The sequence below is a fragment of the Larus michahellis genome, chromosome 4, assembly GCF_964199755.1.
Source record: "Larus michahellis chromosome 4, bLarMic1.1, whole genome shotgun sequence".
Lineage (NCBI taxonomy): Eukaryota > Metazoa > Chordata > Aves > Charadriiformes > Laridae > Larus > Larus michahellis.
In genome coordinates, this window is record NC_133899.1 from 7,534,752 (window position 1) to 7,678,930 (window position 144,179).

Here is a 144,179-nt window from a genome sequence, read left to right on the forward strand (position 1 = left end):
GTAAAAATTAATAAAGATTTTCATTACTCCTTTTCCCCTAATCCTTCTCCCACCAACTTTTTGTCTCTTCAGCAAAAGGTCAGTCTTTTAAAGCAAGATTTAAAATGTGCACCTGTAAAAAGAGAAGAGCAAAACCACACAGATCCTGGGTCTTAAAAATATACTCATCTGTAAACTGTCCATTCCTCTTGGATGAAATACATACTCTCTTGCTGAGGTCTTGTTATCTTGTACTGTTTTGTGAGATACCTTTGGATGGAAAAATCTGATATAAATGACACCTCACGTGAGCAAATGAAGGAACTGAGATCCTGATCATGTTCTTCTACAAGACAACTAATGAGATGGAGCCTTAATGAAGATCCTTAGAAAGAGGGATATACTTAAAGAGTATGGCTTAGGAGGAGTCAGGTTGATTATCTCCAGATTCTCATGGATCTGCTAGAGGAGATCAACATGCTTTGCTGTTGCTTCCCTGATAGCACAGAATAACTGAGGCCTCATGCAATATTCTCCTGCCACTCTCAAAACTCCACTTTTAAGCCATCCCACAGTCTGGTGTCATTCTGAAGAAAAGTCCTTTTAGGCCATAGTAGCATCTTACGGTGACCTATGGAAGCTCAGACCTGCAGCAGACTTGCCACAAGGCACAGGTTAGACAATTTGTACACTGTGAACATTAAATAATAACAAAACCGAATGCATGTAAAATGCAGGAATTTCACTCCTCACAGAATGGCGCATTGCTTGAGGCTTAGTAATACCAAACCCCTGGATGTGGTTGTGGTGACTAATGTATTTAATGCTCAGCAGTTCACCTCTGGAACAGCTTGAAAATGGAAGTACGTTAAGGAAGGGTGTTACACTGCTTTCTTTCACCGTCTTCCTCTGTATGAACATTCCCTTATCCTGAAAGCCCTGAGTGATCTGTAAGATAAAACAGCTGGCAAATATGTGTGGAAAAGCAACACGCCGCTACTGAAGCTTCTGCAAACACTGGAGATGTGGGAAGTAACACCTCCTTCCCCCCCCACCCCCCCGCACCTCTGTCTGCGTGGGCAGGAGATCAGTAAAGACAAAGTTATTGCTTGCAGGCAAGCTGTGTTGCAATGAACCAACCTGTGTGCTTTGTACTAAGATTCATTAGGTTTACTGACATTGTGTAATATTCTTAGTGTGGCAGTAAAACACTTCAGTTTTCCAACTTAGCATCTACTGAGGCTCTTAAAAATCTTGTGAATTTATCTCTAGTCATTTGCAGGGACATTTTAATGGAGAAAGAGACATCATTATAGATTTCTTTACCTCAGACAACAGGGAACCAGAGTACCCACTGGCAAAAAACAAAGCCAGAAACAAGAAAAAATCTCTAGGGGACCAGGAAAATACAGTTCTGCCTAGCGATAATATTTTTTATTTAAAGCTTTTATTGTCTAGATTTTCCAACTGAGGCTTCTGCTGTGTGAGAATGGGCTGCGTATTGTGTATGTTTGGGTTTTTGCTGTTGTTTTCCCAGGGATGTTTGGCGTCCTGAAGGAATATGCAAACTACAGATGGTGCCCAAAATGAGGAAATGTGGAATGTAGCTTGGAGTGTGACAAAAACAGAGCTCCTGAAAGCCTCCTTGTCTGCTCGTGCAGACCAGGGGAGCAATGCAGAGTAGAAAGATTCTTTGCTCCTATTATGTTATATCAAACTGTTTGCTGAAAGACTGTTCACTTTCCTTTTCTTTCTCTCCGTCGCCCACCCAAAAAATCTAAACATTTAAAAGCCCAGTTTGAATAGTGGAATGTGTAGTACATTCTTTTCTTGCCTGATGGGACAATGTCTGTGCCATGGGGGGTTGCTGAGGTAATTCTTTATTGACCCTGAGTAGTTCCAGGAACTTATTGTATAAAATTCCAATGAACTGTATTGTGTCAAAACTATACTTAATTTAATATCTAATTTAATTAACTTTTGGATTCCCTGTGCTGAAGAACGCTAATGTGGAAAGACATCTCCCAGGTTATAGCCAATGCATTTCATGGGTTACTCTTTCTCTCCAGTGGCTTAAGCTGTTTTTAAATTATTATTTTGGGTTTGGATTTAAGAGCATTTACATACAATTGGAGTTCACCTTGATGCAGCAAAAGCAAATAAAAAAAAATAGTGGTTTCTCATATTGTTAAGAAAATTAAGAGTTACTGTATCATCTTCGGGATTTGTTTAGGTTTTACTTTTGCTTTCTTTTGTCAAAAATAAAAGTGTATTGTGTAAATGAAGGCATCATAATTCTAGTAAAGGGGGACTATTTCTTGCTGTCTGCAGTCCCATACTGAGGTGTCTGCCATCTCTGCTGTGCTAAATTCATTTACGCCATGACTGTGACAAAGCAAACACACACAGCTGACTGGAACATCAATGCCTTATCTTGTAAAAATATTGAGCTTGTGTAGAAAAGAAACACTTTGGATCAAGATGGAAGCATAGGCTGGTAATTATTTTGAAGAAACTAAATTCTGAAAAAAACACTGCGTTTTCTCCAAAAGTTGTTTCAAACTGTTAAACAAAATCAAATCTTTCTAAGGTGAGGCATATCCAAATGGATACTTTCCAATCCAATCAGACACTTTCAAACTCAGTTGTTTCTATTTCATTAAATAATTTGTTGAAAAGGACAAAATAGTCACGTAGATATAATCACAAACCCTCTTCCAGGGTCCTATGTCCTAAAACCATATAGCCTATACCGTTATGCAAAATGCCAGCTTATTTCTTCATCAGCTGCAGGGGCAGTAGGTCATGGCTAAAAAAGGTTAAACAGGGCATGTGATGTGATCTAAGCATAAATATTTTAAAAAATTTTTATATTCAACTTTAGAAAAGGTTGAAGCTGTATAACATTGCTTGTGTATGATTTAACACCTCTGTGATAGCAATGCAATGAAAGAGGAACCGAGTGATTTAAATGCAGTCAGAACATGAGGTTGCTGATGTAGCAATGTCATTCGCATATCTTGAAGATGTACAACTTCTGGAATACAAGTAATCAAATTTGCTAGATAATTTAATTCAGATGTTTTGTGGTTACTGGAAAACAAACAAAGACCACAAACCGAGAGAGAGGACTAAATATCCTCTAATGATTTATTAGGAAAACTTTCAACCTACGTAAGTGGTCCTGTAAAATTGACTTAATAACTGAGATACAGAACACAGTAAAACCAGACATTTTTGTCTTACAGTTCAGTGTAACCATATCCTACAGCAACATTCTGAAAACTCAAGCAGATGTTATTTAAATAAATTGTTTCATGAAACATGCAACTCTCCTTTTTTGAGAGGAAATGTCCCTTTGGTTTGGGCTGTATTGGAGATACTTTACTGACTTCAATGGACGGCAGAAAGAAAACTATAACCATATTGATTAAAGCAGACATTTTTAGTTCAAAAGCAATAATAATAATAGAACTGAAGACCTTAGTGACATGAAAATTTATTTCTTGGTAAAACTCCATAGCTGTAACTGCAAGAACAGTAAAATGTTTGTTCTTTCTTTGGGGCGATGCAATGTGCTGATCCCCACCCACGGTCAGCAGGCCATGCCACCCAGCTGCAGGGTGAGACAGAACAACGCTAGAGTGCCTGGTCTGAGTCCTCCTCCCACTGCTAACACGGAGTGGCTTCTCTGACAGGTAGTTCAGCAGGCTTGGCTTGGAAAGAGGGAGACTCGATTCTCTGGATATTATCAGGGTACTGCGTTACAGCAAGGGATTATGTACAAGCCTAATCTAACAAACATGTGAGTGAACGGAAAAGACCCCTACTGATTTCAGTGGCCTCTGGTAATTTAGTAAGGGATCAATGCCCTTTAAAACAGAGTAAAAGCAACAGAAGGCTGTAGCCTCGGTGAAGGGAATGATGTAATATTGACAACAGTTCCCTTAGTCAGGGAGCTTTTCTTTCCATGCCGGTTAAGGACAACCCTATTTTACAGTAAGGACTTCACAAATAGACTGTTAAAATATTTTGTATGCTTGTAGGTTGCAACAATAGATCCACTCAGCACCATTCCTTGCCTCCAGTGTTTTTTGAAAATCCTTTGTGGGCAGGTGGATTTCAGGCTGTGTCAGACAGCTGCGTAGGAAGTCGGTTTTCAAAAGCCTTTTTTTCTTTTTTTACTCAAAAAGTGAAATTTTCAAAACCTTGTATGCAAAACCTAAAGCTGCAAGTAGCCTGGGCAAAGCTCTTGGAGTTTAATGGGGATTTTGATTTAAGAAATTAATCAGCTGTTTAGATCCTTAAAGATTGTAGTGTGCTGAGATGAACAACTAATTACTTAAGAAATCAAGTCTCTCTCAACTGATCTGTTTGCTATCCTAATCTTGAAAAGGACTCTTCTGTGACATGTCCTTTGGGAATGGACTGTCTTCTGGATCCTGCAGGATGCACATGGGGGTATTGTGATCATACACTGGAATAGATGGCAACATTAATCAGATTAGTAAAGCATCCTCTGCTAGGCTGGAAATATGGGGCATACTCAATTTACTCTGCAAAAGGTGACATTCACAATTACTAGTAAGCAGACCATAAATAGGAATAATTCTGTGTCAGGTTCTCTGTAAAACAGAGTTGATATTTATCACCAAGCAAACTCATTGTGTTGATGTAGGTAAGAAAGTGAGAGAGCTATGTTATCAGAAATGTATTTTCCCTGTACAATAACAATAATCAGTACTTCAAACATACATATCTCATTTTTCAGTATATGCTACTGTTTATATATATATATATGCACGTGCCCCCCAATACACCTCTATATCCTCTTCCTGTATTAGTCCTTTGAGTTGACTGACAGTTCTTGATAAAAATTTCTTTTGACATTGGGACTGTTTTGTCTGTAAGTGTGCAAATTTCCATTTGATTTTGGTTATTAAAAAAAGCACAAAGATGGCTTAGAGCTCCGACCTATTTTATATAGAGGCTGAAATCAAATAAAGCAATAGAAAAACATTTTACACCCTTCTCTGGTTGAAACACAGCAGCTACAGTTACAGAGCAGCAGCCACAGCATGTTGAAATTATTTTCTCTGACCTTTGCTATTACCAGTTTTGAAAACAGGTGAAGTCCACTCTGGTGCAGGAGGCAATGAAACTCATGTTTCTCTACATGAACTGATTCTGTGTGGAAAGCACCAGTGTAACAGCTTTACAAGAGGGTCAGTGTATTATTTTGGCCCAGCAGAGAAAAGGTATTCATGGCACCAGCAATCAGCATTGTGGTTGGACTGGAGAGGAGACCACACATAGGGTGTGTGAACACACAGATTAATTGGCCTTAAAATATTGTGTATGGGGCACAAGGAGGCTGTGGTTAAAATTCCCAGTGTGTTGGTTCACATAATGTCTCTGAGTGGGAACATGTGGCCGTAGTGTTCAAGAAGTTTTGCCTGCACATTCCGTTTATTATTCCGACGTACAGTCTCCAGTTTGCTTGTGCTTGATATGATTTCCCTCGGTATCTGTCCTTGGTGTGAATAAGCTAAACCCCTTTTCCATTTAGCGAAATAACAGTGATTTATATTGTCTTCATTATTTATTGACATTCATTTTTGCCTCAGGGGTATTTTATATTCGGTAACTGATAGATTTAGTTTTCAGCTCTAGGAAACCTGTTCAGTGATGCCTCTGAGCCACAGGTCTGTAGGATGTAGGAGCGCAAACATGGCATGAATATGAATATAGTGAGTTTCTCTGGAAACAACAGTTATTGTAGGTGTAAAATGATGTAAGTAAATTGTGCACCAGGCACCAAGGCTGCCCCTGGCAAGCTGCTGGAAATACGCATCTATCAAACTCTGAATTCTTATAATGAAGGTGCTTCATAAAAGTATTGGTATTTGCTTTTTACTTGAGAGATGAATAGAAATTACTTGCTTGAGTTCATCAGGAATGCATGTTATAAATGATGTACCAAACACCTGCATCTGTGCTCATTTTTGTAGTCATATGTATTTTAGTGGAGCTATTCATAAATGGGGCCTTTTCTAGAAGAAAAAAATTCCAGAGACCTTTTTTATTAAAGTAGATGCAGAAATTCAACTGAAGAGAATTTCAAAGACGCCCCCAATTCTTGTATGCAATATGATTGATAAATGGTAAATTTGTATTTGATCTTTTGAAAACAACTTATGAGAAAAAGTTCAGAAAGCTCAAAAGCCCCTAAAATTCTTTCCTCTAGAAACAATTCAGACTGTTTGGGAGAGTTGTTTGTTTAATCATCATCTTCAGACATCTCTTTTATGTGTTTGGCAAATTGTTGCCCTTTTTTTTTTTTCATTTTGATTTGATTAATTAGACCACAATGAAGACATTGGAATAAAATGGACTGGTTACTTCTTCCTTTGTTTGAAAAATAAACATTTGGTTTGAGATCATATTTTTCCACTTGAGTGCATGAGAATATACTTTCATGGGGCTTGATTTTTGAAGATTTATTTGCAAAATGTCAAACATGTTTCTGTTTAGCTTGCTTTATTTGCAGTTATGATTTCTTTTTTATTAATCTGTGTTAGTTGAACCATGTTCATATTCATTGGAATATACTGTTTTACAGCTTTCAACTATTGAGCCCCTCTGTTAATACCACGATGAGAAACTTGTCAAATTCTTGGGGAAAAAAGAAAGAAGAAACATACCAATTTATTTTCCGCAATTTTAAATCTTTCCCCCTCGTGACACAGAACTTGTACAATCATTAAAGAGTTCTGTGACATAACCATGTGAAATTATGAAAATATATGGGGTGAGAGTATTACAGAGCGATGACAGCTGATTCTTAATTTCGTCATTCATTTTATTTCTTGTCTTTATGAACAGCTTGAGATAAGCTGATTTTTGTGGTTGGTATATTCATAGTTAACATGTTGCTATATTTCTTGAGACATATGTACTCTGCAAAGTATTTTAACCAGTGGAAGTGCCTGTCTGAACTAAATAAAATAAGGATAATTTAGGACATGCTGAACCCGTGTAGAAACTCCCCTTCCCCCCCTTCTGCATCTGCATAAGGAATGAGCCATGAGTCAACCCTGGAAAACAAGTTTGACAATGCTCCATTTGCAGGCCCACTGAATAAAATGAAGATGGAGTGAAATAGGGAAAAAACTCAGCTACAAACAAAAGTTTAGGTTGTTTACCTGTGTTGTCTGGTCTTTGACTCAGGCTAATTTAACATTGTAATTTAAAAAGCCAGAGAGGAAGAAAAGGAGGAGCCTAACTAGTGTCCTTTGACACGACATTTGCACTCCACATTAAAGTAACAACTTTAGTATTTGTTGGTAACCAAAATAAGGGGCAGTTCTCCATAGCCTCATTTCAAAATGCTGTCTGCTTACTAGATTGCACCTTATTATTGAATTATAACCTGTGATCAAATACTGAAATAACAGTTGAGAATGGGCCTGAGGTCAGTTCTCCATTTTTAGCATGTTCTTATATTTAAAGATTTTTTATGTATTTTATGGTATGTAGCAAGTGTTTCCACATTAACATTTAAATACCTAACTTTCTATCTCTGTAGTTTAATCTTATTCTTATATCCTTCGGCCTTTCATGACATTACAGTTATCTGATAAATGCATAGTTCTCTGTTTTCTTTGAAGTAGTGAATTATTACACAGTATGGACTAGAGTATCCATAGATTATCTTCCATGCAACACAAATCATGAGATTCTTGAGAGCCTGATCAAACACTTTACATCAAGCTGCAAGGTCTGGTTTAGTACTTGCTCCAAGATTATGGAAGTGAATTTTCCTTGGCCGGTTTTAAGAAGTATCTCTAGCCACAGGCACCTGAAGACAGCACATGAGCTAGAATCTTCACAACAAGCAGCATTTAATTTGTTTTCTCTGAAGAGTGATTTCATCATCTAAAAGCAAAAATTGTCCCTGCTGTAAGAGTAGTCAGTCAGTACCAAAAGGAAGTTCCAAATTCCAAAATTTTGCTTTTAAGGCCCAAGATTTGGTGCTTGGTATCAACTTAAGTGCTGGTATTTAAGGAGGAGGTAATGTCCCAAGTTCCATGAAATCCACATGAAATCACATGGTCATTTAAGGACATTACCTTTCATCTAAAAAAAGAAGTTTCCATCTTGTAGTTGTAAAAGAAAGCAAATAACCTGTGCAGAACTGACTTCTGGCACATAAACCCTTGTGAAAACATGAGTACATAATGATTTAATGACTTGTACTTTTCTCTCATGATTTTTAAGACATCTCTCGTACATCTGATTTGATGTGAAATGCTAGAGTTAGGACTGGAATGGTGCCTTGGCCGTCTCTGCATTCTGGTAACATGGACAGCTGGATAGTGAGAGGTGGTCTAAATCTGTTCATAAGTAGCCCCAGGATTACATACAAGTGAAAGATAACATCTCAAAAAAAAAATATTCTAAAATAAAGGAGCAAAAAAAACCAAAAAAGAAGATATTTTATCAGCCAGAAGTTTAAATGGAGAGAGGTGTTGTCTGAAGATTTATGAACCCTGTAATTCTGCGTGTGGCTCCTGTTACTTGTTTCCTCATAGGGAATCATCAAACTCTGTGATATTCACAGGAGTTGCAGTGAAAATAGTTTTGAAGCAAATAAATAGCAATACCTCCACTGCACTTTTCAATCTCCTGTTTGGGGAAAATATTCTCTCTGCATTGTGCATAATTGTTCAGGTTTCCTTAATGGGGCTGCCTCCAGCGGACTGATCTGCTATTCTGGAGCTGGACAGTTGTTTAGAAGCTTATGGTCCATGCCCAGTTCCTAATAACTTTTTCCACTCCACAGAGAGTTGGATGGTGCCCTTAGGAAATGTGTGATTCAGTCATTCCAATTCTCTTTTAATTATTAATTTCTACTGTGCATTTATATTTCATTGAACTGCAGAAAATCTCCAGTCATCACAGTGCCACTTCCATCTCTTAACAGCCTGAAATATTTATTAAACTCATTAAGCTCCAGTCTCAGTAGCTAATTACAACAAACGTATGTTTATGGAAACAAATCTAGCCATGAAGATTAAATTTAAATGAGTGCTAAAAACTCCTTGCCTTCGGAGATTTTTGTTTTTTCCTCTTTTTAATTTGTCATGCTGATTTGTAAAGCTTCCTAGTTATTCTGGTAACATTAGCACTGTTGATAATAACAGACACTGTTTGTCTTGGAGAAGTGCCAGCATTCTAAGTACATATCTAATTTGTCCAGACAGTTTTAAAGTCTCTTGAATTTAAATTATAAGTTTAACCTGAAGAGTTACAACAGCTAATTACAGATTAAAATTTGGAATGAGAATTTTTTAAACAAAATGAACTACCAGTATTCTTTGAAGTTAAGGGCACTACACAACTTCTACCCCTTTTGTATAATGAATGTCACCAACCCATGCATTGAACGTGTGGACTTGATGCTATTTAAAGGTTTCAATAGACCTTGTGTAGCTGATTTTGAGGCCACTGCTAGACCTAAACCTGTGTGTGTATATTTACTACTGGGGTACAAAACCACTTTGCCATTGCTGGAGGCTCTTCTGGAACACTGTCCAAGTTAGACCTCCTCTGAAGCATTCTCTGGACGACCATCTTCCTTTCCAGGAACTATAGATAGGCTGATAGGATGAGCTCTTTAGGCTGTGATAGGTGGCATTCTAGAGTAGTCTTCAATCTTATGGGGCATTTTTGAGTAGTCTTCCACAAAAAAGTCCTCAGTAAACTATTTTTTCAGCAAAGTCTTCCCATGAAGATAGAAAAGTGCGTTTAGGCTGCCATAGCAAAAGTGTTAGCTACTTGGATACTAACTCTTACTCACTAAGAGTAACTGCCTTCATTTCTAGTTAGGAGCCTTTCCGGAAGCTGTCCCCAAAAGTATCGATGTACCTGCACAGTGATTCCCCAGGAACCATTGGAATAATTCTGTATACGTAGGCTGTACAAAGCTTTCTGTGAGAGCCCTCTCCCCTCTCCTTCAACAGAAAGGGAGCAAGCTCTTTCCCTCAAGAAACTCTGGCTGGAGGATTTACTGGGTATTACAGTTTCTTTATGGGTATAGACAATATGAGACATCCAGATTGGATTAAAAAGCCTCTTGGTTTATTCCCTAGAAAAAAATTGCTATCGATGCACATTGCTCCAGTTCTGTTGATTTGTTACACTCTGATCTGGCCTGAAATTCTGTCTAGCAATAGGTTTCAGCAAAACATGACTTCAGTTGAGCTATACCAGTTCACACCAGCAAGGAGCCTGTCTGTGAAGTCTCACTGATGCTTTTAAGTAAACTGATAGTCAGCTTTACTACAAATACGTTTGCTGAGAAGCGGTGTGAAATTCAGAGCACTGTGTAAGAGTTGTCAATTATGTGGATTAACAGAACATGAGTCAGGAAGATTCTCTTCTGAATGAGAAAGGTACTGCAGGAATTTTTTATAATTTACAAACTGTCACTTAGGTTTCAACAGAGTGAAGGATCTGGAGCATGTACAAAACTGAGCGCATCATGACTTGGTAATGATGGGCCTATAATGCCACACGTCAGTGATGTAACACTTGGTATTACAGAATTTCCACATTTCAGAGTTATATAGCAGCATGAAAAATCTTAAAAGCTTAGCTATAAAAGATACCATCAGATCTAAGAAAACAAGGCCTAAAGAAATTGAAGTTATATGCTGAAACAGTAGTTTTAAGTAACATCATTCAGCTTGAGAGTCAAAAGGTGGAAGCCAGAGACTCTTAAAAAGACAAAAGGCCACCCACATAATCACCGCTGCAATGGAAATATTGATTGATTTTTTTTAAATACATCTGTTTCCTTCTTGATTGTCGATGAATCTCGATGAATTTGTCTTCTACTTTTTGTATAAATCGAATTCAGTAAATGCCCTGGGAGGAACTACAGAAGAGTGTGTAACCTGAAGACGGTGTGCAAGGCTCGCTGCTGACATCTGCTGGGTGGAATTTCAGGTTTACTGGCAAAAGGAATTTGTCTTGACTTGCTTCTTGGCTGCAGTGGAGCCAGGATATAAAATGTTACGGTGGTGTAGAACAGAATTCTTTGTGCGCATATTGGGTCTAGCATATCCTTCTGATGTGTTTAGCGCGTTCCACCATTTCCACGCTGACTGCTTTTCAGGCTAGAGCGTGCAGAGGGACTGGATGCAAAAGTCAGCAAATAAGTGCTTCTGGTTTTGTGATTGCCTGAATCCTACCCTTTGAATTTAGAAAAATTGCTTAGCATTATTTTCATACTGTTTTCAAAAATATTTGTGGGTATGCTTTGAGTTAGGTTACTTAGGCAGATAAGCTTGGAGTTGAACATGGAGTGTCCCTCTGGCATTGTGTGCTGTAATGAGACAGACTTTATGAAAAAGTAGCTCTGTTTTGGTTTTTGTTATCCAAAGAAATAGGAGTCAGATATCATAGCTTGATAACCATCAATGTACATTGCCAAATAAGGTCATATTTTGTCTTAAAGTGTTCCTGTAAATGCCAGTCAATAAGTATGTGCAGAACTTGGGTCATGGTACAATGACATTAGACAGGGCTCAGCGAAGTAGGCATACAGACAGTGTAGCTTTTTGACGTGCACTCGTTCAGCCACACTAGAGTAGCATGTTGCACTAACCATTCCAAATCCAGGTATTTCCTGTAGTGTACTAATATATTAATGGCACATTGCTGAGGATAAAATTCCTTCATCATTTGACTTTCCAGTTTTATAGTCCAGGCAGGGAATGCGTGGATGTACAGTAAGTGTACATTCCGGAGTTCTAAACATTTCAGTCACTCTGAATATGGAGGACTGTCTTTCCCATCTGAGGACTGCAGAGCCTGTTCAAACTACAAATACATTGAAGTGCATTTCCGAAAGTGCTTAAAATCCTTAAAATCTACAGTTAAGGTCAAGATTTTTAATGCATATGAATCAAACACATCTATTAGGCTGGAAAAAAATGGCTTATTGGATTTTTAAAGTTTCAAGGAGTATCTCTCTGTCTTGAACACCAGCACTCATTTCTGTACCTCTGTAGACAAGAGTGGACAATGACATATTTTTCTAATCTCTCTCCACTGAGCACTCAGGACAATAAAGTGGAATTCTCCATTTCAAGTATCTATTTGGTTCCTTTTTTTTTTTTACCTGATATGAATGATATCTTCAGCTGTTTTTATAATGATATCATTAAGCATACCAAATGAAATTTGTACTTACGCAGTTTACCTAGGACTGCATCTGACTTTTTCCGGGTATGTCCTCTTTTTCTACCTAGATATTTTGTCCAGGAAAAATTAAGGTAATGTGATGCCTGTTTAGGACTCTGATGAGCTGATCGAGGCATTTGGAGACATAACTATTGCATATGGTCAGATCTACTCTACAATATATGAACAAAGGATCCCATGCATTCGGGATGCTTGGGATCTAATGTGTGTGCACTGAATAGGTGATCTGTGTAAGCACAGTAAATCCAATTCACTCTGAACTTACTGTATGTGTATAAATCAAGGACGCATCCCAGACACATTAGTCTCACTGCATTTCATTTCGTCTGGGAAAACCTGGACAGAAATATGGTAGCCCTAAGCTTCCCACATTCCACACTCCACACACACATGTAATAGGTTCATGTCTTGAACCCTTAGTCTCTCTTGGGCTTTCCATTATTGTTGATACAACACATAAATCTCAGGTTAAGTGTTCTCCTGACTTTGCAGTTGTTTGCGATTTTCCTATAGGCCCAACAGTCTTTAAATCCTTCTGAGTCTCTTATTAGACTTTTAGGTGGGAAATAACAGATGCCCCTTGATTTAGCTCTGAGGGTGATTCGGTAGAAATCTCTTCTCTGTGTAATGCCCTGGTATCTGACAAACCACTCCCAGTGATTTTTGCAGCCATGAGCATTGTTCTCTTTGTTTAATGTTCTCTGCTGTTTTCTTAGCCAAGTTGCTTTGGTATTTATTAATTGAGAGTTGTAAGTAATTCAGTTAATCTAACACTTGATCAGCAATTTCAAATCAACATTTGAGAGGGAACATGCCCTAAGGCAGTTGTTATTTATTCTGGTCAGGTAATTCCTTTCTGGGCTGTTTAAATAGCAACATGTTTTCTGTAACAGCGGGGCTACCCAACTTCGGAAAGTTTGCTGAAGTCTGCCTTTCTGTTTCTTTAAAAGTTTAGCTAAGTAGACTGCTTAGTGCGATAATGATAATCAAGTATTAAGATGGGCAGATAGCAGCATAATTAAGAAAACACAACACTGCAATATAAAGTCCAGGCATCTGGTAAGGATTAGATTTGCTGGTTATACAAAATCATGAAGATACAAACCATTTTGACAGATCTGATAGGGAGAAGAAAGATGAATACATCACCATTTAAGCTGCTCGTGTAGCACTGAGAAATTCTGTAGTGTTTTCCACTTACAATATTTCAACATCAAAAGCTAAACATTTGGCTCTCAGAGAAAAGTTCTCATATTCACATGCATCACCCATTGCTAAATTCTCCCTTAAGTGTTTTTAAGTATTTTGTTCCTCTGTGGAGGAGATATTGACTATACTGCTCACATTTGGATGTTAGATTTCATTTCTCCATTCAGAGTTTTGGAGTATGCGTAAGTCTGACTTGATATTCCAAAAAAGTCCAGTAGTCATGAAGCTCCATGGTAAAGTTGCTTCTGGGCAGCTCATAAGGAAGAAGTTAGAATAATCTCGCTGAAATACGAAAGACTGAGCTATAATAAAAGCACCATGATAATTCAAGGCTAGCATATACAAGCCGCATTTGTAGTTACTAAACAACCAAGCTTTAATCACTGCAAGTAGATTGCTCCCTTTACACCTATAAAAAAGTGCTTTCAAAGTTAAGCGGCACAGGCATTTAGTGAGAAGTCTGACATTACAAAAGTTATACCTCCTCATGTTTATCAACAAGGTAAAGCCATAGCACAAGCCTCCCTTCTCCCTTTTCTTCCTCTTCCCAAGAACAACAACCTGCACGCTACCAAAGCGTTAAGCTCTATTTAGTGAATTGTTAGAGCAGGTTTTTCCTGGACCTAATAAGGCAAGTGTCTGCAGCTCCAGAATAAAGTGGGAAACTGAAGAAAGCTTTGAATTTCAAACATCTTTCAGTGAGGAATTAGTTTTAAAAGACATACAACAATAAGCCATGAAATAAGTCCAGACACCATAATTCAGGGATAGAATATGCTATGAAACTGGCAGGCATCCAGGCCAGAGCCAGGTGCCTGTTTTGGATTAGATTCAAGTGGCCTTAGGCCACCTACAGAGCTTTCAGGTAAAATCTGGAAGCCGCTCACCTCAATATGCCCTACCTTACTTCTATTTCAGGTACTTGTGAAGGATTCCCAGATGGCTGGCCCTCGTCCAAAACAATATGCTTTCAGATTGCATTGTCTCCATACTGTGATGAGGCAGGTTTCAGAAAAAATGTATCTGGAAAACAGAGACTTAATGAACTGCTTATTTTCCTCAGTTAGCAATGAGAAAATTTCACTCAAGAGAACAGCATTTATGTCTTGTTACTCTTGACACCCTTAGTGTGTGACTGCAAATGAGCAAGACACAAGTGTATATATATAATCAAAGGGACACAAAAGGTAGAGCCTGAAAAAAAATACAGTCTTGCAGCTTAGACTATTATAGGTTGTAAAAAACAAAAGTACTTTGTCAATCTAATTCATATTTTACCTGTCACATTTTTTTGTTTACTATTAATTCCATTTTATTCTGGATCATGAAAATAGGCCAAGGTAACTCAAGTTGCAGACTTCAGTGTGTAGACTTTTGACTGCAAATACTTTTTGCTTGACCGTGGCTAAGGCCTAGACGTGCAATGCCTTCCGTAGTCCTCTGAAAGATCCTGTGCATATCCCAGTACACATCAGGCAGTGTGCAACTCCAGTTTCATACCACGAGGGCAGCAGGCACTGCTAGCTGGCCTGGCAGAGCTGGAGTCAGCACATTTCTTCCTGATAGATGCAACTCAGTAAAATTATCCTGCAAGCATGGGTAAAAAATAATCAGGTTACTCTTAAATAGACTAATCAGTTTCAGTTTCTGGTTATGAAGCTCTAGCACAATGTTGCAGTGTCTGCGTTGCCAAGAAGGTTTAAGTCTCATTTAAATTCAAGCTAAAAAAACCCTGCTCTCATTAAAAGGAAAATGATTGAAAAGGCCATGAAATCACTTTTATTAATGTTACACTCGTAAAGAGTTCGTCGATGGAGCAAAACAATAGCACTTTCACAGTATTTGTCTCTTATTCCTCTCTTAAAGGAGAGGAAGGGAAGGATTTTGATTATAAGGCACTTTCAAGCAACCATGAACATACCTAGTGTTAGACTTGTGCATAAGGGTTTGCTGAGTAAAGCTTCAACATGTGTGATTCTGATTTTCATGACTATACTATTCTACATTTCTCTATTGTAATATGCCTAAAAATCACTTCTTCTTTAACTCTCCCAGCTACCTTTACATTCTTGCCCCACTGGGGCGCTTGTCTTAATATGTAAGTTCAGAATTGCCACCATAAAGGTCCAACTCTACCCTTATTGAATTAGCTGAAGAGGAGCCTGTAATTTCAATGTTATAGGCGTACAGCCTAAAATGATTTCATTCCTTTTTCTTCCCAACATCCAGCTCTATTGAAAATAGACAAAAATCAAACACTTTCCACTCAGTACACACACAGAGTAAGATATTATTAAATGTTGTCACAGCAACCAGTGCAACACTGAGTTTGTAAAACAACTGTTTGACTCCTCAACATGCTGAAATCACTTTGGAAATCAACACCACAGTGAGGGAATAGTTTTGTTTGCAAATTAGGAATGCAAAGAAGGCTGTGGTAAATTAAAAACTGTAAGCTGAGCTCTTGGGATGGGGACCAATTTTCTGTTCTGCGTGTGTTCAGCACCTAGCTCAAGGGGTCCTGTACAACTACTGCTACCATATTCTTCCATTGTTATCGTCATCTTTTGTCTAGAAAAATACTGGTAAAATATCCTCCTTTGCAGAAAATGAAAGGTAAGTCATGAAGGTCTTGTTTTTCCTGGTGAATGAGTATAAAGCAAGTTAAATATTTAGAGTTCATACCCTTATACAAAGCTGTGAAGTAATTGCTCGCTGCCATTGTGTTGCAAAATAGCCTACAAGAAATGAGAATCTGGTCCTCAAAAAACAGAGCTTTCCAATGTCTAACACAAACCCCCATTCTTGTTATGGTACAAGAGTTTGAAATCTTGTAGTAAACAGCAAATAGAATATCTATGCAGATTTATTAGACAACGCCTTCTTTGTATAGTATTGCATGGTGCTGTAAGCCCTTTCTTATAGAAGCAAATATGGAACAGTTCCATAATTCTGTGGGAGACACTTTCCTGTCTGATTTACCAGGCTGTAGTTCAAATTCCCATCAAGAGGTCCATTTTGAGTAAGAAAGGGATGAAGGTGGTGGGTCTGGGCAGACAACTACAAAGGGAAGATGAACGCATACTGAACCAGAAGTAAAAGCACCTAATTTTCATAGGAAATGGGCTCATACTTAATTGAAAATGGTAAAACAAAGTATTTGTGGGTACACTGCAACTGTTACACAGAAGCGACTGAAAAGGCTCCTGAACTTCTTTGCAATCTATGTTCCCAGCAAGAAGGCTGAAGTAACAAAGGCTCATTGATGTGAAAAGGGGGGGAAGTTTTTAATAGAGGAATCCCAGGAGCCAGCCAAAGAAGCATTATCTTGTATTAAAAAAATCTGCAAATAATGAAATTCAGAGGAGAGAGAAGCCAATTTTCTTCTTTGCTTGGCCCATGAAATTAGTAGCAAATAAAAGAAGAAACACATGTAAAAATGACTGGAGACTAAATCTTCCCAGCAACATTCTTCTCAGGGTATATTTTTCAAAAGAGTACAGGGGTTCACATTCAGAAGTGCTGAGCAGGTTCAGTTTCTCTCCATCTCAGCTGGAGCTGTGAATTCTTGGTACTTTGGAAAAATAAGTCCCCAGAGCGCACTTGAAATTTTCATCCCAGAACTCAGACTTCCACCCTGAAACTAACTGGATGCAAGCAGGAAAATTGTCATCAGAGATCTTATCTCACAAAGCAACATTAACTGACACTAGTGCTTGTGGGAACAAGTCACATCAGCAGAAGTTACCTTTCCAGTCCAGAAATAAAATGAAAAAGCGAGATAATATGTCACGTTGGGTGAGATGAAGCAACGCTACCAGAAGCAGGGGAGAAAAAAACAACTTTTAGTGTCTATTGGATGAAACAAGTATGTTTTGTTTTCAGAGCTGAAAAGAAGAACCAATCAGAAATGTACGAGGTACCATTTCATCCCAATGCCATTTGTTTTGGGGGGTGGAGTAACCTCATACATTCCTATCATGGAAGACAGAGGTTGAAACTTCCATATGGATTTTCTTTTCTGGCCTGGTTTATCCTTTTCTGGGGTGCAGATGCTGGCTAACTGTAACAGAGACTGGGCTTTCCTTCCTGCAAGTGATGCCAAGTATGTCTGAAACCGATACTAGTGTCTTAGAAGTAATTTGCAGGGGTTTTAAATATATCTTTGTGACTCCATAGGCTGCACAGCCTTCCGGGTATAGTGCAAATCAGTATTTATAAAAAGCATTTTCAAAGTGGATCTTTGAACCTGCTGGACTGCATGGTTTCTCCCATGCCATTTTTGATCCATTGTATAAATACAAATTCTGGCACATGCACAACATTATAAACTGCATAATTGTTTTTATTAGAGTTCTGTGAGTTTGGAGGTACCTGTGCTTTAATTACACTTGGCAAGTTTCCAGGAAAACTCTTCTAAAATGTAGTGCTTGCAAAGCCTTAGTCGGGCCACCCACAATGACAGCTTTTATTTTTCTTCTATTAGTGATGGACATTTTCATTTAATTTTGGTCTGGGTGTGTGACAGAGCCCCCATGTACTGAGCTGTAGCCTCCCCCTGTTCACTTTTCAGCCACAGAGTGTGTCGGGACACTGTGGCAGCAACTTGTGACATTTGGATACGGGCCAAATGAATGCTATTTGCGGAGTTTTTAGGTTGTCTTTCTTGCTTCCTTGGTCTCCCCTCCCCCTTTTAAAAATTGCTGGTGACACTAGAATTGCAAGTTAATCTCTGCTAAAATCTAAGCATTAGCCTACAGCGCTGGCTGCAAGAGAAATGCAGAACATTGCTCTGTGAAGTTTCTGTGTGTCAGCCGTAAGCACCCAGCATGGAGGTGGATTTAGTTCCGCTCCTGAGCCCAAATCTCTTGTGTAGCAGGACAGAGCAAGTACAATGGTAACAAGTCAGCAGGATAGCTGGAACTTCATACTCCATGCCAGAAAGTAGGATGTCCAGCTAGCACAAATAAATGTGTAGAACTAATCAAATTAGGATGGACATGCTGTGCAATACAGAGAAATGCATGTAAGCAGAAAATTGTGTTTAATATTTATAATCAAAAGCATTTATTTGGGACTATAACAGCCCAGTGCTATGTGCAAATTGGTTGAGGAAAAAATGTAAACATTGTTTCTTTGATTTTGTTGGGAGTTAGGGTACAGCAGGAATGCTGGATCAAGCTCCTTTTCCAGTGGCTGTGATTAAAAAGCTATGTGAAATGAATGTAGGGGCTTATTGACAGAAAATATTACTGTAAATGGTGGTGAAAACCTATTCCACAGATAGTGCTCTTTATTACATGGTGTTTGCCAGAATTTATAGGACGCAATCTGAAAACTGTGGGTTTAGAGACCATTTGAGGAAATAACTTCAGTCCTAACACCACGTTTTGAGGCTTCTGCAGAAAGCAAAATTTAATACAGAAACTGGTGAGACAGTGGAATTTTATTCTGTGAACTCTCAGGCCCTTAAGGAACGGGAATTAATGGAGGAACCACACTAAGTCAACCAGTAGATGTTTTTGTTACTTATACAGTTTCCATGTCAGCTGAAATATAGTTACCCATAAACAGAAAAAGCAGTGACATGGCGTAGCCCATGCCATGTGTCACTGAAGAATGCAATTAGCCATCGTGCAAAAGCAACTTTATTACAGTAGCTCATATTATAAACTGAACACTGGTTAGAAATGCAGAAATATGCTTTTGGGAACGCGCTAGACTAGCATTTTCCATTCCTGAGAATACTGCAGTCAGCTTCAGATTTCACGGAAGTAAACAAAGAAGTCCCCATAATTTCTTTTTATGAGAATAGCCTTTTAAAATTTGGGGAGGGGGGAAAGGATAGGGTGTAGGAGTGGATCTGCTGTTAGCAGGCAGTACAATATTGTCTAGTACTTTATAATCCGTGGAATTAAGAGCAAGTGCTAATGCCATTCCAGCTGGAGGGGAAGCTGACCAGCGTCCTCAGACCATCCATCCATTAGAATGTGTCATGTTCCAGCTGTGCCCCCGTTCCATACATGAGGTGCTCCCAATGGCAGGGAGTTAGGCCACGAATTCTCGTTGTTTACAATGTCCTTTTTGCACAAGGCATCCTTCTGGCAGGAGGGACACAGTAAACTACCTTCTTAGGTTCTGTAACTCAGCCAGATAGAGGAGCTGTGATCATTTATGCCAGCTGAAAGGATTTGGCCTCTTCCTAAACTGTATGGTATTGAGTGGGTTTAGATAACATACAGATAGCCGCGCAAATGTAATTTTATACCAGATGACTACATCCCTGCAACTACACTTAATCTATATGAACCCTTCTACAAGTTCTCTTTTGAGTTGCTCGTATTTTATTCAGCTAGAAGTTTTGTCCTGCTATAACCGAGTAACAGTTGCTGAAGTTTTTAGACAAATTATATAAATGCACAAAATGCCTTGAGATCATTGAAGGAGTAATATAATGGGAAAGAAAAGCCCCCTTAGCAGTTGCAGTATGCATGGAGCAAACCAACTTTGGAGTATAACTTGGAGCCTCTTCAACTCGGGACAAAGATGAACTTGATGGGTTTTGAAAACTACCAGCTCATATTAAAGAGGGTCATTTTCATTTGTAAAGGGGTTTCCATGAAGACTTCTCCGCAAGGAGTTTCACCCAGCATGTGGTTAATCACCACTGACTATAAATGAAGGCAAAGGGCTTCTGTGCTTCGAACAAGTGAAACATCTTCATGAGGATAAACACAAAGAGAGCATAAAGACTGAGCAGGAAGAATCCTGCGGGGTGCTTACACATACCCTGAATAACCCAACAAGTATGTTGTTTGGTAAGAAATAGTCACAGAAATGGTCAAGTAGGAATGGACAGTTGCAGAAACTGAATGTTGAGTTAGCAAAATACGTATCTGCTCCATTTGTACTATGCATATTCACTCAATATGGTGTGACTGCCTGATTGAAACAAGCCCTCGCTGCACCATTTTCCCATTGGAAGTACTCTGCTTCTAGTCATCCCATCATGTATGATTTAAATATGGTATAACTTATTCATATTAATTTCTAATACAAATATATCTGGAAAAACAATCTAGGTTGATAGAGGAAGAGGTGACAGCTACAAGACAGCAGACTTCTGTGAACCATTCACTCATCTCAGTGGTCACAACTGTCTCACATGATAAAGAATTTGCTCTAACAATGACAGCAAAACAAACACGGTGGCATTTTTATTCAGGGCATATTTCTTCTGCGTGCCTGTCAGTCATGTTACCGATGTGAGTTCTGTGTGGGGCTAGACTCCATGGCCATGACAGCATAGTTCTTGGGGAAAAAAAGTCTAGAAAAATTCATGAGAAAAGAGGGATTCAGAATTAGAAAGAATAGAGTTATTAAAAATATCAGTCCATTTTCTCTGGTAAGCTAGCAAGCGGAAACAAGAACATCCAGCTTCTTTGCCTCTAGACATCAGGACAATATGGCCACGTGGTGAGGAAAGTGAAGCAGTAACTCTCTGCTGGTAGAGAGCAGCAAACTCCCTACTTTCTCTTGCAGATACAAGAGAAATCCTGACTTCCTGAGTCACGGCACAGAGATGATCTCTTTACACTGGAGCTCCCTCCCCCAAAAGGGCATTATTATCTGCAGTGCAATGCTGCTTAAGGGCGATAAGCTTCTACTGGGTCTCCACGCTTTCTGTGGACAGGTAACAGAGGAGTTTCTCATGTAGGTGGAACACAGTTACAACAGGTGGATACAAACAAGGGAGGGAAGAAAAAGACTGGGTGAAAACATGACAAAACTGGTCAGCATAAAAAAGTAATAGCATCCCACCTGACAGCGTAGGGAGAATAGATTCCAGTAACAGAGTGTAGTATGGTAAGGATTGTCTCTGACGGTATATATGCTTGCTGGTCATCTGAGGTGGGAATTGCCAGGGAGTGGGGACAGGAAAAACCCCATCTGACCGCATTGTTTACTACACTGCTGACTGTGGAGCTTTATTTCTCTAATGTTTTGCATGATAACGATGTTTGCACATGGTAACGAGCTGCCTGCAGGATTCTCTGATGTTTATGACCATCACTGCTGGGATCTTGATTGACTTGGGGAGCAAAGCATGATGCTGTCTGAGCACGTTAACTGGTCAATGTTGCTGCCTACAGGCCAAGAAAGGCTGGAGTCCCCTGCCTAATGCCAACTCAAATTTGGACACGTCATTTATAGTCACGCAAAGCAATGTCACGTTTTTTTTCTTCTTCTTTGATCATACTCAGAAACTATAAATCCCCAGGGTGAAATCTTAACTCCACAGAAATCGAGAGCAAAACTCCCTTCAGTGGTGCTAAGTTTATGCTGAAAATTGGCTTTTTCTTTCTTAAACAATTCTTGTAATTGCTATAGAACTGTATTTATTTCCTTCCCCTCCCAGCAAATAAAATGTTGGTCTTCACAGTCAGGTAGTGTACTGAAAACAGTCAAGTCTGTCTGTTCAGGGTGTTGAGGTCTGATAATAAAATTACAGCCCAATAATTTTATATTTTTCTCATATTATCTGCCATGCACAGCACGTTTTATGTGTTCTGCTCCACTGGGACCATCGTAAACCTGTAGCCAGCTATTTTGTTTGAATATACTCAGTGGGAGGTGACAGGTGCACTAGTACAAAAAGATCTTGAAACTTTATTATAATATATTCAGCAAGGTGATAATGTAAAACCCACTGGGAAATAGAGAGAGGAGAAGGAGAAATTCCACACCTGGGAACTTATTTATTGTTTAAAGACAGGAAATGCTTTAGAAAGGAAAATATCTCTGATCTGTCTAATCCACTGCCCCAAACTGGTTACCACAACCCCCCTGGTAAAGGAGGTAGATAGAGGAGATGACCTCCAGCTCACCTCGGCTTCCATTGTGCTCTCCAGCTTGTGTGACAACTGGGGCAGCCAGGCACCTTAAATTGACACAGCTACCGTTCATTTTCATGGTGTGACCCTGGGACAAGGGAGATTTTGAGTCAGATTGGACTGAGACTCATAGTGTAAAACTCCCTAGCACAAAAGGGAGATCATCAGGTGAGGGACATTTCTCCAAGTGCAGCTGAAACCATCAGAAACAAGTTCTGCATTGATTTCCAGCCTGGACTAGTCCCATTCACTTCAATACTTCAATTTCCTTTCAGGTTATTTAGGTCTTTGGTCCTTTACTGAAGTTTTCTGTAGAAGGGAAAGTGTAACCCAAATAGCATGGACTAGATTAGTCCAGACCAGAACCTGGTGCTGCATTTGGCTCAATGCATGTAAGCCATGGTGTGAACGTCAGCTCCTTTATGGACATCAGTGTAACTGGTCTTGGCTATCAAAGCTGTATCTTCTTCCCAGGCAACATAATCTTTGTTTGATTCTTTTGTTTGTTTGTTTGTTTTCCCATGAAGCTACCTTTAAAAATAATAGAAAATAACAACATATTCTGTCCAAGTGAATGGTCCTTTGGAAGCTGAATGGCTGATACCTGACTCCGCTTCTCCCGGCATCATCATGAGAGCTCTGGTCCTTTTGATGAAGCCCCATGTGTCGGCCCCCCATCTCGGCCCCCCTTCTGCCCCACTGGAGCCCCCCCATCTCTGCAGATGGCCACAGGTGTGCCGGGTGCCCCGGCGCTGCCGCTTCCTCGCTTCCCCCGAGCTCCGGGGGGGGCCGCACGCCACCCCCTTTCCCAGGTGCCTCCCCGCCAGCCCCGGCCCCAGCCCGGCCCGGCCCCGCCGCCGCCTCCCCATTGGTCCCGCCCGCTCCGCTCCGCGTCGCCCCCCGGGCGGCGGCCGCGCCGAGACGCGGCGCCGGAGGCAGCGCTGCCCCGCGGCGGCGGCGGCGGCTTAAAGCGTGCGCGGCGGCGGCGAGGGCGCGCTCACCTGGGCGCCGCTCCATGGGCTCCGCCGCCGCGCAGGGCGGGGGCGCGGTGTTGCGGGCAGGCCGGCGCGGCCGCTGCTGCGGGGCAGAGCCCAGGTGACCATGCGGGGGATCCGGGCTCGGCCGCCGCACGCTCCGGGGAGCAGGTAGCACGGCCAGGTGCGCGGCGGAACATGGACTGTCTCCTGCTTGTCGTCTGGACTGTACCTGTTGCGATTCTCGGCGGCAGCTCCATGCAATTCCCGGCTCTCCCGTGGCTTGGAAGCACTGTAAAGGCAGGTCGAGAGCACTTTCTTTTGCAGTCGCCTAGTGTGCTTTCATACCAGGTTACTGCAGTTTCTGGTGCCTTGTCTTTCTGCCTCCCCTTGTCAAGTAAATCTCGCCCAATAGTCCTTTTCTCTCTCTCTTTTTTTTTTTTTTTTTTTTTTTTTTTTTGTTCTCTTGCAGACCCTTCAGCTGTGCTGCCTCTGTTGCATGTCTCATGCAGCAGCTTTAACCAGCGACAGCATCAGTGAATTGAATCATGGTTTGTATAGCTCTTTCTGTGTCTGTGTATATGAGCATTTGCATGGATGCTTTTTTTTTTTTCTTGGTGGACTGAGCATTTAAAGGGAAGAAGCCACAGTGTTCGGGGAACATAAAGTGAAAGCGAGTTGGCTGCTGTGAGATAGCTAACCATGGGCAGAGATTAATTTGTTAAGCCCTGTGTGCAAAAGCTAAAAGGAACAACATGTAACGGCGAAGCAAATGAATGAGATGGTAAATACATCCACATTTACATGTGCAATTAGAAAGATGAATGTGTACGTAGCCACAACAACAAAACCTCCGGTGTCTGTTATGGAAGCAATGAGACAAAAGTAATGAAAAGATTTGGGTGGGAGAGTGGAAGAAGCTGTGCAATGCAGGATAAGGGAAAACAAACTTGGAAAGAAAGGACTTGGTGAGTGAGAGCTCAGGAGCTTTTTGTTCCCAGGTTGCAGAGACTAACACTTAGATGCTGATGACTTTGGGAAGTTTGAAGTGCAGTATATGCTTTTTATTGGGTGTGAGTGGGAACAAAGTACAATAGAGAACCACACCAGGGTGCGGAAAGGAAAGCCCTCTTGCACCCTATCCTCTGATCACTGGGGGATTCCCTCTTCCAGCAGCTGCATGCATTTTTTGGCTACCAGCCTGCTTAGTGTCCTCAACTTCTGCCGTTGATTAACACCACTCGAGGAAAGTGAAAGTTCTTGATGTATTGTTTCCACTGTCTAAGGAAAAACAACCTAATGGTGGTTATGTTTTCAGCTTAATGTGTGTCCAATAAAGTCTATTCAGGCAAAGAGACTGATAGTTTTTGCAACATCTGTTACAACACAAGCAGGAGCGTGTTTTCTACTTTTTAATGGTGTTATTTCAATTTAGGAAGAGAAGCGGCTTGTTTTACTGTCAAGTGCATGGACATTTTAAAGTATTCACAGAGAAATACAGCTCAAAAATGCAAGGGGATTGGGAAGCAATCTATTCAGCATAATTACTCATATAACCAGGAATAGCTACAGAGGTCCTAGTTCAGCAAACTAAAATTCAGACCCAGCTTCCAGGATACACGTGATCCCTGTTTGGCTACATCAACAGCAATGGTGATGTACTTCAAGCTGGTCACCTGCCTAGGCAGCTAGCTGAATCTTGGCCTCTATTTTTTCACTTCTTAGGTGGCTGTGAGTAGATCCTAGTTGTCTCCTCACAAATGGTTTCGTAATTTTTCACATATTTTATCTAAAACAGTAAACTTCTTTGACATGCAATTAGCAATGGCTGACTAAAGGTTATTAGGTAGGATGTAATCTCTTTCTGCTGAAGGTCAGTTACAATTTGAAACCCAGTCTAATCAAGTCACTACAAAGAGATGAGGTCTCACTCAGTTAAGGCATTAATAAATTAATCCTTTAATCCATTTGAACAAGTGGTACAGTTCTACAAAGTCTCAGTCATGGTTGCCCCTACAGTGATATAATATTTGCTGCATTCTTAGGGAAGGAAAAAACCTCTCAAACCAGAGCGGCCTTCACATTTGACAGCAATTAATACAGGGGGAGGGGAAAGTCTACAGATCTGCTGGTGATGACAAATGTCTTCAGAAGAGTGATTGTGGGAATGTTCACAGCTATGCTAGTTACTCTGTACCTCTCAGTGGGGCAGAAAGGAAACAAACACTGTTTGAGAGCCTGTGTGATTTACAGGGGACAGTTTATGCAGTCAAGCCTATACACACATAGCCTGCAGAGCTTTCGGGCCGTTCCCTGAATGGGGGAATGCTTCGTGCCATAGGGAAAGCCTGATGCTTACCGTGTTAGAATGACACTTACCCTATTTGTTGGATACAAAAGCTGATGGCTAACTTTCTATTGTTACAGATTATGTATTTGTGACACCTGTCAAAGTGGATTCCAGTGGATCGTACATTTCACATGATGTTTTGCACAGTACTAGGAGAAAGAGATCAACTCAGAGTTCAAAGAGTTCCTTGCACTACAAATTTTCAGCATTTGGACAGGAACTTCACTTAGAACTTAAACCCTCGACCATTTTAAGCAACAGTTTCATTGTCCAGGTACTTGGGAAAGATGGAGTCTCAAATTCTCAGGAACATGACATTGAGCAGTGCTTCTACCAGGGATTTATAAGGAATGATAGCACCTCTTCGGTAGCCATATCTACATGTGTAGGCTTGGTAAGTGTTTATTTAAAACAAATCAGCATTAAAAGTATTGTCATATGTGGAATAGTAGCTAAAGATATGTAATTCATATAATATTCAGGATACCATACACCATTTGGTGATTTTCCTAATACCACTAGTTGCTATTGCATTTAACGGAAGAAGTTTAGCTATGGCCAATGCACTGCATCAGACCCTTTGTATTTTTTGATCACAGTCTTTCAGGAAAAAAAACCAGAAGCCTGGCTGGTAGTCGTAGTAATTATCCCGTAGCACTTTTCATTTTTTGTAGTTTGTGATAGTTTGTACATTTTTGCTTGATCTTAAGTAAATACTCTTCCTGCCTTTGTGAACTACTATAAGTAAAACCCAAAATCAATCCATAAGCTTGTGAGAAAAAAAATATTATACCTAGGTTTGTCAATTGCTTTAAGGAAGGGTGAATTTCCTAGCTCAGCAGGAGTTATGAACCAATTTCCCTTTGTTTCCTTTGACATTTCCAGCCTTATTCGCATTTATAAGTCTTGATTAGTTTATCTCTTATGAATGTGTTAAATATTATCATTGCATATTTTCCATTTATGGCTGTCCTCCAAGATAATGAAAAATTATTACTCGTAAATGATTTTTTTCCAAATAAGTTTGACAGTGCACATTGCCTGCAGAGAAGTCTTTACTGATGCAATTCAGAAGAATAATCTACAGAATTAATAGTTATTTATGTTTTTTTAGGTTTAAGCCCTTGCACTTGCAAAGCAATCTCCTATGGATGCAGATTAAAGCAGTGACATTTAATAGTGTTAGGTATATGAAGCTTTCTGTATGCTTTGTGGTCGACTGAGGTCCAGAGGATATGTTGGGTCACCCTCTAGAAATCTGTTTTGCAAAGGTACTTGTCCATAAGGGCTGTTAAACTCTGTGATGGGACTAAAAAAGGAGCACTTGAGACACCCAGTGTTTCCTTTGAAACAGTAATCAGTGATTTAAGAAGACTGTTCATTAGGAAGGGCTGATGAATACTGATAACTGATTGAAGTAGTCTGGATTATATTTTGAATGCCCTACTTTTTTTCTCAGCAAATTAGAGGAATTAGTATCTTATAGTTCATTTGAACAGTTGCAAATGCGACTTTGGAGCAGGTGCCAGGAACTGGAATGAAGTTTTCCTTTGTGTTTTAAGTTGTGTTTGGAGTGCTGAATGTGCTTAGTTTTTTCTGTGGAAGCTCCGTTTTCACAACTGCTAGCTTTTACCATATTTATTCAGAAAAAAAGCCCTGTTTTCACTTATTGCAGTTTGTTGTTTCCTCTAAGAGAAATGCTCTACCTACACACAACAGTTACACTTTGGGTGATCACCCCTGTTTGGTCACGTTTTGTTTTTTAACATGCTTTATGAGCTAAGTGAAGCTGGGCTTGTCAAGTCTTGTCTGGAGAAGGAAGGTTCAAGTCTGCCTTAGGTCACAGAGAAACAGAATGTGGTGATCTTAACTGAGACTGAAATGGATCTTTTACCACTGTCTCGACATAGAGATTGTTATGACTGGTAAGCTTCACTTAGACAAGATCCAGAAACTGATCAAAAGAGAATAAATATTGTGGCATGAACAAATTTATTATGGCAGAACCTTTTTCAGTACCGAGATTATCACCAATTAGAATCTCTCTCTTTCCTTAATCAGTTCCAAGGTTCAATAGATTTCACCTTAAATTGTTACTTTAAACTGGTAAATGAAGTAGATCTTTACGAATAATAATCTCCTGCAGAGTAGCTATCACAAATAAAGTATAGTTGTTCCTTTCTATCCATTTATTAATTTCAGCGCACCTAATGTGTCCCAGGCAAATTATCAACAGGATTCTTAGTCTCTCAGTCTGCCTTCTTCAAAATGTGTCGTCAGCTGTCTGTAATGACAACCACGTCATTTTTACTGTGATCCAAATTCAGTAATCATATGTTAAGTCTGGACGCTGTGCCCTGATCAAGAGAACCTTGTGAATAGCTTCTATATCCTCTTTGCGCCAACTACTTTTGTCACTTGGTTGCCCTTCTTTCCTATTTGCTTTGTTCACTGCAATTAAACCGAAAGTGTTGTTTCTTCTATATGGTTGGTAGCACTAATCTTTCCATTGTTCCTTTCATTAGCAATAGCTTCTCTACAATAAAACTGCAGTGACCCATTCTTTCAAGCCTGGAACACCACAATGTGATTTGGAAGCAATTGCATTTCAATAGACTACGGGGACTCTTTGATCTAATTTTTTGGATGACCTAGAGTATTCAGTCATTCAGCTGTCTGTTATCTGCCGTTGCCTGCAGAGTAGACTTTTGAGAGGGTCTATATGAAATGGTTTGTTAGGCAGGATGACCTTAACTTAACACTGGAAAGGAGCAAGAGTTTGTTGCTTTGGTATAGATCTATTAAGGGATGTGTGTATCTTAGTCAAGTTTTAATAGCTTAGTTAACAGTAAGGCCCCACTTCTTTATGCTGATTTGTTGTTTTGAGACCAAGCGTTTCCATCAGTCAACACAATTTTCTTGATGTGTTGCAAGGCAAAACTGGATCTATGATCTTTTTATGATCCTGGCATTTTAGGAGAATGTGTGCAGGTTTACTCTCAGTACTGTTTCTTGCCTTTTCACCACCAAAGTGTTTAGGTGCTTTGATTTTTAACAGGAAACTTGTTTTCTTCTCTCTTCTGCCCTTTCCTGCTTCAGTCGGCATCCTTTACTTGCTGGAGCATCTGTTATGCAGCAAGAAAGCTATGATTTTTATTTTTTTTTTAAATTAAATTAACGTGTATGCAAGAAATCTCGTTTAGATCTTCCTAACTGTCTATTTCACCACCAGGCATTGAGTACCAGCATCATACTTACTTAACGATAAAAGAGTATGACAGATTTATTAAAATTCAGGCTTACATCACATGGATTTGCTCAGTCATTTTATCACAAGTGTTCAAAAGGTGGATGTACTTTGTTTATGTTCAGAAAAATGTGTTCTGGACTATCTGTGGAGAATATGATACATTCCCTCCAAAGAAGTTGTGATCATTTTTTTTTTTTCATTTTCATGTATTTTGTTAACACATTCTCACTCTCAGAGGTATTTTTTTAAACTCTTACAACTTTGGGTCAATGAGTTCATTAATGTTAGCAAATACAAAGCTAGTTTCTCTCTTTGACATCATCTTCATGTGGCCCAAATAGAAATGAATGCAAAATTTTGAACTCCTTTCTCCTCTGATATTCATTATTACTTCTAATAAAACTCTTCTGTTATTCCAGCATGACTTCTTGGAGTTTCCTTCAATCCCTTGTGCTCTCCCAATTGATATATCCAGGCCATTGGTTTGTCTTGCTGCTTCATCCTCTGTTTATGTTCTCCAATTCAAGCTGTTCATTCTTCCCAAATTAAATTTTTTTCTAAACTATGTTTTTATTACTATTATTATTTAGTAATATTTTATTACTTATAATTGCCTTTGGCTATTGAATTGGAGGCAGACTATGCCAAATCCACAGAATGCAGGGGCTTTCAGTTTTTCTGAAGGAGATGGTGCTGGCTACTGTTAGAATAAGAAACTGTTTTTTAGGACTGTGGCTGTATCTGTATTCCTACCTCATTCCTCTTGCCTCATCCACATGTTTTGCTATCTCATCTGCATTAAAAAACATATCTCTTGTAGGGTCACAATCTTTAACTCCCCTTTCATGATGATATTGTCTCTAAAAGCCTTACTACTGTATACCTAGTCGATGTGTAAACTGGGTGTTGTTTGTCTCTCTTTATATGCTAGGTTTTGTCTCCTTTCTGTCTCCTTATGGGCTGTTTATGTTAGGACTGTGTATACATAATCTCTTGTATAAAGTGAGTTGTTTGCAGTCACACAGTAAATCAGGGCAGGATACAAGAGAACCCCAGAGTTGTCAGTAGTCCAGTTGTGTTCTACAGAACTGGACAGAAGTCACGTTTCCCTTGTGAACACGAACTCTCTCTTACAAAGTCAAACAAGTTTACGCTACAGTCCAATACACAACATAGAAAATAATGAATGTAATGAATAAGTAGTTTATTATATGGCATTTGCTGCTATTTGGTGGAGGAGACAAGTGAGAGTATATAGCGAGTACAAAACATGCACCCAGAGGAAAGAAACATACGTACAACATACAGGAACTCTCCTACCGTTACATCGCAGAGGAAACATGCGTGTGTATTTTGGGTCAGGGAGAAAATCAGTGCAATTCAGTGGAACAGATCAGGTCCTTTAAAACTGTATGATATGCAGTTTTACTGTTTGGGCCAAATTCAGCCCTAAGCAGATGCACTAGCATGGAGGCCTAGGATGCTGCACCTGCTTACACTAGAGGTGAATGTGGGCCATTCTCTCCCTTCTATTTATGTACCTCAATTAGAAGAGTGGAGTCAGCTTCATGCACTAGCTAGTGCCCTCCTTTGTTTTTGGTAAGACGTGATTGAATCTTTCATTATAAGGGGCCTCTTTCGCTTGTCTCAAGTTCTGCTATGTTTGTTAGTGTCTAGTCAAGGGAAGAGAAAGAGGAGGGGAGGATGAATCATGTTACACTCACCGAGCTGTCAGAGGAGTCTACGACTGGAGAAAGGGTTAGATGTAGCACTGAGAGATAAACAGGAGGTGTATTAATTCAATGGAAGTTGTGTGTGCATGTCTGAGGGCAGGACTTTGCTCAAAGTATCAAAGAAGCCACAAAATTAAAGCTGCTTAATGCAGTCTGGCCACCTAAGAGGCAGGCAGGCAAGGCAACTCATGTACCCATTCTTTGTAGTCGTTTAATTGCACCCTGTATTAGCATTATTTAAGTTCATGCTAACAACAGCCTCTTATTCCTAGAGCTCACACTTTAAGTCCAATTAAATATGTTGAGACAAATCCCAAGGTTCTTATGCAGACAAACTCCCATCAAAATCAGTGAGCCAGACTGCTGGTAAAAGTACAAAATAATTGCTGTTCGCAATGAGGTTCCTTTAGAAACCTACAGCTGTAAAAATAGGACAAAATTTGTCCCAGTGGGACCTTGAAGAGAAACTAAGTACAGAATCAACGATTTGACTCATTCTCAAAACTATTTTTAGTCGATCCACAAGTCAATATACAAATCCTATATTTTCTGCCATTATACCAGCACAACATGATCAGCATCTGGCATACAAGTTGTTTGACTTTCATTATATTCACACACTGTTACATCTCCATCCTTTATAAAATGCAAACCGTGTTTTACAGGATCATCATTTAGTCCACCATTTTGACGGACGCTTTGCCATTATTCAGTCCATGATAAGGTAAAGATAAAAATAAGAAAAACCTTTACAGAAAAATGAGGTGACAACAAGAAGAAGCCATACTCTTGAAGACATTTTAAATTATGCTAGAGAGATACAATACACTGTTTCTGGTCTCAGCCTTGAATTGACTGCTGATGGGGAATGAATTGTGTGATTAGATTATTGATTGCCCTTCTCCATATCTGTCTGATAAGCTTTCTGTTTAACTCTGGCTTTATCTCTGCAAGACAAAACCAGTATTATTCCAGGCATTTTTACCCAACTGATTCCTGATGCTTAAGAAATGGAATTAAAGAGGATTAATGATAGAGAAATAATCTGCTTCCGCTGGACTGGAAAAGTAAGAGAGGTTGCATTTCTTCCAGGTTTTATATTAAAAACTATATTTTAAAAGTATTGTTTGTCAGTGTATTTCAGATCAAACTTCAGGCTGTTACAAGCACCACTGCTTGCACCCTTAAAGCAGTTCCAGAAACAGGGAGCCAACCATTTGTACATAGATACTTCATCCTGGCCTTTCCTGTTGAGCAGCAGTCTTATCATAATTTCTAAAGGAATTAGTAGACTCTGTCTATACTTGAAACATCAGCATTTTTCTTGCTGCAGCAAAGTCTTTCCAAAAAGCTTAGTTCCCACAGTTTCCCTAGTCCATTAGAGAGAAGCTTATAGTCAAATGCCCTCATGCGGGTCAGGAAAGGATGACCTGTCTGCACAGACTTGACCTCTTCATAACAGGATGTCTTTGATGTAAATGAGGATTTTTATTTTAAGCGCCACTATTTTCATTTAGACCATGCCATCTCTGCTGCTGAAATGCAACATATTCTCTTCTGCACAGCTGTGAACTGCTGAACATCTAAAATGTTTCTCTTTTTAGAGGCAGATTCAAATAGCTAATAGCAGCTTTCTGTCACTAATAATTAACCTAAACAAGGTTTTATTTCTGTCTTTTCCCCCTTCTTCCTGCACTTCAGAAGTGTTTGAGGAAGATACCAGGTTTGCAGACCTGGACTGTAAAGGCTTTTGTTTACCCAAAACACAATGACAGTCTGTGAAGCTGTAGTTCCAGCCCAACTCAAGCAGCCCACTCCTAGAGCTGTGTACTTGACACGCAGCAGTAGAGTGAGTGGAAAGCATAGGAGTACCTTGGTTGTGCCCTGGCCCTGCTGCAGAGACCACTTAATTTGAGCAAACAATGGTATCAAAACTGGTTTTTAAACAGTTTTTTCCCAAGCTTACTCCCTACCCAGCCTCTTGGCAAAACGAGTGCCCTGATTATGATGACAGCTTTGTGATTTGCACGCTTGGACTCAGTTGGGAACTTGACTTTGATTCAATGTAGGCTGCCCAGTCATAACCAGTCTGGATGGTCACTGGGAGTTTGTTACCAACTCTATTAGTCCCTCAGTCATTTTGGCACCTATGGGGTTTTTTTGTCATGTTTAAGTCTACAAGGTATTTAAGATAATGTTTTCTAATTTGCAACTTTTTATGGCAGGGTTTGTGTTTCTGATGTAGAGCACGTCCTGTACTATTTGAAAGAGATGGTAGATTGCTCACTGGGACTGCTGTCCAGTACTGCAAACAGCGAGAGAAGGATGGAGGTCTAAAGACTGTTTTCAATGTCTGTGGTTTTGAAATTTGCTGTCCATGGAGCGGGGCAAGCTAAAAGCAGGGGCCATGCTAGACAAAGGCATCCAAAGCTGTGATGCCCAATAAAGTATTGTTTGATTCTTTAAGACAATTTCAGAGCTGTTTGCATCTGATTTCATTCTCTCCCGAACACAAGTAATGTTGTTGTCTTACAGATATATAGCTCTCTAGGGATTTTCTAGAAAATACCTGCTTTCTCCTTTTGGAAGTTGCAGTGTCCAGTAATAACCTGACAGCAGCCCCATTAAAGTCAGCAGCCTTTTTAGTCATCAGAAGCGTTCCCTTTGACTTGACTCCTGATGACATAGAGAAGCTGTTAGCTCCGGGTGCTTCACTGTGTAATGGTCTTCTCTCGGTGAGCTGGCAGGAGAGGGGTTAAACTTAGTTATCTCTGCAGTGAGAGCTGGCAGTGAACCTACAGTGAGTTTTATCAGCTGAAACTCAGACTTCAGTATCTTTTTTCTAAAAACCACTCATTTTGGGTTAGGAAGGCTCCGACTAGCTCTTAAATGGTATCTGAATTGAACTTTAATGGATAATTACATTACAAACAAGGCTTTCCTCTGTCTTTTTGATCATGTCACTGGGAGCAGAAATGTTGGTTTTTTCTTGCCTTTTCTTATCCTGTTTTAATCCCAATTCTGTTGCTGCAGGTCTACCATAAATTACAGTATGCTAAAGGAATTTGCTATTGATTTGCTCTGACAGTGATTTGACCAGCTATGTGAATAGCTGATGGAAGCAGAATTTATCTTTGGTTGAGACAGTAGAGCATAGACTAAAGCTTCGAGGTAAACATTTACAGAAGAAACCTGAAATCATAATGCCTTGCAACTCAGCACATTTACAAGCATGTATTAATTAAGCTTCAGTACTGGCTTTACTGTGTGTTAGAGGAGAACAGCATCCTCGCTCATAATAGGTTGACATCAGTAACCTTTTGTTGTTTATCATGCTCGGAAGTCACTAAGAATGAGGGTGAAGAAATGTCAAATAATCAGGTCATATGCAAGTGAATGAGTCTTGATGGTCGAAGCTCAGTACCGTGGGAACCATTATTGTCCAGAGTAATTTCTGGAACATGCAAGTTAATTTCTTTTTTACAACGTTAGTTCATAAGCTAGGGAAATCTACAAACAAGTTGTATAGTCAGATGAAAATCCTTTGCCTAAATCTCATATGTGGCTGCCCAGCTAGTTCCTGCCAAAAAATAGGAAAAGAAAAAAGCTTGATGGCAAAGATAATAGGTCTTGAAGTTATTCTTACTGGAATAACAAGGCCCAGCTCAAACCGACTTAATAGAAGAGGAAGCTGAGGCAATAAAGTGATATTTACTTGCATAGACAATGGGGCGTTGCCTTTTCACTCTTCTGTGGCATTAGCATTTCTAGGTGCCCCACTATGTACACAGCACACTCACGGCTTTATTCTTTGAGGACTGGATTCTTGCTGTTCACAGTGGGATCACTTGAATGCTTGTGCCTGCCTGCCTAATATATGTTAATTGAAGGACTTTTGTGTCTCAACATCTTTATTAATATTAATGGAATGAGATTTTTAATGGACCTATACAAAATATGGTTGACCTAGCTTGAGCCCTCACTTTTGTTTTTATACTCTGCAGCACAGTGTGGCTTCCAACTAATTTAAGAACGTAATATTATATTCTGTGGCAGAATACACAAACTAATGAAACATGGATTACTCTTCAGATCTGCAGTTTCTTTGCCATGAGATATAAAATTTATGTAACACCAGAATATAATTAGTTTATTTTAAATCATGAAATTAAAAACAGATTTGCTTTTTCTTCATGCAAATTATTGCACTTCAGCAGAGAGAGTGAACATTTAAAAATAATTGTACCTTGAGCAGGCTTGTCTTATGCCACACACTCATTCTTTTTTTAGGAAGAAGTCATCAAAACAGTATGTCTTAAAATTAGGCTACACTAAACCTCAAGAAATATTTCAAGTCAATATTGTAATTAAAGTATAAGCTGGTCATGGTAAGGGACAGGTATAAATGCTGTAACACAGTGTTGGAGAAGAAAGTTTCAACTTTTCTAAAAATGTGGCTACCCACTTTCATTTCTTGTTAACACTTGATGGAAAGTTATGCCATTTGTTTTGTTAGATGCAAGTATAAATTAAAGGTTAAAATACTGATCTTGGGCTAGGTCCAAGATGAATTTTTGGCAGCCTACTATGGATGATTACAGGATGGACAAGAAAAACGTTTCTGTCACTTTTGCACTTTTTTGCTACTTTTTCGCTACTTTTTCTGACAAAGTATCATTCCCTATAGTCCGCTCTACCTTATGTTTTATGCAATGGATGTCTGTGAAATCACTGTAGAGACCAGCCTACCACACCAGTGTTCCCAGCCCCCAGGTTTTTTTCCTCTGTGTGCTGGCTTCTCTTCATGCTGGAAGCCACGCTGAAGGCCATATGGATATTTTTTACACACCCAACATCATATACTGATGATCAGATTGTTATCCTGCTTCTAGCAGTAAAAGCTTAAGCAAGGGTGCAGAGAAAGGACAGTTTCCAGGCTGAGACATAAGTGAGCAGCTGATGTCTGCTGATTCCTGCAGCACAAGATCTTCCACTCTTATTGACAGGTATTTGCTGGTTTATGGGCATCATCTAAAGCTTATAGCAAGTAAAAAGTTTTATGCTGAGTGCTTTGGATCAGAACCTGGCTTCAGGAGAGTTTTCTTCCTACCTACATCACCTGGGCCCTTGAGTCAAGAGGGCACACCGTTTCTGTGGGAAACATTACTACAATTACTACCTGGTTTAGAAAGATGTTTTGCAAATGGAAAATGACCACTGACTCATCAAGAAAGTGAAGCATGTCCATTTCTTCTGGCAGACCCCAAAACATATCTTGTAAATAATCCAAGGTGGTGCTGTATAATCAGATTTCACTGAATCAGAAGTGAGAGGGAGGAAAACGGCCTATTTGAAGGGCAAAGAAACCCATCTGCAGACTGACCCTACGCGGTTCTCATGGACCAGTCGGACTGGTAACAGCCAGGAGTGAAATGAGGCAGGAGTTCAGGCAGTTTCCCAGAGAACCAGCTGCTGCTACTCCTGCTAGAAAATACACTGAAGTGCTTCACATCTGGTGCCTGCAGCTGCCAGCTATGTTTCAGTGTACTAATTGTTTTCATTCTGCTATGCTGCCAGAGTATTATGACAATGAAGGAGTAAAAGAAGCACAAAGCCACCAAAAAATATGCAGTCAAGAGTAAATATAAAGAGGTTATGTGGTCTAATCCCGATCAAGTCCTGATAAAGTCAAATCTGGCATTGGGAGTAAGAAAGTAGCTTTTGAGGCTTGTTTCCCTTATTAGACAGGAGATGGACTTCATAGTTTTTGTTCTACCAAAATGTGCAATGATATTGTCACTTGTCATCGTGGGAGCACCTGTAGGAGGCAAGACCTGATTCACCTTCTTCTCTTGGTAGGAGAGATAAGTAATTTCACAGAGGAGAACACATAGTCTGTTACAAAAATACGAAATTGTTAATTGATTCCTCTGGTTCCTGTGATTCCTCCACCTACCAGAGAGACCTGGGTGGTCATTTTAACTGCCTGAGGCACAGAGAGTCCTGCAGGTCTCGCCTAATGAAGATCATGTGTGAACCCAAATACAGAGTGGGAGCCATGACAGAACAGCATACAGTTGGTGCCATGTGTCATTGAACATCAGACTAATGGTATGGTGACAACGGCTCCATCAGCCTGTGTGACAGATGAAATACCAACAAAAGGACAATTTGGAATCAGAATCAGAAGCAGAGGCTGGTAGATTACCATAGACAGTTGAAGCTGGGGTCAAAAATATGCCAGCCTTTGGTCTTGGCCTATCAATATTGCACCGGTTCTACTTACAGGTTCTCAGCTTTTGGGTTATAGTGCCATGAGAAGTTTATTTTTGTTGTAATTTTTGAAGCATTTCTTGAAAACTAGCTTTCTGGTGCGCAGAGTAGCACCACAACACTAAATTAGTTGGAAATAGCTTGAGGGCTGAGGGAATAGTATATTTTTTTTGTTGTGGCTCTTCACATGATTTATTTAATCATTTTAAAGATTACGGTTTGGGAAAGTCAGGAACACGCTCTAATGTGAGAAACAAAACAGAAGGAAAATGTTGTTCACCCAGAATGAAGGTCTGTCTTCTGCAAACTAGCATCTGTGCCTCCACACCCGTACTTCTGTGTTAGGTTTAACAGAAGAAGATGTGGAGCGCTTCCCCATGAGTCTGTGTTTCCTGCTCACCATCCGCCTGCTCTGAATGGTGCCCACGTGCTCCAAAATACCTCCACAGGCATGCCACGTGCCCTTAAGGACAGCTCAGCCTCTCTGGACCTGACTTTTTGCATTTTACTTGCCAATGAAAAGGAAGATTAATTTTTGTATACATACGTATCTATACCAATGCCTTGAATTGGTGCCAGTTCTTTAATCTTGCTTTTACAAAGAGCAGTGCAGTTCAGTGTCCATTGTCTGTGAAAGATTAATATATTTGTATTTCCATAAAGTTGCACAAGGCAATGCTTTTTACAGCTGTTGTCTCTTCTGCCGTTCAATAACTATATTATGTGCTAGCAAAATAGTCATTACCATTTAAATCCACACCTTCATGTTACTTCCAGGAAGGGACTTAGATTTTAAAGAGAAGGTTGATGTGATTTGTCTCTGATTTTTGCAGTAAGTGGACAGAGGTAGGGTTATTGCAAAAAATGATAATGTAGAAGATGTATATCAGTCTTGCATGACTTCTATCGTTATATATTAATATATATGTTAAAGGAATAAGTCACTGTAAGTATATAAATTATAGGATTTATTTACTTTTGAAAAAAACATCAAATTTATTTCAGACTGCTGAAATATGTGAGAATTGGTCATAGTACAAATTATTTGAAAAAATATGAAAGTTTAGTGCCCTATTCTAGTTCTTTCAGGGAGTTCAGTGGAGGTTTGTAAAGAGAAGCCCTGGACAGGGGTGATGAAATGTGGAATCTTGGGCTGAAACTATTCCAACAGGATGGGGAGCGTAGTTGAAACCCTCTCTATTTTATCAGTGTTCTTGTGCCTGTTAGCTCTCCCCAGCAAATTGTTTGATTGATTCATAGCAACTGATGGGCAGTTTAAAATCACAAAGCTTTCAATTTCCTTGTTCCTGACAGATAAAGAGGGTGGGCATTTCCTGATTATATGGTATACATTCAAAATATTTAAGTTCCCTATGGTGCTATTTGTGACTAATTTACTTCCATAGCACATTAACACTGCTGGGTTTATGCTGTGGGAGGAGTGTATAGTGTAACATGCTGTGAAGAGAGGAAATGTTTCACAACAAGAGGTCCTTCTGGCTTTTCCTCTGTTTACATTACCACCTGGAAAGAAGAAAAGGTGGAGTAAATGACTGGTGATCCAGATGGATTGCATGAGCAGTCACGTCTTTAGTCATGACACATTAAGCTGGGCAAATTCTCACTGAGAAGCGGCAGGATTGCACTTTAACTCCTGGAAGCACCATATAATCTTATGTAAGAAAATATGTAGGCACAAATAGGGCTTGACTACCTTCATGCCAGTAGTCTTTTGGCGGGCAATGCTCCTTTAGTTGCACTGAGCAGCCAGATTATTTTGGGGGGAAGTCAGGGATACACTAATGTGAGGGACAAGGTCTAGCAGAGCAGTTAAAATCTGAGAATGATAAATCAGTGTCTGTGAAAGTGACGTGGAGCTTCGGAAAGACTCAGAATAGGAGGACCATATTTTTCACTTTTCATGTTCAATTTTCTAATTCTTGCCAATGAAAATAAACAAATTATCTCTTGTTTGTGGGAGTTGGTGTGCTTTGACACACTACTTATTTGACTCATGCAGCACTTCTCAGCCCATCAAGTGTATCCTGATTTGTAAGTAAAGGCTGAAGATACAACAGCAGCTAAGCTGTGCAGCACTTCTCTCAAGTAATGCCTGAAGTCCCCAGAGAGCAGCCACTGGCTGCGGTGTGGCATGGTGTGAACTCAGGTCATGTCTTCCGTGGTGTCAGGACAGAGCAGAGAGCACAGTCGGGTCCTGGGACTAGGGACTACATAGGAGACTGAAGTGTCTGTAACTCTCACACACTTCCCTGGTGTCCCAGAGCCTCTGTGACCCTGACAGCACATTCCTCTTCTTGGAGCTTTTTTCTTAACCTGTGCTTAACCTGACCTTTGCTTAACCTACTGTTCAGTAGATTCATTGCAGAAAGAAGGTCAGGCTGCTTAGGAAATTTTGCCTCCTAAATCTTCTGATGATTTTTTTTTTCTTACCATCCTTTTATAACTTTGCAGCATGTTGAGCTGGCAACAAATTCCATGTAATTGTATCTCCCATGACTTTAATGCAATTTTATTTCAATAAGAAGGCCTGTAGTGTTTAACGTAGTGGCAATATCCATGGCAATAGATTTCTAGATTTCTTGGACCAATTTAATATAAAGAATATCTCATAGAAGAAAAAGTTGCTTTCAGACACAACCCTCCCTTTGTCACTTTATCTTTTCTATGTCCTGAGATCTCAGAGATCATCACAGAGTTACACAGGTCTTTACACAGGTTACATAGGCTACATATCTACATACGTGCTCCACAGACTATATTTTGAGAGCCTAATATGTAAGGTAGTGCTGAAAACACCCTACTGTCCAAATGCTTTCATGAGGAAATGCTGTTCACTTGCTTGAAAATCATATGGTGCTTATTGACATAGGAATCAAAGGTTTCCCTTCTCAGATCAGTTTCTGTGAGACTCTAGAAATGGGGACTTTTGGGTCCTCTCCTCAGCTGCTTCTTTGTCCTCTGTTCTCAGTTCTGATTCTCAGAGGTGCATAATAGAACAGATTTCTTCAATGAAAAGACATAAGTAAATGCTGCCACACCATCTTTCATACTTAAGACTCATCCCTGCTAAACAGTTACATAAATCACAGGCTTATACTGCTTATGGTAAAATCAGTGTAACCTTTCACGACCAGTTTAGTTCTGCAGGTCTATTCGGTAAGTACAAGTCAAACACGGATCTGAATAACTGGAAACTGTTGTGTTAACACTCTGAATACTGGTTTAGACTTGTACATTGTACTCTGACCCTGTCAGTAGACAAGATGTCAGGAGAGATAAACTGATGGATTGGGTTGAAGAATGGGTTTACCTCATTTTATGCTGAAATTCTGGACAAATATTAAGGTAGCATTACTGTTTCTATTTTAAGAAGACAGTTATGGCATGATGTTTTATTTCATACCAAACCAGGACCTCTTTGTGGTAGTTTTCGCGTGTGATCACAGTTATTTCTACTAGAGAACAGAGATTTCTGTAGTTCGAAAATTATAATGAAAAATGTTTCTCATCAAACTTTCATTTATAATAGTATATAAAATTTTTCTAGTTTGGGACAAATCCACCCAGGTTTTCTGCTTTTAATTTCAATACAGTTACACCAGCAGAGCAGTTAAAGCATGCTCACCTCTGTGCATCGTTCTCTTAAAATGGAAACATAGGCTAATTTGTGGGAGAGAGGAGTGGGAATGAGCGTGCACGGTTCTGAAGCGGGACAGGAATTAGTGCGGTATGTCTGAGCACTGCTGATTGGTAGCATTTGGCTACAGGTAGGCAAACAAAGAATCTTTGGACCCATGGTATACTTGGCAATATAACATTGTGATGGCAGGTTCTGTTGCTGTAAATGGTGCCTACAAATATGAGGCTTTTTCATGACTTGGAATATAGGTGTAAGTTACTACATTTATCTCAGCAAATAACTCACTTCCTATTCAAATGCCCACTGTAAACTAAGATCTGGATGCTAAGGGTGTTTGTGTGGTTTTTATGGTTATCTAAAGTTACACGGAGTTGCCATCGTACATGTTTCTTAGTGTTGTGAAAAACTGAGAAAATGGTATGATCTTATTTTAAATTGGTGCACGTTTGGGGTGATGCTGCCCTGTATTTCAGGTTTAATAGTATGAACTGCACTCAAGGCTTTACCGACCTATAGGAATGTGTAAAGCAGGAAGCATAGCAAGGGAGTGCCTAGTTAGGAGCAAACCTATCAGCCTTCTCAGACTCCAGTGAATGTGACTGCATATTTCTGGGCCACTTACCATGTAGCATTGTTCTTCCTTGAGTGGGGTCATGTGGCAGAAGCCCATGCAGGGATGTGATGAGGGACAGATCATGGGCAGAGCCATGTTTGAGGAATGTGTCTTTGAACAGGGTGCTCACCAGCATGGAAACCTGCTAGGTGGCACATACCTAGTGCTGTGACCCCCTGTGCTTAGTGCAACTGGTCACTGGAGTTCAAGGAGTCACATCCTGAAGACTGGGCCTGCACCTCAAAGTGAGGAAGATGAAGGCATTTTAATAGGACAAACCAACTGGGGTCAAATGTGAGCCCTCACAAGTGTCTCTTGCGCATTTACTGGCTTGATTACAAAACCCTGCCTTCAAAACTGAGAAATGAGGAACAGAGAAGCTGAGTTGCTGAAGAACTGGGAGTTTAATCCAGATAACCCAGGCGCCAGCCTGACATTCTCACTCTTGGACCATCTTTGCTTCTTGTTTTCCATCCCCTTAATGGCCTAAGCTCTTTTGTTCCCCTCCCTTTCTCCTTCCCACAAAGATATTTCAGCATATGTATATGTCTGTGTATGTGGAATATCAGCAAAGCTGATACTTTGCTCCCTACAGAGTTCCTTGTGACCACTCTCTCATGTAACTAATCCATAGCAATGTATACTCCAACAAGGAAAATTAAAAGGTTGGGAACCACTGACCTAACTTCTTAGTAAGCAATACAGCTGGCAATCAGATGTAACCCGAGCTCCTCGTTATTGGAGCTGCCTGAGCTATTCATAGCAAAGTAAAATTGCTGTGGGAATTGAGCTGGATTTATTTTGTTTGAATGCAAATTATCCCAGGTCAGACAGACTCAGATCTTCTGCCCCCTCGAATTCATTTGCATCAGCTCTGCCAGGCTGAAGCTTTTATCTGGAGGATCTTCGCTGGGGAAAAGTGGCTATGGGCAGTGAACCGCCAACGTCTAGAGCATTTGCCTTGGTGCTTTGATGACGTCAGTGTAAGTCACTCTGAAGCCAAGACCTCTGGACATAGTGAAGGGTCTACCATTAGCTAGCCCTAAGTGGTGTCCAAGTGCATTGGGTGTCTTTATTGGCTGCAACTTCAACAGGGTGTCTTGTAAGGGAGAGGGAGTCTTTAGGCCTGTCTGCCACCCTCACTCATGATATGAAATGTTCTTCGGAAGGATCCAGCTGGCAAAGTCTCATCATCACAGGGAAAGCTCTATTTTCACTGGAAAAAACCCACCCAAGTTTTATTCTAGTACACATGATCACAAAGGGTAAAAAATGTCTTGAAAACTCAATTTAAAATGGTTACAAGAAATTAGAAAGAAAATAAAACACTAAAGCCCTTCAGCATTATTTTAAAAAATCTCATAATTTATGGTGGTGTTTTCTGCAAGGTCTGATTAATGACTTTTAATGTTTGGAGTTGCATGTTTGATAGGGAGGAATGTTCCTGATTGGAAACACTCAAGCAAGGATCTGTTAATGCTAAGTACCTACGGAAAAGAATTTTATAAGTACTGATTTTAGTTATCTGTCATTAGTACTTTTTTTTAAGCTGTTTATTTTCTGTGTCACCATGCCCTACTCTTATTGTTTCTGCCTTTGTCACAACTACAGGAGCATAAGATTCATTAAGAAGGCATGCACTTTCTGTAGAATACTAGTACATTTGAATTCCATCCACATAACATCGATTAGCTGTACACAAAGGAGGAGGAGAATCTTGCCAGGACATTTTCATTGCACCTAATCCTTCGAGTAATTCATAGCAAACCATCCTTAGGGTGAAATTCTGCCCTGTCCAAAGGTCTGTTAAAGATCTAGGCACCTTGAAGTCACATTTCAGAGATTTAAGAGGAACATACATGGTGCTTTTTTTGGTGCGATTACTCAGAATGAGAGGACAGGGAGGGCTGCATTTTCTACACTTTAAAATTTGGAAAAGGTACACCTCTTCTCATGCTTTAAGGATTCTCTTAAACTGTGCTCTCAGTTACATGGGATGCTAGATTAGGGGACTAAACCATCTTCTGAAGTCAGTTCTGTTATTCTTGATGTAAGTAACTAATCAACTGTAAGACAGTACATGACAAATAGTGGGCTGCCTCTTTTTAGGAAAAGTGAAGCATAAATGCATTCATAAAGCGATTCTGCCGCTTCCTGTTTGCTTTGTGATGGATTTCAGAACTGTCATAACTAATAAAATATCTAGATTTTATCTTACAGTTGCAGGGATTTGCTTAAACAGGCCATACCCAAGTGCTTGTACAGCTACCAGGCCTGAATTTGAGCTGTTGGGTTTAGCTAATTGCTTTCCAGAACCATTATAGCAAGCCAGAGAGCCACACTGATGGAATCATTAATGAAGTGATCTTGAGTGCAACTTGGTAAACCTTTGGCACTTAAATATTATTAGTGTATAGTTAGTGTCATAATGCTGTAGTTTACATTATCATTTATCATGCCTATTTCTGTTTTTCAAAAAAAAAAAAACCCAAAACATGAGAAACGAGGGAGGTCACATACTGACAAGCAAGTATTTAATCTGTGGCAAAGCAATCAAGTTTGTGTTAGTTCTAGAATATCTCATTACCCTGCAATAAATACCAATTTAATACATTTAAATACCAATGTGACTGGTTAAATTACCTTAAGTGGAGGAACAAATAAGAATATTTCCTTATTTGCCATATGTTGACAGGGGGTTGCATAAAGATGTTTTAAACAAGTTCAGTCAACTGCAGAAATACAAAGGCACTATTCAGAGATAACACTGTCTTTGTTCATATAGGAATAATTAAAGACATGCAATTTTGTTACCTTGTTTTAATAATTGCTGAATGTTCTGCATAGCACTTCTTTTGAGCAACCAAACAGAGTAGTCTTTCATGACTTACTCAGACGGGCAATTTAAACATCGTACTCTCCTTCTGTCAGATCCTCAGATAATAAAATGCTATATTGTTAACAACGCTTAATGTTTTACATTTGCAAGAAATCTGTATTATGTTAGAAAACAGAATAAATTGAGTTAGTTTTGTGAGTCACCTAGATTCTAAAGAATCATGTGATCTGCTGTACAATCCTCAAGTCAGAATAGGCAACCAGTGATTGTAGTGCTTCTTTCACGATAAAAATATTTTAGTGTGTATAAAGGCCGTTAAATTAACCTAAACATTTGCTGTGGTACAGAGCCAGATATTCCAATCTGGTGAAAAATCAGTAAAAGTCTGCTGAGGTTATTCTCATCAGCCAAGGAGCCAGTGCAATAAAACATTACATTTGTACTTCCCTAACTCTGGCGTAGTCGTCAGTAACTGCCCATGGACAGACTTGATACTTTTCTGAAGGATGGCTGAATTTGTTTGGCAAACATAAAAGCTAGGGAAAAGTTTCGTTAACTTAAATTCTCTCTTTCATTTAATGTGTTCACATGCCTTTGTGCTGCCTGGTTTGGGATAGGATCAAAAATGAACATGCCCTGAGTTTTACTCATGGGATTCTGACTTCAATAATACATGTGTATTATTGGAAACCTCATGAGAGTCCATTCTCACTGTTTTCCCAGAACATTTTATTTCCCAAATTGGTATAAATGTGCTCTGGAAATGCTTGCAGAGACAATGTTCAGCTTAATGGGAGCTCCTGGATGCTTAACACTCTTTAAAAGTCTGTGATTTATTTAACAACCTGTCCATGGATTTAGGGTCCAGACCTTTCACTTTTTGTTGGAGAATCATGGATCATGTCTCTGTCGCTATGTCTCAGAAACTTGTTTAATTTACCCAGTGCTTCAGTGACGTGGGCGCATCTGTGTGAAGTGCCCTTCCGAGGGGGCAGAAACAGCATAGCAAGGCAAAATACGCCTCAGCTCTGTTAGTTGCTGCTGTCCCCCTTGCAGTTACCACCCAGAAAAGGGGCTGTAGGTCATAGCAGAGAGGGAATGAACTTCTTTAATTACCATGATTTACTGCCATTGGTTTGGCTGTTTGCTCATGATGCTTCCCAAGGGTAAAGATATCTTTCACCTCAGCAAGTCTTTCTGCAATTCGGCTCCTTCTTTCTGCTTTGCCAGTTATGTTACTTGTCAGTTTTTCTACCTAATTTCACATCTTAATTTGCTCATTTTGATTATATTTTCCAGAGCGTTGACATTTTGACCCTAACCTGAGAGTTGCTCAATAACCCATCTCTCAAAAAGTCAGTTAGTGATATCGGGTATCTACAATTCCAGGTCAGGCTGCACTATACTGCTGGCTATAATTCTTGGAGTAGTTTTGCTTATGAGTGTAGTAAGGTTACAGTCTAGCATGTTTTTCAGACTACCAACTTAACTCATCCCTAGAGGTGAGTCTACTTCATTGCACATTCTCTAAAGAAACAATAATTTATTTAAATTGCTGATGATGCAGGACTGCTTTGAACAGCCTTGTACTAATAATGATTGAATATCCTTGCTTTGGAGGAGAGAGGACTCCGTAAGATTAATGTTGGCGAACTTGACAGGACTTTAGTCTTCCTGGGATTCCTTGGCATGTGTGAGAAAACTGTATCTTTACCCCATTTTCAGGCTTGACCCAAAACCCATTCTAAACAGCCAGCACTTTTCCTGCTGTCTTGACAGGATTTTGTGTCAAGCTGTTGGTATATGCCCAGGTGACTGCCGTTTCCACAATGGCAATGGAATTCCTTGGTGGTAGAGACAGGTCTTTTTTGTTTCCTTTGTAATGCCAAAGTGCCAGAGACTTAGCAGAGCATCAGGGCAGAAAATAAGAGTTTGACTTTGATTAAAATGAACTGTAGCTAAGATAATTTCATGAGATTTCACTGCAAAGTGAATGAGAAAAGACTTGAATATGCTGTGACATGAGATGATCCCAATAATATTGTGATGTGAGTACTAGATATATAGGCATCTTTGACCTCAGATAATTTTAAATAACCAGCAACTATAGTTCTTAGGTCATCTGTTCTTCTTGTTCTTTATATTTCAAGGAAGTTCTTAATTTATGTCTTTATTTGTTTTAAGTAGAACTAACAACTGTACTTTATGTCTCTGTACTTTACGTGCTGTAACCCTCGTTAAGATGTGTTTGAATCAATGATTTGTTTTTTTTAGGAGCTGGACAGTTGGGAAATAACACAACAGAAGTCTTGGATCAATGTCCACTGAAATCTGTGGGAAGCTTTATGCCAATTTCAGTTGGCCTTTTGTCAAGTCTTTTAAAACTTTGCATGAATATTTGGAACTATTTTAATGGGTGTGAAACTACATTTAACTCTTCCTTTTGAGAGATTTTTCATTGATTTCTGTGGCCATGGTTTTAGCTGCTAAAAGTTAAGACAGTGGTTTTTTAACACCTAATTTTATGTATATACTTGTAACACTGAATAAAGCATTCTGGACATAAGTAGTATTCCTTAGACAACACATGCAAACTTTGCAGCCCTTTATTTAGTTGAGATACTCCTGTCTTCGTATAAACTGTAATTTAACTTTGCGTCAGTCAGTATTAAGTAGTTATGTTTAGCAGAGACATTGCAGTTCATTTATTCATATGTTGTAATTCTCAGTTTCATTTCATTATGCTTCTTACCTCCTTATTTGCATCTGGTTTGTGAAACTCCTGTAACTTTAATATGAATATGGCCAAGCTGTTGCCTTTACTTTAATTAGCATGAAAATGCCTTGTATGCAACAGGGAACCCACACCCCTGAGGCTCTTCTAGTTTAGAGCAAGGGTTTGTCTACTGTCTCAGAACTTAGCTTTGTTAAATTATAGGCAAGAAATGTAAGTTCTGAAAATCCTTCACTCGCTGTCACTGCTGTGTTTCTTATGGAGGGTCTGTCTGTTGGAGATGCTGAAACCTCAAAATGAATTAGGTTTACAGGCTGGTAAGCTGCCAAAGGCTTCACTCAGAGCCTAAGGACACAGGGGGAGATAAATGGGAGCAGCCTTTGTGGTCATCCAGTAAGAGGCCAATGAGACCTGTATGAAAACCATTCCATGTGGGTCTAAAATCAGTGGAAAATTTACCTGGTTTTGTAGAGATAAGATGAACTTTCAGTGGTTTAAACATTTCTTCTTATTTTTCAGTTTATAATTTAATTTCAATTTAAAAAAATAATGAAGCAGATATTTTATTATCATTTCCCTTGTCCAAATTTCATTTTGAGATTCTTCCCCCTTTTGGAGCACACCAAGAAAACAGAACAAGTGCCTTACCTTGGTGATAACCCCCTGATACTGAGGAATTTCACAAAGACGTATTGGATCTGAAAATTCCTTTAGCCCAGAGCTAAGCAAACATTTCATAAGAAATAACAAGTGGGAGGAATGTTGCTTTCTCATCTCTTTTCAACTTTACTGCAAACAAACTGCAAGTTCTTCCAATTTACTGATTCGGAATTATTTGCTACCCACACAGATCAACTTATGTCTTTCCGTTTACATGGAATATCCCTTACAGAAAGACAGCAAATCTGTGTTGTGAGGGAAGAACAAGAGAACAGCAAATTCCAACTGAGCAATCTCTTGGGTTTTCCTTCCCACCATATTCTCACAAGTACTGCTATTATTAGTGATAGCCACAGTGGGAGAGAGAGGGAAAAGAGAGGAGTCCCTGGTCTTTTTCATGCTGTGTTGTCTAGACTTAGTAAAAATGTTAGATTTTGTCGTTCTCCTTCCTCTCATGGTGTTCTAATTGCAGAGAATCTGAAATTAAAATGGAGTTTTGACCTATCTGACCCTCTCCTTGTTGGGTCCCAAACCCATCAAAGTTAATGGAAAGATACCATTGAGTTCAGATTCAAGGAAAATCACATGTATACTTAAAGCTATGCTGGCAAAAGGAAATCTAATGCGTAAATTTCCGTGACAGTTTTCACAGTATTTGTTCATCTACTGAAGTATTTGAGCTGGATAAACATACTGCATCTAACTTACAGTTAGAGACATGTTTCATGTATTTGTAGAAAAAAATTCCCAGAAGCACTTTTTCTTTTAACACTTACACTGCCCAGGAGTACAAACTAGCCAAAATCAGGCCTTCAAGAAACTAGAATTCCTTGGCAGTGTAAAGATAGAAAAGATGATTCTGTGCTAGTATCCTGCCTCTGTGCTCTGGTGTTTCTCAGCTGGCATACTTTACAGCCAACATGACCATAGCCACAGGCCACTTTGCTTTATCTAGGGCTAAAATTCAAGAACCTGCAAGAAAAGCGTCTGGCAGTCATTGCCAATTGCCCCCTTTGCAGCCATCCAGAGGATTGCATCTCTGTCAGAAGCCAGGTCGGCATTCTCAGCATTACTTTGGAATTACCAAAGAGGTTATTTTCATGTGAATCCTTGAAACCATCCCATACCTGGGAGAAATAGAAAATGCTCTGTGATTGAATGAGTGTCCAGACTGCTCTGTGGCTACTTCCCCTTTCTTCTTGACAACTTCATAAAACTAGATGTTATCAAAAAAGAAGGTATCTTTCGTTCACACAACATTTTTCAATTTGCAGGATGTGTCTGATGTAAAACCCAAAGGAAAGAAATCTTACTGGAGATTTAGGGTCGTTTATGCTGGAAAAAAGGTGACTACATTTGTAAGGCACTCAGTCAGCTCCAGCTGCTGCAAAGGTGCAGCAGTGTATGTGCCGTACAGGGCCCAGAATTCAATTCGCTTCTTCCCCCCCCTCCCAGAATTCTCAATCCACCATTATAATGTTAAATATAGAAATTACATTTGGGGCTGAAACTTTGTGTACATCAGGGACAGTTTCTTACAGGAAAAAGTAGGAACCCCTTTGTTCCATATGGTTTGAATCATTTACAAAATGAATCCTACAGGAATAATTTCAGATGTGGAAACTTTTAAAATGGGGAAATAAAAACCAGATTCACTACATTTCTATTTTCCAGCTGAAAAAAAATTGTTTAGCAATGCCCAGTTATCAGTGAACTCCTAGTAGATAAAGATTGCCTCTCAAAACCACTTTTAAATTGTGTGATGACACATATCATAACGATTAAAATATTAGTCTTCCCTACAGGAAAGTACTTTGTCATGACCAAATGTGATCTGACATTTGAAATATGCCAATTCATTGCGGTGAGCAGGCAACTTAAATTCTTGTCAATTATTTAAAGCCTGTTTCTTACTGACAGAGGCAATTTTAACATTCATTTAGAATGTTAGGTAGATATAGGACGAGATATGTAATTATGAATTCATGTTGAAGAAATGAGAGGGGGCAGATTGTTAATCCAAATATCATCTGTGTTTGTTTTCATATTATTTTTCAGGAGGCAATTAGACCCTCACAGTTCATAATATGGAATCTCTTCTATTGTCAAAATTAAGATCACAGTATGACTTTATGAGTGCTATTTATTAGACCCCTGTGAAAGATGTTTATAGTGGGGAGTACTGTGAAGATACCTTTGATTTGGAAGATGGAAGTGAATTTCCGTGAAAAGGGCATAATGTATGACTATAGACTGTTGAGAACCTGTATATCTCTAATAAATCTTTTCAGCTGGAATAGACTTAAAGTCAATTTTAGCATTAGCTTCGTAAATAGTTAAAGCTGTGAAGATTTCATATGTAAGTTTCTATTTTTACTTGCTTTTCATTTTCTGATGAGTTTTCCTCATGGGAAACAGTTCTGAAAGTGCAGAAAATTCCACAAATCCTTAAGAAATACAATGCTTACACTCGGCATTCAGACTGCTCTCCTCCCTTGGCATTCTGGTCCTAGGGAGTTAGGTTAAAGAAAGGCATCCATTTCATAAGGAAATAGGTGGTACATGTCTAATATGTGCATTTTCAAAGAATACTTTTTGAGGAAGGAGATGGAATCATGTCAGGGAGGACTTAAGATGTCAGGCAAGATGGTTTGCAATTGACATTTGTTTGTCTGCACATATTTTTCTGAAGCATAAGAGATATGTAGTCCTCGTGGGATGTCAATTTTGGCAGGAAGGTGTTGGCACATGGTGAAGCCTCGCTGATCCAAAACAAAAATCTGTATCTACTATTATGTATATAATGTAATAGAATTACCTGATGAAACTTCTTCTTGGTTTTTGACTTGGTAAAGAAGAGTGTTTATTACAACATGTTTCACAAAACCAAGAAATAAAATAAAATCATAACTGATTAATGAGCTGCATGGAAATACTTCCTCAGTGCCACCCACATTTCCCTGGCCCTGATCCTGGAAACACTTCATCACATGTGCAGTTTTATGCACAGATACTATGTGAAAAATACAGTGTAGTTTTCCCATACTTACTTCTGTCTTTCAGGGATCCAAGAAGGAAAACAATCAGATACTTGCTTTCACTGATCAGTTTGCTCTTGTAGGAGGGCATAAATCTTAAACTGCCTTTATGAGGATTAAATTGCAGGGAGTTGATTACTGAATGATACTACTAAAACGTTCAAAGGCTGCAACTTGGTGCTGCTGTATCATAATGTGCTTACGTTTCTACTTAGAGTAACTTTAAGTCCGGGATTCACACCTGGTAATACCTTGTCCTGAAAAAAACCTGACTCTTAATTCATATGTTTTGTTTTACTAATGTATGCATTTATTAGAAGTTGCATTTTCCAAAAACATTTTTCTTATGTGAGACTGTATATCCTGTACACAAACACACATACAAAAAATCTATACTGTGAAGAACAGATTAGTACTGCATAAGAAATTAGTCATGGTACTGTGTGAAGGTGCTATGCTGCCAGTCCCACAACATTCTTGTTTTGTGTGTTACCAAATGTGAGATCTGGTCATCTCCAAAGTGCAACAATGCATACTTTAATTGGGAAGACTGTCTAGATTATATCTTGAGTAAAATATAATCTTACTCTGGGTTTCGAAGGGAGATCACTGTAAGTGCTAGCATGTTCCAGCTGTGAACCTTGACAGTTTTTTCTCTAATTTCTGGTGGTGTTTCTTTTTTTAGTCAGGTTTGATAAGGACGCGGAAAATCGAGTTCCTTATATCTCCATTACCTCAGCAGCTAGCGCAGGAGCACAACTACACATCACCTGCTGGACACCATCCTCATGTATTATATAAACGAACTGCAGAAGAGAAGGTGCACCGGTACACAGTAGAGTCCAATCCCAAATACTTTTCTTTTGGTCATCACAGAATTCACACTTCCCACAAGTATCATGCTCAAGCGAATGGTTACCATCATGGAAGGTTTCAAAAGCAACATTTTTGTGGACGTCGCAAGAAATGTATGTAAGGAAACTTTCTCTCCTTGTTTGAGATAGTGGCTCTTAGAGACTGTATGGTGATTCTGAGGTGTGGTTCATAGTCACCTTTTTAAATTATACATTTCTAATGTATATGAGAAACTTGATTATTCCTTTAAATTGATGTCATCATCTGTTTTATTAAGCCATCGGAATCACTGTTTAGTTTTCTTATTCTCTACCTAGATTAAAAGATCCCTTGCCTGATTTTTTTGACATTGACATAGTTTTCAGTAAGCAATTCTGGTTTAGATTCCGCTTTTACACAGTGGTGGATGCCAAGTCCCTGAACCGCCCTCTGTTAGTTTGGGGATATATAACTAATCAGGCTTGAAGATGAAGAAAAAGTCTTCCAAATCATTTTTTTCTGAGAGGACAGAGAGTAAATCTTTCAGAACTCACCATTTGATAATGAAATTTTCAGCAACTGAGGTCTTCAAAAGCAACCTCCCATGTAAATTGTTTAAATAAGATTTTGGAGTCACCTCTTAAAAAACATACTGGAGTACGTTATCCTGCCAAGGTCTATTCCGAGTCCTTCATTAGGCCTTCAAATTGCAGAACATTTTAGAGCCCCCTTGGACCCTTATCTGTACTTACAGCATTCAGTTGATTCTTTTTGAAAGCTGAGCTGCTTCTGAGCTGAGTTTCTTAATGAGGGTCTCCAGGACTGCGCACAGTATTAAAACAGTCTCAGTCCAGTTATATTCTTCCAACTTCCTACTGGAGTTCTGAGAAAATGAGCAGGTTCCTTTTCCAAAAGTCATGTAGGGAAGAAAGTGAAAAACAAATAGAAGGGAAGGAATGAGAAAGGAGGTAGTGGAAAAGATGGCTGTCTGAGACTGAGGCCTATTTGAGGCCTGAAAATGGCTTATTAAAAATTGACTGCTCTTCAAAAATCCTTCTCCTTAGATTTGAAAGCTAGACCTCAAATGCCAGATGCACAAGCCTATGATTCAACCTGTAAACGTTTGCATTCTGATGCAGTTCAAAACTACTTCATTACATAGTCCCTTTCCCTCCTGTCTGGTTTTCCTGCTGCAGAGCAGAGGGTAATGGTGCTCAGTTAGCTCATCAGCTCTGCAGTGGTTTATTTTATTTGCATTGTCCACTGTGGTCTTGCACCTTATTTACTGTGCCCCCTGTGACTGCTTGTCCAAAATCAGAATTATTCATGTCCTCTTGAGCTTTTACACATTGCTTATCCCTATAATAAATGAGTGCATTTTGAACAGTGTATTTTCATAACCTTCTGGGATGTGAGAAGATATTACCATTATTCTGTCTTATAAATGGGACTCACAGCAACAGGAGAGGTCAAAAATAACCATTGCTTCTGGGTACCAAATCAATAAACTGAGTTTTTCTTTAAAATACTGAACAGAATATATGTTCCTGTAATTGTATATGTGTATCTATATATTCAATAATTTCACTTACAACTATGAGTTCTTAGCTGCATATTCAAGCTGGGTTTCTGTTACATGAAGAACATGCAATTAGCACCCAACTGTGATGAGTTTAGTGTAAGTGATTTACCCATCATTGCTTAGGAACTCAGCGTCAGACACATTGTTAGAATCCAATTAAGCAAGATTGCATTTAATTACTTTAACCATGAAACTGCAGTCTTTCACTTCATGTCGTAAATACCTGTAACCTTTTGAGAGAAAGGAAGGAGGCCTGTTTCCCTACCCAGCCCTGGTTAATCTATAGAACAAGACAATCTCATGTTTACTGAATGAATGCAGTCCTGCAAATAAAATCATGTGTCATCGCTTAATTGACTAGAGACAAATATAGGTTGTGGAAGAAAAACATATCGCTCCGGTAAAGAAAACACCCCTTCTATGAATAAAATCCAGTCTGGTCACCTGGAATAGAAAATTTCAGCTTGAATGAACAAAGGCATGGAGAATGCAGTCTTAGGAAGGCAGTTCTTTGCTATTAACACTGCCTAGTCCAGGCTCATTTATCCTAACCTAACTTGCTGAGAAGTAAGAGGGAAGAGCATGCTGCCACTTTCAGTGTCATAAAAGTAGCTTGTCCCACTCACCATCTTCTAAAATTTCATATGCTGGCACTAGAGAAGCCAGTTAATCATCTTTCAGACTCTTCTTCACAATCTAGATGTTTTTAGATCATGAGAACTGACTGGACTGTAGTTAGTAAATCATGCTTGAAACATTGCTGCTGCTTAGGTTTTATCAGTAGCAATGAAGTTAATTCAAGAGCAAAACTCCACTGCTCATGGATTTATGAGTCAAATGCCTTGAAGTTGTCTTGCCTTCAAAATAGTACATGGAAACTGATGTGCCTTGAATTGAACACTTCACTCTTGGGTGAGGCATGTCTTCGTGTTTTGACGTGCTTCCAGAAGAGAAAAGTTCTTTGAGGTTGTAAAGGACAATTGTTTATAATGAGTGATATACTTAAAAATCTACTAGCACAATCACTTGTAATGTTAAATATAGTTCAGAGTGACTTAGTTCTCGAAAGCAGACCACTGTTGTGCATTCTACAGTATTCTCGATTTCCCACTTTGGCATGGAAGGAAGTAGCGTCTGTTTTAGCTCTGCTGTTGGAATAACTTTCCGATGAGGCACAGGGAGGATTTTTTAATTACCTGAGGCTCCCTCACTTGTGTCATGTTACATCCTGTGTCAAAAAAAAAATAAAATCCCATTGTTATCCAAATAGTATGTTAAAGTGGTCTTTGAGTTAATTCTTGATGCAAAGGCAGCGTAGGTTCCTGCAAAAGAAGTTATGAATAACAGCAGCATTACAGGATGTAGGACATAGATTTCTTTTCCCATTTTCTGTCTCTCTAAAGAGATAGAGACCATTCTCTAACCATGCCGTTGACCATGCTACACAAGCACAGAACGAAAAAGTGCACCCTGACATTGGGGTGTGCAGGCTGAATGCATGTATCCTGTTGTCAAGCCATCCTTGCTGTTGCCTGACATTTCCCCATTTTATATATATATTATATATATATATATAAATGTGTTCCCAGCAGGAATAATCTCAGTGGCAAATTTGCATAGAAAGCTAATGTCAGTCACAATAGCAGGCTGGCAGGAATTTTAACTTGTGGTGTGTGTCTGCTTTCTGTACTGACGGTGGACATCTGTTGTGGAAAGGAGTTTTTTACCAACTGCTATGTAAGTAGTACATGCCAAACACCTCAGGAAGTTATCAAAAGGAAGGAAAAATGTAGATATTCTGTTAAAAATTCTGTGTGTATTTTTTGCAACAGATGCTACCATTTTATTAGATTAATTCCTTATTTTAAACTGCTTATTGCATATGAATGTGGTTCTCCCATTTCCTTCTCTCCCTGTAGCCATCCTTCCCTCAGGAATGAATCAGGTCTTTTTTAATAAATATACAAGAACTTAGCCATAAGTATTAAATCACATGCTATAAAAATAATCTAAGGCTCTAAACCTCTGATACTTCATTTTCTGATGAAACTGTTCATGGGTGATCTGAACCCTTTCCAAAACTGAGTTATATTTCCTTTTAGATGCACCTAAGCCACCCACAGAAGAGACATACATTCGCTCAGATGAATATGGGGCTTCTGCAAGGTTCAAAAGATCATCTGCTAAAATTCAGAAAAATGGAAGTCTAAATGTTGAAACTCTTGTTGTGGCAGATAAAAAAATGTTGGAGAAACATGGCAAGGAAAATGTAACAACATACATCTTAACAGTTATGAATATGGTAAGACATGGTGTAACTGAAGTATGTTTTCCCTGTGGAATATTGTTATGTCAGAGTAGGGATCTTTCATTAGACAAACAGTGATATCAAAAAGAGCAGGGGCACTTCACGCAAGGCTTTCTTCAAGCCTCATGTAATGTATTACTTACATCAAAAAGTTCTTTGAAAATATATCCCTAGATTATCAAAGCTCTGGCAACAGTAATGTATGGTAAAAAAAATAAAATTGTAAAATATTTAAAATGTTAAATTTTAAAATCCTTGTGTAGTACAAAAAAGGCTGGTACTCTGAAATGGAAACTTTCATTTCATTTATTATCATGAAGCTTAGCCTGTTTTGTCTGATGTCTCTCCTTGAAGCAAAATTTTATTTGAGAAAGCACAAATTTATTTTGAGAAAAATAATATAATTTAACTGGAAATATGCTTTCCTTTGTGGCTTTGCTCTTTAGTTTTGTACTACAAAACTTGAACTTTGAACTTGATTACATTTGATCCAGGAGACCAAGGACAGAACAAAGCCCATTGGAATCAATAGAAGGTTTCCAAGTTTTTTGAATTAGTGTAGTGGTTCGGGGCATAATTCTTCTGGCTTAAGCTCTTTTGGATTAATCCTACAAAGTATATAACTCCATTAATTTGCATTGAAAATTGAAGCCAAATGCAATAACTCGATACAGATATTTAGTCTCTTTAAAAAAATAATTATTATACATGTAGATGATATTTGCTCTTCAATAATTATTGCAGGTCTCTAGTCTGTTTAAAGATGGAACGATTGGAAGTGATATAAACATTATTGTTGTGAGCCTTCTTCTTTTGGAACAGGAGCCTGTAAGTTTGTGAGAGCTTTTGTGTGGTGTACTTCATTTGTTACACTTCACAGGGAGCGTTGGGTGTGCCCATGTTACGTACGTGAACTTTCATTAGAGGTTTCTTAAGACATAAAGCATGAGAACAAGATTAAAATCCACCCCCCACCCCAAAATCACATTTTCTGCATTTCAACGCTTCTCGATTTTTGATACTAAAATCTTCATTTCATATAAATGTTCTTTAGAAACATTGAAATGATTCCAGTAAGATAAAACTTAAGAATTTCCATCATTTGCTTGAAGAATAATGGCTGGAATAAGAAATCTACTTAAGAAGTATTTAAATAAATAAAAAGATTTTGAACTGGGCTTTTCAGGATGTGATGATCAGAAGGGGGGAGTCAAAAGTCCCAAACTGAAAATAGCATATAACAAAAGCTGGGAGCGGAGCCAGTTCTTTTGTCAAGGGGCTGAGACAAAAGAAGACAAAATCTCTTTTGATGAAATGAAATTCGTGATAGGTCGATCTACTTGGATAATGGTTTTCCTCCACAGAAATCTCAAAATATTTTAATCACAAGATTGAAAATGGTTTAGTGTTCAGCTTTATCAGGAATCAAATATATTTGTACACTGTAATTCCAGCCACTGACTTTGAAAACATCTGTGTGCCTAGGGAGAGGTGCAGTTTTATTTTACAATTGTAATAGATTCACTTATCAACTGAATCAGTCATCACAGAGAGTTAACATGGGAACACATAAGTTTATGTAGAAAAAATCTGAAAAAGTAATTCCCTTTTCCCTAACCAACTCTCGTTCTTTCAATCACCTTTCTCAAGTACTGATGGAAACACCTAATTTCTCTGTCTCTGAAATATCTACAGGGTGGATTACAGATTAACCACCATGCGGACCAGTCACTGAACAGCTTTTGTCAATGGCAATCTGCCCTCGTTGGGAAGAATGGGAAGCGCCATGACCATGCCATCTTGCTTACGGGTTTTGATATCTGCTCTTGGAAAAATGAGCCCTGTGATACTTTAGGTATGATTTGAAAACACATTCTGAGAAACTCGTGGGAGTCAAAAGCAGCATCTTGATAGACATCTGAAATGTTTTAAAATAAAAAAGTCCATTTTTGCATATAATGTTAGCCTTCTTGAAGAGGAAAGAACGGTATTATTTTTACATATTTGCCTTTGAGGTACTTAGAAGAAAAAGAGTATTATTGGTATCATTGCCCCAGAAAAAGTGGGAAAATAAGATATCTGAAGGCATCCTTTTGAATTGTCACCTCTTCAAGGAATATTTTTGACTTTGATAATACTTCTGAGACACTCTATTTATTTTTTTTTCTTTTTACGACTACTTGCCCTTTTAGAATGGGATTCCTCCCTAATTTGGGAGCATTAAAGGCATAAAGGGGGAAAGAATAATCTTAACAAGTAAAGTGTATTTTGGGAGGGTAGGTTTGAAATATACTTCTTATACAGGAGTCCCTTTATTGTCAAATAAAAGTCTGCTGTGATTCTTTCATTATAAACCTGATGCAGTAGACAACCATCTTCATGCACCACAATAGACTGGCTCGTTAGGATCATGATATATGTATTTGGAATTTTGTAGAGGAACAAGCTATTCTACTGCTTCCTTCCTGCAGGATTTGCACCTATCAGTGGCATGTGCAGCAAATACCGTAGTTGCACCATTAATGAAGATACAGGCCTTGGACTGGCATTTACAATTGCTCATGAATCTGGACACAAGTAAGTTTCATGAGTCTTACGTGCTCCTTCTATAAATAAACCCACAACAATATGTAAGTGAATGGAAACATAGCAGCAGTTAATATAAATAGGTTAAATAGGGATCATTTATAGAGAGCTATATATGATTACAATATAAAGCATCCAGTTAATATATCTGCCTTATTAAATATCATCTCTTCAACAATTGTAAAAATAACCACAGTGGGATTTTGATCGATTTTGCTGCCATAGGCAGAGGGGACCTTGTTCTGATACAGGTACTTCACAACTGTTTCTAATTTGACCATGGGGAAACTATAGGCAATTTAAGGCCAAAGAGAGTCAAGACTCTTCACTCAGATGTGTGTCCTTTAGCATGAAATGGTGAATCAGCTGCCCAGGGTGCTTTCCTTTTATTTTTATTTTTTTGACACTTTATATGTTCCATGTGATAACCAGAACAAACAGTAAAAGCTGACAACAATAATCTACAAGTTTCACACGCTGCTGACATGTTCTGGTAGACAAATTGGTTTTAGTATCACTGTGGTTGCTCCGAAAAGAGGAAGAACACTGCCGTTTACAGGATGGAGAACTGATCTCTCTCAGTCTCTTACAGGTCTGTTTCCCAGAAGACTTGGTGTTTCATAGGATCTGGGAGCCATTCATTGCATTCAACCTGTCCTTCTTTGTTCTATTATTTAATGTGTGATTTGGCTAAAAGCAACCTTTGTGGTGGTTTCTGCCTTTCTGTATCTATATCCATTGGATTTCCATTTGATTTCTCTGGTAATGGGACTGTAATTTTCCTAAGAATCTGCCATCTTTCAAACAAAATAAGTAATAATCTTCCATAGAGCTTCAGCTATTCTCTGAATTGTTGAATTAAATCTAAAGATGATTTGGTTTTGCTATCCTGTTGTTTTCCCAAATAACTTTTCACAACTTTTTGCATGGTTTTGCTTTTCAGTTTTAACATAGGCTGGAGTCTGTCTAACCACTGGCAGTATAAAAGCACAGTTCCTCTATGTGGTACAAACCTGAAATGGAAGGTCAGATAAAACATGGGCATAGGATCTTTATTTTATGCAGCAACATTACTGCACAGAATATCTTTGAAAAGCAGTGGTACTGTACTCTGCTGTTTGGTCAAGGCATGAATCCTTCTGATTCTGCATGACTGAATCAGGACTATTTAGTTTTCATTGTGTAAATATGCTCTACAGTATATACTATGACCTAATGTCTACATGAGTGACCCTCTCAGAGGTTTCTGTACATCTGAAGGGAAACAAGGAATTAAAGAATAATCCAGCTACTAGTGAAGCCCGTGGGAATTGTGCCAACGTTTTGAATGGGACCAAATATGTAAAACATATATTGTTTGATCCTCCTGCCACCCCAATACAGTTTCACTGACCTCCGTACATTTTTGATGCCCTTTGATTGGTATTAGGAGAGAATCAGGACCACAGCTTTTTTTTTTTTTAATTATCCCCTTTAGTCTCTTAATGTCCTTCCTTCCTGTTTATTTTATTTGCTTTGTGAGATTATGCTTGGAAATTTTTTAGTGTTGGGGTTTTTTTTCTTTTCCACCACTGCCGTTGATTCTCATATTATTCATCCTTTCTTTGGTGTACTTCCATACTCCTGTCTAATAAAAATACATCTTACCTCCTGGAAAAAATGTGCGCCAGATACAAAATGTCTTTATTATCATTTGTTCATGTTCCTGAGACTACCTCGTATGTGATGTAAGACAACAGAATGCGGTCTCTGTGTTACAGAGATTGCTGGAATAAGAAAAACCTGTGAGAGCCTTGGAGGTGCTAAGGATTAACCTAAGGATTTGATAGGAGGAGAATACTTTATGCTGTATAGATCACTCTCTGTGATCTGCTGAGTAGCTTCATTTGTTATACCTTTTTATGGTTTTCTCTTGTTTTCTCCTGAAAGCTTAACAGTTCCTTTGGGAGTTCAGAGCCCATTGTGTCAGTGGGTATATATAATGTGGATTCTTTGGCTGCAATGCATGTGAACAAAGTTAGTATTTTATAAAGGATTCTAAAATACTAGTTCAGTTGGGACTTTCTTTGTCCATTTATAGAAAGGGCCATATATTTTAGCACGTTTGGAGCCTCAGCTGGTGGCAACATATGCAGTAATTCTGATGATCCTGTGATGATTTATAACAGTAGAGGATCGAGTTTAGTAGATCAGATATTCCCTGCACGTGCACAGATTACATTCATAAAGTCACCAATGTACTACAATGTTGAAGTAACAGATTGTGAAATTTCTATTCAAAACACATTGATATTCACAGATGTCCTCTACAATGAGTAAATATAAAACAGTGAAAGGAAAAAATCTGAAAATTAGCTTTAATATAACCATAAGCTCCATATAACTTATCTTTTTTAATGTGGCTTTTATTATTGCTTGTTATTCCTTATATTATCCTAACACCACTCCTAGTGAAAGCAGGGCCTCGTGATGCTGCAGACTGAGCAGAGCACCCAAAAAAGGCAGTATTTCTGCTTAAAGAGGTTACAGTCTAGACAAAATAAGTGACTGTGTATAACAAAGGTGAGGAAAAGAACGTGATTTGCCTGAGATAATATAGCAAGTTAGTGGCCAAAATTAGGAAAAGAATCATGTTTTTATATTCATACTTTGTATTGTAGTCATTCAATGCCACTTCTTTTGCTACAGATTGAATGCAGCTATGTTGTTCTTCCCTCCTATTAGGAGAACAGTTATGTCATATTCTTACAGCTGTGTAACACTGATATTTCCCTGGATTCTGATCTCCACACCATTCATCTTAACAGGCATTATCACTAGGCAAAGAAAGGCTCATACTGCATGTGTGTTTTAAGCTGATAGAATTATAGGCAGGTACAAGTAAATAAATGATCTGAGGGCTGGAGCACCTCTCCTGTGAGGACAGGCTGAGAGAGTTGGGGTTGTTCAGCCTGGAGAAGAGAAGGCTCTGGGGAGACCTTGTTGTGGCCTTTCAGTACTTAAAGGGGGCCTATAGGAAAGATGGGGAGGGACTTTTGAGCAGGGCCTCTTGCGACAGGACAAAGGGTAATGGCTTTAAATTAAAAGAGAGTAGATTTAGACCAGATATAAGGAAGAATTTTTTTACAGTGAGGGTGGTGAAACACTGGCCCAGGTTTCCCAGAGAGGTGGTAGATGCCCCATCCCTGGAAACATTCCAGGTCAGACTGGATGGGGCTCTGAGCAACCTGATCTAGTTGAAGATGTCCCTGCCCATTGCAGGGGAGGTTGGACTAGATGACCTTTAAAGGTGCCTTCCAACCCAAACTATTCTATGATTCTACCGTACATATTCTATGAATGTAAGGTCCACTACTTCCATCCATCTCACCACAAAACATGTAAGGAAAGAGAAATTATTAACTGTAAAACTTCTGACACAGACTGCAGCTCTGGTACTTATGTGCCAGTGTCTTGCCATTATCTCACATTGCAGAGCTCCTGTGCATCACCAGTATGGGTCTTCCTTGAAACCTGGCTATCTTCTTCTCATCACACAAGGGTATGATGACAATAAAATTTGAATGCTGTTATTTGGAGCTTGTTTCATACTAATAGTCATTTGTACGGTGCATATGTTTTCATCCCTTTCGAATGAAAGGGATGAATTCCACATCCCCTGTGGACTTCAAGCATAGAGCTGTTACCCAGAAAGTGTTTCTTCTGCCCCAAATTGTCTTTTGCTTCTGATTAACCTAGATTTTCACTCTCACACCTGGTTCTCTTTTCAGCTTTGGTATGATTCATGATGGAGAAGGAAATCCTTGTAGAAAAGCTGAGGGTAATATTATGTCTCCCACACTCACAGGAAACAATGGAGTGTTTTCTTGGTCAGTATGCAGCAGGCAGTATCTCAACAAATTTCTCAGGTAGGTCAGATGTAAATCTGGGCCGGTGCCAGGGAATGTATCTTTAGTAACTGGACTTGAACTCTTGAACAGACATAAAAATCACTTATGTGTGAAATTCACCTCTTTTAAAATGAACTCAAACTCATGTACTATTTGAGCCCACACACTTGGACTTATGAAGCGTATAGGTTGTATGGCACAGAAGTGGTTTTACCCTGCCTCATTTCAAAAGAAGGAATTTCACCCTCCATGAATATCCTGCAGTAATGACTGGCATATCATTCTTTCCCAGACATTCCTGTCAGCAGCCAAGTTTATTAGAGAATTAGTAGGAAGTGAACACAAAAGAGGGCAGACACAGTGGTACCAAAGTCATTACAAAATGTAAATTAACATTGGTGGCCTTTCTCACTGGATTTTCTCTCTTAATCTAGCTCTTGTCACGAGTAAGGACATTTTAAATTTGTCATATACTGTTTCTGGGGGGAAAAAAAAGGAAAAAGAGAAAGATGTCCAGCATGTTGGCGTTACTCAGTGATGCATTTAAATGAAATGGGGTTTTTTTTGTCTGTGTTTAATGTCATCAGAATTGCAATGCTGTACAACTTTCCTTTTATTTTTTTTTTTGTCATACATGGGTAGGATACACATCATTACTAAAAACATGTGTAAGTAGTACTAAGAACCCAGATCCAAAACAGCCATTTTACATGGTAATTCTTTAGAGTGAGAGTCAAGTACCTAGATAGTTCTGTGTATCTGATCCTTGAATTCCAAGTTAGTATCTTTAGAGTAGCTTCCAGGAGAGGTGACAGAATTGTGGTGACATTTTTCCTGCTGCAGTGATGCAACACAGTGTGAGTACTCAAGCAAAATGCAAACTCGAAGGTGACATAGGCCCTCCAGCACGCAATGTGGTCCAAGAGACTTACATTTGGATGATAAATCCAGTGTAGAGCAACCTTCTGTATACATGGGTTCTGAAACATATAAAAAGGGAAAAAAGTAGACTGTAGGGTACCTTGGGTCTGAAGCTGGACACAGCCAACCCAGAGGAGCCTTCTGGTTGCCAGTCCACACAAAGCGAATGCTGAAATGAGGCGGTACGCCTGTTGATTCCTGATTTTGGGGATCCATTTAAGGGAAAAAAGAAGCAGACTAGACCACCTTGCTCTTGGTTACACAGGAATAGTGGGAGGAAAAGAATTTGACATCATTCTTTCTTGTTGTCACAACAGTCCTAAAGCCTGGAAATTCCTGCTTCCTTAAAACTTGGCAGGTCAGGCTACCAACAAGATGTCAAGATCTTTTGCCTCCTGCAGGCAGATACTCTCATTTCAGTGCATACCTCTAAAGCTAGTTAAAGGTACTGTATACCATACTATGTGTTTTTGCTGGTCTGTTGCAAATTAAAATATTTTGATATAAAGATCATAGTCATGATTAATATACATTCTCATTATAGTACAGCTCAAGCTGCGTGCCTGATTGATGAACCTAAGCAAACAGGACAGTATAAATACCCTGACAAACTGCCAGGGCAGATCTATGATGCTGATACCCAGTGCAAATGGCAATTTGGAATGAAAGCAAAACTGTGCAACCTCAGCTTTGTAAAGGTACCTATTGATATACTTTTGAAAACTTAAAATTACATTAAAGAACTGCAGTACACTAAATAAGTACAAGTAATACAGTGTTCTTCAGAGGCCTGGGCTATTTCTTTACCTTATCTTGCTTGGCAATTTGCTTTGAAGGTACTGGCCTGTTTTGAGAAATATCAAAATCCCAGGGGAGTTTCAGAAAGAAATGTGCTCTTTCCAGGAGTCATAAGGAGTGCAGTTGAATGCGTAAGACCCATGAGCCCTTGCCTACTGTGCTAAGGGAAATTAGCAGCCAGTAGAGTTTTGATCAAAACTTGCATGGGGTGTGGGGTAAGAAGGCCAAAGTTTCTTGTGTTTAGTTTTACTCATGCATTGACAGCAAAGTCTGGAAAAGATCTATAGGGTTATTTTAGAACAATAAAAATGTAACTTAGACTCTTGACTTTGTGACGGAGGATTAATTTAGGTTAACTCATTATTTTAGTGACTGCTACGCTCCTTGCCGATCTCTTCAGGGAAGACAGTTTATTAAATAATCTGGAGTGCTCATTCTGAAAAGAAGTATTGTCATTTCTTTTACTCCTCTTATTATCCTGGAGTATTTTGATTTGATTTTATACTGACCACATTGATCAGGTTACGGCAGCTGTGTTTCTTCTACAGCTAATAAACAAAGAAGAGAGAGTGAACAGCACTGTGAAGAGACTGTTTCCAGATATCTCCTGTGTTTTAGACAACCCAGTCTCTTCACATTATTATAGTCACTGTAAACTCAATGAAATTTTAGTCTTGAACTTTTTAACACAGTTTTTGTTCTATTATAGTCTCACACTCAGAATGTTTTTTAAAAATATATAGGGAAATGGTGCATAAACAACCAGGCAATATACAGGATATGGCTGTGCTATGAATCTTAAAACCTGGGTTTTCTAAATTCAGAAAAGTTTTTATTTATATGGCTTTTAAGGTAGCAAAGGCATGTATCATTTGTTACTCTTTCTAAACACCAGGAAATAATGGCAATTATGAGTACTATAGTGAGTACTTTTTTCTTTTCAGGATATATGCAAATCTCTCTGGTGTCACAAAGTGGGTCATAGGTGTGAGACAAAGTTCATGCCAGCAGCAGAAGGAACAGCTTGTGGGATAAGTATGGTAAGTTGTCTTATAAATAGGACAATGCCATTCTAACTTGTTTTTAGACTATACTGGGTCAAATACCAGCTCCTGTCAAAACCAGTTTTATCCACATCCCTCCAGGTTTGCTATCATGGACTTCCGGATTGCTCTGTAAAAGACTGCATTGCGATACATAGTCAGGACTGGTCCTCACAGCGGCACCTGTCTGATGGGAGGGAGTGATGTCTCTCCCAACGAGCTATAGAATAACATATATCTGGCAAATCTAAATCACTAAGAAAATCCATTAACTATAACAGAAGTAGATCAAGGCCTCAAATTCCGCTCATCTAAACATCCCTTAAGGCGTAATATTTGCTAGACAGACTCAGGCCACCATGCATGTTATCATCAGTGATCACTACGGAAAGAGCATGGTTATTTGTTTTAGGTGAACCTTCTAATTTACACTCATCTATAGTTACCCAAAATATTTTCTTTTGCTGTAATGTTTCTTACAGTATAATATTGTTTTGATTTTCAAGTTACTAACAAACGTTCTATTTTGCTTTTTCTCTTTGTGCAGCATTTCATAATTGAATGATAAAAGGGAGAAATTTTAGCAGAATTTTAGCAGGCTATTTTTGAATTACATTAGAAGTTTTGAGATTCTGACAGCATAGGACCATAAATTAACATGGATATTTTGGGAAGAGTAAGCCAAAAAGATACTCTCCAAAGAACAGTTTTGAAAATTTGTACCCCAGAGATCTTCAACTCAGAACTTGGACAAATTTTAGGACATAATTATCTATACCATTGTGTGGATCAATGTCCTACTTCAGAGTCATTGTCCTGTGAACTATCTCCGTGAGTTCAGTGGGTAACCTCATGTTTATTAGGGTTAAGCGCTGGAGCTTTTAAATGTGGATTTTTTCTTTTTTGCATCTACTAGGTACCGCTAACTCTGATGGGATATTTTTTGGCATTCTTTTGGCAGTGGTGTCGAAGAGGTCAGTGTGTCAAATACGGTGATCATGGACCCAAGCCTGTAAATGGCCAATGGTCTGCCTGGTCCGAGTGGTCAGAGTGTACTCGCACTTGTGGAGGTGGGGTCACATATCAAGAAAGACACTGCAATAATCCAAAGTAAGACATAGATGTGAAAAGGTATTAATTTTATACTAACTATTTATGTTATTAGAACCAAAAAAATGAGTCCATTTCTGTAGGGAAATAGTACTTACGAAAATGTTTCTGAGATCTTTCTTTCATGTCCAATATGACCAGTCAGTAGCTGAAAGACAGAAATATGTCCCGATACTAGAAAGTAGTGGCTGTCTGAAGACTGCTAGAGTACGAGAACATCTACACAGCCCAACTTTATCAATTTATTTCGTTTCACTGCGGTTTATCAAATACCTGCAGAAGTAACGAAACACCACACAGACATATTCACCCCTAATAATCCAAGAGCAAGGGAAAAGGGTCTTAAAAGCTATTAAGACTTCCGATGAGATCATATTATCCAGGATAATAAACCAAAAATGTTTAAAGTCGATATCAAAATGGTTGTAGACAGATGTCTTTGTATGTCTGTCATATTCTTTGCATTATTCACATTTCGCAGATCAGAATAAAGTTGCTCAACCCTAGGATTGTATGCTAACTCATGAAGCATTTCTGGTATTTTCCTCTAGTGAATGTCTTATCACTGTAAATACTACTGTTCCTTACAATACTATTTCAAGGTAGAGGTAAAATGTTATCTGATCAGCATCTTTCCCAAGTACTCAATTCACTTTAACTTACAAGAAAAAAGGATTTCACTGTTTTATTTCATACACAACTTCAGCAGGCATAAACACATGTATTCTTCACTGCAGACAATAAAAACAGCATTTAAACTGCAGTAATAAAAAACAGAGAAAATATGACACAGTTTATATGAGGCTGTAAAGAAGCCTCACACCTACTATACAGTGCTGCAGTAATAATATCCACGCTTCATATACTACGTTATAGGAAAATGTGAGTTAGTTAAAATAGTCTTTATTACCCTCACGCAGTCAAGCCAATTTTTGCAGATCCATAGCAGAGCTTTTTCTCAGCCTTTTCTGTTGTTTCCCTGTGTATTTTGATAAATAAAATTACTTGGATCGTTTATTAAACTATTTAGCTAGAGAATGCAGGGTCTCAATTCCACATCATACATATATTTTAGTCTTCCTACTCTGATCCCTGTTTTGCCTAATAAATTTGCATGCATGCAGATTGTTCTTTGCGTTTAGTCATCAGCCTTCCCTTGCTCTCCCTGTGTGACAGAAGAATCTCCAGTAGTTGAAATGTTTCGGTTTGGTGCACTGTTAGAGCTGATAATGATTTCCAGTGGTCTTCAAACAGCATCTCTTTAACATGGCGGGTGTTACTGTAGCACTATGTATTTAAAACTTGCTTTCAGAGTGATCTGTCTGTTCTAATTAAAGTAAGACTTGATGCAAGACTTGGTGAAACCAAGTAAGACTTGCCACTAGAACTGGATCATGTTTATACTAAATTTAATTTTATTATATTAGTGACAGTTCAGTTAAAGCAAAGAGAAGATACTATAAAACGCTCTCAGAGTTAGAGTGGTGAAATGACAGGACTATAAATAAGCCATCCACACAACGGTGTACGAATATCCAGGTACCTGTGTTTCCCATCGCAGCACTTTTGTATAAATGTGGAATCATTAGAAAAATGATACTATCCATTTTTAGTCTTACACCACATGGAACGATTTATAACCTAGTCACTGTTCATTATTCACCTCTGTAACTACGCATAAACAAAGAATAATGATTCCTTTCTTTTTCAGCTTCTGAAATATATTTCAGATGTTAATAGAGTTCAGTATATATACGTATATTATTTCATATGCAATATATTTATTTCACTTTTCCTAATCAAGATTTGTGTAGGAGCTAATGTTTATTTTGTTCAAAAGCTTGACAGATGATTTTGTATAGCAAAATTTTAAGAATGACGAAGAATAAAATGTATTTCTGTAAGAGATTAGGACACAGGGTGTGGATCTCTGAAGAACTGACTGGAATCTAAAATGAGGTTTTTAAATAAGTAGTCTATTTTTCAAACCATCAAGGGAGACTCCTAGGTTTCCAGTGATTTTAAGAGTGACGCATCTTACTAGAAGCTTAAAGACAGGTGAGGAACACAAATTCAGGCTGCTGCTTATGAAAATCTTGTTACCTCTGTTTGTATGTGAAATTCTCCTCTTGCAAATAATATCCAACCAATTCAGTTCCCCCTCTCTTGACAATTTTAAGACAGACCTTGTGGCCACACCCAAACAGCTCTAGCTATGGCTTCTGAATTACCATGGAGTTATGTACCAATTCATACTAACAAACACCTATGGAGGTCATCTGTAGAACACAGAACTATGCAGATTTGCTAAAATCATTATGTTTCTGTAAATTGTCACAGTGTAATTTCATGGATCTGGTTTTCATACATGACAACATTTACAATTGAGGTACTTTTCCAAGATCGAAATAGATTACTTAATTTAATAGTTTAGCTGGGAAAGAACCTGAAGAGTGCCCGAGAGATTTAAATTAATTCCTAAATCATATCTGTGGGACTGCATCCTACCCACTGCACAACAGTGCATTGTTCACGCAGAGCAGAATGGAGTTTTAGGCATGTATGCAATCAAAAGACTCAATCAAAATTGCTTGAACACGCCTTTTTAATTTTTTGTGTACAATATCTATAACAGTGATTACGGACAATGCAGCTGTAAACTGATGCACAGTAATGATGCCATTTAAAATACTAATTAAAAATGAAGACTGTGAAAGACCTTGTAGACCTTTCAAATTCATACAGAATAAAATAGTCTAGCTTTGTGACACTATCACAATATGGTCATAATATGTGTAGAGATGTTCTCACTTGAATGTAAATGATTAGAAAACATGAAAAACTAGGGATCCAGAATTTCAGAGTCTAATTCCCTTTGTAATGCATAAAATACTTTCCTTGATCAGATTAATTCCAGGATTTCTCACTCTCTGTGTTGCCTTGCGGTGAATATCCATTTTACTTTTCATATAGTCCATTCTAGTTCATGAAGTCTGTTCTTAAAAGGGTACTGCAGAATTAATCTAAGCTACTTTTGCAGCATTTTAATATTGGAGTCTTACATGAAGTGGAGTATTTACATCTTTGCACTTTTACACTCCTTTTACAAATTACTCTCTAGATGTTTTTTTGTCGGCCTTTCTTACCAAATGTCGCCCTTCTCCAATTATCCTCAGCAAGGCCTCAGCTCTAACAGCACCTATTCCTGCAGGTATCTTTGCCTATACATGCCAGCACTGGGGGGGTGCACAGACGGAGGAAAAATGTAGGTTCTATCTATATTAGGAAGAGTGTAAACTACACAAATATTGGGAGACTCTCTGAGCAAAGCATTCCATTGTAAGTGCAGTTGTACTAACAGAGCTTCTGCAGGCACTCAACCCAAAACCTACTGGTGGTATAAACGTCACCAATAAAAGTGTGATTTTTTCAGTGTAGGTAATAGTCTTTTTTCATAAATTTGGTTTTGTACATATAGTTTCCTGTGTATTACTTAACTCTTACTGACATCTTGTTGGTAAAAAACAAAGGAGGAGAAGTTTCCGTAATTCTCTGGCCAACAGTTTCAGTAATGGGAGTGTACTGTAATATTAAAATGCTGTAACAGAGCTGGGAAGCAGAGTGCCTCCTTCAGTGCTCCCTTAGTTTGGTGGAATTTTATACCATCCTCAAATGCAAGACTGTGGCTAGAAATCACGATCTACCCATAAATAATTCTATTATATGGCTTGTTTGGTGGCATTTACTTGGAAGGAGGTTGCTTCTTTTCCTTACACTAAAGCAGATTTGTTCTCTGGGGCTGAAGGAGGTCAAAAATCATACATGTGCTGAAGCTGTAAAGAAAGTCTGCAGAGAATTGAGTAAGGACCCAACGGTTTGGCTGCCTTAAAGCAAACTCTCACCAATGCACAAAATCAACACAAATACTCCCTGACTTCACTGATGTTATATACCCTCCCTGCCCTTCACAGACTGAATTGCCCCCAACTAGGACAGAAAATGTGACTTTAAGACCTTCGCGGTTACACCCGGTGTCAATGTAGCTAGCAGGAGACCTCAAGAAATGTCACAGGAAATCATATTCCCTTTCCACAGCACATTTTTCAGGTGTTTTATCCCAGTTTAAAGTAGAGCAGCAGGTGGGTTTCCACCTCTTCCTCTGAAAGACTGTTTTGTAGCCCAGAATTCTGGAAAGGCCAGATATTGTGTACACTCAAAGCTGATTCAAAACACAAAAACCAAGCCCCAGCTTGGTTGGAGGGTTAGACAAGGGTTAAAATTTATAATAAAGCAAACAGGAAAAGCACCTGGACTTTCTCATCCATGTTGCACCAAGCTGTCTCCGTATTATTCCAGTCAGATGCACGTAAAGAGGAGCTGCATGGGATACTTGCTATGGGGAAGAGTTATAACATAGTGCTTAGGGATTTAAACAAACAACTCCAATTATACTTGTTGCGACTATCTTATTATTATTGCTAGTTAATATATTATTATTCTTCTATATCTTTTATATTATTCTGATTTTTTTCCTTAATGTGTGTGTTATAGGGGCAAGCTGTTCATGGCTTGTCTTCCCAGGATGTACGTTCCCTATTTTTTAAAAATCATTATATGAATGTATGCAAGTGCAGCATTGTTACATTTCCTTTCACTTGATGCAAGAAATGGTATAATACAACAAGCAGTTCTTAGAATTTGGTGTTTTGAAGGCTTGGCTCAGTACTTGCAGATGTGTATCTGAGCATTGTGAAACTGCAAAAATAACATCAGTGAATTCCTGTGCAGATCCATAAGGAATACAAAAGCGAGTGAACACATTTCTCAGCAGCTCGTGAGACCTCTCAGTCACTTTAAAAAGAGCAAGTCTTACATTTTACATTGTTTTACAATCATCTGCACAGACCAAATAGTTAGAAAGTATTACTCTGGGAACGTAAGATACTAGCAAAGTAATAGAATAGGCTCTATTCATTCCGTCCAAAATTATGGGAAATGCCCAGGTAAGGTTTGCTGAAGTGGATGTGACATGTTTAAAGTTATCCATGATTTTCCAGCGTTCTCCTGAAGCAGGACAACTATGCATGGTCCTCATTCCCTTTAGCTGTTTAAAAGCACATTTTTTCAAAACAATTTACAAAACAAATGAACAACCACATGTAATTATTCATTCTGTTTATGTTTGATCAGTATTATGTTATCCTTTATTAACTCTTATTGTGATAGGTAATTCTTTGCACATGTTCATTCCTGGGTTACAGCAGAGTCAAAATAGCTATGTAACAAGATTGAAACCAGCCAATACAAAATAGCCCTATAAATTTAAATTAGTGAAAACATGACTCACCTCTAGATGGTTGCATCTTTGCTGAGTTTGCAGTGATCCAAGTAGATAAATCACAGCAATTGCTTTGCTTGGTTTTAGGAACCATGAAAATCAATGGCCCGTATAAGAAATACTGATCTCCTAAGACAATACATCCTCTCCTTTTCTCCGTTAATACAAATGTAACATGCCAATCACACAAAAGCAGCTTTTGCAAAATTTTTTTTCTTTTTTTTTTTAGGCCACAGTATGGCGGCAAATTCTGCCAAGGCTCCAGTCGTATTTATCAACTTTGTAATAATCAGCCATGTCCAGCAAATAGCTTGGACTTCCGAGCCCAGCAGTGTGCAGAATACAACAGCAAACCCTTCCGGGGATGGTACTACAAATGGAAGCCATATACTAAAGTGGAAGGTAATTATACCACAGCTCTGATGGACAGAGGCAATTGCAGGAAGCAGGCTATAAGATGTAATTCATCCATATTCTTTGGGCAAATATCACCTTGATGTAAGCAAACAGAAATTCAGTTGGCTTATTTAAGAAGTGTTTGCTTTCTAGCATAGTTGAATCCGGTCTCCCATGCACTACTGCCTGCATGAACATGCAGAATTGATTTGGGTTGTGAATTCAAATCTTTGTCCTTAGCATGACTCCCTGGCCGTTGCTACCCCTCTCTTTCATTTTATATTACATATCTGCTAGTGTAAAAACAAAACAATTTCCATGGATTTTTCAGCATGGGAAATGTGAGCTCCCACAATAACACTACCAGAATCTTCCTTCCTTTGGAATGTTCTCAGATTTCGAAACGTAACAATAAATCAACCTTTTGACTTTTCTGCTGGTATAGTCCCATGAGAATTGGAAAAGCAAACAATGTACTGGCATAATTTTTTTAAAGTCATCTTTCACTAAGAGATCTTTATAAAGTTCAGGTCTCGATAACTATTTCTTGTCTTTTGTACAAGCAAAGTTTATTTTTACTTTACACATCTTAATTTCAGAAATATTTTGAATCGATATTCATTTTTATCAGATACAGCAGATGTTTTCTGCAGTTCGAAAGCAGTTTGTAGCTGAAATTGCTACTGCTTGAAGAAAAATGGCTGCCTTATGTCACATTGTAGCTGCTTTGTTTAGGACCTGTACAGATTAACTTTTGATGATAGTAAGTGTATAATTATATATATACACATACATGTAACTTTCATTCATAGCCTGATTATATTTTTTCAAAGGACTTTGCAGACATTTTCATGAGTATTTAGAAACCTGTGTCCCAACAGCCATTGTGAACTGAGGACAGAAGAAATATAGTTTCACAGCGTGTAACAACGGATGTTGTATAATAGGGAGAAAAATACAACTTTAACAGAAATTAAGGTAGCCTACATTGGTTTTAAAGGTAGGGGCTGCGTTTAGTAAAAGAAATAGGAGCTTAAAATTAGGGACAAAGGGCATAATTTTCAAAAGCAAAATGTCTCCATGTGACGCCGAGCTTGAAAATGCCTCTCCTTACTCTCTTAGCTGCTTTTCAAGGTCCCCCCAAGATCTACATTTATAGTCCTGAAAACATGATCCGGCTTTCAAAATTGTTACAGATGCCTTTCCTCTGTAGAAAGTACTATTGAAAATCCAGCTGCTTATTTAAGAATAAAAGGATACTATTTTGAATCCCATTTCATGTTCTTTCTTCAAAATTTTGTTACGCTGTTTTATTTTTTGCAATTACTAATTGTATTAAAATTGTGTATTTCAGCAATTGTTGCAATATTTACAACTGCATGACTGTTTGTTTTTATGTAGAATTAATTATGCTTTATAACCATAACATGCCATCTGTGTATGATGGTATGAAGAAATTTGATTGACAATGACTGAGATAGTTAGAGGAAAAGCGCTTTTGTTAGAGTAAAACCTGGCCCCAATCCTAGCTTTCAGCCGAACTGATCATTTGTGCCATTTGATATCATTTTCAAATTTTAACTAAAAATTAAATAAAATTATTACAGTCTCCCATTTCTCTTAATAAAAAAAAAGAAATTTGACAGTGTGAACCAGCGGAACTGAAATTGGGGCTGCATCAGCAGAGCTAATGCAATGTGCATGTTTTCGCACTGGTGAATTCTTAATTCTATGTGTGGACAAACACACGCGTTCTTCCAAAACAGCATAGTATAAGCTACTGTATTTGGCTATATTTCTGCCTATTTTGAAGTCCTAATATGTCACCACACACAATTAATCCTTGTAGCTTGTCGTCTTGGATGCATTGGATGCAGGAAGGAACAATAGCAGGATCCTTTTTTTTTTTTTTTTTCCTAAACTATGCTGCAGGTCTGCTAATACTTTCTTGTCTTGTTTTTGGTTTTGTTTTTTTCTTTTCCCCCAGAGGAAGATAGATGTAAGTTGTACTGCACAGCTGAAGACTTTGACTTTTTCTTTGCAATGTCCAGCAAAGTGAAGGATGGAACCCTGTGTTCTCCAAATAAATATGACGTTTGCATTGATGGAATATGTGAAGTAAGATAAAATTAAATTTCTTACAATCCTCATGTCTATTTTTTTTTTAAGTGGGCAATTGACTCCTTTATGGAAAATCCAGCTGTTTGTTCAAATTCCCTTGTGTCTAAGTCTTTCACTTGTGCCTTTTGGTTGCAGCAAGTAGGGTGTGATCGCGGACTTGGTTCCAAAGCTGTACTGGATGCCTGTGGAGTTTGTAAAGGAGATAATTCAACATGCAAGTTCTTTAAAGGCCAATACTTGATCCAGCACAAAGCTAATGGTAAGGAAAGCTGTTCCACATGATCATCAACTCATTGCTCTGCTGTAGCCCCATGTAATATATATGACTCCTTGCTCATTAGGGCAGTGGCTAGAAGTCCAGATGTGAACTGAAAATCACAGGGAGAGTGAGAGGAGAGTTCACATTTCTCCTGTTTCTTGGTAACAAGAAAGCTATGAGCGTAAGTCTTGGTTAGTTAATTTACAAGCATTCCTCTTGTTTCTTAAGCCACATTTTCCCTTTACATGTGAATTTCCTCTAAAAAGAGATTTTAGGATTCAGGCAAGTGAAAAAATAGCTGTCAACAGCTCTGACTGGAATGGGACTGTAGAAGATATAAAAAGCCATACTCAGCATAATGCCAAAAATGACAGAATTTCCATGTCCGTTTTCAAATTAAGTTGACTGGAAGCTGTCCAGTTGATTCAATGGATGATCCAGTCACTGGGAGGTGGACTTTTCTTTAGTGGACTGTCACAGGCTTCTTGTGAAGTAATCTCACTATGCCTCAGTTTCTCAGGCATAAAAAGCAGGTAATATTTCTTTACCCATGGGAGTATTTTGTGGATCTGTTTATTATTGATTATAAGACATGTCAATACTAGAGTACTGTAGGCCAGGAAATTATTTAGGATATAGTAATACAGAGATACAGTGCTAGAAAAATAATCTAAACTGACTACTCACGAAATGAGCTGTGTGCAGTTCCTGTTGGAGATGTCAGCGGTGTCTCATCTGACTGCAGAATGGGTGAGATTTGTATGTGCTCCAAGTGCAATAGCTCACAGCAGGGAGATCCCAGTGGTACGCAGGGCTTTGTGGAAGCCCTCTGCATCCCAGGGCATCTCACCTCAAAAACCTTGTCCATGATGGAAGTAGTACCTTCCAGCCACTGTAGGGAACTACAGAGAAAACATGGTAAAACAATTACAGTGAAACCACCATTAGTCTGTTCTGCATTTTTCTAAGGTGAACTTGCTTTTTCTTGTCTTTAATCACAAAGAAAAATTCCAGGAATTGAAATACCTCTGAGTTACTCTGATTACAGGCTGCATAGGGGGTTTAAAATCAGAAGTGGCTTCTCCTTGGAAAATGGAGTAACTTTGGGGGATGGGAACAGCTGTCTTCAGTATCTTGTAAACTCCAAAAATTTCAAATTGGCTCAAAAATGGTAAGACACTGCTATCTGCACAAGAACTGCAAAAACTTTGCTTCTTTCATTTCAGACTACTATGCCGTGGTCACTGTTCCAGCAGGAGCACGCAGTATACAGCTCCAGGAAATGCAGATCTCCACCAGCTACCTTGCAGTGCGCAACCTCAGCAAAAAGTATTACCTAACAGGAGACTGGACAATTGACTGGCCAGGAAAGTTCTCTTTTGCTGGAACAGTTTTTGATTATCAACGCTCTTTTAACCATCCCGAGAGTCTATATGCAGCAGGACCGACTAATGAGACGCTGGTCTTTGAAGTAAGCTTTCTTCTGTTTATTCTTCCCTTGATGTCTATTACAGAATTAGTAACGACAGCTTTAGCTCTGCACTGTAGCTCTCAGCGAGATTAAAGAATAGCGTTGAGTCACGATAGTATTCAGACTTAATTGTGTGGTCATGCTAGACTGAAAGGCCTTTCACCAGTTTATCAAGGTCTGAAGTTTAGTAAACTGTCACAAATTCAGTATAGAGGAAGGTGCATAAAACACACCCCATAGCGTCATTTCTCAGTTGCTGCACAATGGTAATAGAGATAATAAACACACCCCATAAATGGTATACAATAAAATTCAGTGATGTAAAAATTAAATCTAACATTGTGGCAAGGCTTAATGGTAACACTTTCAAATAATGCTTCTCAAAGTGCAGGCACACGTACCCATTTTTACATCTACCTTGGGACACAAGTACCATACATAGGCTCCTGTGTAATTTCTGTTGATTCACTTTTATTGGTGATAGCATCTAAAATAATGAAGTTTATACATGTTTATCTCCCGATCAAATTCGTATCACCTACTCTGTCTGCCAGATATCTGGTGTCGAAACAGTATTTCATAGAAAATAAATATGGTACCTATATGGTTTGTTACAGTGTTGCAATTTTGAACTTGGCCACTAATATGTCCAGTTCTAAGCAAAACCTCTTTCTGCATTAGGTTACTTTACTAGATTTTCTTTTAAAATGCGTAAGAACATCTAAGGGTCAATTTCTGGATGAATCGCCAAAGTCTTTACTCCCTGTTAGCTACATTACTTTGCCTGCTCTGTTAGAAAGCTCTAGCAAATCCTTGGCTTTGTAACTCATCTGTGATGCCTGTGTTGATGAATCCTTCCCTGTGAGAAGGAAGGAGCCCTCCCCAGAAGGGATTCAGTTCCTCCACACTCCTCCCAGCAGTTCTCCGGTCAGCTCTCTCTTAAACGTGCGCTTGGGGAGCACGAGAGCGAGTGCTGTACCCGCTCCCGAGGCAGCAACCTGCGGTTCTTTGCCCATTGTGTAGCACGGAGCAGTGGGCTGAGAATGCTGCATCCTGTCTCCCTGACACAGCTTTGCTTTGTTACACTAAGAAACACAGTTAAGTGTAGACTGTGACGTGAAATACATTCTTCAAGGATTATCTAAACTTTCACAACTGTTCAGTAAAGTTTTTATTTGGAGTACTGAGGAGCCTTACTGCTATTCGTACTGACTGACTAAGGTACTTACACGTATCTTTAAGATCCACTGAAGTTCATGGACCATGACCACGTGACAAAGTACTTTAGGATGAACGTGTTTTAGATGGGACAGTCTGACATAGGCTAAGGGCATGTATGTTCACAAATTGCTACCACAATTTGCAATGCCTTTTTAAAACATTTTTTCTCAGTTGAAGAATTTTCATTTTGGGTATGTCCATTAACAGGGGTGCTTTAGTCCAAGGAAAGGTTTGGTCTACAAGTTACAGACGTGCTTCCCTGTCTGCAGATCATCTCCAAAATAGCCTTACACCAAAGAAACCAGCACACTTATAAATACCATGAAATGTTAAGCTGAACTCTCAGGAATCTTATTTGTCCTAATACAAAGTAGATTGAACTGTATTATTATAGAGCTAAAGTATGAATAATAAATTGCCTGCAAGATGACTTATTTGGCTGCATATCGTGTGCATACTCTGCAGAATAAAGATTAAAGAAAAAAAATTTAATGCTAAATAGCACTTCTATTTTCATCCTATCAAATTATGCTAAACAGTTTTATTAAGATTTAACATTTAACTGGAGGCTATTGCTCCTATGAGAGCTTATTTAAACTTCCCTTGTATTTTTATTGAAATACCTACACCACTGGCGTTGGTAACAAGGGATTCTAACGACTGAAAATGTTACAGTTACGTAGTCCCCAATTACATCTATCTATGAGCTGTAACTAAGATTTTGTTCCTTTTCAATAATTTAAGCAACATTCAACAAGCTGAATTCTGAAAAAAATGCAGAATTTTGTCTGTTCAGAGATCTGCATTATTTATAATTCACCAATAACTCTAAGCAGCAAAAATGCCAATGTAAACTAAAGAAATATGCTTTTATGAGAATATACACATACTACTGAAGATCTGTTTAGAGCAGTAATAATGAAACAAATCCTACTTCAACTATAAATACCAGAAACTGACAGAAGGCTGAAAAAAGGAATGTTTAAGCATACTACATTGTAGCTTTGTTTTTATTTCTAGTTCATCTGCAATTTTCAAAGAAGCATAAAAAAAAAAAAAGGTCCTGCTAGAAATTTTTTTATCCAATTGAGTTGATTTTCAGTAATATTAAGACTTTTCAGGGTTTGGACCTCAACTTCTTCCTGTAATGCTTAGAAATTTTTTTCTTCATTTTTTAATTAGGTTGTATTCAAAAGAAATTTAAAACTTATTTTCTAAATTAGGTGGTTTTTTTTTATTCCAGAAGAATTCACTGCAAGCCCTTGTAAAAATGCACACTGCAGGTATTGAGAAACTGAATAAATTGCGTGCATAAATACAGGAACTTTTATTATTCAGGTGGGCAGAAAATATAGGGTTTTGTAGGCATATTTATTGCCATTCCACTATGATCTGAAAGACAGATTAAGACATCTTGTGCCTGTGTAATTTTGCAGTCATAGTTTTGCTAGACATTTGTGTGGTGATTCAAAGGGTCCAGGTTTTTGACTGGGTTTCTGAACGCAAATCAGCCTGCACACATCCAGAAAGTCGGCGTTGTGCACGTCCTCTGAGCAACGCTCACCGGAGAGGATGGGACCAGCGCGCTCCAGGTCCAGACAGGTCTGGCAAGTCTGTGCTCAAGGCAATCACTTCCTTTGAAATGCACTCCTCCAAAATATTTTCTTGAAAGAGACATCTGAAGCATGTATTAAGAGAGAAGGATGAAACCCAAATAAGAAAAAAAATCTTAAAATTCCCTGTTGTCTTGCTTATCACAAGTTCAGCCTTGTGGTTCTACAAAATGTTTTGCATTTATATCTTCCTGTACAGGATGTTCCTAGGCATCTGTGTTTCTATCATGTTTTTTCGATAGTTCAGCTGAGCATGTGTCATTTAATCAGACTTTGCAGTCCTAAGGACTATTCAAAAATGCATAAGAGACAACAAAAAGACTGATGAAGTGCTTTTCTTATTTACCATGGAATTTCACAAAAAAATAAACACACACATATATATTTATATATATTATATGTATGTAATTATGGGAACGAGTCATCCCAAAGAAGACAAAGGGCAGCGAATCTGTAATTTAACAATGTTGTGGGAGAAAAAATACAAACTATAGTAGCCAAATATTTTTGGAGGAGGAGGAGGAGATTGGGAGAAGAATGTGGAATTAAATGTGTAGGCCTAGGATTTCCTGAGCACAACTACTGGAAGTGTAAATGCATGATGAGATTTTAGAATCCATCAGAACCCTTTCTGGATTGTTCAAGAATTAATTTCACAGATGGAGGGAAGGCAAAGGAGATAAACCAGTGCCCTTCAGAATTTGTGTATCTGTATCCTTATGAAGTTGCAGTTAGTGTTATTGATACTTTGGTGATTGTGGGTTTGTAAAAACCAATAAAAGCTGAAATGCAAAATATTCAGGGATTCAGCAGGCAGTTCCCAAAGCGGTCAGACTCAGGCGAGATGAAATAACAGACAAAGGTCAAAGTGGTAGAAATATGATAGTTAAATGATAATCTAGGATCAGAAATTAATACCAGGTTTTTAAAATATGGTTTCTGTAGCATAATTGTCTCATCTTAAATGAAAACATGCTGCTTTTTTTAAAATGTAGTGGAATATATTCAGCTCATTTATCTGTCAGTTGGTCATAGGTAATCTAAGGTCAGCACTTTCAATTTAAACACCTTGTCAGTGTTCTTCCATTAACTGAAAAATATTTAACTTGAGGAGAAACAAACAGTAAATTCATCATTCATTTATCTAGCTTTGGAAACAAGGGCCGCCAGTGGGTGCCAGTAACTGCTGAAAATGCTTTCCAGAAGGGGCTGGCAGAGCACAGGGCACATTGCCGTCACAGGGCTCCAGCCACACAGAACTCATAGAATGTTCACTCGTGATGCCCATTTGTTGAAATACTCAGTCGCCCCAAAAGAAACTGAACTGTTATGTGAGCATGAAAAACATTTCATGACCAGGGATTGATAAACTAACGTAAAAACATGAGAGTTTAATAATTTGGTTTTCCGTTCTATCAATAAACGTATAAGAATTGACTCATTTGAGAACACAAAGCCGATTTGCGAAAGCATGGTGAAGTTTTTCAGGACAAGATAGGATCAGTGTCCTCACTGAAGTTTACCTCAAACTTGGTGAAATATTGAATCAAGAAATTGTGAAATCTTTGTGAAAAAAGAGCTTATTTTGACAGCAATAAGTCACAGATGGAAAGGATGCTTTGCAAAGAGGCAGGCATTCACAGGAAGAGAAGGTGAATGGAGCTTCGAGGCAGGAATACGTCTAATTAAAACCAGTAAATCACTTCCTCTTTATCAATAGGGGAAAAAAGAGAAAGGAGGCCAGGTGGAATGACTTTACTGATGATCTAGCTGCCACTGGGAGAAAGCCAAGTTGCAGTTATAAAGCATTACATTTATTATTAGCTACTAGATGATAAATTTGTACTGATTTCCCCTAAAGAGAAAGTAAGCTAAAGAGAGCTAAGATGTGCTTATGAGATACAGATGTGGATTCAATACAAGGCACAAAAGGGTTCTCCTTTAGTGAGGAGAGATTAGCTGGACAGTATCCCTGAAGGTTGTACATTTAGCATGTGAACACTAAAAAAATGGAGACACAATAACAACAGAAGATAAATTTGAAACAGCTGAAGTAGAAATGAGATCATACAGGACCTTTCAAGGATACCTTTTTTTTTTTCTTTCTAATGACCTTAGTGGACTTTCTTGAAAAACAATAGTTTGTCATAAGCTTTTAGTTAAGATTGTGTTTAAAGTGACTTTAGAAGTATTGACGAGATAAAACCCCTTTTGTTTTAAGGTTTGGCTTAAGTAAGCAATGGATAATTCTTCCTGTGCTGGTGCTTTCCAAACAGGTGTTCTCTCACTTTCCTTTGAAGCTCCTGGTGTTAGCCCCTGTCAAGGATCCCATCCAATAACTGCCCATTCAAGACAATGGTCCTGTTGTAAAACTTGTTTTAAACAGCTTTCCGCCAGCGTCTTATGCCACATGCTTAGATTTATCCTACTGAAACCAGAATAAATTGATAGAAGTCAATGGAATTAATCTTGATTGAACAGAGACATCAGAATCTGGCTTAGGATGTTGGACGTTACAATATTTATTAAACAGCAGGTAGATTCAGAGTGGATGAAAACTGCAGGTCTTGCAGGCATAACAGAGTCAGGCTCCCACACAGACAAGACTTCCCCACTGCCCTTACTGGTGTAATTGATGGCCCATTGCAGAGAGCTTAACTCTGTTACATGCACCTGAAGAAATTATCAAAGACTTACAAACGTGGGAGTGACCCAGGAAATGCAGATGCAATCTGAAGACTCGGATCAAAGCTACCATGGATGCTGGGGTTCAAAGTTTGGGCTCATGCCCATTCTGTAAACTATGCGCATGCAGAATGAGTAACGATGAAAATACCTGAAGCACAGATGGGTAAAGAGTAGCTTTTCCTTTACCTGCCTTTTTCTCTAAGCTCAGCTTCCCTCTGTAAGTGATTCGTAGATGTCTGTTAGTCCTTCCAGAGCTAATGAGTCATTTTTTCAGCTTGTTACATGCCAGCCATTAATATGTTTTCCTATACATGGGACGGACTATTATGGAAGAGAGAGGAGTTTATCTTGTGTAAATTAATCTCTTTTAAATCAGTGTGTTGCAAGTAACTTCACATACACATTTTACAATAAAAAAACACAAGAAAAGCACAGAGTCAGTCCTAACAAAGCTATGTTGATAGACTCTTTAAGAATTTGACCTGCAAAATGGAGTATTGTATTGGAAACTTAGGATAGCCATGGGGGAAAAAAAAAATCTCTAACAAAGGAGCAGATGCACAGCTAGTTTAGAAAATGTATTGGTTTAGCTTTGAAATAAAAATTAGCAGCAAAAGGAAAAGGTTCTTTACTCAGGAGAATTCAATTTAGCCATTGTTTTAACATTTTGTGCCCTCAGCAAAAGCCACAGTTCTTTTTCTTCAGAATAGATCTGGCAGATTCCAGCCACAGAGTCTGTGGTTTTCGAATTCAAGAAGCTGTAAATTTTATAACTCTGCGCCCTGCGGTCAGAGCTGCTGAGTGTTGTGTCTGAAGTCAGGTGGTTGGTGTGTTAAAGGTAGACATTAAACAGTTCTATTGAGGAACTGGAAATGTTTAAGGAGGTTTTTTGCCAGCTGTAAATTTGGGAGCAAATGCCAGTTGGCTGAAAAGATGCTGGAATGCATCCAGTTAAGTAGACTAGCACTGGAGGTCTTTCCAAATTTGTAGGTCTGATAACTTGGCTGTATATGCAGACTTCAGTTATTGGGTTGTTAAGGAAGGGCTTTATAATGAACGTTTGAAAATACGATAGAAAATTTTTTATATGCTCATTACTTTGGCAAAATTGCAACTTTGCAATAGCATTGCATTCCTAATGAAAACTTGGTTGAACATTATACATTGTATACTATTTTTCATCTGATATTGCCAGGGACGTTAAAGTACATGGGTTTGTGCACTGCAATGTTTTGTCTCCAATGCTTTTCCAGAGTTTGATTTTGCCCTTTTCCTATGTAGCTGGGATGATACAGGAGGAAAGAGACCCTGATGCAGCTTTGTAAGCATTCCCTCTGGTGGCCTGCTGGCTGGAAGGGCTGTAGCTCTGGCTGCCAGCCAGGGCACGGAGAGGAAGTTCACTTCTTCTGCCTGTAAGAATTGCGTTTGCTTTCCAACGCCCAAGAAGGGGGTGTAGCCCAAGGTCTTAATATGTGTATGGTCCCGTGTGGCTGGTGTGCAGGATTTACCCCCCAGGCACTCACTCAGCTGCAGGGTGCGAGTTTCTTATATCATTGTGGGGTTGTTCTCTGAAGTGATAGATACTAATAGGTCTTGTTCGAACTCGTCCGAGATCATTTCCTCTCATTCCCTTCACTCTGTTGAAGCACCAGGAGAATATTGCTCTAACAGGAGTAAAACTCGTTGCCACTTTTATCTTATCCTCCCTCTTTTGTGCATTCATTCTGTTTCTTGCCTCTGCTATCACAAAGTGAAGAGCACTTTCAGAAGACACGTGTTCAGTCTAATACTTCAGGGTAGTTTTATTAGAAAAGTTTTAAGCTTTACTGGTTTTTTTGGCCATCGACATAGCACAGTTTTATGACAGTTGTCAAACTCAAATGAGACAAGGGCTAACCCTTACACGAGGTCTTGAGGTATAGACAAAACCTCCTCCTCTGTTGACACGTGACTTTTACTAAAAGGCCAAATAGAATTTCAGCCTCTGCACTTGAAGGAACACAGAGCACCCACTGAAATGGGAGAAAGTGCATCCTCATAGGACCGCAGAAGAGGAAATCTGAGTTTTGACTGTTCATACGTTAGCTGGATCTTTTCTAACAGAAGAAGACAACAAAGCTGCTCTGAAATTGTTTCTGGCTGCCTAAGATGCTGAGATCTGTGCTAATACCTTGGACTCGTAGGACCTTCCAATGAGTAAAAGCAAATCAAAGCATTCTGAGGTCTGGTCTGTAAGAAGAACCAGGAAAGGAATTGTTTTAGTTAAACGGTTTTCCAGGGCTCAATTCTTATTAGGGTTAACACACCCTGTTTTTTTCTGAAGCACATGTTCTGAAACTCTACACATTAGGTATTTGTCTCAATTTGTACTTAAGAGAAGGGCCGCAGAGTGAACACATATTATTGCGACCTGTTTTTATCTAAAAACTAATGCTCGTGGACTTCAGGTTCAAGATCCAAAGCGACTGTGGAACAGCTGTTTTAACAGAGTTGGACTTTTTGCTATCAGCAGTCGGACAGCTTTCTAAAAATAAAAATTTATGTAGAAGACATATTTTCCTTCATCTGAAGGGGCTGTTAAATCTTATAAAACTTTTACATCAGATAGTGACGAATAGCCAAGGAAAAAAAGAAAGGTCCTGAAAAAAGTTACACTGGTAAGGGTTTGAATGGAGCACAGCAAAGAGGGCACAGAACTACACCTCGAAGAATGAGCATAAAGTATCATGTGGGAACTTCGTAACACGCTCATCAGTGAGCAGCTTGTGCTGTGAGCACTGAGCGCGCAGAGGCTTTCTGGAAAGACAGTTTGAGATCCAGGGACTCAGAGTGTACCTGTGCAGGGCAGCATGAAGCTGCACAGCAGTCTCAAGTCCAATGTTTCCTGATTTCGGAGTATTTGATTTCAAACCTGTTCTTGTAAAATTGTGGTGATACATATATACATACATGACTTACCCCTAAAACAGATATAGTAACAGTATTTCTATCAAGAATATTCAGTGAAAATAGAGAGGTCAGTAATCACTTTCAGACCTATTTCTTCCATAATCTCACAGGTGTTCTAAGGTGCTCATGAATTAAGTGTGGATGGGCGAGATGAAAACTTTCACATGAAATACTTTAATTGACCTGTGCTTGGAGAATCTTCTAATATGAATCTTCTGATGAGAAGGCACATACTCTCCAATTCTTCTGGAAGTATTTTGCCTTTTACAGTCCTAATTGCTATATTCTCAGTTTGGATCATTATTAAGGTTCACTGACTGAAATAAAATCTTTGTCTACTGAGAATGGAAAATATAGCATCCGTTTTTCTTTCTTCTAGAAAAGTAAACATTATGCAGTCCAGCTCCTTCATGTGTTCAACATTATTGAGCTGCAGGTCACGTAAATTTTGTCTGAATTTTCACTGTCATGGGTAATTTCTGTTTTTCAATAGGTACATTTTCAGAATACTTTACTTTAAAACCCTTGGATACATTTCAAAATGTTATTATATTCCTAGGTCTTAAATGACATAAATGCACGTTTGTTGCTATTTCATGAAACAAATCTATACAGAGATCAGTTCTACCTACATGTATTGCTTAAGCACTCAGGATAGACATCACGTGAACTTAACTGACATTTTATTAATATTCTGAATGGTAGTCATTAACATAGCCTGAAATTGTACTTGAAATGCTAGTCCTTATCAAAAAGCATATTTAGGAACTGAGGTTAACTGCACCTGCTCTTTATATTACCATGACCAGATCCATATTGGTGAAGAATTAAAACTTAGTAGAGCTCTGTAACTGTAAACTCTTGCACTTTTTCTATTAAGTTCGAATATAAATGCACTTTGCTGCCAAAAATAGTTTCTAAAATAAATGCTGTTAAATAGAAATTTCTCCCCAAATTTAGGTATGTGTCAGATGTTCATGCATCTTGCATTGATTATACTTCAGACTTGAAATGAGTACAGCAAATTTTAGGAAGTTGCCTACACGAAAACTGCAATGTAATTCACCACTAAAATAGTACATCCCCCGAGAGCTAGGCTCCCCAAGTTAAATGGCAAAGATTGTTATTATAGTCAGTAATCACACGTTTTGTAAATTTTCTAACACATTACGCTAAAATCATGAATAAAAGATTTTTCCAATCCTTCTTCCCCTGTAGACACTCAGGGATGTGTCCTTTTCTGGACTGAAGCTTTATCAGCTTCAACCATTGTGAGAAAAATACCAGCCGAGAGTCTTCCAAACAAAATTTATCGCCAGTCCACATAGAAAAAGCTTTTTACAAGAAAAAAACCCCACCTATTTTATACCCTCAGCGTCAAGAATGGAGGAAGCCATGTCTAACCACCTCTGTTCCCAGTCCCCACACAGCTGTACTACTGCTTTGCTCAAGCGGCTTTCAGTAAAGCATTTGAGTCCTGCTTGCTTAATGGGCAAAGGCTTCTTCATTCATAGAAGGCACTGTGGAAGGATCAGCTAGCCTGTGCTTTGCTCACTAAAAGAGAGGAAATTTCTCCCAAATCCTAAATCCATCCCCTGCACTGCCCAGGCACCTGCCAGTGAGCTGCCAGGGAATGCGGGGACCCGCTTGTAAAGGGCCAGTGGCAGGAGCAGAGCACTGGGAACTGGGGCAGGAGCAGTGACGAATGCTCCACTATCCAAAGTCTGTGGCCGGTATTTCCCATCTACTTGAAGCCATTTCTGCTTCACCAAGCCAGCCAAATGCCTTCTGATTTAAAGGAGCGTTATGCTGAACCGTGTATTTCTGCACTCTCCTATTATATGCCCTGCAGGTGTTAGTCCAAGCAAATGCTTTGCTGTTTAGGAATTACTTTGACGATTTTTAGTTTATCGAAAAATTAGGTCTCCTGAAAATTCTTTCACAAACCTGGTGTGTATAAATACATTATATGTGTATCATGTTTAGTTCACCTTCCTTCAGAATGACAGAATCCTTTTTTCCTTTTTTTTTTTACCCCTCTCCCCCTGCCTTTTTTTTTAAAACAAACCCCAAATACCCCTCCATAGATCCTGTTACAAGGCAAAAATCCTGGGATTGCTTGGGAATATACATTTTCCAAAACCAACAATGAAAACAAGACATCTGTCAAAAAACACAGCTACTCCTGGGTGACGGTGCAGTCAGAGTGCTCAGCTACTTGTGGTGGTGGTAGGTAACTTTCTAATTGCCAGTCCTCCTCCTTTTCATTTTTTCAAAGCATATAAAACATTTCAGCTGCCATTAATTTTGCAAATGTGTATCAATACATTCAGGGGGTCATACTGAACACCTGGTCCTTATTTTTTTATCTGACAACTTGTAACATAGATGAAGTACCTTCATACTTCCTTTATAGTAAAAAAAATTCATGCCAGTCTCAATTCGTGTCACTTACGGTGACTCAGGCTTTTTTCTTCAGGTCAATCCGTGTGCGTACAGTACCTTGCTGTTGAAGTAATGTGGGAATTAAGAAAGATACCTAATAACGAGTACAATTTATCTTACCTGCAGAGAGTAACTGAAGACCAAAATATTATCAAGACCTTTACTGACAGTTGCACCCTGATCTTCTTCACTGTTTAGTTACAAATATTTGATTTCTGCCAGGTCGGAGTCGGAAATTCTATATAAGTTAAGGATTCCTTATTACCATATTCCTCTAGGTATTTCCTTTGTGCGGACCAGCTATTTGTTTTTCTAATCCTGGACATTCTGTCAGTGAAAGTAAGTCTGGGCTGTAATCAAAGCAGAAAACTGCCATGTGGGAAGTCCTGGAAAAAGAATTGGGAATTAAAATTTTAGTGGCCTTTCATTTGGAACTGGGTCATATAAATAAGACTATGTAGAACAGTTGTCTCTAATACCAAAGAATAGGCCTAGGTGACCAAGGAAATGCCATGTTATGCTCCTGTATTGGCAAAAAAATCCAGGTGAAATTCAGGAATATCTTGCTACTGTGTTGTCAGACTTCACAGCCTTGCAACCGAGTGTTTCTGGAAGAAAGACCCACCGGGAGCCCTGCAGACAGAAAATATAACAACTGTATTTTTCTTGCTTCCCTTTAAAACAAATGAAGGTTGCATTAAACAAATGGACATAAAGACAATGGAAACAACCGTGTTTCCAAATCTGACTTGCTGTGCCCAATGAACCGTGTGTGAGGGGAACGATACGTCTCAATTAAAAGATAAATCTATAAAATCACCTCATCTCATAAGGCATCTTTAGTCTTCTCGGTAATCTGTCCTGATGCTGACGCTAGACAGAGTTTAGGTTCCGGAACCTGCAGAATTCCAAAGTCTGTAAAGATGGACTGTAAAAAGTTGCAAAATATTTAGTTGCAGTTTGCAAGCGTGTGAGGAGAGCTCTAAGCAAGCACTGCTGCTTTCTGCAGGGAATGAGGATTTGAAGAATTCCTAATTTTTGCTGGGGGAGGATTCTGCAAATATGCTGTTTATGACTAAAATGTTTCATCTGACTTCAATAGGACCTGTGTTACAGAGAAGGAAATTAATGTTAAAAACATATTGCCAAATTAAACCCTATTTTATTTAGTTCAAGTCAGTGGAATTGTACCAAGAATGAGCTTGGACTTGTTTAGTTAATATTCCTCCCTACTACTTTTTCTCTTGTATTTTGAGTGAACGTTTATTTTACTGTATTTTTTTTCTAATACTTCCATAGGACACATTACAGCAAAAGCAATTTGTTTAGAAGATCATCGTGCACGAGTTAATTCCTCCTTTTGTGGCCCAAGGATGAAGCCTTTAACTGAAACAAAACTATGCAATACTAATCCCTGCCCAGCGTAGTAAGTTCTCTTTATTTTTGTACCTCTTTGCTATGCCTAATGACCGAGTTTGCCAAGAAAGAAGTCCTCTCCGACAGAACTGTATAGCCTGCTAGATGAACCCACTTTTATTCTGTAACATAAAACAGTAATTGTTTAAAAATGCTAGTTGTGTAGGCTTCTGCCCAATGATAATAATAGAGGCGGTATTTCTAATGTTGCTAAGGAAGACCTCCCGAGGATTGCTCGCAGCTCTGTCACCATACCGGGGTTAGCTATGTGACACTGAGTAAATCTGAGTTACTTAGAGGCCTGTTCTGCCACCTTTACTCACCTTGAATCAATAAGACTATTTCCTGAGTAAAGTGCTACTCCCCGTGTGGAAGCTTGGCCCCGTGACTCAGATTCCACATATTAGATTAGGTTAAAAGAATCTTGTGAAGCGTAATTAGTGATTTTTGGACAAAACGTCCCACAGAGTACTATGATACCGAAAATAGGACTATCTAAACCAAATAAATTGTCAGCAATGCTACTGGTACCCACAAAAATAAATAGAAAGACATCGCCTATGTGAACAATCTTGTTTTCTGAAAGACATAAGAAAGGTGAGATGCAAAGGAAGACACTGACATATAGATAAGCATTTAGAATCCAGCTGGTCTAAATCAACAGAACTCCTTTAAAAACAAGGGAGTTACACTGATTTATGGTAGCTGTGGTAGGGGCCCTTTGGAAAAAAAAAAGTTGTGTGCTTGTATAATTAAACACAGTATTATGTGGCTCAGAATATAAATGGGTAGATTTAAGGACACACTGGCCATCTTTCTTTTGCTGTTTTTTTCACTTTTGGATTCCTGAGTTTGCAACCTTACTTTTATACCAAAGATCAGAAAAGCTGTAGTATGTTGGACAAGACATTTGACTTCCAGATTTTCTGAAGCAATATGTTAAAAAATTAAGAGTGTTTCTGTTGGAAATAAAGACAGTTGAAGATACATTGAAGTGCACAGGCAGCAGAAGGCAGAAGAAATGCAGGAAAGCTCTAGACCCGGTGTCACCTGCTGGTTTTACTCTGCGGTGATAAAAGCCATGGGTGGTAAAAGCAACTGGCTAAGCCCACTCCCATACTTCATAAAATAACACAGTTAATGGAATTTAATAGTGAGCATTCCCCATCTCCGCCAGTCCAGAAGATGATGATGGGGCAAAGCAAAAAGATGTATATGTTCTGCAGTGGCTTTGTTTTTACTTAAAAATCCATACTTCGCAATATGTTGAACATACTAAAAAATAGTCCAGTAATAGTTTGGAATTTCCTGCAGAATTTAAAGATTACAGCAGAGTACACAAAATCCAAATAGCAAATTATAGACTATGACCACAAAACGATAGAGATAAGGTTTAAATAATGGTAACATGTGACAGGAGAGCCCCATGTTCCTGCTTCAGCAGTTTCTTCAGATTGCGTTTAGCCACATGATTTTCTCAATACCAATTTTAAGTAATCTTTGTAGCCAAACACAATCTTTTCATTTGCGACTTATCTTCTGCCAGAACTATTTTTATCCAATGAACTCAGTATCATGTACACTGACGTGTATTGTCTGTGATGTTCCCAGGAGTCTTTTTAAGCTGTTTATGCTTACCTTCGTTTGGATGTGGCACTGTTGTGCTATAAAGCTTCACCGAAATCATATTCAATTCTATTGACCACACACAAGATTTCCATTTCTATTAACCAGAGATCCTGACGAATTTTGAACATCCACTGATGTAACTATTGCTGAAAATGCTGAATATCTATTTTGACATGCAGTGCAATGCTTTCATGCTGAAATCGCTCTGATATTCTTAGATTTACTATTTTAAAACACAATTAATGATTTGAACCCTAAAAAGAGTACAAAAAGAAAAACCATAAAATCCCCAAGCCACCTTTAGGGAAAAACAATTCAACTCAAGAATTAATTATTTTTAAAATCCTTAGGATATATTAATGTATGGAGGATCTACATGTAGGACCATGTCTTAAATTTAACAGATTGCCATTCAGCCGAGTGAAACTATGCCAGAATATCTCTGCTGAGCAATCTGCCCAGAAAGTCACGGCATGTAGTATTTCCCATAAAACCGAGACTGCCAACATCAAAAAATGTAATATTAATAAATTCCATGGAGGAAACAAAGAATGCTTAATAGCCAGCAAATAAAGCAAGCACAAATATAGTCGGCACAATAGGCAAGGGGAGGAGGTGAATAATAGATGAGATACAAGCGTGGCAGTTTTGTGACATAAAAGAGGCTCCAGATTTATAAAGGTCAGTGAGGAATAATTACTGCATAAGAACAAAGACTTATTAGTCTGAGTAGGAACAAACTACTGTCCCAACAGTAAGAACACAGAAAGGCATCAGTACTGCACACTGTTGGTGGATTTCAGAGCTGCCAAATCTGGTCATAATTATTTAGTTATTTGAGCTAATGAAAGATACTCTTGGATCACAGCCCAGATAATCTTGGAAAATGGCAGTTTACTAGATGACATTAAAGTAGGTTTATTGCCCTCTCCTCTGTGAAGAGAGGAACTTTCTGGGCAGTTATGGTGAATAAACTCTTAAAATGAACACTTTTGGTTGTTCTACCAAACACCGATGTCAGAAACATCAAGGCAAACTAATTAGAAGTTGTAAAAGGGATTAAAACGGTAACTTTTTTTTCCCAGAAGTTTGTATTGCAATAGTACAAATATTTATAAATCAGACAAAAAGGAAACTTCTGACGTGTTCTGGAATTACATAAGTACTGACTTTTCACATTAATATTTCTTTGTCCTGAAATTAGTGCTTTTTATATTTCCCACTACTTTTGGCAGTTACTGAAGATGCTAGATGGAGAGTTGGGATTTCTTCTATTCCCAAAGGAATTTTTCCAAAATAGCCTTTTAATATATTTTTTACAACTTAAAATTAGCTTTGTTGTCAGGCCGATGTGAACAGACAGGCAAATGGGATGCTGTTCTTCTTTCACACAGTAAGAAAAGAAATAAAAAAAGCCTTCTTGTCATTAAAACTGTATGTAAGCTGCTATTCCAGTGGTCACAGGGCTGAGGCTGTGAGAAACCGTGGAAGCTGGATAGACCATGCAGTTGGATTTGAGACAAAAACCTTTTCTGCAGCATAAATTATTAAAAAATTTTAAAACTGCTATTATAAAATCTTTTGTTTAAATTCAGTGCGGGATCTTTCAATAAGAGTTCTCAACTAGACCGATCACTTCAGTCATTCATAATTTCCTTTGTTTCTTCACTTCTGTTTTCCTATCTAGTTGTTATTTATGGTCTTACGTTGTAAGCCTTCGAGGACAAAGACACTTGGTTGTACGTTTGCAAAGTGTTTCACAAAGGCTGGGGACCCGCTCAGGGCTTCAGCAATAGAAATACTGAGCAGCTATTGACATTTCCGACCTAAATTTATCCTAAGCAATTGGCAATAATTCTTCAGACTTTATGTAACTTTGGTGACATGATGTGTAACTGAAGCGTGCCTGTGACGGTACAGATTTGCCCAACAGCTTTTGCTGGTTAAATTTCCTGTTTTATTTATATTCTACCTCATCTGTCTGCCAAATTTATTAGTCTGAGGACATGTAAATCCTCCAGACACTAATGACAGGACTGCTGATTTTAGCAAGCAAGTTCTTTTTTGTGAGCAGAGGCCAGGAAGGTTTGACATAAATCCCACTGGACAGCACCATGCCAGCACTTGTCGTCCCGTGTGAGCGGATCTACGCACAAGTGCACTGGGAGGTGCACGCTCAGCTCAACCGGCCCCATTCTTCCCCCACCATGCCGGCTTTTCCCTCCTATCAGCTTAGGTGAATCTTCCTCTTCCACCCTGTCTCTGAGAGAGATGTAAAAGGAAAAAATGTACCAACAAAGGGCAGAACTTTCCAATAATTGAATCTTATCAATTTACAGAACGCTCTCCATCTAGCTAGCTTCTTCCTTTGGCCTCAGGTCTCTTAGCTGTTTGGAGGTCTCTTCAGCAGCTGGAGAGACAAAAGTGACCATCCTCCCATTTCTTTAGAAAAGATTTTTCTTTTCCTGTTCGAGAGAGATTTTTTTAATTAAAAGCGTGGGTGTGGTTAAAAAGGAATGGTGATTTGTTAGCCAGACCCTTGTATCTTTTAGATACTTGACCAGGCTCGATGGCAGCGTCCCTCTCAGTCCCCGTGGAATTCCAGATTGCAGGTTGGATTCATAGGCAAGTTGGTTCTGGTAGATGAGAATGGTAAATAAGTAATACTAGTTTTTCTAGTTGTGTGACTTAGATTTCATCCCTAGCAAAACGTTCCATGCTTTGAAGACAGATATGTAACTAAAGCTTTTTGATTGCTTGAACAGATATCAGTACATCGGGAGAGCAGGCCAAGCAGAATCCCTGAATAATGCACTTTTGATAGATGGCTCATATGTATTGGTTTTATAAAGCTAATTGGACTCCTGTGTTTCTAACATACATTTTCACCTTTAAGCTGGTCAACAGGTGAATGGAGCGCATGCAGCAAATCTTGTGGAGGAGGGCAACAAAGTCGTCTCATTCAGTGTGTCCAGAAGAGGGCTTTCCAAAGAGAGGAGGTAGTGGCCCATTCCCTGTGTCCTGTCAGCACCCCGACGCAGATGCAGCTGTGCAATGGTCAGGACTGCCCACCCGAATGGAGCCCTGGCCTATGGTCTCAGGTAATCTGGAGAAAAACTTACATTTTTGTCTGCTGGCGTAATGAAAATATTGCCGAAAACTCTGCTCAAAAAGAAGAACGGTGCAAACTTTGTGAAGATCAGTATTTTGCAAGTGGCTCTGTTCATGAAGATAATATGTAAACCATGTACATATTTTAACTAGCCGTCCTAAGTGCTTGGCCAGGAGGGCTTGCTGGAAGGGGACACGTGGTGTCCTTTTTGGTACATTCAAAGAGATGGATTTGTATTTTTTCTGGTTTCATAACTTAAGGCTCTATGAATTCTTCAAAGCCGTTAACCCCCCTCCGAGATTACTTCCCACCAATATTAACTTTTCTCAGAGATGACAGGCAGTCAAGGATTGAAGAAACATTTGGGGTTAGAGTTGCATGTTAATGCATGCACATATGTGAATTGTGGGTTGATAAATTTGTGATTTACACGTTCGCTAATCACTGTTGTTCTTTTGCCTTTGTTAGAGTAACTATTCTACTGCAAATAGAGTACTGCTGCAGTTAATTGCCTGAGGGGCATGAGGGCCCTGGGCAGATTCCTGTGTGTACACACCCTGCTTCACAAACCTGCAAACTGCCTGACATTAAACCAGCCCCAGCTAAAAAACACAGCCGTGCTTACACAGAACACATCTCTGCTCTTTCTTTCACTGCTATCGATGCTGGTATGAACTGTCAGTCTAAGGATAAATGAAGTATGGGGAAATCTGGGATTTAAGAGCGAGCTGACAGTGCACTTATATCAAGAGGAGCGATGTTATTTTTATTTTTCCATCTTCATTTAATGAGATTCAAGGTGGATTTAAATTTACTGAAAAATCTATTACTTCTGTGTACACTTCTTGGTATTGTCACTCTTTACGTGCTCAGAAACATCTTGACCTAAGCATTCCCTGCTGAGAAGCACAGACTGGCTCTCCAGGGGAGTGCCCTGTAATGTACTTTGACAGACGAGTAACTACTCAATAGTCCATCGTAACAGAGTTTTAACACTCAAAAAGAAACTTTTTCTTCCAGTGTATGTGAAGGAAACCTTAGTGTGTCAGGAGACTATAAAAACCAGGTACGATGATTAGATACTTAAAAAGGAAGAAAAGGAAGAACAAGGTCTTCACACTTTCAAAATTTCCTTCCTCTAAACTAAAAAAAAAAAATCCATTTTCCAACTCTTTAGAAGGTGTACAATTCAAGTTGGGATTTTCAAATAAGCCTATGAAAATTAAGTTCAGAGTCCTGCTGAAATGTAGAGAACAGGCCTACTGAAGAAGTTAGTGAAGATTTTAAGATTCAGCTGAAAGATGTTATATCACAGGCTCAAGGGAGTTAAGAGGAAAAAAAATGGAAAATACCCAGCCTCTCTACACAAATCTGAGTAATTTTAAATGAAAGGAGTTTCTTGTTTGTTCGGGGGAAAGATTAAAACCACACATTTCAGCATGCAGATATTTCTGTTGCATCCTCAGTACAACTCTGCCTTCGTGAAATCTTTTGAAAACACTTGTTTGATTTAATACAGATAGTGATAGTGCAGGATTCTGCCTTGGAATGCACCCTTTAATTATTAGCAAAAAGAAGAACAATTAGAAGAGGATGCACCAAGGTAGAAAGCTGGCAGCATTATTTCAGGGCCAGTTATTTCTTCATTTCATCAGAAATGGCTCATTCCTGCATTTTGCTGTATGCTAAGGCAATGAAAACTATAGATGTCTTTTCAACCGAACCACGGTTCAGAAATGCCTGTTTATTCGCTGGTGACCTGTCGTAAGCTTCAGCTGTAATCTTGGCAATTAAAATATCTTCAAACCATTGTCTGCATCAGACTCCTGTAGTGAGATTCATCTGGTTATGTATAGATTCCCTGGGTAGTTTTCTCTGCCTCTATCTCATCCCTCTAGGCCAAGGTGAGGACAAAATAACAAATAGCTGAGAACATCTTGCCGTGGGAGATTCTGCGATGGGAGGTTAGGACCAGCTTTCAGCTATGCTGTCCAGGGAAAAAAGCATTTTGCTCACAACTCCAACTTACCTCATCTACGGAAGAGAGATATTACTTATCTGTTCTACATGGGGGCTGTAAGAGTTCATAGTTTACACTAAGAAAGCACTTAGAACAATGTTTTAGAAGTGACATACAGATGTTACTGTTACTTAATTACCAATAGAATTTCAAGTTTACTTACATTATAATGGCAGCTACACAGCACATTAGCCATGGTTTCTGTGCTCTCCTGTAAAACACAAATAATGCCAATTTTCATTTCCTCTAGTTCAAATGAGCATTTCTTTCCATCACAGTGCTCCAAGACTTGCGGGAGAGGTGTTAAGAAACGGGATGTCCACTGCAAAAGTACCGGTTCTCCCAAGGTTAAAATCTTGCCTGAAAGTATGTGCAGCAGAGACCATAAACCTGAATCCCAGCAGACCTGCGTGCTCGGACGCTGCCCCAAAAATGACCGACTCCAGTGGGTGATTTCTTCCTGGAGTGAGGTAAAGTGGTGCAGTTACATGGCTCCCTGCCTTCCTTCGCTGCTCTTGGAAACGCTGACTCAGGGACACACACAAACCCTGTGGGGGAAAGAAAGCTGAGTTGTCATTTGAAAATCAGGTGTTGTATGCAAGCCACTACAAAAACACAGTTCTTTACATCCAGATGTAGTTAGATGTACCCTGATGTCTTTGTTTTTCAGGACCTTCACTGACTTGAATTCATATCTCTGTTTACACGTTATGGAACATGGTCTTTGTGGGTTTAGTTATGCAATGCTTTTGTAGTTCTGCATAATTCAGGGTCTCTTGCACATAGCGCATTCTTTATCTGAATGAGTTTCTATAGATTTAAAAGGTGTACTTTGCCTTTGCAGTGCTCAGCCTCCTGTGGCCCGGGTGTACAAAAGCGAGAACTGAAATGCGGTGAGAAAAGCCTCCATGGGAAATTGATCACCTTTCCTCAGAGAAGATGTAGAAACATCAAGAAACCAAACACCAACCTGGAAGAGGCCTGTAACAAGGGAGCCTGTCCATCGCAAACGTTGTATAACATGGTGTCTGGCTGGTATTCCTCACCCTGGCAGCAGGTAGGAATGGGAAGCCTTCTCACCTCCCTCCCCCTCTCCTGGCGAGCACTCTTTCCCCAGCGCTATTTCATGTCTTGGCTTTTACGGAATTTACAAAAGGAGCAAGTTTCTCTACACAGTAGCTCAAGTAGCAGCCCCTAGTGCTTTTCACTTCACAGCATTAAAGAACAAACCAACTGCAGTGGGACTGCAGCCTCCTGGACAGAGAAGGTGAGGTTGCCATGCTGGGCTCAGAGAGCACCAAACCTAGAAAAGCCGCAGTATCCTGTGTCACAGAATGGATGTGGCACAAACACCTGGCGGGCATAAAATGCTGAAGACCGCGCCACTGTGACTATGGCAATGTGAGTCCAAGCTACTAGATTAAAGCTAGCTCCAGTCTTACATTGTGCTGTAGTCAAATGTCCGTTGGTATGGAGGAGATACCACCAGTGCTAACAGTCCACAGGTGTCTCCTGCACATAGCCATTCCATAAAGAAGGTCGCACCACTCAGCCACTGCAACATGATGCAGCTGGTTCACATCCATCATGTACTTTGGTGCAGCCCATTTCTTTGTCCGGAAACTGAAGAATGTCACCTAAAAATGTTATTCATGCTCGAGAGGCACTACATTCCACGCTCATTTTCCAACACTTTCTTCAAACTGCACTGTGGTTGAACTATTACATATCTATATGCACAATGTATTTGAGCATCTGCACGGATTGCCTGGAATTCCCTAAATACTATGATTAATTGTGGGATCAGTCTGTATTTGTTTCTACATTCTTGCAAACAAGCTTCTGTATTTCTGGAACTTATCTACTTTATGAGTCACATATCAATGAGACACACACTCATTTAATAACATTTACATGAAACAATGTATGCCTGACAATTGTAATCAGACGAAAATGATCACATTTATCTTAAAGACAACTTTTCATGAAACACATACAAGTAAAAGGCTTATTCATTTTAAAATACTTCATAGATCTTCTTGCAAACGCATACTGTTTTTCCCAAGTTACTGCCATAATTATGGTTCCAGCGGGAGTTTTATCTCTGTTCAGACAGCAGGATTGGGCCCACAGGCTCAGAGTTCAAAAGAAATCACTGCAGACAATCAGGAACAGGTTTTCTGAAATGTTCAGTTTCTGTCTCAATGCCTAAGTAAGGAACCAAATTTTCAGCTGAGTCCTTAAGTAACCAAATGTTCGGGAGGGAGAACAGATGCACATGTCTTTGAGAAGTTGGTCCTGATGGGGACTGCTGAACAGCAACACATCTGATCCTGACCTCTCTCTCTTTGAAAGTCTCATCCAAAGCCCTTGAAAGTCACCCTTTTGGCTTTCATGGGCTCCCAGAGAGGCTCTATAATGAAAGACAGCTTTTACTTTTTTTCTTCTCCACAGTGTACAGTAACATGTGGAGGGGGAGTGCAAACCCGGAGCGTACAGTGCCTGCGCCAAGGAAGACCAGCTTCTGGGTGCTTGCCCCATCAGAAACCAGCCATCCTGAGAGCTTGCAACACGAACTTCTGCCCAGTCCCTGTGAAAAGAGGTAAAACTCAGCTCTATGTGCTGTAGCAGCCTTGGCTGCTTAGAACTCTCTAGCCAGCGAAAATCACCTTTCCAGTTACGCCCACTGAAGATTAGTATTTGGCATGTTGCCTCATGAATGATATTTTCCCAGGCTTTCCAGCTTTACGGTTACTCTCTGATACACAGCATCTCTCTTCTCAAAGTGAACCCCCCTTAAAGTGGACTTCAGAGTATAACTGACAGATTTTAAAAACAGGAATATGTTAAGAAGTACATCAAAAAGTTATGCCATTTGGTTCTGAGCTGCATCTTTATACTATCTTGTTGAGTAACATACAAGCGTCCTATGCTGGTACTGTTTTATGATTAAAAATAGCAACTTTTGAACTAAGGAATAAGAATCTGCCATTTATTTTTGGTCTTTTGAAGTCCACTCAAGCTTCAAATTGCACCCATATCCTGAGAGTCCAAAAATGCTTTGTCTAGAATGTACTTCTCACTGCTTCTGATCAGTGCAGTCAGGGAACATGAAATAAGTTCTGTCCCCACTTGTATGTCTGCTGTATCCCTCTCCACCTCTTCAGTGTGTTTTGCGGTCCTAGAGGAGCAGAAGGAGCAAGAGGTTTTGTGTCACTCTGAATGAAGGAAGGAGAATTCTCTCAGAACCACCACAGAAAGAGAGTGGTGCATTAGCCCCATCCCATATATTTGCTTACAAGCTGGTTACAGTTTGTGACTCCCTAACTGCAGGAAAAAAAGCTCACGGAGGTCCAGGTTTGTCTCATTTAACACTAGTTATGTAGGTATGCTAAAGCCCTTTAAACATTAACTTTCAAAATACCGTACATTAACTGTCTTGTTACCATTTTAAAACTGGGAGCTGAAAGTAATCTCTATAAAACCTAGGCCGAATTGCAAGAGAGAGGTGGTAATGGAGCTGGGAGCAAAGGTCAAGCTCTGGCCCTGCATCTTGTGAACTGACATTAGCCAAGCCCCCCCTCAGCTGTACCACTGAAACCCCGTAAAACCCACTGCTGTCTTCAGGCCATTCTACTCATCAGCTCTGGACATGCCGGGTATCAAACTGATACATCAAGGGACTTGAATCCAAACAAGGATATATAGATGAAATGGTCCTAAAAGGGATAAGTAAATAGTTCTGCTATTTTCAAAAGTAAATGTCCTTAAGACATCAAATTAACCTTCCTAAAAAATTTTGCCGTACTTTGGAGTTTCTGTATTACATCCTTTTCTGTCACGATATAGCAAGCACTTCTCTTTCACCCCTGCCTTCCTCTGCTATATGTCATGTCTGGAGTACAGTCTGGTACTAATTCTGGCCTTGGCCTGTTTCTCTCTCTCTCACATCTGCAGGAGCCCTTTCCCCTGTATTATAACTGGGTCGTCAGGCTCTAGAGATCAATTATCTCTTCACTGCTCTCTAACTTTCTGTCGAAAGCAGCAAAAAGAGAGGGAACCAGCTGTGCTGGAATCACATTGAAGCAAATCAGTCTCTATTATCAGCCATGCAGCTCCAGCTCAGTGATCACAGTCAAGAAATTAATGTTTCAGGGAGAGTTTACACACTTCCCTAGACAAACTGGGTCATTTCGATCCCTCTGTTAGATGCAGTTACGGTCACCGTAACTCCTAGTAAACTGCTTAAAATGAATGAAGATTTAAACAACACAGAAATGAGTAAATAGAAACAAGGGACTGACAGCCTGATCCACATCCACTGAAGTTTGTGGGACTCTTTGTGTTCATTCCAATGGTCTTTGGATTAGGTCCCAAGAGCACAGTTTTCAACCATACCTCTGCAGTGTTAGCACTGCACTCCGATCTTCAAAAGGGGCATAAAGATTCATAAACGTTGCCTCCTTGGTGCTTATAAATTTTCTAAACAGTAATTCATAATTTTTGAAAATTTACCCTTTCCTGGCAGGAAGGCTTCTTCCTGACTTAATCAGAACAGCTTTCCTCACTTTGTGCTGTGTGTGCCTGTCATCTGTTGTCTGCTTTGGGTCCTCCCAGCGGCAAGTTCTGCGTGGTGGCCAGCAGGTGAAGTGACGCGGTGGCCAGCAGGTGAAGTGACGTGAAAGCTGGTGCTGAAGTGCCAGCTGTGTCCCTGCTGCCACGCCACTAAGACCAGAAAGGCCATGCTGTGGAGTGGGAAGGCTGGAGTTCAGTACTGAGCTTCCCAGTTCCTGCACAACTGTTTGTTCAAGGACAGTATTTTCTCTACATAACATTAGCATTTACAGACAGGCTTATGTTTTTAAAAACAGGAATAAAATGGCATCTTTAAAAAAAATATTATTATTAAATTATTTTCTTATTCATTCAAATAAATTAGAGGGTGATAAAGGTATACAAAATCACCTTTGCCATCATACAAAAGGGAATCCAAAAAAGCCAAGTGGTGACTAATCAAAAGAAGTTCCTATAGCGAGATGGAGCTGAGCCCTGCCCCACCGAGTACGAAGAAGCTGTGTGTGCTGTGTGAAGGAGCATTTCTCTTCTGTGACTCAGCTGAGCCGATCTGAGAACACAGACAACGATGGCTAGATTTTTCTTCACCGTCTCCTTGTAAATTCCTTTTATTGACCATGTAAACAGTAGTTCTGAGAGTCGAATGGAATCTTTTCCCATGCTCGCAGGAGATTTCAGTTTAGCTATAAATTTTGCTAAACCTCATTTAAATGTCTTACTGCTCTCTCAGACATGGCAAATTTGTTTATAAATCATCCATACGAATCATCACTCTGCTCCTTTAAAGAAACACAAAGCATTCACTACAAAACTGGAGAAAGGCACACTATGAAATGTTTTTAAAGCGACTGGGCTGTGTGTATAAATGATCTGTACATCGATTTTAGTGAAATAAAATCTTAATTGAAAAATATGGTTTATTTGTAATTAACAGCTGGGCATTCCAGAACTAAACATTGTCAGCCTGTCTCTTTTCCCCTTGCAGTTAATTAAGATTTCACCAAAATGCCACAGGCAAAGTCCTAAAAGCCTGATTCATGCCACCTAACTAGAGTGTTTAAGAAGAGAGATTTCTTAGGCTCCCTGCACAGTCAGACGGAGAGGAGTCTCTCTGGAAAGTGCTGGACCGCAATCACACAGCAGAGCACTCCGGGCACACGTGTGCAGAGTAGGTCCCTGCACCCAGCGTCCCGTGCTGTTTGTGTGTTCCGGCCCATACGCTCAGAGCTGATGCTACTCTGAGCTGCAGGTAAACTCCACGTGATGCTGACGGCAACAAGCAATCGGCATCAGGTGTGGGGCAGGCTCATTTCTACCAGTACCTGGCTTTAGAACACCATTTGTAATCAGGGATGAAAACACAGATGATTTTTTTTATCCTCTACTTCCTCCTGTTTTTCTGAACTTCAAAGTGTGCTCTGAATATTTTAATTCCTTTAGCCTCTGACCCTCCTATTATATTATCTCTACCTCTATCAAATTAACAAATTAAACATTTCTTAACAAATCAAAAAGAAACTAGTATTTTTGAGATGAAAGCTAATTCATGGTTCCTCTTCTTTGAATTGAGTCACCCATTGTGTTTTTAATATTACCAAATGCACTCAAGCGTGCGGAACTATTGCCTGACTTGTTGACTTGCTAAAACACAGTCTTACCATATTGCTTGGATTTCTCTCCTTCAGATGATCCTTCTTGTGTGGATTTCTTTACCTGGTGTCATCTGGTTCCCCAGCATGGTGTCTGTAACCACAAATTTTATGGCAAGCAATGTTGTAAATCATGCACGAAGAAGAACTGATAGCAGCGCGTTATCTGAACCCTTCAGTGACAGGATTCTCTTCTTCAATTTATGTTGGAATTAACTTTGCTTTGAGGCAAGACACGGTGCCACATAAACCACTGATAGAAGAGACATTTTTTTAGGGGAATGTCTGAGGTACAGTAATTGTTGGATATATATTGAAAAAGGAATGTTTCTTTCTTTTTTTTTTCTTTATTTGCTGACCTCACTAAAGTACAGGGTACTATGGATCACTTGAACACTGAGACTCGAGGGGCAGTTCTTCTTTCTTTAAAAGTTTCATTTTGCACTGTCAGTTGTTATGAGGAAGAAATTAAGGCACGGAAGCTTTTCCTGGCTAATTTACCAGAATGCAAAGCAAAAGAGACTGGGAGCTCAAGGAGGAAGGTTCTGGTGTGGCAGCACGACAGATGCCACTACCAAAAGCGTTTCCTTCCATATTTTTTTATGATACTATGGTCCCAGGGTAAGGCAGCTGTTTACTGCCACTTTCACAGAAGGACACTGAAATGGCCGTTGTCCGGAGAGCGCAGCGTCACGCCTGTGGCCCCAAGAAGTAACTAGTGCACTACAAAGATATATGGTGCTTCTCTATTAGACTTGCTGCTGGAAAAGCAAGTTTTGCATCATGCTAATGTTTTTATTGTGTTGAAGAATTCATTTTCTGCTTTGTGTAGAAACTCAGAGATGGTTAACTAGTAACTTGAAATGTATTCCTAGAAATATTCAGCGTTAGAATATTTGGACTTTTAATATTGCTGTGTTACAAGTAAAATAGAATTTCATATTTCAACTAACTCAAGGAACTCAGACTTATTGAGCTCAATGGTTATGTTTTCAACTTTCTAAGCTCATTAGATATGTAACTTTAAACTTTAAACTTGATATTTTAAAGTAGTTTTTTTTCAGAAGCTAGCTTGTTTGAATGCCAAGATACTGAAGAATGTCTTCCTTTTAATCTCAAATCTCTCCGCAAATTTTGATGCAGCCGTTAACCACAGAAAATAACAAGAATATTACAGTCCATTAATTAATGCTAAATGTCTCTAAATAGTTATTTATTCACACAGGTTATATGAAAAAAAGAGAAAAAAGATGAGTGGATGATTTACTCTAACCAAATAAAAGTCAATTCTATTTTTATACATTCTCCTAATACTTTTATTTAGTTCAGAATCCACCAGCAAACAAAAGAAATTTAAACATCATTATAGTTGTAATCGCTCAGTATCGAGATGTTTGGTGACACTATATATCAAATGGTACAATTTAAGAAGTTTCTGCATTGAAAAAATACCCAACCTATTTGCCAAACCCATTCTGAGACAGAGCTGTGTTCTACTGTAATTTTCTGGGGAGTGCCTGCGAGGGACATATTTATCTAATTCCACCCAATCCCACAACTTCGTTTGATGAATGTAGTTCAGTTTTACTGTTTTTTTAAAGTATCGTTTCAGCGTAAGATTAGCCAGCTCAGCACTAATGCCAGACAGTGGTCACTTAAAATTAGCAGTTCCTTCTGCAACAATTTAAATTAAAAACATGTATTCTATGATACTTTAAGAAACGATGATTAGAAACATATCTCAACCTACACCGCTCTGTCTTGATATTGGACATCGTGTAATTATAACTGTTTTTCTAGGAAAACTACAAGGGTTTTTTTTGTTTTGTTTTTATAATTGTGTCCTTTTTATTATTTGATGTAAAATAATTAATTTATTAATGCATAGCTTTTCCTTTATATTTCTTTGCTCACTTCCTTAAGTGACAACTGAGGAAAGAAAATGGTAGGGTCACAAAGTATGAATTATGGTGTAAAAAAAGCAAAAAATATAAGTGTAATATTTAATTATTTTATAAGCTTTGTAATAAAGTACTCTAACTGTTTCATTATATTTGGGATTGTAAAATTCATGAATAAAATATGGAGGTTATTAAGTAAATATCAAGTAATATAAGCCGTGTATGCATTCACTTGCATTTCTGCTGATTGTCCCGTAGTATCTGTAAGGGAAATCTTATCCTGTTTTCTTCTGCTACATAACTGGCGGATGTCTGTGGCTCCGAGCCTGCGCCAGCTCTGTGGAGGGGCAGTCACAAAAGCTGCCCACAAGAAAGGCCCGTTCTTCGGGGCAGTGGAAATTGCGGCACCGTAGCTAAGTGTGACCTCTGCTAACCGTGCCCCACCATTCAGGCCTTGCATGGGTTAATATTGGCGGGGAACCCTCAAAACAGTGGATTTGCGTGTTAACAAGCCATTATGATGAATGGGATGGAGGTCATTCCTTTCAGGCACTCAAAGTCAGGCGTATGTGCTAAGGTCATGTGAAACTTCTCTACTTTTGAAGGTTCCATTATACTGGCAAGTGAGGAATGTACTGGTTATTCAACAGAGTGAATACATCGTAGTTGCCTTTAAGAGCAGAAGATGTTTCTCATTTGAATGACTACCCTACCACTGAAGCAGCTGGCTTGGATTGTGCCCATTTCAGGCACAAAAAGGCAAAATGGACATAACTTCTTGAGTTTATTTTCGTAACAACACAAAAGGTAAACCACACAAAAATACAGTTCCACCCCGCCATGTATACGACAAAAACTGACCTATCACTTCTCTCCCTAAAGACAGTGGAAACCAGCGTGATTCTTCCCTGCATGTATTTAGCTGCAAGGTGGTTTGCAAGATAAGAAGCCTCATTCAACACAGCATTAGGTTTTACAGCCTCTCCCATCGGCCTGGGGATACTTTATTTTTCTACAAATGACTCAGCTAAGAAGTTTCCAAGCCAATCCCTAGTAGGGACTACACTGATTTACTGGATCATTTCATATATGTATTCTCTAACATATATTTGCCGCTTTTCCCTTCGTTCACCATCACTCGGTTCTCTGACAACAGCATGCTACATAGAGTATTGGTGACAGGAAATACTGAGCATGCTTCTGACTTGCAGTATAATCTAGTAGGCGATAATAAGCAATAGATCAGGCTGCTCCTGAAGGATTCCCAGCAAGCACTCTTTTGAACATGACTGGGACTAGTGACTTAGATAATTAATATGCCCACACAAGAATTCAGACTCTAAACTGCTTTGTGTTCTGGGCTAGAATTTTGGAATTAAAATGAACTGACGGTTGTCAGTGAATTACAGTGTTGGAGATGGATGTTGAAAGAGGAAATATTGCATAAAGATGTGCTATTGTGTGGTTGGATCAACCCCAAGTCCACAACTGTTTTATGGCTGAGCCCTTACAACGATATTTGGTATACAAAGCTTGGCAGTTTTCTAGAAGTATATTGCTGCAAGGCTCACTTTATAAAGCAGAATGGGGTCTTTTCACAAAGGAATAGCTCCGTTTCCTGTAGTCAGATTTCATCACTCAGGTAAAGGATGCATCTGCCTAAAACTCAAACAGATATTTAATGAATGGCTTGATTGTGTAAATCAAACAACTATCTCGGATGCCCAGAAGACATGAAATGTTGGAGACAGATGAACGTTTCACTGCATGTGGTTTTATGGTAACGTGATCCACATCCCGTATTTCCTTTATTTTTCAGCAAATCCTATTCAAAAGCATCAATAAAATAAATTAACATTATTATTTCTATTGTAACAGAAGTCCAGCCCTACTGAGTCAGTGGGATCCCATTGTGTGCAGCACTGTATACACATGTCAGGAAAGGCTCACAGTCCTGAGCGTACAGTGAGAAACAACAGGAAAAGACCATGTTAACAGTGAGCTCATTGTGATGAGGAGAAAAAGTGTTACTTGCGGTTCAGTGGCTGCCTGGACACGGCACAACACTTCAAAGGCAGCTCCATGCAGATAAGATCTGAAAGAGCAATATTGAGGAACTTTATCTCTACTCTGTTTCGAAAGCAAACGCTGAGCATTGCTGAGGTCTGAGAGGACAGTAGGGGAAAGGCAGTCGGGGAGCTGGGATACAGTGAAACGAGGCAAGAATGAGGTGAGTTCAATGCTGAGTCCTAACCAAGACAGTGACTATCACGAGAGGAAAGCAATACATCGGAATCATTCAAACTGCTAGCCTGGCAGCTACCAGGGACTACAGAGATGTGAGTTTTTGGCAAGGCAGTAAGTCTTCTTTCCATCAAAAAAAGTTGTGAAATAAGGAGATGCAGCTGCTAGAAAACACCTTCAATTCCTCCCCAGCCAATATTGTATGAACATCAGGCAAATCAAAGCTGCCCTTCCTGTCTGCTTCCTACAGGCCGTGCACCACTATCATAGATATTCTTCATCAAACAAATCCGGGCTGGGCTGGAACGTGTCCTTCAATGTATGTCACACTCTGAAGTTCTTCACCTGGCAGCCTACAAGTAACAGTTGCTTCCCACAAGAGGCGGCAGTGACAGACCAGTAGCCAGGGCCGTATTGATTCTCAGACTTGTGCTGCAAACGGTAGAGATGTGGGTTGCTATTTACAGCATGGGAATTGCATTGCCCATGGCAAGGCAGTGCCTCTGCCCTGGGCAGAGGTAACCAGAAGCACACTCCGTCCTAAAGAGCTTGCCTTCTGAGAGCCAACATACACCAGGCAGGGCTAAGGGAACTAGTGTACTCATTTTCCATGAGATACTGGGGCAGAAACAGCCTGAATGTCCCATCTGGGCTGAACTAGAGACAAAACCTGAATTTCTCAATTCACAATGCAACGTAGTAACGTCAAAACCACTTTTCCTCATGCTCCCTGAAGAAAAGCATCTATCATGGGACCTATACTTCAAACCACTAAATATTTTATGTACTTTCTGTTCGATAATAAGAAGTGTTCAATCATTAACAGAATCCATTTTTATTTTTGGATTCCTCCAATGGAGGCAGGAACCTTCAGGTAAGCCCTGACTTCCAGGCTTACTTTCTAAGCGCTAAATCAAGCTGTTGTCACCATACATTTCAGCCTTAATTGTTGGGTACCTACTCCAACTTAAGATGGACCTTTAGTATCCCTTACGTGACTCGGGCTGCCAATTTATCATGTTCTGTTGTGCTAATGTTCACTAATACTTTCATAATAACATAGGAGAGCTGACACAGAAGTTAATTCAAAAAGAATATGAAAAGGTTTATAATTGAAATGTTTACTCGTGAAGTTCTTACCTACAGGAAGCAAACATTTCAGAGAAAAGCATACACAAGACCTCCCTCTTTGAGATCTTCACCTTCTCATATCACTGTAATATCTGAATTAGGTCTGTCTAATAGGAGAAACCGAAGGAATTCTCCCCAAAGCAGGAATCCCCTGCCAACACTCCGGGAAATAAGGGCCCTCTCCTAGCTCTATTTAGATTATAGTTGAAGAGATTCAGGGTATCTGCAGAATTCAAGAGTTTTTCTTGTACAAAATAGTTAATCCCATCTATAATGCCCCTTCTGGACACTCTGTCATAGTGCTTTTAGCACGGTAATGTATTGCAGCCATCCCGATTCCTCACCTGAGGCATGATGATACCCAGGGTTCACTGCAGAGCATAAGCAGAGGGGACACCTGAACACAGAAGTGGCTGCGTTTTCCTTCCATAAGCAAAGATGAGAGAAAATGCCATTAAGGTTTTCCCTGGATGCAGTTATGACTCGTCTTAGAGGAACTGCCATTCTATGGCAACATGTTCCCCAGGGCACTAGAACTCACGTTTCCACATTGTATATTCAGTGTAACTGCTGAGCAAGTCAAAAGTAATTGAGGTCTCGACTTCCACAAAATGCACCACTAAAAAATGATTTTTATAAGCTACTAAACAAAATATTTTGTGGCTTTCATTTTTGGGGGCTTTTGATAGCTGAAATATATAAATTCTGATTGAAAAAGACAGTATAAGCTTTCTACGTATATTTTTAATATCCAAACAGATCACCCCACTGATTTTTTTTTCCCCAAATGATATAAGTAAATCCTGCAGAAAGTGCTCATAGATTCATTGTATTCATGATATGTCACTATTTATCCTCAGGAGCTGAACAAGAAGTTTCAATACACAAATCGTAATTTCACCCTCCACGAAAAGATACTCTACTTCCAAGTCCATTAAAGGAATTTTAACTTCCAAAGAATTTACTTTACTGTTCAGCACCCTCCATTGACAGATATTTCAACTGGATCAGAACAGTTCACTTCTAGCCAGAGATATTGCCCGTCATCAGAAAGGTCATCAGCTCAGACTTTGTAAAACTACACTGCAAATGCCAAGTTGCCCAGAACTACCATGACTTTCTCATTCTTGTCTTTGCTGGTGTGTGGGGAAAAGTCAACCAGCGCAGACAATAACAGGGTATAAACACAGCTCTCTCCATTAAATATAGTATATGCTTCTTCAAACTCTATCATTTACCACAATTTAATTTTGAGGTTTTTGGTGTCCACTTCCAACATACTAGTTGCAAAACCAAAATTGTACATAAACAAAGTGGAACATCTAATTGGAAAAGCACTCAGCTATTGAGTGAGACCGTCGGATGGTATATGGGCTACTGTGATATACACCTACCATATTAGATGTTCCGAACTCGAACTGGCATTGTGTCTTGTGGCCAGTTAACATCTAATGCTGACTGGTTTTTTTTGTTCCTCAATTGGAATGGAACTTGTCATGAAATCATAAACTTGTTATAAGTGTACCGCTTGCTCAAGTGTCAGTCTACTAACCTCTAGCTAGACTAGACTTATGTTACATTAGTTGATTCAAGAGCGTAGCAGTGCAACTCTCAGGTAGCTGATACAAAACACTTAACTCACACATTTAACACCTGGCACACTCATCAACCATTTTATTTATTCTGTAGAACAATGATTCTACCCTAGAGCTTACACATTTTTGAGAATCCTGCTCACTTTCACCAGTCATACTGCTGTTTGTAAGGTAGAGCTGAAGCCTCCATGCCCCCTGCTGCAGTGCAGTGTTGCAGGTCGGTTGGGAGCACTGGTGAAAAAACTTCATCTGGGCTAAGGAGCTGAGAAGACAGAAGTTCACAGACCTGCTGAGGCTGATGCCAGAGCTATAAATTAAAATTTGGGATTACAGGGCTTCTGAGCTTTGACCTGTTGTGATCAACAACTGCAAAGTTGAAGGGAGGCCAGACTGACTTGTGCTTGCTGCACGGTATTTGCATTGCATTGAATTTGACCCACTCTTCAGTGTCTCTACTGGTCTTGAGCAGGGACCAAGAATGGGGTTTTCATCTTAATGTGTAACTTGGAAACACAAAATAGAAGGGAATCTGTCTTCTGACTGACAAAAAGCAGAGACAAGATACTGTATGGGATTTGCTGATGCTCTTGGTTGAGTGATTTGCTCCCTCCTTTTTTACAGCCAGTGCTAAATCTGTGGTCAAGATGGAGTAGTTTTTCCTCACCCAGTTAAGATCATCTGGACATTTTCAGATACATTCCTAGTATTATTGCACATATTTTAACCTCTTTTACAATCTTCCTGTGAATTACCAGGTTTTGAGTCTTTGACCTTTATTATCAAGTCTGCTGTAAGATGATAGATAATGTTTTTGCAACTTCTTGTACTTGCTCGGGAGAAGGGGAACAGAAAAGCAGATAGTCTTTTGGTTCATTCTGGACTCTACACCTCTGACATAGCAGTCTGTTGTGGTCAGAGACTAGATTTGATAAAACAAGTCACTTTCAACCCTTTAACCACCTCTCTCTAGCTCACTATATCCACTGTTTCCTCTTTGATTAGCTTGGTTAAATGGTTAATTTTAATTAGGGCAGGCACAACTCACACCTCTGCATGAAAGCAAGCGCAATGGGGCCCTCGTGTTGACCGGTACCAATAACAGCACTGATCTGCTGAGAGATCACGACTTAAAGGGAGCTTAAAGGTCTTATTTTTCTTTTAGGTCAGAGTAGTGATTCCTCTAACAAGGCCAATTTTAGCATCTGCCACCCAAACTCTTATCCACGTATATACAATATATACAGTATAGTTCTTTCGGGCTGTTAAATTAGCTCTTTTTTTACATAAGGAACTTAATTAAGGTGGAAAAAACCCCAAACTACTTCGTATACGTTATGTCTTCTTATTCAGGAAACAGCCAGAGGAAAGTAGTTCCCCAGCTTCCTCGATTACACAATCACACTTTGCCCAGGATCAAAGTACTTCAAGAACTGAGTTATTCTTGGTGCTGGTTTTTGTAAATGCTCTTCCCTGAGCTTCTCATTAACCTTCTGAACCTCACTGCCTACTGGATGGACCCCAGCCAGCATCCTTCAACTACCAAAGGACTCTTTGAAAGGAGAGTTTACACCTCAGTCTCCAAATTGTGTTACTGTGGCCTAGTAACTATATAGAGGAGGAAGGCAAACAGTGGATTTGCCTTTTTAAAAACAGCAGTCGATTAAAAAATAAAGTACCAATAATGTGAGAATCATACAGTCCTGGAACCTTCAGACATTTTGGCACATAGCTCTGTCTCTCTCGGACAATTGCATCCCCTTTTTCACTGCTTCTCTCCTCCTGTTCCAAAGCTCCCCCCTGAAGCTATCGGGGGGTGGGGAGCAGAGTGGGTTGTGAAGTGTCTTGGGGTAATCCACTCTGACAGGGAACTATGCTGATTAAAAGTTATGGCTTTGGAACACTAAAGCTCCCACTGCTGTCCACGTAAAAGTTGCTGCTTTCTATTTAAACCTTAACAGTCACATCTAATCAAGAGAAAATAAGGACGTTTTTATGAATTCCAGGAGAAAAATTCCCCTCAGGTGTAGGCTGCACGGTTTGATCAGCTCCAGTATCATGTTTTAGCGTTTCATATTAATCCCACGGATTCTGAGCCAAGAATGCTAGCTTTCATACTCGCCTGACGGCCAGGCAAAAACACTTTGGCAATTTGTTATTATTTCAGCTAAACTTGCAATATGCAAATTAAGATTTATGGCAAATGAAGGCATAAAACTATGCATTTATCTTCACGTGGAAAAGGTATCATGTAGCTGCAAGGTGCCAAAAAATACCAGAGCTGGGCAGAGAACAGGCGAGTTACAACTCCCAGAAGGCACTGGAGAGTTGTACATCAGCATTTTGTGTCCTGATGACAGGAAACAAACTATTTCACAGTCTGAGATTTTCTGGAAGATATGGAGTTGACCCAGCCCTCAGACTAAGTATCTTGTTTCAGTGTTTCCAACTGCAAATTGTTTAAAGTGTCAGGTAAATCTAGGTTTTTCAACAAGGCTAAACAAAAAGAAAAATTATTGTTTTATGGAATATAAGTATCCTGTTGAAAACACAGTGATGGGAAAAAGCTGATTAAGTACAGATAACATTTATATTCCTACTATTCTCCCATCCTCCCCCTTGTTTCTCCATGCCTAAGCAATTAAGATCATTCCCAGCCATGTGCCGATTCAGCTTTGCTGCAATTGCATTAAGGCAAGGAGACAAGATACTGCCTATTCCCTCCCTCATCTTGCTGGGGTAGTACGGAGGAACACAAGCCATGTAAGATTCAGAGGTGCTCTAGAGAGATGCATTCCTGTGTGGTCTTATTCCCCGCTCTATATTCTGCAGTACTGAAGACAATAGGATGACACATGGACTGGAGATAGATCCATGCATACTTTCCTTCGTAAGTCAGGGTTTCCAATGAAAAGCATTGGAAAACTGAGACACATGCCCAAAGTTCAGCCCAGCCTGAGCCTTGGGGTCCAATTTTCATCTCAATCAGAAATTATTTCCCTTAAGTTAAAGGACTCATAACCACACAAAACCAGTGCATACAAGCCAAATTCAAGCCACATCTGGTAATAAGGACTTTAACAACAAGAAGGATGTTAAGTGAACAGCGCATATTTTTTTTTCTCAGTCTATCCCCTCACATGCAAACCACAACTTACAGATTCTGGAAGCTGCTTTGCCTCGCTCCTCTGGTTTACAGCAAGAACAAGCCAGCCTTAGTTAGGCACAGGCTACCTTATTCCCCATTTTCACCTAACTCCTATACCGTATAGAATTAAAAAAACTGGTGTTGCAAGGCTTGGACTAAGTTGATGTAAATACTTAATTCTGTCTTGGAGAATAAAAGTGGTTTAATCCAAGGGATGTGGTGTCCAGTACGTGGGGCTGGGTTCTTTCCGCTCAGACCCTGGAGCTGGGACCTGCTGTGGCTGATGAGAGGGTGCTCTCCAGTGCGAGATCAGAGAACGGCACAGCAGCAAAAGAGCTGTGTTTCAGCAAGTTAAAGAATATGAGTGTTCTTAGACAGCCACCTAGTGAGTTTAGTGAGGAATCAAGAACTGGAAGAAAATTCAGTGAACCCTCACCGAGACTGGAGTTACACTACAAATACAGTGCTAAACCAGAGCTAAAGTCAGCAATGCCTTCCACACATTTTTCACCTCCTAGGAAATGCAGTAGCAGAGCGCAAGGGCTCCGGAATTACTTAGCAGTTCTGAGACAAGATTCCTCATCACTTTACGATTCTAGAAATTAATGTTTGGGTGAGAGTTCAAGTATTAAAAAAAGATGTCTACGGGTTAAGTGAATTTCAAAATTTTGTTTAGGAACAAATATGTGTGTGTGTATATTCACCTCACCTTTTTCTTACATATCCATTTCTAAATCAAAGCATTACTGTTGACTGAAAAGCCTCGTACCATGCAATACAACAAAAGGGGCAAAGCCTAGAGGGAGAGATCCTTAGAACTGCCCCTGGGAATTCGCACAGAGAGCCTGCTTCACCCGTGAGTATTCTATCATTTCTGCTAACCTGCATTTGAATGTGGTTGTGAAAACAATACGAAGTCTTTTGAGTGAGACAAGAGAACCTATGAGCCCAGTTCACATCAGGAATAGCGCTTGCATTAGTTGAGTGTGCTAAATTCTAGCTCTATGAAAGAAAAAAAAAAAAAAAGCCCTCAACCATAAGGGTTCACAGAAGAACATTCAGGTATGATTTCTGAGTTTGCCTTTGCAAAGTTATTCCAGGGAGACCTCTGACAATGTTACACACTTACGGTCTCATCTCTGTGCTAGCACTCTGGATGTTCACAGAGCCACAACATGCAACTTTATCCTCATGTTAGAAAGATGCAAAATGTGTGGAATTATAATGAAGCAGCCGGAGTTGGCACCTCATCAGTCCAGCAGTTAACCACTGCTTCCTAAATTACTTTTTGCTATGAAGACCACTTGCAAGAAGAAAGCTCCCAGACGGACTCTTTTTATAACTGTGATCATTGAAAAGAAAATGAAAAAAAAGTTCAGCTGAAATAAAAAATTAAGACAGTAGTGGAAAACCTTATCAAAACCGTGGTTCTCCAAAGTTTCATCTAATATTAATATGCCACAGAATAGCTGCAGGGGGGTGAGTAGGTCAAAGAATAAACAATTAAACTCTGCTGATGATACTCTGGGATGCTGTAGAATTTCTACTTAGATATTTACTGCCTCACAAAAATCAGATACAGAGAACTGCCATAGCTGCAGATCACGTCAGTCCTGGACCATTGCTGCAGCCTTGGACATACAGTTTCTTTGTTCTTATAGACTTGCAGCGTTTGTAATCCCCAAGTCCAACAATACAATAATATACTAAAAATAGCTATGAGTGCGCTTTGAATTCCTCTCAGGAACATCAGCTCTACATGCCTAATTAAATATCCTCGACACACAAAAAATAATTGCAAGGAAAAAGAAATCTCCCTCATGAGGGCCAGATGATTTTAATTAGGTCTCACTCAAACTCTTGCTGGCCTCACATGGCTCAGCTCACTGCAGAACACTCAGTCACACTGAGATCGCACGCTGTGCTCCAGGCCTTTCCTTTCCCTTTCACACTGGTTGCTGCTCTTCTGTCCCAATTTCTTCCTGTTCCTTAAGAATTTACTGTCATCCAGCCCTCAGAGCTCCAGTTCTGAAGCTCCCCAGACATGTGGGGCTGGTGCCATTTGCTCATTTCTTATTTTTTTATACCTCAGGAAGAGCTAGCCTGCACATATGGCGTGCTTCTGCATAGAAGCTGGACATAGGCACAAAGGTTCCACACAAAACCTGTGGAGGAGGAAAAACAGTATTTATTTATTCATTCCAGGTAAGATTACAGCCTCTTGATCCTTCCACAGACACAAGCAGATCTGCTATCAGCCCAGCAACTGGAATACAAACTCTGGTCGCACTGCCTTCCTTACAGGGCAAGAGGGGTTAAATCCTGATGGCAGCTCACCAGACCCTGAAGGGTATCACCAGAGGGAGGGTGGGTACGACCACCACCAGAAGACATCCCAAAAATTCACACTTCTGCCATCTCCCTCCACAAATCTGTGTTCCATCTCTTTTGTACCCACAGGGGAATTTGTGCCACGATGCTGTGGTGTTCTGTGACCGTGCCGAGACATGCGAGATAAGCACTTTTCAGTATCCCAGTTCCAACTCAGATATTTAAGGCTTTGGCATTAAAGAAGTGGGGCATCTCTAAAGCACAGTCTTCCACCTCCCCCTTTCCCAGCCATAATTACTAATAGTAAGTACTAAAATTTGTACTACCATGAGAATTGGAATGATCTCAATATCCAGTTTGCTCTAAGTAGATATTTACACATACTAGAATTACTTACTCCACTTCAGTATAATAGATATCTGTTGTCATAGTTAAAGTCCTGCAGCTCGTTCTTGTCTATTTCTCCTTTCCTGGTCCTGAGTATTTTTAAGTGTCAGCTTTTGGTTTGATTTTATTTTTGTGTGCATTATGGGTTCAAACATATCCAGAATTAAGTGTCATAAGCCTCATCCTGGCCCTGAATGACTTTTGTTTACTACAATGTTTTATCTGTCAGCTCAAGGGCTCATTCCAGATCTTGCAATGACTTTTGAATGTTTTTTGTTTGTTTGTTTGTAAATGCCAAACCAGGGAGTTCAACAAATTATAACTTCCAAGATTAAATTCCAGCTGTGGAAAGACTTAACAACATGGAACACGGACCTTCTGCAAGATCTCCACTGCAGTGTCATACTTCTCCTCCACTTGGGGTCACCTACAAGTGTTCCCCAAACGGCCCCTGGTTCCCAGCGCTCCCCTGCTGCGGGAATTCAGCACTCGCAGGTGCTGCATGTGACATTTTGGTCTGAACTTCTGCCGGACGCTTCTGCAGCTGCTGAGGTTTCCAGCTCTGCTGTTAGGAGTTCTATTCCTCCGTGCTGGGTTTCCTGTTTGGTTGGTTTTTATCTTACTTCTAGTACTGCAACATATCCAGGAATTTTATCAAGCAATCTGCTTCCGGTTATCTTTTAGTTACACACACAAGCTCTTCAAAGGGACAGTCTCACGATTCCTCTGTGCGCTTCTGCAGTTTAGTACTGATATCTGCACAGGTCTTATTAGCAAAATTTAGAAGCCTTTTTCTTTAATTGTTAAAGGTTGAAGCAACAAAGTTAGATTAAGAATCATACTTAATTTGACCAAAGAAAGCTGCTTAGTGCTGTTGTATTAAGGTGTTATACTAGCAATTATAGTTAAAAGGACTCTAACCTGAAGCAGTTTCTTTAGCTGTGAAGCCATGTCTATATTGAGCTTCCTACCCACAAGTATAATTCTTGCTTTTATGCAGCTCACCTGAAGCGCAATTAAATTCATCCCTATCATAGCCTATGCAGCAGGATTGTTTCTTAACACTTGAGAATGTATTAAATATATTTCCTTTATGTTAAACATGTAAAAGTTATCCTAGATGTTTTTCTTTTAGGTAATACCTGTAACGCACTGATTTCTCCCTTATGTGGTTAAAATCTCTTCAGTGACACTCCCGAAAAGAGTCATTCAGAATGCCTGAGTTCCCCTACAGCAGTTTGACTGGGCGTTCCCATCATGTATCTAGAGGTCCCTTTCTGAAAGTATTTGACCTCTGTTCTTCAAAGTGGATGAGTATTGCATGTTTATAGACATCTGCTATGGAGAAACATCTCTCTTGTGAAGCCTGATTCAGGTTTTTTTTTTCCATGACCTTTTTTTCTGACACAACTTCATAATCAGAATCACCCCATGAGGTACTGATTGACAGCATAACGCATTGCAGAATTTAAGCTTGTAAAAACAATAATGTGAACAACTTCTGAACCCACAGATAGGTTCAGATGTAGCCTAAAATTTTGTTCTAGGACTTCTGTTCATTCAGCAATTTGTTCAATACTGTTGCTCTGCTGTATTAAATGAAAAGTCAAGGATCCAAGGAACTGAAAGCAGACCAACTTTTTGTGGCCCCTGGAAAAATACTTCTCATACAAAGAACATTAAGCTGCATCCATCTTTCTGTGGTTTGAAAATAAGGGCAGGACTCGACTGAATATCTTTGTGATCATGGGCTTAACCTTTAATGATTCAGGGCAAAAATATCTCTCCAGGGTCTTCTAATTTAGAAAGAAATGCTATCATTCTCCCCGGTGAACTACTCCGTAAATGGAAATCTGGTATCCCCCAAAGCCTCTGGAAAATACTCTAAGTAGACTGGCAAAATTAGAACCATGAATTCTCTTGCAGAGGACAGTCTGGTGGATTTTTATTGCTTCCCAGATCTTTAACTACAGAAACATTCCTTGTAAAACTGTGCAGACCTTTCATAAAACAGATTTGTGATTACTTTGTTGTTTCTATCCCTGATTTACTAACCAAAGGTTTTCTTTTTAAGTTTTGAAGGCAGGCAAGAACATGAAATTACAGCTGAAGCTGGTCAGAACTGGAAGTATGGAACTACTAGAGATTCACCTCTGATGTCAGAGTAAAGCCATTTTACCAGAGGAACACTGTACATCAACATAATACTCCCAGCACAACACTCTCAAGCACATGAAATTAAACATCTACAGGATATTATTTTACTATGCTTTTTTCAAATCTGGCATGCTGACACAGAATATGTCAGCATAACCCACAGTACTGGGAAGGCATATGTTTACATCACCAGTGTATTTCATGTAAAAGTTTGTGTTACCCTGTGAACGTGAGATACACAAGAATGCAAATTTAACTATTAAAATTTGCTCGAGTTTTTTGACAAATTCAACTGAGTTAAAATCGACCAAACGAATGTAGTGTGTGCTTGCAAAAGATGTTTTGCAGACATGACTTGCCTGAGATTCTTTGCAGGTAGCAAAGTTTCAAAGTCATATCAAGAATACAAGAAAAAACCCTACATTTGCTGAATGATCTGCTTCCATAAATTGATTTGTTCCATTTTAGTGAAAACCTCAGAGACTCAAAGTTGTCACACTTTTTGTAAAACAGAAGAACCGTTGACCCTTCTGAGGAACTAAGAGATACCTACTGGTTCAATAACATTACACGGATTAAGAGTACGCTTGCATTGGTAATACCACAGGGCTCAGATGACAGAGCCAATGGAAACACGCCACTGAGCTTGGAGATAGCTTTTCTCTCTTGTCAGTGTCGCCCAGTGCTGAGCCTATCTAGTTTTGGAGAAAGTCTCATATTTTGGATCTGAAAGAAAAAAAAAGAACACCCTCTCTGTTTTCGCAGATTTAGGAGATTTAAATTCAGGCAGCCTGTGAAACTTCATAGAAGCAAAAACTTCCCACAGCTCATCTAGAACTTAAAAGAGGTGTTTGCTCATTCTATTTGATGTTTTACACTCTTCATGTGAGACAATTCCCTCCACTGATCTCCCCTAGTGGTCTTAATTTCAGAACAGAAGTGTTGTACCATAGAAGCAGACTGCATGCTGAGATGGCAGAATAACTTGTAGAGAAACTCTTATGTCATATGGGAAAACTTTGAAAGCGAGTTACAGGTGTTTAGATCATTACAAAATGAATGATAAATCCTTCCTTTATACACATTTTGGACATTATTAGAAGAAATACTATAACAACCATCCCCACAAGTGTGTTATTCTGGCTGTTCAGTATCAGTAAGACCTGAAAGCTTTTTACCTTTTTTCCCCTTGTTCCTGTATCCACAAATCACGAGGGCTGTGGAACAAAACTGCAAGGAAGCTACTAACAGGCTCTGAAAACATGAGAACAGCGAGCTTGCAGAGGTCCCCCCGCCATGGCTCATTGCTATGGAGGCATAAGAGAATTGATCAAAGGTCGATGCAAGATCTGGAAGAGCACATCATGCAACATGGGAAAGGTATGGAACAAGACAACTGTTCAGGTAGATCTGATTGGCTTGAGCTGCTTGCTAGATTAAGCTGTGTCCAGGTTAAACCTACGCAGTACAAAGTTTTTGTTACTTGCTCAGAGCACACTAGAAGGGTTGGCTCCCTACAGCTACAGTTACAGGTCTGGAGAGGAGACAGCCTAACTATGGTCAGACAGATCTGGGGGGTCTCTGCTTAAGGGCATTGCCACCTTCAAAGTACAGACCGCAAGCACTTTGGGCTTAATTCAGATCATGGTAAAATCATCAAGATGGTACACAAGGGGAAACGTGGCACGAAGAATAGCAAAATTCTTAAATTTAATGACTTTCTATTTCTTTCTGTGGTTTCACTGTAACTCTTCCCTCTAGCCTTCTGAAAGCACTGTATGGAAGTACAAGGCAAACCAGCTGCACTGCTACAAGAAGGATCCTCACTTACTTCCATGAGGAAAGTCTGTACAGATAGTTCAAATGTTTCCAGCAAGTGACAAAACTCAACAAGGGACCTCTTAACTCTCTCATGCTATACCTATTTCTGAGCTACCTTTGCTAGCAGCATCCTCTCTGAGTTGATAAAAATTGAAGCAAGTTTATTAATATTACACCTGTTCCTTTAATATACACCTCCAAAAAGGTGTTTAATGAGAGTGCCCTTCACAGCACGCAACCAAGCTCTCTAACCCTGCTTCACAAGCCTACTTCATTGAGCCAGGCACTAAACACAATGCATCAATGAGCAATTGCATTCATATTGTTTGCCTGAAGGTTTTGCACGTGTGGATCTACTCATATGCTTTAAGAAAAAATACTCCTACAAGTAAAAACATGAATGTGTCCTTAAAATTGCCCTTCTGAAAATAGCTCAGCCTGTTTCTAAGAATTCCTGCAACGTAGCACATGCTTCATCTTTAGTTCAGAGTGTTAGCCAAGTAATAATCAGCACTCTGCAAGAATTAGAAAGCCAGTTTGTCACAGTGAGGTCATGGGGAAGATTATTCCTGCTTTATGTCTCCATTTATAATAAATATTCCATAGCCTGTCATGGAAAGGATGTAGAACATATTTATACTTCCAACCTCCCTTTTCACATACAATTCATCAACTTATTCTGGTAAATTCAACAGCAGCCTATTCCCTTTTGTCATTTTTTACATGCCTCCTTGCTCAGAAGAACTAATAATCTACCTTAGATTGCAATGGAGATACTGTATATCTTTTAAAGTTAATGGAGTACAGATCTAGATTAGCAAAGGTATTTAGGTATTTCCTTTCATGGTAGAACATAACTGTATAAATCTTCTTCTCAGAGTCAAGTCAAACACATGATGCACTCACCTCGTATTTAGGCTGCTTATGACCATCTGTTGAGATATCATGACTCAATTTCACAACTTCAACTTACTCCTATACAATTATTTATTGCCAGGTAACTGTGGGGTTGGAAAAGCAGCCTACATGACAGTGTAATGGCTATCTCTTCCTCTTTCATAAACACTTTAAGGAAAATCTAGTGCATTTCTCAGAACAGAAATATACTCTTTGAAAAAGGCAACAGGAAATGTGAGCAGTGTCTCACTACCTGGCAATGAGCTATTGGAATAACTTGTGGTAGTCATTAAGGAATTAGTCCTACCCTAAAGGATCTCATAAGAACACCCTAGATAGTGCACTTATCTGTGGATCTGCACGTAGAGGTGCCAAGGAAAAAGGTGATGAAGTTGGCTATTGCATAGCTTGATGGAAGTATTATATGAAAACATTTTCTGCAGATGCGATTGACTGTGTTGGGAAAACCAGTAACCCAACTACAATGTCTTAATAGCCATAATGCGTGGCTTTCAACATGGCATCTCCCATACCAGATGGCCAGAGTTCAGCAGACATTAGACATAATTTTCCTCAAGTTCTCTAAGGCAATATGGGAAAGGAGCTGGCTGTGGTATTTTTACACAGACTGGAGACTCCTCACACCAGGGAATTCCCATGAGAATACTTGGAGAACAGCACATGCCAACACCAACTTGCAACTTGGTGTTGCCAAGTTTGCAAAACAGCTTGGAAGAAAAACTCTTTTCACCCTGAACATCGTAGCAGCACTGCAGTGACCATGCAACTTTAAAAATAAAATAACAAAATAAATCAGATTGAGGAATGTATTATGAATTATAACACATTCAGGTCCCACACGACTGAAGTGTTATAAAAAGGCAGGAAAAAAAACTATGTCACCTAAGATTTCAACAGGATGGTATCTCAGGAAGGCTTATAGCATGAAATTGGCCAGCGAACAGAAAAGCATTTATTTACAAGACATGAAGATACATGTTGTATCTGTGTCCACTATAAATATATAACAAATATTTTAATATATGTTGTTGAAGAAAATTGAGTACAGACAGCTATTTCTATTTACAAAACATATGGGAATGATCAAAATGGAATTACTCTTTTCAGAATTTCAGGCATGAAGTTTTGGGGAACTTCCAGTTGTACTCCAATAAAATAATTGCTTAGAGAGAAAACCCCCGATTTTTTCTATGAAGAAAGTTTCTAATCCTACATTTCTTAATGCTATAATTCTTACCCAAATGTCTTTCATTGAAGTCTACTGCATAAAGTATTCTCGAGTGAAAAATGATAATGAAAAAACTAGTAATGTATTTAAGCTTCACAAAGAAATAGATGTTTGTCTTGAGACAGTAAGATGTTTGTCTTGACACAAACTTGAGATATAACTTGCATATGGATTTTTTTTTTTCCACAACATTGTAGCAATTACTGACAGGGTTGTGTGGCGTATCATAACTGAGCTGATTCTGCATTGATATTCAATGCCTAGCAATGTTCAAGTGCCTCCCAAATAGAGCTAACAGAGGAAATGAGTGCACCTATCCTTAAGAGGAGATAGGACAGGGATCCTGGAAACAGAGAGGAAAAAGGATTATTTTTTTTTTCCCCCCCTAAGGCTGAGAATATGTTAAAACCCAATGTAACTTTGAGAAGTTTTTCAGCCAATTCACACAACTGTTATTGCAGGACAAGAAATCAGAGAAAGGACAAACAACTGAACGAACAGTTAAAAAAGAACCACACTGAGAACAAAGCAGTAACCACATCTAGGTGTTGAAAGATGTCAGAATTTGCATTTTAAGTCTTTTAAATTACCATCTTGCTCTGATGACCTGAGCATAAGTACCCTTTCCTCCATCTCCCGATCTTTTCTTCAAAACATTCATCCCCTCTCAGTTACAGAACTGACCTGGGTCATTTCCCACAGCCTCTCCCTAAAAGCCCCTAACATCAGCACCTCTGGCAGTCTCACTTTACAGTAGCCATATCTTGTTTTCCATATCCAGGAATTGTTACCATCACATCACTCAGTTCACTGGACGTTTCCGTCATTATTCTAAGCAGGTTTCTATGACATTTTAGCGGGTTTGGTTTGGGTCATTTCATAGAATAATTTGGATTGGAAGGGACTTTTTTAAAGGACATCTAGTCCAACCTCCCCTGCAATGGGCAGGGACATCTTCAACTAGATCAGGTTGCTCAGAGCCCCATCCAGTCTGACCTGGAATGTTTCCAGGGATGGGGCATCTACCACCTCTCTGGGAAACCTGGGCCAGTGTCTCACCACCCAAGAAATTGTAAAAGATTTCTTCCTTATATCTGGTCTAAATTTACCCTCTTTTAGTTTAAAGCCATCACCCCTTGTCCTTTTGCACCAGGCCCTGCACAAAAGTTTGTCCCCATCTTTCTAGCAGGCCCCCATTAAATACTGAAATGCCGCAATAAGGTCTCCCCAGAGCCTTCTCTTCTCCAGGCTGAACAACCCCAACTCTCTCAGCCTGTCCTCACAGGAGAGGTGCTCCAGCCCTCGGATCATTTTTGTGGCCCTCCTCTGGACCTGCTCCAACAGGTCCAGGTCTTTCCTGCACTGAGGACCCCACGGCTGGATGCAGTACTCCAGGTGGGGTCTCATGAGAGCAGAGTAGAGGGACAGAATCACCTCCCTTGACCTGCTGGCCACGCTGCTTTTGATGCAGCCCAGGATACAGTTGGCTTTCTGGGCTGTGAGCGCACATTGTCAGTTCACGTCCAGCTTTTCAGCCACCAGTACCTGCAAGTCCTTCTCAGCATGGCTGCTCTCAATCCCTTCATCCCCCAGCCTGTATTGATACTGGGGGCTGCCCCAACCCAGGCGCCAGACCCGCACTTGGCTTTGTTGAACCTCATGAGGTTCACACTGACCCACTTCTCGAGCTTGTCCAGGTCCCTCTGGATGGCATCCCATCCCTCAGGCATGTCAACCGCACCACTCAGCTTGGTGTCATCTGCAAACTTGCTGAGGGTATACTCAATCCCACTGTCCATTTCACTCCTCTAACCTAAAGCTGCTGGTAATCTCAGAAACAGACTTTGCATTCTGATATATACACATACACGGATTTTCAGGTTACATGTAAAATACTTGTGTTTATCTGAACAAAATGTCAAGCGAACTTAAAAAACACCAGGTTTTGTGAGTCTTTCTGAGGCTGCAGCACTTTACAACTATCAGCATGGTGTATAAACCAGTCAACAGTTAATACTGTTTAACTACCCTCTTCAACCAGCCATTTGCAATTGAGAGAGTAGCATTAGCACCTCCATGCTCCAGCTGGGGAGACAGAAGCAAGAAGTTTATGTCCTTTCTAAGGTAACACTCACCATTAGGATCTGACCTGCGTAGAATTCAGGAAAATCACCTTACAACCTGTATACAATCCCACCTACCTTACTGAATCCTTTCCGATGCTAACAAAACGTAAAAGTATTTTGCTGAATAAATCTTAAAGAAAATAATAAAAAAGTATCAAGAGGCAAGCCAGCTAAAAAGTAAGAATAAGGATAAAAAACTTGCAAGACAAATAAAGATATGAACACTGAAGAAAAAAAAACCCTGAAGCTCGTGTCCTACACTGTAGGTAACGTATCTTTGGCTAAGATGGGATACACAATAAACCTGTCATAAAAGCCTTCTGCAGACCCATGAACAACTATATTTAAAAAAAAAATCCTATAAAAACCACTGAACACAAACCCAATTCAGTATAACTAAATACTATTTCTTCTTGAATGTAGCCTGAGTGCGGCACTCAGTTAGATCTCTGGCACTTAAAAGCACTTAGAGAAATACACAATGCAATCTTGAAGCCAGGCAAAGACAGATGGAAATGAACAATAAATGAACGGATGGCTAGACAGACAGAAAATCTCACCCAACATTTTATCTTCCATCTGCTTCTCCTTGTTACTGTACCTTTATACAATCAGTTCAAGTCCCACATATCCCTTCCTGACACTGGAAATGGTACAAGGAGTGTTTGCGACAGAGTGGAATGTGTTTAAACACAAAAAAACAAACAACAAAATTAAAATCTGAAGGTAAACATTTGAGAACAGAGACTCTTGAGAAAGGTTTCTTTAAAATAAAACATTATTGTATTTCCTTTGTTTTTCCATATTGTTCTTTAATCTTCCTCCTAGAGGGGGGTCTGAACAACAGCAAGAGATAAGCAGAGAAGAGATGAAAGAAGGAAAGATGGAGCTTTGAAAAAGTAAAATCTGTTTCTTTTTGTCTACCTCCCTAATATCACCTGCAGCAATATGGAGAAGCAGTAGGAAACGTGCTGGGGCGGGAGTTCTGCTGCAAGCTTGTGTTACAAACAGTGCATTTTTGCATGGCACGGAATACAGTCTTTTTCATCCTTGCCATCAGGTCTAATGATATTTGACACTTAGAAGTTAACATATAGCATGTTATTTCAAAACATTGTACACCATCTTTCATTTAAGTTTATGTTGCTCCTGTTGGGCAGAAGGGAGGACAAAAAACCCAAGTGGTTAAAAGCTAGGTAGTTACTGAACAAGTTTCCAGGCTCAATAAACTATGCGAATCAGTGAAATTCTTCAACGGATTTTATACAGGAGGATTGGCGTCTGTGATGCCACATACCATATTACCACAGCTACTTCAGAGATACATATCATTCATATTTTCTCCTGTCATCAGTTGTGCAGTGATATCAGGAAATACTTTGCTACCTAATATAAAGTTAGTTCTTCAAGAAGTAAGTGATAAAGCATACTTAGGGCTGAAGTACATTTATAATGTAGTCCTAGATTACCTCAAAAAAACCTGAAACACCGCAACATGCTGGACTTTCAGAGTTCTGACTCACAATCTACATCATACTGCACCTACTGTAACTATCACTTTCCATCCCCATTTTAGACTCAGAGAGTACAAGAAAACCATTTTGCATTAGCAAATTTAGAGTCAATCGGTTTTACTGATGCAAAGGACAGAGGGATTTCTGACAGCAAAAGAAAACATACACCTCCACTAGAAGCTTCCACTAATTTAGATTTCTTACTTAAAAGCAGTAAAACACTTTGAGTCGTCTCTGGTGACCAATTCCCGATGAGAATGGGATTGGCATGGAGCACTAAATCAATGCAACGACGTGCCAATCCCTGGCATTGATGTAGTCTGTTTTTATGGCAGAAATCATACTGATTTCGGGACTACTCCGTAGTCAAGCATTTCGGAGGGCTGCAAAGAATTCACAAGAGTTGCAGCACCGAATTTTATCAGTCATGTCAGTTTGATTGGGTTGTATTCCAGCTTCAGAGATACCAGCTATATAGTAATATTTTATTGCTTGTGCCTCTGACAAAGGCTGTATTATCTAGTTCTAGAAATGTATTTAGAGGGCTGTAAATAAAAAGCAAAATTTTGCAGGACTAGGATTCCAGGTTGTGAACGTCAGGAGGGCACATTCACAATAGAACACTGGCAGCATTTTGTGGCCCCAAGTTAAGTGTTATTGCTATTTTAGCAATTGAATAATGACAGAGAAAGCTATAGCAACTTTGCCTTGGGTCACAAGGGAGATCAGTGTATAGGTTCAGGAAAAACCTGTGCATGTCCATCTCCCTGCACGTTAGCTCCCTATCTTAAGGAACACTCTTTGATGAGTAACTATAAAATACAGTCTTTTGAGTAAATATGAAAATTAAAAATAATAAAAAGACTAATCCTGCTAAGCAGAAACTTTGCATAATGCGCATCATAGCACATACACAGCACAGAGATGGTGCTCCTGAAGTTAATGTACTTACCTGCATCTAGTGCCTATCACTACCTTCTAGCATATGGCTTATTTTGCAGAACTGCTTGTGTTCAATATCACGGATGACAATACCAGCTCAGCTAACAGAGAGTTAATTCAGCTGACATAGTGGAGAGCTGCTCTGAGAGCAAGAGCTGCAGAGTTTGCATTTCTGTGTTGTGTTGAACCTGATCCAACATCCATTCCAGCTGATGGAAAGACTCTTGTTGACTTCAACATGCATTATATTAGGCCCTTGGTGCAGCTAGTTGCAGTGACAGTGTTTGAGTGCTGAAGTTCTTGAACCCTTATGCTACATAGATATTTCAAAACTTAAGGAACACATATAAAACAGAGCTAGAGAAAGTTATTTTCCCTCTCTTTCAGTGCTCATTTTACATTCTACCACAAAAAACCACCAGTTTCTCCAAGCCACTGAGAAACCTTCCTTGCTTTTACATGCTTTTGTTCTTGGAAAAAGAAAAATCGGACAAAAATATCAGCGGCATTGTCTCAATATCAAACAGCTACTTCAAAGCAATGACTGTCTTATTTTTTTCAATATTTAGCAGTTCAGAAATGGATTGTGTTGAGAGTTGAAAACAATCAGCCATTTCATTTAGTGGATTACAAAATCCTAGTTAAAACCTTCTTCCATTTCAGGCATGTCCCTATATCACACAAAGCCATGCACTGCCTTGATCATGGAGGAAGAGAAGCGGTTCTCTCAAGAGACTCAGCTGAAAACTTCTCAAATATCACCTCATCCTACGTACTTTAAAACTAGTTTCACAGTCTGATTTCCCCCACCACCACTTGCTTCTGAAATTGCTACTGCCTCTAAAATTCACCCGATACATATAGGAATGATTCTGTTCATAACTGTTGTTATCTGGTGTTTTGTCATACTATTACTGTGATTAAATATATCGGTTCTCAGCAGGAACTGTGACTGACAAATCAACAGATACTGCAAGCGCTTAGGAGAAAAGAGGCTGCATATGGAAACAGTATTTTCCTTGTCTTCTGTATTTTTTTCCTATTTGTAAGTGCCTCCATAATATCAGATGTCACAACTAACATAAGAAATTAAAGTTACTTTATGTTCTTATGCTGTATTCTTTGTCCCTTCTAGCAGCCAACCCCTTCCCTTTTTATTGTTTATCAGAACAGTGCCAGACATGCGCGCTATGATCAAGGCTCACCAAGTTACAGGCCTTTGAGACTTGAAATCAAGGTGAATTCTATTACTGTAAGAACATATTTTGGTTTGTGGTTTTTGTTTTTAAACTTAACATAAGATAGCATCATCAGGAGAAAGACATATCCTGGAAGATTGTTTCAAGAGAATGAGGATTACAGACTATCCATGGAAACAATCTACCTGAGGTATTTTGTACAGATCCTATCACTGTCATAGTAAAATTTCAATGTGTGAGGCAGATAAATATGGATGGCAACTGAGCTGCAAATTGACCTTGTAGGCTTGGGATAGATTTAGTCACTGCTGCCAAAAAAATTTTCAGGTACATCAGAGATTTGTGCCCAGGGGTCCTCTTCTTACCCAACTAACTTGTAATCACAACTGTCAGTTTCAGAACATTTATATGACCCTGTGGAGTGTAATGTGAGTCAACCATCTGAACGTGAAATTCGTTAGACAACTGCAGCATGCTCAGTGGGAGCAGATTGTGAGACAACGGTGATGTATAAGAGAAGATGAAAGAACAGGTTAAAGGGTTCCTGCAGTGGTTTTGCAGGTTTGGGAATAGGTGTGCACATATTATGTGCCAATGTGCCTTCTCACACACCTCAAAATAGATCATTTGGATGCTGTGAAAACCTCGGCAGTAATAGAACCTGACACCTATCTCTTCCAGTATCAGGGTATAACAATGATTGGACTACACTTTAATAAGTCTTGCCATTCCTTGTTTATCAAGGACATCAGGCTTTGAAAGCACAAATTGCTAGATTATAATTTTGCTGTAAGAGGTGTGAGCAGCCCTCCCTACACCACTCTACCCATTACCCACAGCACCTCTTTGCCTATGCCAATCACTCACCTGTAAATCATTCTAATTGTATAAAGGGGGTTTGAACACTACTAACTCGTGTCTAGTACAAGCAGGATTGATTTATTACTCCTCCCCCACTTACACTCCAAAAGGAATCTATTGATACAGTTAAGGGCTTTATGTAAAGCTGAACCCTTGGGCAATGAGAGACTACTTGGCAGGCTCTCACTGAGTTATCGGTTACATATTTTTTTCATTTAAGTCTAATTTTACTTCCCACTTCTATTTTTCCCCATAATTTCTTATTGCTGAGGTGGGCACTTACAGAGAAAAGCAGTACTGCTATTAAAAGAATCAATACTTGCATTGCACAATACTTACACCGCTTCATTCTGTTTGCATCCTGTGCCCTTCATCTGTGAGGAATAGTGATCAATTATGAAGATCTGTCAGGTTTGTTATTACATGAGATCATTTATTCTGTTAAGAGGATAAAGCAAAGTCAGCAAGCCAAGAACTTATCAAGTTAACTACAGTTTCAAAGCCTACAGTTACAGCCTGTTAGAAAGACAAGTAATTTCCTATATTCTAAACTCAGAGCTTAAGAACAAAGGGCCAATTTTCTTCAGCCTGACCACTAAAGAAATCTAATCAAGAACCACAACATACCACTTGAAAATTTCTGAAAAACTTCTTCTAGTTGTATTTTTGCCTAAAGGCTTTCCCCTTAAGGCCTCCCCTCCATGATAAAAACAGTTAACCAGAACACCAGTGATCAGATCCTTTTTATACTGGACCAAGAGAATTAATTTTCCACAGCTGGCCCAGTTCAGGTTCTCTGGGAATTACAATTAGGGCATGCAGCTGTGGCCTTCTCCTGCCTCTCTAAGTCAACATCAACTTGAATTTGCCAAAACTAGCAGATGCCCAAGTGCATTGTAACAGGTAAAAAGAAAAGCAGCAAGTACGAGCAGAATATATCTCCCAGATCTCTAAGAGCTTGTTAGTAGTGTGACTAAGCTCTAGTGTTGTATTTGAATAGGGTGAACAACGTATCATTAAACTTGCAAACACATTCAGCTGCTGACTAACAAGACTAGTTCCATACACGTGTATGCCCAATCCAAGCAAGGGTCAAAGACAGGTTTTGTTTCTTAAGGTTTTATGGTTTTGCTTTTCTTCACAAGATAAAAGACAAACACAAGAGCAGAATTTCTTACAGTGATTTTCAACTAATGCTTTGAAGGGGAATTTCTGAATATTTAAACTTTTCCTCACAGTGGGAATTCTGATATTTGTAGCCACTGCCAAGGAAGGATCTTTTACTACTAAACTGGTTGAAACTGAAAGTGAACATACTGCAGAGTCTGGGAGAGATGCCAGAACTGTGAGTTCTCTGCACAGCTACAGAACAGGTATAGTGCAAGTACAGCATGTTCAAGAGATCTTCTGTCCTCGGCACACATCCTAATTTGGGAAGGACTATGTTGAGGGTACAAAGTTTTTTCGTTATGTCCTTCCAATCAGCAGTGATTTAAGGAGCTAATTAGTGCCAACATTTGACGTCCAGATCCTAAATATGCTTAAGCACCTATTATCTATTGCATCTCATGCCAGCTGCAAGCCATGTACCCTGGAGGATCTGAACCCAAACTCTAAGAGATACAGCCTTCCATGTTGAACCTTCTCTTGCTCTCCAGTTAGAGGAAGCCCAGTTCACACTTGTGCTCAGAGCTTACAGGCAGGAAGAACAGCTATGACTGAGAATGTGAACAGGAATTTGATTCCAGTACCAAACCCAGTAGGGTTTAAGCTACTTGGATCCTCAAAAACCTGTATGAGTTATCACTTAACATTTAAAATCTTGAATCAAACTGTTTCTGTTAAAATGCATTAGGTGCTGAGTATCTACTTGGAGGTATACGAATACCAACAACACTCTTAAGACATCAGCTCCTAAGCTAATGTCTTAAGCTAAAGAATGATGCTTAAAATAGGCTTTTCTCTGTTATTCTGCTTTATGGGACTCAAGGCAGAAACTATCGTCTTAAACCACATAGACACAATTCTCCTTCCTAGCTCAGCATGCTCCTGGCTAGACCTACACAATGTAGACCCTGCTGTTTTCAGGGCCAAATTCTCTTCTTAATACAGATTTAAATGCTACAGAATGCAGTGGAGATCTTCCAGACATAGTGGTAGGAATGGATTTAAAGCTGAACTTTTATTTTTTCTTGTTATTCTCCCATATATCTCATATACAGCTTTCTTTTAATACATGGACAATCTTAAAATACGTATTTGCATATATGAAAACAGAGTTTGCATCCTACTCTGAATGTGGCCCGAGGACATTTGTGTTACTGTGCCTGTCCGAGTCTGCCGATACGTTACAGCAGCAATGACAAGCTGCAGAGACACAATTTAGAAGAAAAGAAATGCAATTCTAAATGTGCTATGCTTATCTACATTTGTAATTCCAGTCATGGATCCTATCTGTTTGTAAATTTCAAAGCAAAATATCTCTGAACTTGCTAAGTCAGTATGGATATGCTCATCTTTTTCTTGCTGCATAAAATTAGACACATACCAGGCAACTGTGAACTGATTAAAAGAGTCTCTCCAGCAAAATAAAAGAAGATAGGTCTTGTTATAAACTTGGTTGCTGACTCTTGACACAGGTAAGAATGTAAGGTGCATTGAGATGCTTATGAGATTCCTACTGACTATTATGAGAACTTTAAGAAGTGGTTATATGCTGAAAAGTGAATAAATAGCATTGTGAAGTTCCAAATTTATTTTCTCTCAAAGTCTTACAGAATAAATTTGCCCACTTTACAGGTAAAGATACATTTTTTTCTCACTGACAGCCCTGCAAACTCTGAAAGTCACAGCTGTGTTCTCCTTGACTTGTGCATTTCATTACTGCTCTTCTGAAGTGGTGTCTAAGTTAAAACTCTATTGTTAATGTAAGAGAGAAAAAACAATCCAAACTACTTCCCTACTGCTCCACTGATTCTACAGGACTAACAAGAATAAAAAGACTGTGGAAATTGGTTTTGCCATATAAAAGGAAAAAGGCATGTAGGGAACAGATCTAATGAGCATGATGGGACTACTATACGTGGCTCCATTTTTGACCTGAAGGAGGGAAGGAAAAAAGGGACAGGCAGGTGCAAGCAATGACCTCTAAGTTTTCTGAACACAAAACAATTTTCTGACGTTCTTCAGTAGCCTACCTTCCAGTCTGGGTTGCTTATGGAAAAATTAAGGAATAAATCCCCTCAAAATTAAACAATCCTTGCATTCTGACCACAAAAAATATCCTGTTTGTGTTAAGTTCAAATTAGAGGTAAAGGTGCAATCTTCCCTACATATACTACTACTGTGACTGGCCCAACAGTAAATCTAGAAGGCAACAAGCTCAGTCATGGCCCAAAGGCTGCTGTGTCCTGGCGCCAGCGGATGAAGGTCACATATGCACCGCATTCAGTTCCTTTGCTCAGAGGATGGAGCTGGCAGTTTCATCAGTATCAGCCAGTACAGCTATGATGCTTGAACAGAGAGTGAATAGCCAGACCTTACTTCCACACTGTTTGTGTATTTTGTTGGGTTGTGTGGAGTCTCCTCTCATGTTGATACAAATGTGTTTAAGGCATATGAAGAGCTATGCCCAGTGCCGCTGCGCTGTGCTTACCCTGACAGATTCCGCTACGGAGACAAGTGTTTACAACTGTGATGGCTGCAGTTGCTGTGGGCTATGAAGTAAATCTCCAGATGTTTTTGCTGCTGCTCTGAAGTCTTCCCTGGCTCTAGTGGAACTCCTCTCTGGAAAATCTCTCACTTCAGCCGCATATATGAAGATGATTGGCCTCATGATGTACTAGGAAACTGTGCAACCTGCACTACCTTTACCCATTTAGCTTCAGACATAAATCCTTTAACGGGCCTTGAATATAAAAAACAACTAGTGCACATCCTAAGATTACTATAAAGCTATAACCATAGCTAAGGGGGGACACAAATCACTCTGAGATTTGATTTCTCTGAATCATAAAGATTCACCATAAAAATCTAGTTATGAGCATCGTTAAAAAAATGAGCTTCAGAGCATGAAATGTTAGAGACGTTTGCAATCTTTTAGAAAAATAGTGTCTTGTTCAAGATCAGATTTTAAATCATCCTCTCTAAATTGTCTGAATGCTAACTCCTTGCAGGCAGGTCAAGGAGACATGTAAAAATGTTGGCAAAGTGTGTTTCAAAAGTGCCATGTAACATACCTTGTACTGGGATGTCATGGTCTACTCTTCTCAGAAAGGGATGAGGGTCCCATTTTGAAAGACATTTAATTTCTGAAGATGTAGATAAATGTCTATTGGCAGTTTTGAAAATTTTTAGTATCTCACTGCTGTCAAAATCCTTTAAATCTAGAAGTATCTCAGCTGTTTTGAAAATTCCAGGAGGTACCGAGCATGGCAAGTGCCCGAATGACCTTAAAGGTGTAATCACCAGTGCCTTTAAATGGCTGGCAAAAGAACATATAGAACAGACCCCTTACACATTTAAAGCAACAGATAAATAGATCACAAAATGCAACAGGATATTTAACATCACTAGGATGTCATGATTCATCTTGTGTTGGGGATTTCAGGATTTTGAATAAGAAATGTGCAAAGAGCTCTTTGCTGGATTTCATCAGCGAGTTCCCAGCAAAACCATTTCCAGCGGTGCACGTGAGCTCCTGCACGAGAACAGGATGAAAGCTCCTGTGAGAGAACTGGAAGTTGTTCTTTGCATGGATCACTTTGGACTCTTGATTTGAGTCCTCTCGATCTTTCCTTCAAACTATCCCCTAAATGGCAGCAAAATGAATATTCTGCATAGTTTGAGGAAAGTGCATTTACCTGCTCATCTGGGCTCCAAACTTCCAGGAAGGTTAGAGAACTTTTCTGAAAAACTATTGTGAGTTTGGAGAGAATGAAAAAAAATCTAGTAAATTCTCCTATTATGTTTAGAGCTTTCAGAGGAAGCCTGGATATTATCTAATAAAGCTCCAGCTCTGATGGACCACTTTCATCTACAGAAAGAATTCTATGTAAGAGAAATATTTCAACATCCTATTTTCTAGATGGGAAAAATGAAGCACAGGAAAACAATGTAATACAGGAAATCCAGAATTTGCACTCCTAGTGTCCCACAGGCAGTAACTTTACCCACTAAACTACATGATATACTTTCCAGCAGACCTCCATCAAATGAGGAAATATGCTGCATTTCTGGCCCTGTCTCTCTGAAACATGCATTTGTTGTTCAGTTTTACAGATGGTATCTTCTACATACATTCTGAAGTAACACTAGAGGGCAATAATGCATGAGATATTCAGAATTTCTGAGCCTGAGAATATTTGAGGTGGGTGGTCTTCATTTGTTAACAGTTAAGCAAAATTCATTATTTGCTTCATGCGTTTGCTTTAATTTGGAGAGGACTTGTGCTGGTGTAAGAAAGGAGGAAGAAAAAGCTTCACAGAAGACTGGAAATAAAGAATCACTTGCTTTCACATTGCTGTGACATTCTTAAAAGAAAATGAGAAACTCTTTTGGGAAGAATATCTGCATACAGGGAAGGGGTGTCTTCCAAATAAAATATTAAGGGACATTTTAAGATCCCTGAATTTATTTTGTACTTTGGTGAAGCACTGACAGAGAAAAATCCCTTGGAAAGGAAAGCAGGGAAGAGGGGAAAAGGGAAAAGAGAAAGAAAAAGGGAAACGAATGGGGGAAAGAGAAGAGAAAAGAAAAAGGAAGAAGGTTATAGAGGTAGGTAGAATTAAAAAAAAAAAAAGTCTCTTCATTAGAGGTACCTTACCTGCACAGCCCAAAGATTGCATTTGCCTTTACTGTCTAGTCTCTTAAGTTTCTCTCAAGTTTTATCTTTAAAACTAGTTGATTTGTAAACTCACAGCGTTTGGCAAGAGAGGGGAGGAAGGGTTTGGTTTGGTTCTCTTTGCTCTTGAATTCAATTTATCACCCTTTCACACAGTGTCACGGGCCATATATTATTTGTAACAACTTTGCTTACTCTCATTGCTATTAGTAAAGGATATTGTCTAAAGCCTGGACATTGTATGGTACTGGAAAATAAAACAAAAATCACCACATCTTACTGCTTTCAAGTCTCAATAAATTCAAGGCACCTGGATGGCTTTTTGTCTTGGATTTACGGCTCAGGTGATTAACATCTTCAGGGTGCATTCAGACATCAAGAGAACGTTTTGCTTCAAAAAAGCTTTCTTTTTGGAACGTCAAGTGCAAAATTAATGATTCAGGATTCAGTCTGGAAGAAAGAGATATAAGTGTGAAGGGAACCTTTAATGGTCTGTAAGAGGGAGTGACTGCTTAGAAGAGTTTTTATAGCACTGCACTTCCTGCTACTTCAATAATAATAATAACAGTAACAGTAATAAAGCCTACCTCTTATATTTCACTTCCCATCAGCAGAACTCAAGTAATTATGCTCATTTCTTATCTTAAAGCAAGTGTTAGCAAAGAAAGGAATGTGATAATGCGGTATGTGTTTTCTACTGTCTGTATTTTTAAGCAATGTAGCAAGACCACTTTTGTCTTGTCTATTGAGGCAGGATGCAGAGAAGGACCAAGCAGCAGATAAAACTCTTTTTGAACACCCACATTTTAGACAGATCACTATAATTTCCTTGAAGGTGAGGTGGGGATCATGTCATGGCCACATGGGATGTCTGGCTCCTTTGAGTAGAAAAGAGTATGTCTGTTCCATTTAAAAGCCTCAGCATTTCTGCTTTCAAATGCACACCACAGGAGTGGCATGAGGCCACATTAGTATGACATGTTACTGATGGCTGATGCTACCTATCAGTTCAAGGCAGGCAGTTTAAAAACAGAAGACCATGGTTTTTTTAAGAAAAAGAATCAAAGAGAAGACTTAAAATGCTCATCAGTCTGAATGGGCTTCATTTTTTTCCTCCTACAACCAATAGAAAATTATCATGCCATATGAAATTAATTCAGGTCACGATACTGCAGCTGTAAAGCTAGAGGACAATTCATGGAGATTGCTCAGAACAGACTCTCTGTTTTCCTGTTGCATTTAATGAGCCTTTTGTTTGAAAAATTTGTTATGATGCACTTCGTTTACAGTATAAGATGAATATGGCTCCTGTGTTTCCGAGCCTCTCCAAGATAATTACTGAGATTCAATTGTTTCTACTTCATGTACTTATGTTCCATAGGCCTACATTCACTTTTTCATTGGCAGGATATGAAAGGGAACAATGAGGATATTCACATAGGTCAGGTTTCCCTGAAGAGATCTTGCCTCTCATACCGGTGTTCTTCCTGCTAATCCAAACGTAAAGATGAATAGTAACAATTCATTTCAGCTATATATTATTAATTTTAAGCAGTCTAATTTTTCTTTCAGCCACTTTATATTACCCACATGTAATGACCCTTGCCCACATAAATCAGCCAGGAAGATTTAATTCGCTTACTGATGAACCCAGTTCTGTTCATTTCCAGACTCCTCCTGCAAAACTCTGAACATAACGCTCAGTTTTTTCTTAGTCTTCTTGAAGAAGTAATGCATAACTAAACCCTTCAGTGAAACTTGGAAAATCGCCCTTCAACTCCTAAATGCTGACTATTAACTGCAGGAATTTTAAGTGTTTTGCTCTATTGTATTTAGCTCTACTATGTTAGATTATCCTTCGTTTTTGCACTGTCCATTTTGGTTGAATGAGGTGATAATTAAACACATGCAGTCTATAGAATAGAAAGTGTTATTCAAAACTAACCAGCAAAGGTCACAGAATAAATACATTGACAACTTGCTAAGAAAGGAGATTATCCAAAGTCTTGACTTGGTGTTATTTCAAATCCCAAAACACAAGAGTGTTTTTATTCCCTCTCAATTCCTTTGTTGTTTGGGTATTTCTGTGTATTGGTTAGCTTTAATTTCTGTCAAAGCAAGCCATCCAATCAACTCTGTTGACTGCTTGGTAAAATTCCCTTCTACACTTGGGTCGGTATGTACTGAAGAAGGTTATCTGCACTATTAAACCTTTGACTTCTTGTCTTTTGAAGAGATCATTTTGCATTTTGCTATGGCAGAGCTGTAATTAGATCTGTTAATTAAGGACAGAATGAACTTTTTAAAAACTCTAAACTCCTTTGCATTTTTGATAAGTTTGCTTAGGTTGCTACTGACCTTCATACAGGGTTTGCCACTGCTTATTAATTGTTAAATTTTAATTAGGCATGCTGATGAACGTGCTAGCCTTTGCAATAAATAAAAGGTAGCTTCATTTATAATCAGATATTTACCAGTCTACAGTGAAATTATCTGCTTTCCTAGAACACAGTTAATTTAACATATTTTGATAACAGTAATTGGTGGTATACGAAACGCAAACCCAAACAGATAAATAAAACGACTCCCTGGTTCAGAGATTGGATTACCAGTGCAAACTGAGCTAGGACTCCGGATCTTAAAAACACTCCACAGGGACTTGAACTAAATGACTTTAACAGCTGGTCAAATATTCATGGTATTTTTACTGAAATTCTTTCAAAATGTGTTTCCCAGAGAAGAATCAACCCCTTTTACAGAAAAAGCAGGTCAGACTGGGGAGACAGAGAAGTAAGGGGATGAAGAAGAGGATCATCTTTCACACCTAAGGGAAAAGAAAATTTGCAGCACTAGCACACAGCCTGCTTTTTTCTTTGGCAGTAATAAATATGTGGCCCATACTTGTGCCTGTGTGACCCATCTGGGGACTCCAGAGACTAACCCACCAAGAAGGCTGTGAAGCAAAATAATGGGAATCTGTCCCACACTCCCTTGGAATCAAAGGGTACCAGGAATCAAAATAACTCTTTTGGATTGACCAATAGCCCCATACCAGAAAGAAATAGCAAGTATCTACCCTGTTTGATTACTCTAGTAGAATTAGTAACCACACTCTTTAAAGTGGACTTCCTGCCACTCTCACCTCTTGGCTCTGTGAGGGATCATCAGAGAATCTTCTCATGATGAATAAGATATTTAATTAGTCATGTCCATTACCATGAAGAGTTAACAATCACCAGCCTCTGACACAGCATACTCACGCATGTAACTTTATCCCCAATTTCAGTGCCATAACTCTAAGCTGCGCAGCAAACTGTGAAAATAACAGAGACAGTGACTGAAGTCCTGGTTCCAGTAGAGGCAAGTGGCAAAAGTCACCCTTAATTCCCACACAGTCCTTCAGAGATCAACAGCCAAATGCCCTGCAGTGCTCTGATCAGGACCCACCACATACATAATGAAATGCTACTGCAGCCGGTGATGATTTTCCAGCTGTTTCACTGTTTGCCTTGAAGAAAAAGCACGTATGATTCACTTTTTGCTGGGAAGTTTATTAAGTATCTCTTCCCAAAGACTGGGTAATTAGATAATTACTGATGAAATGCTACCTAAGCTTCATTAGGGATGGTCCAAACAGGTTTTGAAAGCTGATGAAGTGCACTGCTCAGAACTGTGTTTGTAGTGCCAGGGGTTCCCTGTCCTCTGACCATCTCAAAGCATGTGGTCACTGCTGTTTGGTTTGATGCCAGTTCTTCAAGTGTCTAGTGCTGCTTTCAAGATTCACACTGCAAGCAGCAGGGCTGGTGATTGACTTGCCAGAGTGATTTCAGGCAGTCATGAAAGTACTACTTTTCAAAGGCTGGTGCTTTGGGAGCATTCTACCATACTGTGGGAATATCTTGCTAGTGGTACACCTAGTTGCTAAGTGGACTTACAGTGACAATTCAGAGACAGTAGGCAAATTCATTTTCCGGGTCCTAGTAAGTATGCCTTCCCAGAAAACAAGTTTCAACAGACTCTTTATGTGGGACTCAGTGATATGTGTTTGATTATCTCCTGACATTGAAAAGAGACCTAAGCCAATTTTCAGAGAGTGTTCAAGTAGCCTGTCTGCTGTTAACCCTGTTTTACCCACAGACATTCCTGGCAAGTCTACTGAGAATCAGTTCTTTTTCTTTTGAAATCAGATATGATTGCATGCCTGGCTTCACTTTTCCCAGCAACGAAAAATCAAGAGAAATATCTGAAAGCTTTCCCCCTTACAGACATAAAAATGACATTGCATCTCCAGCACAGGGTGGGGCGTGCTCCATCTGACACTTCAAGACACAGGCTAATGCATCTTATGCAGTGCTGCTGATTTCAGTGAAGACCAACACCCTAGAAATACAGTTGTTAATGCAACAGAAAATGGGGCATGAAATAGAGGCCTCATATCAGTCTTTAATAATGATCTCCTCAGAGCTGCATTAACGAGCTGGAAGCGAGGAATTATGGTTGAGCAGAATTTCTTCCCCTTGAACTTCGAATAGCAGCAGGACATGAAGGAGCTGTAATAGAATGTTATTTTACAAGAAGTAAATAATGTAATAGAGTCTATAAGGATGTCAGCAGGAGAGTTAGAACTGTCATAGCATAATCCTGACTTGAGCAGCAATGTGTGAAAAAGTAGCCTGCAGCAGTTTTTCCAGTACTTCAATAATTTCTGCTTTCTCACTGATCTTTGTTTACTCTACTTACCTTGTCAAAAAAATGTTTTACCTTATGTTAAAATGCAAGTTAAAAGAGGAAAATGTATTCCCAGAAATCCCAACTTTTCAAGCATACACCTTTTCTTTTCTTTTTGAGTTGTTGTGGAAAAGATGGAAGAATTGTATTCCCTTCACTTAAAAAATATGAAGAGCAGTAAAACCATAAATAAAAAGAAGCAGCCTGTGTCTTTGTTGCTTCTTTTTCCTTCCGACTCATGAATAATTCAAAAAATTGGCAGTATTACACTTCACATCCTTGTGATATGATGGCAGTTTTTCCAATGAGTCCTCAAATGTAAGCTCAGGAGGGTCATGAAACTACACAGTTATCATTATTGGAATACAACAACATCTTCCAAGATACTGCAGCACCTTTATATCACTATTGAAGCAAGGCAGAGAGGACAAGTTTGCAACTAAATAAAATGCTAAGTATTAAACTGAAGTTACAAAAAAGGGGAGGGGGGCTCAGTCTTTTTGTCATATCTTTTTTCAGATGACATCTGTTTATATTTTCTTAAACCGTTATTACAGGAATGTAGTAAAGACTGGGGGAGAAACTAAACCAAACTTTCAGGATGGCTTTGCTCCTGCCTTGACATCGTGCAAAGAACTCAGAGTATGTACCCCCAGAAGAATACTCTCACCAGCCTTCCCTGGTACAAACTCAATCTGACTTTCAACAGGATCTAGGTACCTCTACTTTCCTTTAAAAAAGTGTTGCTTTTCTTGCTACTTTGCAAACTAGTGCTCTTGCAGAACCCAAGATCCTATGCAATTCTCTCCCCCCATCCTAGTCACAGTCTCAGAATATAACGCCATGCTTTTTATTCAAATTGTATTGGCTTCTCTAAGTTTGAGACAGACCTTTAACATCAGTTTGGTGTAATGTGTTTGTATGGAATATTTGTCTTGGTTTTAAGGAAATACATTAAAAACCTTTCACTGAGAATATGAGATATTGCATTGTCCTTGAAATTGTGTTAGGTCCTTCAAAGCCATTTAATCTCAATTAAAGCAGAGCATACAAGAGAAGGTGCTCTGAAGATGCATTAAAGCGTGTTATAGTGCCAAGCCTCCATGCACTTTGACACATCCTAAAAGCACTGTGGCATTGGTTTAAAGGTACGGTTCAAAAATCTCCTTGTGACCCATTATCCATGGATCATTAGCATAATTCAGAACTATTACAGTGTATTGTGCCAATGCGTGCTAACAAGAACTGTTAATGTATGAAGTCTTGACATGATAGATTGTAATGCCTCCGGCTCTGTCATGTCAATGGAAGTTTATGCATTAAATAAAACACACCAGGGGATTAGATAGCTAAGAGATTGGAAATGCACTATAAAGCCTTTTAATTCAAAATCACCATTTGTAATCTGTGCTGGAACTGCAAAGTACAACGGAAAGTTTGACCTCAGATGGACGGGCAGAAATTTATTTGAAATGAGTTTAGTGTTCTCAGTACAGTCCTTCCACCACAGCACAGCATCCTTCATGTCATTCCTACCGGGATCCTAAGGACTGCTGGCGAAATGAAGCCCAGGCAACCCTCACAGCCGAGTGAGCACAAGACATTTCAGGGTGACATGAGCAAGTTTATGCTGCCATTGATTTTTCTGCACTAATTCAGAGGATAAACAGAGGACTCAATTCTCCAGAGTTATCAATCTGGCACCTTTCAAGCACATTCAGATTGGCACGGGCTTTTGTTTTCTGTTTTCTTTTTTTCCCTTCCTAATTACATGTTAAGTGCAACAGTGTTAACAGATGTCACTAGAATATAACTCCCAAGGATTTCAAGAGCAAATAGCACTACTAGGAAAAAATTGATTCACAAAAAAATGTTTAGCTATCATGATCACTGAGAATAAACTACATTATTTTCTTAAATGCCTAGTTCAAATATTGTTCTTAGACTTATTTTGTCATCAGATTTTGCCAAAGTTGCCAGCAAACAGTGTTGAATGACAACGACACAGGAAGAAGATGGTGCAACAGTGAGAATTCACCACCCACAAAGATGAAAGGCACTGGGCCGTGGTTTTTACAGTTGTCTAACCTCCACAACTATAATACGGTACATATTGCAAAATCCTACTGTGGCAGAAAATGTGTTTATATTTGTAACATGCTAAAAAATACCACATGAGTACCATGATACCCTGGGTCTATTTCCTACTTGCTTTTTGGGCTTAGAAAACTATTTTTGTGTCTCTGTCCTACTTAATTTGTTGACAGTGATTTGTTTTTTAAGCAGCTCACCTACTACATAAGTCTGTTGTTAATAAATTTACAGCTGGTCTGAATGATAAATTTTAAAAAAAGAACTACATAGGAACCCAAAGTAATTAATATACCAGAATGCCTATTTAGATTCCTACAAAATAATGATCTCAGAAGCACAGAATTCCCAAGAAGGTGGTGAAAGCTGCAAAGATTAAGTCCCTCTGATAGCAGAGCTGTTTTAATACATCTGCCCACATGTGGACATAAACGCTAAAACTGATGCCTGCAGATTTTATAACTTCAGACATAACAATAACTGATTAGTAGTTGAACTTCTTTTTAGAGCCCATTACCATTGCCTCTTTATTTTACACTAATACACATCAGTAATTTTTAATATGTATCTATTTTGGACATGGCAAAGCAGGTCACAGAGAGAGGAGCACACTTACATAAAAATACTCAGCACAGACTGTCTTTGTAGTTCATGTACAAGGAGTGTATGTCTGTTTAACGCTACCCAGGTCTAGTGCCAAAAATAACACTGATAAAAGCAGAAGAATAATCTGTGAAAACTGATTTCTTTGTAAAATGGGAATATCCCTGACCCTTATCCACAGCGCCTGGAGCTGTATCGGCACATCAAGTTCAGACAAGTCTCTCCTGCAGGTCCTGTGCTGGCTGGCTGTGAAGGAGGTCCAGCCTGGGAGCCATGTGCCAGGCCAGCAAACAGCCAGCTGAAACCTGTCCAGAAAGAAACTAGCCTGTCTGGCCAGCTCAAAACATGGGGAAAGCAGATGTGTATCTGTGCACAGCTGATCATAGCTTGTTTTACTTTTTTCCCTTCCAACTTTGCCCTTGGACTTTGGGATGAGATCTGCTCATTTTGCCCATTCCGAGTATGGTCTCAGGGAGTTACTATCCCACTCATAGAAAGCCCATTAGCACCCTTCCCACTGACATTTGCCCACAGGCCATAAAGTCTCCAACACCAAAATGGAAACCAGCCGACACCCATCACAGAACAGCTTTGACTGTGTGCGAACGCTCCTTCTACTCCGTGCCATGGAAAAAGCAGTTTCAGCAAAACACACAACAATTTTGCAGTAGTGTATTCTCCTCACTTAGTCTATTGTTTAAAATGTGAACAGAATCTGGGTTTTATCTTATTAGTGACCTGGTTCAGGCTCATATTTCCAATACTTCTGGAACTATTTCAGTGATGAACTGTAGATGGAGTTATTAACCCACCAGAAGCATCTGACAGAAGAAAAGGAAAAGGCTCTCAACACATTCTTCTTTGAAATATTCCTGATCTTTGCAATTGTTTGTTCATCTACTAAAAATAGTATATTTAAAAGCATGGAATGGCAGAAGGCTGGAGTTATTGAGGCATATGACAGGTATGACAGATACCTGGTTTGGAAATGCCACGTGACTTCTTGTCCATAGACCATCATAGACCTCTGAATACTTCTTAGCAAACTCTAGACCTGCAGAAAAAGAACAAAAGCCACAAATGCAACAGGAAAAGAACAGAAGAGATCTCAAGATTAAAAAAAAACCCATAACAAAATACATTCTTAGAAACACAAAGAGCCATATTTGCTCGATTGAATTTCATTTTAGGAGTAGCAATAGCTCCTCACTGTTCCCCAACTATCAGTTAACATCACAGCTCACTCTCTCTCAGCCATTTTTTCAGCCGAGATTCACTGGGTTTTGAACTTGGGCAATAGTCAAACCCCTGTTCAGTAACATCACCATTGGGCTAATACAAACAAAACCATCTTCTCTTTCCAAGACATGCCAATTGTCTATTGAAAATATTAGGATCACATTCTTGTTCTTTGTAATAGAAGATCTTATCTTAATCGTTACAGTATTTGCACATTTCTAAGGAAGGAGAACACATAGTCAGCAGTGGGTTAACAAAATCCCCTGGAATTGCATCATAAGCAAGTTTTATTCCTGTTCAGTGATTTATTTAAATGCAGTTATCTCTGACGGATAAGAAACAAATCCTCAGGGCATTCACAGAAGCAGGGAGTTAGGGCACAAGGGGATTTTTCACCTTCAGATCGAATTAACTGACTTTATTCTAAAATGAGGATGGTCAACTGGGATGGTCAACCAAGCATTTGTTCAAGACTACAGAACACGACTAGCAGAGGAACTCTGCTGACCTGAAGGGTTTTTTGGGTAATCTGAAACCTCAGTTGTGGGAGCAAGTGAATTAGCAGAGCCTACTGGGGCTGAAAACTAAACAGCATCCTGGAGAGCATGTCTGCTTTTAAGACACTCGTCACCTCCTCCTCCTCTACCCATTTTACAAGGGGTTTAGTATACATTTTCTTATCGCTCTCAGCAATATGAAGCTATCAAGATACAGTTTTTACAGTTAGGAAACCCAGACTAATCTCTTCTAGTCAGCTGTTCTCAGCAACTGAATGCCCAGGCAAACATGGAAGCACCTTCTCGCACCAGGAGGTCTGCAATGGAACCTCCAGAGCAAAAGGGACACAACAGGAAGGGCATCACTGCTCACATACTACACTAAGCAGGAGGAGACACTGGTCCGTGTTTGTAAGACCCTTGTACTCCACTACAGAGAACATCTGTCATAGGGCCTGAAGGCAAGCTGGCTTGAGGGGCCCTCTTCCTTCAGCTAGACCTCCTCTGCTCTCTCCCTGTCAGCTTAGTGTGATAAACAAGGGCCAAGAGAAACAATGTGTTTTGAGGTCAATATTACTTGTATATTTTCAATACTCACATAGATTTTCTTTATGTCTTCTGAACATGAAAACACATGTTGATCACCTTAGTATGACTTTCTTCTATACACATATATGCCCCTATTCATACGTACTTCCACTGTTTGCCTAATATCAGACCTTTAATTTACACCAGAGCATTGTAGGAGGCGGACTAATTGTGAAAATTCCCAACACAGACATTCACTATTGTCAAGCAGAGCAAGGTGGTCCTAGTAGCTTCCATGTAAGCCTAGAGAACAGTTAAATATGCAAGTTTTCTTATGCAGATAATGCCACAAGATAAATTGCACACAGAAAACTGTTCACATTTACAGGCAATACGAAGATCATGCCTTTTAGCTATCTTAAAAGTATGCAAAGCTACCATTTAAAAATAAAATGCTTTGAGAAATGTTTTTTATAATCCTTATGATACTGCAATTATTTGAACTGAAAAAAATCCACACCTAGCAAGACAATAATTTGATGGCTTGCTAAAAGAAACAAGCCATAATAATGTATTCATGTTAAGATCCTGCATTAAACGGAAGAACTACTTGAAAAGATGTATGTCTGATTCTCTGTTACCCCACAGCCACTTTAGACTACTCTGATAAACAGCTTTAGGTCGTCAGTGCTGTTTATCCAGTATAGCAGAAATGTGAGTTCTGGCTAATATTTATATACTTGAGAATGTATAGCTAGCTATTTTTTTATGCATTGTATTAAAAACACCCTGGAAATGCTAAATGAGATTTAATAGAATTGATGATCTGGTTATGCTGAGTACTTTTGATTACTAAAAGAACAGCATTGTGTAATATTTTATTTTGCTAAGGAACACTAGAGGTCTCTCTAGACCTGTACTCTTTTCATGTCATCTCGCACTCTTGGAGTGCTTGTGTATGAACTCTTATTTTGGACCATAGTTTCTGTTTATGCTTTAGACAATTTACCTCATATAACCTGAATGTTAGAGTCTAACACCCACTTATTGAATTAATTGTTTAATAGGCCAATTAACTTCAGCTATTTCTCTCCGTAAGTGCGCAAATGAGATCATTCTCTTCCTCTACATAATATGACACTATTGTAATGTAAAGTTAAAGGAGACTGGATAAAGCAATGTAGCTTTAGTCTTTCGAGCATGATCCAAGAATTACTGCAGGCAGTGGGACTTCTGATACTGACTCCAGCTGCATCAGGATTTGCAAAAAGCCACTTTACTACAACAGAGATGTCCATTAAACTGTGTCATTTTAACAGACTCATGTATCACTCCCCTCACTAACGCAGAGTTTACCTTTTCGGTTGTGTATGTGTTAACTAATCTGTTTTATATTTTGTATTTCTTTCCAGATCACTCAACTAGTTGGTTTATTAAGCATTTTCCACACCCCTTACACATGAAGAAAACCTGACTTGCACACTCAGTTAGCACTCACTAAAGTGTTCAGAGCTGAGCTTGTGAGGGAATGCTGCCATAGACATACTCTGGGTAGCATCTGCTCAGTGAAGCACATAAATGTCTCACCGTGTAATTCAGTGTCTTTGGCTGGTTCCTGTCAGAGAGCCTGCACAGAGATCTGCCTCAGCACCATCACCATCTCTAAATTAACTTGTGGCAACTAAGGCAGTTACAGCTTCCAGCCATTTATGCCACTCTGCTGGAATTATTGCCTAATGGCAGGACCGAGAGGACCCTTTTGTGCCCCCCCAGGCTCTGAGGTTTGCACATGGACTGTTCATGGCAGCACAGCAAAGGGCTCGCACCTCAGCTCTTAGATAAAGACCCATCCTAGTTCTCCTTCCTTTCTTCTGCCTTTATTACAGCTTTTACAACCAGTTGCTGGAAAGAAATGGAGAAGTGCTTAGGATGTCAAAAAACTTTAAATCTGACTTAAGATCCATTGTCATAGGTATATAATTTGGCTGTATTAAGTGGATCAGTGAGCACATGCCTTGCATATATTAAAGACCCTCATAGTTAAGAGACATGTAATCACCTAGCTTATTTCTCTTCACAGTAAAAACCCAAGTCTTTCTTTTGGTGTGTGGATGTGCTACTGTCTCCATTTCCATTTGGGAAACTGAGTCAGGGAGAGTGTGAGCAGTTTGCTAAAGGGCGGCCCACAACGTTCTGGCAGATCACAGAGCCAAAGCCAGCTATGGAAAAGACACCTGAAGACTTGAGTACCCAGTGTTTCATCGAGCAACGGGGTATCCAATCTTCTCACCCGGCAGCACGTTCTTATTAAACAAAATGAAAGCACTTTTTCACAGAATGCTCAATTACATTATTGATTCAGCATCATTCAATGTTATGGTGAATAAAAATGTAAATGCGTTCAAAGAAGGAATTAGAAAAGTTGATATTCAGGAATGACAGACCAGTTTGTCTGTCTAACTAACAGACAGATTTTTTTTGTATTGGACTAAATAAAAAAGTCCACATGCAATAGCAGCACATCCATCCCATCAGATGAGGGGAAAAGGTTCACTGTTCCCACTCCTTAAGCACAATCCCCATCTTCCACCCTGCTCGCTCTGGAGACAGGATGCTTCACAGAAAAGGATCTGTGCTGAAGTTACCACTCCAGCTGAGAGGAGAGAGAGGAAAGCTCTATTTCATGCAGGATATCTA

At 39.2% G+C, this 144,179-nt stretch overlaps 1 protein-coding gene across 3 annotated transcripts; it reads left to right on the forward strand.

Moving 5' to 3' along the window:
* Nucleotides 1-23,283: 23,283 nt before the first annotated feature.
* ADAMTS18 (ADAM metallopeptidase with thrombospondin type 1 motif 18) lies at nucleotides 23,284-102,529 on the forward strand. 3 transcript variants are annotated; one of them, XM_074582875.1, is made up of 23 exons: nucleotides 23,284-23,629; nucleotides 23,802-23,880; nucleotides 25,757-26,073; nucleotides 51,166-51,448; nucleotides 54,999-55,198; nucleotides 55,949-56,032; nucleotides 56,900-57,059; nucleotides 57,676-57,781; nucleotides 61,561-61,698; nucleotides 63,146-63,299; nucleotides 64,344-64,439; nucleotides 65,404-65,552; nucleotides 71,120-71,292; nucleotides 73,274-73,404; nucleotides 73,543-73,666; nucleotides 74,893-75,137; nucleotides 85,696-85,837; nucleotides 87,353-87,479; nucleotides 91,995-92,199; nucleotides 94,509-94,700; nucleotides 95,075-95,287; nucleotides 96,685-96,832; nucleotides 100,491-102,529. In XM_074582875.1, exons 1-23 carry the CDS (start codon nucleotides 23,528-23,530, stop codon nucleotides 100,604-100,606), a joined length of 3,684 nt encoding a protein of 1,227 aa, XP_074438976.1. In that variant the 5' UTR covers nucleotides 23,284-23,527; the 3' UTR covers nucleotides 100,607-102,529. The 3 variants fall into 3 exon arrangements, with proteins under 3 accessions (XP_074438976.1, XP_074438973.1, XP_074438975.1); XM_074582872.1 differs by lacking the exon at nucleotides 23,284-23,629 and having other exon boundaries at nucleotides 23,706-23,880; XM_074582874.1 differs by lacking the exons at nucleotides 23,284-23,629; nucleotides 23,802-23,880; nucleotides 25,757-26,073 and having other exon boundaries at nucleotides 51,320-51,452.
* The last annotated feature ends 41,650 nt before the right edge of the window (nucleotides 102,530-144,179 follow it).

Excerpts from the sequence above, each read along its gene's own strand:
- ADAMTS18 (XM_074582875.1), top strand. The coding sequence starts at position 23,528 with ATGGACTGTCTCCTGCTTGTCGTCTGGACTGTACCTGTTGCGATTCTC. Across the intron at positions 56,033-56,899 it reads TTCTTTTGGAACAGGAGCCT|GGTGGATTACAGATTAACCA; the intron begins GTAAGTTTGTGA and ends AAATATCTACAG. Across the intron at positions 73,667-74,892 it reads GATCCAGCACAAAGCTAATG|ACTACTATGCCGTGGTCACT; the intron begins GTAAGGAAAGCT and ends CTTTCATTTCAG.